The sequence below is a fragment of the Solanum stenotomum genome, chromosome 10, assembly GCF_019186545.1.
Source record: "Solanum stenotomum isolate F172 chromosome 10, ASM1918654v1, whole genome shotgun sequence".
Taxonomy (NCBI): Eukaryota; Viridiplantae; Streptophyta; class Magnoliopsida; order Solanales; family Solanaceae; genus Solanum; species Solanum stenotomum.
The window spans coordinates 39737784-39865298 of NC_064291.1; the positions used below are offsets into that span (position 1 = coordinate 39737784).

At 34.3% G+C, this 127515-nt stretch overlaps 5 protein-coding genes across 5 annotated transcripts; 3 read left to right on the plus strand and 2 right to left on the minus strand.

Annotated features, from left to right (window-relative positions):
* The first annotated feature begins 47399 nt into the window (after positions 1 to 47399).
* LOC125842000 (uncharacterized) lies at positions 47400 to 48747 on the plus strand. Its single transcript, XM_049521193.1, has 2 exons — positions 47400 to 47805; positions 48420 to 48747. The coding sequence occupies exons 1-2, from the start codon at positions 47414 to 47416 to the stop codon at positions 48745 to 48747; spliced, it is 720 nt and encodes a 239-aa protein (XP_049377150.1). The 5' UTR covers positions 47400 to 47413.
* A 6273-nt stretch (positions 48748 to 55020) lies between these two features.
* LOC125841996 (ultraviolet-B receptor UVR8) lies at positions 55021 to 58807 on the plus strand. Its single transcript, XM_049521185.1, has 5 exons — positions 55021 to 55171; positions 55253 to 55420; positions 57039 to 57074; positions 57190 to 57305; positions 57375 to 58807. Exons 1-5 carry the CDS (start codon positions 55072 to 55074, stop codon positions 58680 to 58682), a joined length of 1728 nt encoding a protein of 575 aa, XP_049377142.1. The 5' UTR covers positions 55021 to 55071; the 3' UTR covers positions 58683 to 58807.
* A 1212-nt stretch (positions 58808 to 60019) lies between these two features.
* On the minus strand, positions 60020 to 85917 carry LOC125841993 (nuclear pore complex protein NUP85). Its single transcript, XM_049521181.1, has 18 exons — positions 85388 to 85917; positions 83897 to 83999; positions 83696 to 83806; positions 83510 to 83593; positions 74283 to 74354; positions 74095 to 74151; positions 73199 to 73318; positions 72929 to 73129; positions 72655 to 72765; positions 72495 to 72532; positions 72231 to 72387; positions 71643 to 71744; positions 71449 to 71505; positions 62780 to 62926; positions 61896 to 61966; positions 61704 to 61791; positions 61353 to 61409; positions 60020 to 60807 (listed from the first exon to the last, which is right to left on the minus strand). Exons 1-18 carry the CDS (start codon positions 85774 to 85776, stop codon positions 60613 to 60615), a joined length of 2160 nt encoding a protein of 719 aa, XP_049377138.1. The 5' UTR covers positions 85777 to 85917; the 3' UTR covers positions 60020 to 60612.
* Positions 85918 to 92496: 6579 nt separating this feature from the next.
* On the plus strand, positions 92497 to 94330 carry LOC125841997 (uncharacterized). Its single transcript, XM_049521186.1, has 2 exons — positions 92497 to 93224; positions 93564 to 94330. The coding sequence occupies exons 1-2, from the start codon at positions 92522 to 92524 to the stop codon at positions 94307 to 94309; spliced, it is 1449 nt and encodes a 482-aa protein (XP_049377143.1). The 5' UTR covers positions 92497 to 92521; the 3' UTR covers positions 94310 to 94330.
* Positions 94331 to 95118: 788 nt separating this feature from the next.
* On the minus strand, positions 95119 to 102035 carry LOC125842004 (protein unc-13 homolog). The gene is made up of 5 exons (XM_049521197.1): positions 101382 to 102035; positions 99122 to 99991; positions 97689 to 98144; positions 96573 to 96762; positions 95119 to 96492 (listed from the first exon to the last, which is right to left on the minus strand). The coding sequence occupies exons 1-5, from the start codon at positions 101943 to 101945 to the stop codon at positions 95570 to 95572; spliced, it is 3003 nt and encodes a 1000-aa protein (XP_049377154.1). The 5' UTR covers positions 101946 to 102035; the 3' UTR covers positions 95119 to 95569.
* Between the last annotated feature and the right edge of the window lie 25480 nt (positions 102036 to 127515).

Sequence of the window (127515 nt, forward strand, 5' to 3'; positions counted from 1 at the left end):
AACTCAGTAAATGTTTGAAATACTTAATTAAACATAAAAGATCGTCTCAAGATTTTAAAAACATTAACAAGGAAACAGTGACACTCCTCAACTACTACTATCTATGAAGCTTCTAAATACTATGATAGATATCAGGACAAGACCCACGACATCTTAAAAAAGCTAAAAATGTAAATGTGGAATCCTCTGGAAAGCGACGAGGCTCAGCTAAGCTAACTGGGATGCAAATGGTATCAACGGGGCGCTTGTTGATGACCCTGAACACCTATATTTGCATTATAAAAAGATGCACGTCGAATGACGTCAGTACATTGAATGTACGAGCATGTAAGGGGAAAGTTAAAACTAATAGATAACTGAACGGACAAGGCTGGAGGAATACTCACCTTACCTCAAGTCAACTTAATATGAAAGCAACAATAAGAGATGACATACTTAAAGCTTTTAAAATAGTAAATATCAACTCAAAATGTATAAAAATACAATAACAAACTCTTTACTCTTATTTGGGAGATTTTCTAACAGGCAACCCTCACTATGAGCTACTTGATGATACAACGTCTCGCCCACGCTGTCAAAGTTGTCCTTTACCTTGTCGGGCTATAGAACACCTCAACCAAGTGGATCCACTAAGATATGCTTAAAAACAATAAGGAATCATATAAAATGTATGATTCTTTTACCCATGTTGGCATACATGGTTTATGAGGATTTTTAGTTGTCTGAACTCATTCTCATATTTGTGATCAATACTACTACCAATAATATATAATTCATGCTCAAATGTTTAAAACACAACTCTTTATCAATTTGAGGTAATTACTCAAAAGATCCTCTTAAAAGAGGTAATACTCTTAAACTCCTCTGAACTTGTAAACTAATTTAGAAATCGGTGTTACTCTCTTTTCAATGTAAAAGTATTACATATTTGGGAATACTTAGTTACCTTATGTTCATTTTTAAACATGAAACTCAACTCTCCCTCATTCTCATACTCATATACTCAAGACTTAGTTCAAATCTTTATTTAATTTTAGTTCAAATCTTTAGTTAATTGTAAAATGATTCTCAAACTTCATTCAAAAGGACCTCTTGAATATTCCTCTTAACTTTATTTTAATTTGAAATGTAAATTAAGAGAAGTGATTAGGATATGCATGATCTCTCAAGGATTAATGAATATTTTAATAGTGAATATCAAGAAGAGAACATAGGTATGATTCGAGTGAACACACACGAAAAGAAGGAAAAAATGTTAAGGGACCTGGCGACCCTGGCACACTGAGTGGCGTAGGGCACCAACCCCCAACTACTGTCAATATTTGGGGTAGACTGAGTGGCACGGAGCACCAAACCCAAACTACTGACCAGTAGTTTGGGTGCTATGGCTGGCGCGACGCCCCATGCCCTGTCTAGAAACTTGACGAATTTTACTACTCAAATTCAAGTTCTAAGTCATATAAAATCGAATGATTTCCTCCCAACTCTATTTGATTCAAAAACCCAACACAATTTTGATGATATCCACACAAAATCAACCAAGAAATAACACTCATTCGTAAAACCCTCACCTCAAGAACTCAAAAGCCTCCATTGTTAATGAACGGGGTTAAAACTCAAGAACTTCTCAAGAATCTCTATATAAACAATCTCATGGATGAATTAGTGAATGAAACTACATGATTGGAGTGAGGATGAACAAACCCAACACTATGAGAAGCTTACATACCTCGAAAGAACACTTATTCTCGGTGAAATCATTTGTTCATGCAAGAACGCTTGAAACCCTTCTCTTTTCTTCTCTTGAACTTTCTCTAAAATCCCTAAACGTTTTCGGAAAGAATGTCTAAATATCTTAGAGTCAGATTAGACCCTTAAATTGGGGGTGAAAAACGTTTTAGGCTTAGTGGGGTAAAGAAAAGACCAAAATACTCCTTCCCTTAAACGGATGAAAAGTCTTAGCTAGAGAAGCTTCACTCAAACAGTCATAACTTTTTAGTTGGAGCTCGCAATTTATCAAACTTGGTGGTGTTGGAAAGAGGACTCAAAGACCTTCGATTTGATATACCTCATAGGCCACCTAACTCTTTTCGTGCTAAAAGATATGGTTATTTAAAGTTGACCCAAAACTAAAAACTAATCGGAGTCTATGGTGTTACATTATGTCTCACGAGGCACAAATGTGATTGTTAAAGAGAAAAAAAAGCATTGACTAGTCAATTTTAATGACAAAACATGCAATTTTATATAATTGGTTCATTAGTATCATAAAGAAGAAAAATAGGGTCAATATCCAAATATTTATAAGTGAAAATATTTTTAGGTATTTTTAACCAGTCAATTCCCAAAAAGGTTGGAACATCATATAAAATAGAAGGCACCTCATTTGTGTTCACAATAAATAAAAGACTATGAGCTACCACAAGTTCTCTGTTGTCACGGGGATTATTCATAAATTTCCTCGTGTTTTCAAGAAAATCTTTTGGCATGATTGCATAAAGCGCTACTACTTCGATTTTGGCAAGGCAAAATCGATAAAAAAAAATTGTATCCATTAGTATCATTTAAATAATCATTTCCCATTTTATTTAAATAATTGGTTCCTATATCATTAAAATAAATGTTGCATATTTCATTGTACTTTTGGAGGGTAACAATTTTCGTTTATCTAATCAAATTGAAAAAAACACATCTGTTAATATTAGAGGAGTAATTTGTGTTTGACCAAGGTTCTAAAAGTGTTGATGGAAGAGGTCATCTCTTTGAGCTATTGAAAAACAAAATTATCAAAAGAAAAAAGAAACAAAACATGACCGATAATAGAATTTTTAGAATTTGAGAAGATAGGAAGTTGACATGTCGTAATGTTGGCGCATCCCAAAAAATGGCTAAGGAAGTGATATGAACTCCTTATATACAAGATCATACCACAAAAGAAAAAAAAATATTGATATTTGGAGAAGATTTGTGAGTGACTACTAATAGCATCAGGGGTATGTGCTTGATATTAGGGTAATGAAGTTGTCTTAAATCTCAGATAATGAGGTTGTCTTAAATCATGTGTATTGAAGAAGATAAGCAAAATATGAGTTAAAAATATGATGAAAGAAGTGGGTTAGATTTCTAAATCTCACACAATGACATAAAGAAACTAATTTATTGTTATCTTTATATCACTATGTGAGATTTAAAAAATCTCACCCACTTCTTTCACCATCTTTTTAACTCTTATTTTGGTTATCTTCTTCAATACACAAGATTTAAGACAATCTCATTACCCAAGATTTAAGACAACCACATTACCTCAATATCATACTCACATTTGATACTAATATTAGTATCACTCACAGTTCTGCTAGAATATCAATACTAGTTGTTCTTTCGACGAACGAGTTTGGTTATAAGAAATTCAAATCACTTTCTTAATCATTTTCTCTGAGCCACCACATTGCGGTTGTTCAACTTCCCTATCTTCTCAAGTTAGAAAATCCTACTATCTATGTTGTTTCATTCCGTTTAGATTATTACACGATTTTTGTTTTGATAGTTTTGTTTTTCAAAAGTTGAAAAGTTAGTCTCTCCTCGGTAATACTTTTGGAAACTTGGTCAATCACAACTTACTCCTCTAATATTGGTAAATATGTTTTTTTCAAGTTAGAAAAATAAAAATTGTTACTCTCCAAAAGTACAATAACATAGGATATGATTAATTAAATGAATTAAGCAACAATGATTTAAATGATATTTTGACAAATCCATAAGATTTTGCTGATTTTACCCACCCAAGTTAAAGCAGTAGCACTTTATATAACCATGCTGAATAATTTCCATGAAATCACAAGGAAGTTCAAGAATAAGCCGGAGACAACGATGATTTTTTCACAGTCCGTAGTCTTTTAATTATTGTGAACACAAATGAGATGTTTGCACTTTTGTATGATGATGCAACTTTTTCAGAGATTTAATAGCAACAAATACCTACAAAAAATTTCACATAATAATATTTAAATATTGAAACTATTTATCTTCTTTTGGATATTAATGAGGCAATTACATAAAATAGTATGTTTTGCCATTTGAATGAGTTGTTCTTGAATTCTTTTTATTCTTTTTAACAATAAATTTTATGCATCATGAGACATAAATTCTTCAAAACAACAATCCAAATGAAACAAATTAGGACGGAAAAAGTAGTTGGTTTTGAAATATATGGGTTGAGTGACGATATTCTGTTAGACATTTATTACTAATATTATTCTATAAAATAGTATATTAACATACTAGGCATACATGTGCAACGACTGAAGAACTACTTATACTAAAACCATCCATAACAAACCACTTAAAAAAAGACATTTTCATATAATAAATAGAGAACAATCACGACTATAGATATTTATCAACTTAAAAAACCATTTTACTGTTAGCTTTATATCATCGTATGAGATTTAAAATATCTCACTTGCTTATTTTGTCACTACCCAATTTAGGATGATGAGCGGCGCTAAGTGAGAGAATTCCAAAGCAAGTCTTACCAAAATTCAACAGAAAATCAGGCAGAGTTTTCTTTATTTTTGGGCTTATCCTAATTTTTCTTGTTTCAGAAATCAACAACACAACTAATAACAACTCTCAAACCAGACATAATACCTATCGATAATTTAATCGCCAACACAAAAATACCAAATCATCTCCAATAATAAAAAGAAGTTCAAGGAAATCCCATGACTACAAAACGAAGGGATTATCATGACTCTAATAAAGGACAGGACAAATGGAGCTATTCTAAGATTTTTGAAATAAAAGAAATCAAAGCAATTCTATAAATATCTTGCTACGCGATGTTACCCGACTCACTAGATTATACTAATTAACACTCTCTAGTTAATGAAATTCTCGTTAATATCAGTTGAGTTCTACGTAAAAACCTTTAGGAAGGAGTGAGATGCTAGCTCAGTGAGTAATAACACTTAACCACAACCCTTTTAATGAGGTACAAGTCAAAAAACATGCCAGTTAGATAATCAGAATCATGTAATAAATGTCTTTTTAAAGGAAACAATAACCATATTCAATCTTATATGTCTCATATAAGCAAAATCAATGTAAACATTTAATAGTAAACTCTTAAAAATACTTTCATTTCAATCTTATAATTGAGAGGTTTTTAAGAACGAATCATTTAATCATTGTGACCTTCTTCTTTAAGAAGTAACCAATAACAGTGAAATCCTCAAAAGGAGTCAAATATTCATATCAGTACATCCGTACTTGAGGGATATCGGTTACAATATGCAAGTTCTACCTTCCCACTAGCAAGGGCTATATCAGTAAATTTAAGAAAAAAGAATTCTCTGATGGTGTAATTATGTTTCGTAAAGTAGACACATTTGTTCACAGAGTTGTATCTAAGGAAGGTCACCGAGTTCATATAAACTCATGATCCCCTTCCGAGGTCATATATAGTAGTGTTATATTTTTAAAAAATATTGAAATATAGATGTGTGAATCCACACTTAAAGTATCACATAATACGATTATGACTGGGTGCACCTCTCTCAGCGAGGTTAGAAATTTGAATTTTATATTTATCTTGTTGTATTTTTCTTTCTTAAATTAGATAACACTTCTCTAAGTGGTAATTGGTGTGTGTGTGTGTGTGTATTAATATATATATATATATAAATACATATTTATAAGAATTAATTTTAGACCTATAATTTTAAAATTTTAACAGTTTTGAATAGTAAAAACCTAAATGTCGAACCGATCAAATTTATATCATAGATCAACCTTTTTATAATAGTGCACCCATCATCTCAAAATCCTAGATACGCCTATGTTTTTTCAATCAATATTTTACTTTATATACAATAATCATATATTTTTATCATATAAAATCAATGCATCGAAAAAAGAAAAAAACTCGATTGTTTGTAGATATTGACAAATGTTGGAATCGTTCAAGGTAGAATTCCTAGGTTAAACAAATAACATTTAATTCACTTATCAAAAAATAAAATCTTGAACAACCTTGATAAAATTTCTGACTCCGCCACTAAATAGTCACTCGAATTTTAAGAATTTAATAAATTAATCCATCTCTTTAACCCTTATTTTCTTAAACCTACAATACCAATTCTATAGTGATGAAATTTACAAATATAAATATTTAAGTTAAGTTCAGAAAGTTACCTTCCACTTTTATTTCTCCTATTAAAAATCTTCCAAAACCTTTAGCTTCACTCGAATTTAAAGATAAAACCACGATTTTCGTTCTCCTTCTCGCTTTTCACAAATAGCTGCAGCAGCTTCCTTCAACAAAGACTCCAAATAGAGTTAGGACTTTTTCCCTTTTTTTTTGTTTGCTGCTAGGTTGCAGCCTTTTCTTTTCATTTTATTTGTTTTTATTTTCAAAAATACTTTTTGGTCAGTAAAACAATTTGTCTCCTATTTCTTTTTAATACAAAAATGGCATATATGTCCTTGCTTCAAAATATGATATTACATTCTTTGTCCTTCCTTTCACTCCTTTCATACTTATCTTCTTCAATACACAATCTTTAATATAACCTTATTATCCGATCTCATTAATTCTTTTTTCATTTTTACATTGATGCAACATCTGGATTATTAGAAGAGTAATTAAAATAAAAATAAAGAAGGTGAGCGTAATAATATCATAAACTACATGAAATATAAGCTTTATGAATCCAAAAAGAAGTGTTTGGAATAATTCATATTTTCTGTTACTCTTTAAAATATTTTACATATTTTGTGCAACCAATTAAGAAAAAGTAAAATAGATGTCTTCTACTAGTGACAACATATATGTATAACTTAAACTCTATCAATCACATATCCCTCACGCAATTATTAGTATCACTCACAGTATTGATTCAACTCAAATATCATCACTCATCAATATTTTTTTTTCAATGGGACGAGCTTGGTTGTAAGGAATTCACATTACTCACAAATTATACAAATGAGGCAACATAAACTGTTGCTACAACCCGTAAATATGCAAACTATAGCTATGAAGCATAATTAAGTTTATTATAGTGGTTATTTACGAAAGTTCCTCTAAACCTATTTTTTTTTAATTTTGAAAAGTAAGAGTTGAAAACAAATAGGTGCCTTCTTTACGGGCCGAGACCGATGGACTGTATCACGAGTTTTGTGTGTTAGGTAAATTATGTTATTTTGTGTTCTGATATTTCTAGAAATATGCTAGCTTCATGCAACAACATCAACACTTGTGTTAGAAGAACAATACAAAGGAAACAGATAATGAAAGAAAGTTGTTAATTTTGTAAAATACGTATGGAGGGATAATATTTGAAGTTGACATATTAATCATCTTTAAAAGTTTAAGTAGTAGCACTATATACAACCATGCCAAAAAATGTCCTTAAAATTAGTAGAAAGTAAATGACTAAGTCGGTGACAACAATGAACTTTTGTTAGTCTATTGTCTTTTAATTATTGTGAACACAAATGAGGTGTCTACACTTCCGAATGATGATGCAACTTTTTTTGGGATTTCAATGATGGCAAATACCAATAAAAATTATCACATAAGAATATTTTGATATTGACATTATTTTTCTTCTTTTGGATACTAATGAAGGAATTACATAAAATTGAACTTTTTCCCTTTGAATTGACTGATCTTTGAGTTTTTGCCCTTTAACAATTGATTTATACCTCGTGGGACATAAGTTCTTCTGAAGAACAAAACAAATAAAAGAGATTAAGGAAAACAAGAGGCAGTTGGTTTTTGAATGATAACATTTGCAGTTGACATATCTATTCTCTTTCAAATAAATGATTTTTTAGATCACTTAGCTTTTACTGAGTTACTGTTAGATATTTACCACTAATATTATTCAGTAAAATCGTACAATACACATGCAAAACACGTACCAAAAAACTAGTATACTAAGACTATCCACAAAAACCTTTTTTTATCAATAATAAATAGAAAACAATCTCGACTATAAATATCCATGAATTTAAGAAACTATTTTATCATTATTCTTATATCATTGTTTTAGATTTCAAAAATCTCACCTGCTTATTTGATCATCTTTTCACCCCTTTTATGTGTATATTCTTCAATACACAAGATTCAAGATACCCCNNCCCCCCCCCCCCCCCCCCCCCCCCGATGCGATGCTACAATTGGTATCACACTCAGTCATGCTCGTATATCAGTACTATTTTTCCATTTGAAGAGATGAGCTATATAACTTAAATCACTCCCTTAACCATTTTTTGGGAGGCACCAACGTTGTGGCTGTTGAACTTCCCTATCTTCTCAAGGACCGAAAATCCTATTTTATTTATCTTGTTTCATTCCTCTTTGAATTTTTTTCCTTTTTGATTTTGACAGTTTTATTTTTCGAAGGCTTAAAAAGATAGTCTCTCCCTAGTAACAGGATTAGAATCTTGACCAAATACAAATTACTCCTCTAATATTGACAACTATATTTTCTAATTGATTAGGCAAAAAAACTATAAACCTCAAAAAGTACAATGAAATTTACAATGATTATTTTGATAATATATAGGCAACGATTATTTAAATGATATTGACAGATACATAAGATTTTTCACTTTTACCCGCCAAGTTCAAGTAGTATTGGTTTATGCAACCATGCCAAAATATTCCTTTGAAATCACGGGAAAGATCATCAATGCTCGGCAACAACAATGAAGTTATGGCAATCCATAATCATTTGATTATAGTGAACACAAATGAGGTTTTTATGATGATGTAACTTCTTCGGGAATTCGACCGGTGGCAAATACCTATAAAAATTTTCACATAAGAATAGTTTGAGATTTATACTATTTTTCTTCTTCCAAATACTAATGAAGCAATTACAAAAAATGGAACTGTTTGCAACAAATTTTAAAGTGACGGAAAATAAATTACATTCACAAAAAAATATGAAGAAATATAATTTTATTAATCAAGATTGTGGGTACAATTCTGTTTCACCCTTGATTCTGCTCTCCTGAGGTTTATCTAGGATTTGAGGGCCATTAGTGGCGTATTTTTCGAACTAGGATGATGTAGATTTGACCTCTATATGAATATTCCATGACTTTTGAGGAATATTCGAGATGTCTTTTAAGGGAATTTAGTACCCTTTATATAGGCATGAACTAGGGTTTAGGGTTGAGTAGCCTCCCAAAAATTTGATTGAAACTGAACACACCTTCTAGAGTCCCAATTCGAATTGAACACGTCTTGTAGAGTACACAAATTTTCAATGTCTACAAATTCCCCCTGCTTCAAGGCTTGTCGAAGTGTACAATCAATGAAACTCAAAGACGAGGCTTGAAATACTCATTCTTCCACCTTTGTAGTTTCATATTTTCATATTTGATTTATGAGAGAAGTGATAAAGGGCAGATTTGGTCCCACTGGGCATGCAAGAATTTGTAGACAATAAAATTTTCCGTCGAGAAAAAATAATCAAGAATGGAAAAATATCGCAACAATCATATTTATTATTACAAAGTGCGATTGTTACACTCTCTATGATTCCTCTGAATTTGCCTTTTCAAATATAAATTCAAGGGCGATTGAGCTTGTCCTTGAATCTTAAATGAACTTGGACTATAGCTTTATATTGATCTTGAACTTGATCTTAACTTGATCTTTATATTGAACTTGACTTGAACTTTAGCTTGATCTTTACTGCTAGTTGTATTCAAGGGCTTCGAGCTTGATCTTGAATCCGGTGGTCTTGATCTTGATCGTTTTTTATCTTGATTGTTTTTTATCTTAACTTGAACTTTATCTTGATCTTGACTTCTAATTAAATTCAAGGGCTTCGAGCTTGATCTTGAATCCGGTGGTCTTGATCTTGATCGTTTTTTATCTTGATTGTTTTTTATCTTAACTTGAATTTTATCTTGATCTTGACTTCTAATTAAATTCAAGGGCTTCAAGCTTGATCTTGAATCCAGTGGTCTTGATCTTGATCGTTCTTGAACTTGAACGTTTGAATTCTTGAATTTGAACACTAGAATTCTTAAATTTGTAGCTTGTAGAGAAATTTGTGGCTTTTGATCCACGAGCTTTGTCACGCCCTGAGCCTACACCCTGGACGTGGCTGGCACCCGAGAACCATTGCTGGCCCCAAGCGAACCGTTGGTCTGGCTTACTTACTCAACGAAAGACTTTAAGCATTAAGAAAAGAACACAAAAGCAAGATAACTCAACTGTCTCAAAATTAACTCATAATGTTTTAGAAATAAACATTTAACTTAGCCAAAATGACAATTTAAATCTAAACATAAGTCAATAAAAAAAAGATGACAAATGAACTAACAACTGACTGACTATCTATGAAGCCTCTAAAACAACTGAGATGGATGTCGGGAAAGGCCCACAACATCCTAATGAACTATCTAATACTGAAAGTAAACAAAAGGGATCCTCCGAAATGCAAAGAGGCTCACCAACAGACCCTGAACTGCTCATTGGATCAACAATGCGCTGGATACCGATCCTAGTTACCTGCGTCTGCATCATAATATAATGCAGGCCAACTGGCATCAGTACATTGAATGTTCAAGTATGCAAGTTGGAATGCTAAACACAACATAGGCTTGAAAAAAATCTGAAAGGAACTGAAGAACTTACCTGGCTCAACTCAACTCAACATAATTGAACTCATTTCAATATAAAGCAGTTTAAAACAAGTGCAATACAAAGAAAAGTTGTTTAAAACATGGTGTGAACTCTGTGTGTATACAAAGATACAAATAACTCTGAGATGTATGTAAAAATACAAATAAACTGATGTATATAAAAATACAAAGTACAGTTGTGGGAGTTTCTCTAACCGACAACCATCACATAAGAGCTATTGTGATGATACAACGATCTCCCTCACACTGCCAGCGCATCTTATGCCCTTATGGGGTATAGGACCTAACTTACTAAGTGGATCCACTAGTCTATGCGAAAAGGATTCATCTAAAAATTATGACCCTTTTCTACCCATGATAGCTACATGGTTTATGGGGGCTGTGAGTTCTTTTAACGCTCCCCCATATCGGTGCTCAATACTACTCCCAAAATATGATACTAGCTTTTTATGTTTAAAACATACTTCTTCTGTGATTTGAGATTAGTGCTCAAAAACATAACTCAAAGGCTATCTTGGAAATCAGAGTTTCCCCTCTTCCTTCATTTAGAAAGCGATTACTCTTTTCTGAAAACTTGCCCGAAGGCCCTTTGGAAATCGAGGTTTCCTTTCTTGTTTAAATGTGAAAACATTTTAAACTCTTTGGGAATACATAGTCCCCATAGACTTTTGAAGAAATGGACTTCAAACTTTACTCTTTACTCAACTTGAACTTTAAGTCTTAAAACAAAGTTAAAACATTTATAAAAGACTTTTGAAAACTTTGAAGGACTTCCCTTGACTTTGACCTTAACTGCTCTTGACTTGACTCTTAAGTGGTCCTTGAATTGAATTATGGATTCAAGGATTTTGATTTGTGATTGGAAAGATCTCATGATGTTAAGGAATAATTTTAGATAGCTAAACATGAAAAAAGACCAAAAATCGATATCTTAGGGTGGGTCCGCGACGCGGAGAAGCTTTTAAAATTTAGTTTCAAAAATGAATTTTAAGGCAGAACGCTCCGTGAAAGCTCCATGACGCGAAACGAAAATTCCCAAATCCGGGAAATGGCTCTGCAACGCGGAGGCAGTGCCAAATTTTGACCGACGAAAGTACTCACATATCTTTCTGGATGCAAGTGCACCAGAAGATGATGGAGCAGGTCATTTCTGCTTATGTTGGAAAGAAGACCTGTTCGAATTACTCTTTTGCTGCCCTAATTTATTCCCTGATGCCTTAGACCTCTTATTCTTAAACTCTTCTTTATCCTTCAACTTATCCTCCTCAACTTGTTATACATGGACCATTAGCCTTGTTATGCCCATGTAACCTATTAGCATGGCTGCTTTACGTTTCTTACTTGACACACGAGTCAACCCAACTACGAATAAACTCATCTTGCTCCTCATGTCAGCAACCATCTCTTTGCTTCTCTTAGATCACATGGAAAGAAACGCCCCATGAAAGCACTCTCAAAACAGTCCAACTCACAAACGGTTACGCGTAAGCACGAGTTTGAAAGAAACTTTTTAGAGATAAACTCTAATGCACTGTAACACCCCGACTTTTAAAAACGTCTAAATTAAATCATATCTTCATGGAAAGACAAGGAGGGTGAGTAACAAATAAAAAATGAGATGTTATGTGGTATTTTAAGTGTTCAAGTGTGGTATCTCAAGTTTTGAAGTTAGGTAAGTGACAAAATAAAAGTTGGCGAAAGTTACCGTAAATTCCTTTTTAAAGATTTGTCTGAAATTTGAGTCAAATGTCTCGGTCGTTTTCTCCTAATCTATTATGAGTTATAGTTCCCGCGAGGTATGCAATCGAAGATCTACGAGTCTAGTTTCCAAAGCATCAAACCGTTCGTTCATACGACTTCATAATAGAGAGATATTCGCATTTTCGTGGGACTGCGCAAGCAAGCATGTGAGGTGGGGCCCTAAGTCAGTGGAATGTTACATATATCTTCTCCTTCGACTTTTTTCACCATTTTTAAGCTAAAAATCAGAGAGATTAGAGAAACCCATTTCTAGGATCAAGTGAAATATAGATTTTCTCTACTTAAGTCCTTGACGAAAGTTGTTCTACGTGTTGGGCTCATCATCGTGGTATAATTTATTTTATCGACTGCGTAGCATATCACATTTTAGTGTTGGGACAGCAAGGGTTTGGATATATTTGAAGGTTTTGAAGCGTATTACGACCTTAAGATCGAGGTAAGACCCTTCTTTCATTGACTCTAGCTTTTATAAGAAGCAAATAGCAATTTGCGATGGAAATATATATATTTTATCGTATTGTCATGATATATTTTTTTTTTGTGTGTTGATTATGGTCCTACCTTGTTGAAGTATCGAGGGAGTATTGAGTAAAACTCATTAGGCCACGTGAATTTAGCGAAAAAGGTATGTAAGGCTATTTCCTACTTACGACATGTTTCCTTAAAGCTTAGAAGTAATGCATTTGGATTGTTATCCTTGATATACTTGTAGCCGTGATTGTTGATTGTTGGCTACTCGAGTTGATATAATCCTCCCTTGTCGGGATTCTTATTCAGTTAGTAGCGTCCGTATGTTGGACACGATTTAGAGGCTATTTGTATAGGTTGCTTATAACTAAATTGCTCGCTTTTAGCGGTTGGATTGTTATTATTGCCGTTGGGACTATTGTGGTTAGCTGCAGGAATGTGATTTATGCCTAGAAGAGCTATGTTCTGCCTACAGGGCTATATGGATGCCTAACAGGGCTATGAGTTGCCTACATGGCTATATTGACGCCTAAGAAGGCTATGTGCTTCCTACAGGGCCATGTTGTTGCCTAAGAGGGCTATGAGTTGTCTATAAGCTACGTTGATGCGTAAGAGGGCTATGTGACTGCCTACGGGGCTAGGGGACTACTGATAGGGGTATATAGGCTGATTGGCACCTTCCGGGCTTATGGGAGCCTGAGTAGGTGGTCTTGTGTGCTGTTTGTACCTGTCAAGCTTATGAGGGCTTGGTTAGGTTGCTGTTTTATTATTTTTTATAAGTTTAGATTTAGGAGCAGATCAGTACACTTATCTTAGCTTTGATTTATTTATTGGATTATTCTAGTATATCAGGATACCTCATCATAGTCTATTGCCTTTCATACTATGTACATTATTTTGTACTGACGCCCCATGGCCTTGGGGGCGCTGCATTCATGCATGCAGGTCCTGACAGATGACCGAGTAGACCTCCTCAGCAGCCGGATTGACTTTTATCCGATTGGCTAGTCCCTTTCCTCCGGAGCTACAGAGTTGGGAAGTTTGTTACCTTTTGTGTATATATCTTTATGGGTAGGCAGGGGCCCTGTCCCACCAATCTTTACTACTCTTAGAGGCTTGCAGACTAGTGTGTGGGGTTTATATCTATGTTATAGCCATGCTCGCCTATTTTGTTGGTTTGTGGAAGCTTATGAGCTGTTTGATGTATTGTATTGATATATACCTGCTTTTAGTTTTGGTATAGATATCATGGTGGCCTCGACGGCCCAATTAGGACTTCTGTGCTAGTTGACTATTTATTTATATGATCTCCTGGGAGTAGCTGTTTCTTTTATAGATCAGTTGACAGGGGCCTTGCCGATCGATGGCTTAGTTTTAAGCCGAGATATACTTGTTTGATATCTTGATTGCATGTGGCTGCCATGCGCTAGTAGCAAATGGTTCAACAAGGTCGGCTTGGGCCTGAGTTTTGACATTAGGAGCCAGTTTCGCCCCTCGAGTTTAGGGCGTGACAAAACTTGGTATCAGAGCAACGTCATATCCTACGAAGTCTGCAATCCATGTCTAGTAGAGTCTTGTTTATACATCTCTACCCACTTGGGATAGCTTTACAGAAGCTTTCATAGATCACTATTTGCCTCGAGAGAATAGGGATGGCCGGGTGGACCAATTTCTGAACCTCCGAAAAGGTGGCATGAGTGTCCGAGAGTACGGGCTGAGATTTGATTCATTGGCTAGATATGCACCAGCATTTGTTGATACGATACATGACAGGGTACGTAGATTTGTGGGAGTGCTTAATTCAGACTATATCGAGGTTGTTCTACCGCTGCACTAAATGATAATATGGATATCTCGCGGATTCAGGCCTTCNGGATGGCCGGGTGGACCAATTTCTGAACCTCCGAAAAGGTGGCATGAGTGTCCGAGAGTACGGGCTGAGATTTGATTCATTGGCTAGATATGCACCAGCATTTGTTGATACGATACATGACAGGGTACGTAGATTTGTGAGAGTGCTTAATTCAGACTATATCGAGGTTTGTTCTACCGCTGCACTAAATGATAATATGGATATCTCGCGGATTCAGGCCTTCGCATAGGGCATAGAGGATCGACGACATCTACAGTATATGAGTGAGAGGGTCGAGAGAGAGAGACAGAAGAGGGCTAGGCCCGCTAGTTCGCAGGGAGATTTTCAGGGTGGTCCCAGACCCCGATATTTTATTAGGACACCTAGACCTCCACCACAGCAGTTCCAGGGTAGTAGATTTGATCATCAGGAAAAGTCAGGCTCAGGTGAAGGTTCACGAGCATCAGGCTTACAGCAGCAGAGGGGATCAGGCCAGGCTAGGACATTCCCGCAGCGTTGCATTACTTGTGGTAGGATGCATTTCGAGAGGTGCAGTCAGGGTTCTACAAGTTGTTATTCTTGTGGACAGGAAGGGCATGGGTGGAGAAACTGCCCTACCATAGGTCAGGATGGTATAGGTCAGTCGACCAGGTCAGCAGTAGGTTCCTCCTTATCAATACAGTCTACAGGGCGTGGACCCCATACTTCAGCACGTAGGGGTAGAGGTAGAGGCAGAGAGGGAGCATCTATTTCTGGTAGTGGACAGAACTGTACATATTCATTAAATGGCCGACAAGACTCAGAGTCATCACCAGATGTTGTGACAGGTACAGTGATTATTTGCTCCCATTGTGTTTATGCTTTGATAGATCCTGGATCTACTTTGTCTTATGTTACTCCATTCATTGTGGGGAGGTTATGTATAGTAGCAGAGTCATTAGATTGGCCCTTTATTGTATCTACACCTGTTGGTGAGTCTATTATTGCCATGAGAGTCTATCGAGGTTGCACGGTAGAAATTATCGACCGTCAAAACCCTGTAGACCTGGTAGAACTAGAGATGGTTGATTTTGACGTCATTATGGGTATGGACTGGTTAGCATCTTGTTATGCTAATGTTGAGTGCCGGACAAATATTGTTAGATTCCACTTTCCAGGAGAGGCAGTTTGGGAATGGAAAGGCGATACAGCAACGCCGAAAGGTAGGTTTATTTCCTACCTTAATGCAAGGAGGATGATTACCAAGGGTTGTATTTATCATTTTGCTCACGTTCATGATATAGATGCAGAACCACCGACTCTTCAGTCTACTTCGATAGTTAATGAGTTTCTAGATGTATTTCCAGACGAACTCTCTGGTATCCCTCCAAAACGGGATATTGATTTTGCTATCGATATACTACCAAGTACACAACCCATATTTATCCCTCATTATAGAATGGCTCCTGCTGAGCTGAATGAGTTGAAGGATCAGCTGAAAGACTTGCTGGATAAAGGCTTTATTAGGCCTAGTGCTTCACCATGGGGTGCACCAGTGTTGTTCATAAGGAAGAAAGATGGCTCACTAAGGATGTGTATTGATTACCAATAACTGAATAAGGCAACTATAAAGAATAAGTATCCCCTTCCGAGGATAGATGACTTGTTTGATCAGTTACAAGGTGCTAAGTATTTCTCAAAGATTGATTTAAGATCAGGGTACCACCAGATACGAGTTCGGGCGAAGGACGTTCCAAAGACAGCTTTTAAAACTAGATATGGACACTTTGAGTTCTTGGTAATGTCTTTTGGATTAACTAATTCCCCAACAGTGTTCATGGACCTGATAAATAGTATATTCAGGCCGTATCTAAACTTGTTTGTGATTGTATTTATTGATGATATTTTGGTGTATTCACGTTCAAAAGATGAGCATGCAAATCATCTGTGAGCAGTCTTTCAGGTTCTTCGAGATCAAGAACTTTATGCAAAGTTTTCTCAATGTGAGTTCTGGTTAGACTCTGTAGCTTTCTTAGGCCATATTGTATCAGATGCAGGCATTGCGGTTGATACACAAAAGATTGAGGCCGTAAAGACTTGGCCTAGACCCATGACTCCGACTAAGGTTCGTAGTTTCTTAGGGTTAGTTGGGTACTACAGAAGGTTTGTAGAGGGATTTTCTTCAATTTCAGGCCCATTAACGAAGCTGACTCAAAAAGCAGCTAAGTTCCAGTGGACTGAGGCTTGCGAGCACAGTTTCCAAGAGTTGAAGGACAGGTTGACATCAGCACCAGTTCTTGCATTACCAGACGGTTCAGAAGGCTATGTGGTGTATTGTGATGCATCTGGTGTTGGGTTGGGATGTGTTCTAATGCAATATGGTAAGGTTATCGCATATGCTTCAAGGAAGTTGAGGAAGCATGAGAAGAACTATCCGACCCACGATTTAGAGTTGGCTGCAGTTGTGCATGCGTTAAAGATCTGGAGACACTATTTGTATGGCGTTCATGTTGACATCTTCACAGATCATAAGAACCTTCAATATATATTAAGACAGAAGGAGTTAAATTTGCAACAGCGTCGATGGCTTGAGTTACTGAAAGACTACGACGTGGATATTTTATATCATCCAGGAAAGGCTAATGTGATAGCCGATGCCCTCAGTCGAAAATATATGGGTAGTTTATCCTACTTAAGTGTTGAGAAGTGGGAGCTAGCGCGAGAGCTTCATCAGTTAGCTAGCTTAAGAGTTAGATTGTTAGAGGCAGACGATAGTGGGGTCACAATTAAGGATACAGTCATATCATCTTTAGTTGTAGAAGTAAAATCACGGCAACAAGAGGATCCTAGCTTATAGAAGCTTAGAGCCAAGGCTCAGGATCCACAGTCTTTAGCATTTGATATAGCAGAAGATGGAGTCCTCAGATATAGCGGTCGATTGTGTGTTCCAAATGTTGCAGGGCTTCGACATCGAATTATGGAAGAGGCACATCATTCCCGTTATTTTATTCACCCTGGTTCGACGAAGATGTACCATGATATTAAGGAGATCTATTGGTGGCACGGGATGAAGAAAGACGTTGTTGAATTTGTGGCACAGTGTCCTAACTGCCAACAGGTGAAGGTTGAGCACCAAAAGCCCGCTGGGCTAGTTTAGGAGATAGTCAATCCTTTGTGGAAGTGGGAAGCAACTAATATGGATTTTATTACAGGGTTACCTCAATCGCGTTGCAAGTTTGACTCTACTTGGGTAATTGTTGATAGACTAACAAAATCAGCCCACTTTTTACCAGTCGGGGCAACTTTTTCGGCCGAAGACTATGCAGGGCTCTATATTAGAGAGATTGTTAGGCTACATGGTGTCCCAGTATCTATTATCTCTAATAGAGGCACACAATTTACCGCCAACTTCTAGAAGTCCTTCCAGAAAGGACTAGGGACACAGGTTAATCTTAGTACTGCCTTTCACCCTCAGACAGATGGCCAGGCTGAGCGCACAATTTTGACACTCGAAGATATGTTACGGGTGTACGCGCTAGACTTTAAGGGGAGTTGGGATGACTACTTACCTCTTATAGAGTTCGCATACAATAATAGTTATCATTCCAGCATCGGGATGGCACCTTATGAGGCTTTGTATGGGAGAAAATGTAGATCCCCTATTAGATGGTTCGAGGTAGGTGAGTCAGGGTTGATTGGACCCGACTTAGTACGGCAGACAGTGGATAAAGTTAAGCTCATTCGGGAGAGGCTGCTAACAGCTCAAAGCCAACAGAAGTCATACTCAGATGTGTGACGAAAGGACTTAGAGTTTTGCGTCAATGACTGGGTATTCTTTAAAGTCTCGCCATGAAAGGTGTTATGCGATTTGGCAAAAAAGGAAAGCTTAGTCCAATATTCATTGGGCCATACCGGATCCTTCGAAGGGTAGGACGAGTGGCTTATAAGTTAGAATTGCCTTCGGGGCTAAAATATGTTCATCCAGTTTTCCATGTACCGATGCTACGGAAGTGTGTAGAAAACTCTTCTCGGGTTGTCCCAGTTGAAAATGTTCAAATCACAGAGGAGTTGTCCTACGAGGAAACTCCAGTTGCTATATTAGATCGGCAGGTCCGTAAATTGAGGACCAAAGAGGTGGCTTCGGTTAAAGTATTGTGGAGGAACAAAAATAGAGAAAAGGTGACCTGGGAAGCTGAGGATGGCATGAGGTCCAAATATCCTCACTTGTTTCATACCCCAGGTTGATGTCATTTTAGTTTATATTAGGGCAGTAAGGTAAGATACCTATATATATATATATATATACTATTGCTTATTATTATAATTGAGGTTGTCATTGTATATCTGCTCGCATTGTTGTGGTGGAGCCATAACGCTTAGCTATTTATGTTGTCATGTGAGATGTCTAGGTTAGAAATTTTACATTTCAGGTTTCTGGATAGTCACATTTACAAAGGATACACTGCCTAAATCTTGGCAACTCTTGAGGACTGAACAGCGGGACACAAATTTTTCATTCGAAGACGAATGTTTCTAAGGGGGGAAGGATGTAACACCCCGACTTTTAAAAACGTCTAAATTAACTCGTATCTTACTGGAAAGACAAGGAGGGTGAGTAATAAATTAAAAATGATGTGTTATGTGGTATTTTAAGTGTTCAAGTGTGGTATCTCAAGTTTTGAAGTTAGGTAAGTGACAAAATAAAAGTTGGCGAAAGTTACCGTAAATTCCTTTTTAAAGATTTGTCTGAAATTTGAGTCAAATTTCTTGGAAGTTTTCTCCCAATCTATTAAGAGTTATGGTTTCCGGAAGGTATGAAATCGAAGATCTACGAGTCTATTTTCCAACGCATCAAATCGTTCGTTCATATGACTTCATAATAGAGAGATATTCGCATTTTCGTGGGACTGCGCAAGCAGGCACGTGAGGTGGGGCCCTAAGTCGGTGGAATGTTACATATATCTTCTCCTTCGACTTTTTTCACCATTTTTAAGCTAAAAATCAGAGAAATTAGAGAAACTCATTTCTAGGATCAAGTGAAATATAGATTTTCTCTACTTAAGTCCTTGACGAAAGTTGTTCTACGTGTTGGGCTCATCATCGTGGTATAATTTATTTTATCGATTGCGTGGCATATCACATTTTAGTGTTGGGACAGCAAGGGTTTGGATATATTTGAAGGTTTTGAAGTGTATTACGACCTTAAGATCGAGGTAAGACCCTTCTTTCATCGACTCTAGCTTTTATAAGCAGCAAATAGCAATTTGTTATGGAAATACATATATTTTATCGTATTGTCATGGCATCTTTTATTTTTGTGTGTTGATTATGGTCCTACCTTGTTGAAGTATCGAGGGAGTATTGAGTAAAACTCATTAGGCCACGTGAATTTAGCGAAAAAGGTATGTAAGGCTATTCCCTACTTACGACATGTTTCCTTAAAGCTTAGAAGCAATGCATTTGGGTTGTTATCCTTGATATACTTGTAGCCGTGATTGTTGATTGTTGGCTGCTCGAGTTGATATAATCCTCCCTTGTCGGGATTCTTATTCAGTTAGTAGCGTCCGTATGTTGGACACGACTTAGAGGCTATTTGTATAGGTTGCTTATAACTAAATTGCTTGCTTTTAGCGGTTGGATTGTTATTATTGCCGTTGGGACTATTGTGGTTAGCTTCAGGAATGTAATCTATGCCTAGAAGGGCTATGTTCTACCTACAGGGCTATATGGATGCCTAACAGGGCTATGAGTTGCCTACAGGGCTATATTGATGCCTAAGAAGGCTATGTGCTTCCTACAGGGCAATGTTGTTGCCTAAGAAGGCTATGAGTTGTCTATAAGCTACGTTGATGCCTAAAAGGGCTATGTGACTGCCTACAAGGCTAGGGGACTACTAATAGGGATATATAGGCCGATTGGCACCTTCCGGGCTTATGGGGGCCTGAGTAGGTGGTTTTGTGTGCTGTTTGTACCTTCCGAGCTTATGGGGGCTTGGTTAGGTTGTTGTTTTATTATTTTTTATAAGTTTAGATTTAGGAGCAAATCAGTACACTTATCTTAGCCTTGATTTATTTATTGAATTATTCTAGTATATCATGATACTTCATCATAGTCTATTGCCTTTCATACTCTGTACATTATTTTGTACTAACGCCCCATGGCCTTGGGGGCGCTGTATTCATGCATGCAGGTCCTGATAGACGACCGAGTAGACCTCCTCAGAAACAGGATTGACTTTTATCCAATTGGCTAGCCCCTTTCCTCCGGAGCTGCCAAAGTTGGGAGGTTTGTTACCTTTTGTTGTATATATCTTTATGGGTAGGATGGGGCCCTGTCCCACCAATCTTTACTACTCTTAGAGGCTTGCGGACTAGTGTGTGGTGTTTATAGCTACGTTATGGCCATGATGGCCTATGTTGTTGGTTTGCGGAAGCTTATGAGGCCAGCCCAATCAGGACTTCTGTGCTAGTTGACCATTTATTTATATGATCTCCTGGGAGTAGCTATTTCTTTTATAGATCAGTTGACAGGGGCCTTGCCGGCCGATGGCTTAGTTTTAAGCCGAGATATACTTGTTTGATTTCTTGATTGCATGTGGCTGCCATGCGCTAGGAGCAAATGGTTCAGCAGGGTCGGCTTGGGCTTGAGTTTTGGCATTAGGAGCCAGTTGCGTCCCTCGAGTTTGGGGCGTGACACGCCCGAAATAAATATGAAAGAAGTGAAGGAACTCTTAAATGTTGCCGCCTTTTAATTATAAATGTGGCGCGCTTCACACCGATAACTAGGACTCTACAGACACAGCTTCATAGACTCCCTAGGACTCTTGAACTTTGGGCTCTGATACCAAGTTTGTCACGCCTCGAGCCTACACCCTGGACGTGGCTAGCACTCGAGAACCATTGTTGGCCCCAAGCAAACCCTTGGCCTCTCTTACTTACTCAGCGGAAGACTTTAAGCATTAAGAAAAGAACTCAAATGCAAGATAACTCAATTGTCTCAAACTTAACTCATAATGTTTTAGAAATAAACATTTAACTTAGCCAAAGTGGCAACTTATATCTGAACAGAAGTCAATAATAAAATGATGACGAATGAACTAACATTTGACTAACTATCTATGAAGCCTCTAAAACAACTGAGATGGATGTCAGGAAAGGCCCACGACATCCTAATGAACTATCTAATACTGAAAGTAAACAAAAAGGATCCTCCGAAATGCAAAGAGGCTCACCAATAGACTCTGAACTACTCACTGGATCAACGATGCGCTGGATGTCGATCCTAGTTACTTGCTCTGTAGTATAATAGGATGCAGGCCAACTGGCATCAGTACATTGAATGTACGAGTATGCGAGTTGGAATGCTAAACACAACATAGGCTTGAAAAAAATCTGAAAGGAACTGAAGAACTTACCTGCTCAACTCAACTCAACATAACTGAACTCATTTCAATATAAAATAGTTTAAAACAAGTGCAATATAAAGAAAAGTTGTTTAAAACATGACGTGAACTCTGTGTGTATACAAAGATACAAATAACTCTGAGATGTATGTAAAAATACAAATAAACTGATGTACATAAAAATACAAAGTATTGTTGTGGGAGTTTCTCTAACCGACAACCATCACATAAGAGGTATTGTCATAATACAGCGATCTCCCTCATGCTGCCAACGCATCCTATACCCTGTCAGGGGTATAGGACCTAACTTACTAAGTGGATCCACTAGTCTATGCGAAAAGGATTCATCTAAAAAGTATGACCCTTTTCTACCCAAGATGGCTACATGGTTTATTGGGGCTGTGGGTTCTCTGAACGCTCTTCCATGTCGGTGCTCAATACTACTCCCAAAATATGATATTAGCTCTTTATGTTTAAAACATATTTCTTCTGTGATTTGAGATTAGTGCCAAAAAACTTAGCTCAAAGGCTATTTTTGAAATCAAAGTTTCCCCTCTTGCTTCATTTAGAAAGTGACTAGTCTTTTCTGAAAACTAGCCCGAAGGCCCTTTGGAAATTGAGGTTTCCTTTCTTGTTTAAATGTGAAAACATTTTAAACCCTTTGGGAATACAGAGTCCCCATATACTTTTGAAGAAATGGACTTCAAACTTTACTCTTTACTCAACTTTAACTTTAAGTCTTAAAACAAATTTAAAACATTTATAAAAGACTTTTGAAAATGTTGAAGGACTTCCCTTGACTTTGACCTTAACTGCTCTTGACTTGACTCTTAAGTGGTCCTTGAATTGAATTATGGANGTGATTGGAAATATCTCATGATGTTTAGNTAACTTTAAGTCTTAAAACAAATTTAAAACATTTATAAAAGACTTTTGAAAATGTTGAAGGACTTCCCTTGACTTTGACCTTAACTGCTCTTGACTTGACTCTTAAGTGGTCCTTGAATTGAATTATGGATTCAAGGATTTTAATTTGTGATTGGAAAGATCTCATGATGTTTAGGAATGATTTTAGATAGCTAAACATGAAAAAAGACCAAAAATCGATATCTTAGGGTGGGTCCGTGACGCGGAGAAGCTTTTAAAATTTAGTTTTGCAAATGACTTTTGAGGCAGAACGCTCCGTGAAAGCTCTGTGATGCGAAATGAAAATTCCCAGATCTGGGGAATGGCTCCGCGACGCGGAGGCAATGCCAAATTTCGATCGACGAAATTTCTTCTTCGTTTTCCAGCTCTAAACCCTCTAAACTCCATGGGTTCTTTCACCAATTACTTAGAATCGATTAAATGTTTAAAGTATATCAGATTCTACTCAAAATCGAACCTAAAACTATAGATTTCGATCAATCAACTCCTCAACGAATTCAACGAAACAAGAATTTAATGGAATTTCAACAAACCCATCAAGAACTCAATTTCTAAGCTTTCAAGAACTTAAATTCGCTGAAATAAATCATGATTGGCGCATGGGTGAATTAACCCAACGCTATTTGATCTCACATACCTTGTAGGGATCACCCCCGACGAAATCCACAAGCCAAACTCGACGATCTTGACGAATCTTGAACGTTCTTCTCCTTTTTCCTCTTCTTTTCTCTTCTCTCAAAACCCTAACTCTTTTTCCAAAAGCGTAAACTTAGACCCCTAAGTAATTACCAAAAACGAATTAAAATAAAGGGTAAGTAAAAGACCAAACTACCATTCAAAAATCTGGATTGGGAATTTCATTAATCAAACAACCCAACTTCCAAAGGGCATAACTTACTCATACGAACTCGGCATTGCGCAAACGTGGTGGCGTTGGAAAGATCATTCAAGTGCTTTCCAACCATATCTGGATCTACACTTAACTCATCCTGATCTAAGTGTTATGGTCATTTGAAGTTGACCAAAAACTCACTTTTCCTAACCTAAATAAATTTCCAGATTTTCAATTCTTTCCAAAAATGACTATTTCCAATTCTTATCTTCTTCCCAGCTATTTCAAATTGCGAGATGTTACAAGCTTTCTCTAGCTTCTTGTTAGAATTCTTGGTCCCTTTTATGAATTATGAGGACCCTTATTTATAGTTTTAAAATAGAGGAGTTGTGATAGGAATATGATTCCCTTCGACTAATCAGATTTAAGTGACATAGCATATGGGCTTTATGGAGCGGGCTTTAATTAAATCTATATTTATTAAATTTAAATAATTAACTCAATTATATTAAACCATAATATTTATTTGCACTAATATATTCATAAATTTAATATAAGCCGAATCATTTTATAAATTTATATTTAATAAATTTTAAATGACTACAAGAACGTTTATCCATTTGGATTGACAAGTCTATGATTTTTAGCCATTTAACAATCAAATTTATACCTCGTGGGAAATTAGGTTCTTTATAAGGTCATACAAATGAAAGATATTAGGGAAAATAAAAGGCAGTTGGTTTTGGAATAGATAGATAGAGGGACAATATTTGAAGTTGACGTATCTATCCTCTTCCAATTAAATGAATTTTTTAATCACTTAGTTTTTACTGGTGTTCCATTAGACATTTTTTTTAATAACCGAGAAATTCGTCTGTGACCCACCCTTTGGACCAATCACAACCTTCAAAACTCGGTATATAATGGACCCGACCCTCTACCCTTCTCCACTTAAATACCGGGCTTTACTTTGCATGGCGTGGGGCTTGAATCGTACATTATTTGACTCGGCATACGCGTGCAATGCACATGTCGAGAAACTAGTTATACTAATTCTATTCATATAAAACCATTTTAAAAAAAGACATTTTCAATAATAAATTGTCACTCTCGAGTGTATACCCTGGACGTGGTCGACACTCGAAAATCATTATTGGTCCCCAAGTGAACCTTTGGCCTGACTGATTATTTAGCGGAAGACTGACTCAAATAGATATAGACTTTAAAACTGAATTAAGTCATTAAGTAAAGTACTCAATTAAACTAATTAAAATACAGAATGAAAGCAGTAATAGTTTTAACAAAACATCTTAATAGCAATACAGAAAGACTCTCAATAATATCTATCTATAAAGCCTAGACTGTTATGAGATAGGCGTCGGGACAAGACCCACGACAACCTTAAACAACTACTAAAAGTAAACTAAAGACTGGAGTCCTCCAAAATCTAGGAATCCTCACCAAAAGCTGACGAGTAACCGAGTGATCTCAGCGCTTATTGATGACCCTGAACACCTTTATATGCATCACAAAATGATGCAGGTTGAATGAAATTAGTATACTCAATGTACGAGTATGTAATATGGATAAGTGAAACAATAACTGAACTGAGAGACAAAAATATAACACATCTCAATAAATCATAAGCGTGAGACTTTCTTAGTACATATTTTCGCATTTACCAGCAACTTTTAGAAATTATATGACTTTCTTGATTTTTCGTGTGTATAAGACTATGGATCGAGCAACTCAGAGCATTGAAAAGTTTGGTAACATCTCAAATTTTTTTAAGCTAAGGAACAATCTATTCTTTATTTGCATGTAAGGGTACTGCTTGAGTTAGTCTTACCCTTATAGTCAGATACAATTAGGGTTCGCTTGGTCTCCAGCAGTGGCTCTCGAGTGTCGGACACGTCCAGGGTGTAGGCTCGGGGCGTGACAATTTTTTTCTGAAAAAAACTTTATGAAGACCTCTGTAATGAGTTAGGGAAGCATTAGGTACAATCCCACCATTTTTTCAGGTGCATTTTCACATTTACAAGCCAACTTTTAGGAATTACGCGACTTTCCTTGTTCTCTGTCTATTAGCCCATGGATCTGGCGCCTCAGAGAACGCAAAATTTTTTTGTGAAAAAACTTTATAAGGAATTCCATAGTGAGTTGGGGAAGCGTGACGTACAATCTCACCATTTTTTGCAAGCATATTTTTTACATTTACAAACAACTTTAAGGAATTACGCGACTTTTAGGATATGCATGATCTCTCAAGGATTAATGAAGATTTTAAGAGCGGATATTAGGAAGAGAACATAAGGAAAGAAGGACAAAAGGGTAAGGGACCTAACGACCCTGGCACACTAAGTGGCGTAAGGCGCCAGCCCCCAAACTACTAGCAGTGTTTGAGGCGTACTGAGTGGCGCGGCACCCATGCCCCTGCCCGGAAACCCAACAAATTTTATTGCTCAAATTCAAGTTCTAACTCATCTAAAATCAAATGATTTCTTCCCAACTCTCTTTGATTCAAAAACCCAACACAATTTCGATGAAATACCAAACAAAATACACAAAGAAACAACACTCATTCGCAACACCTTTACCTCAAGAACTCAAAAATCTCCATTGTTAATGAATATGGTTAAAACTCAATAACTTCTCAAGAATCTCTATATAAATAATCTCATGGACGAATTCGTGAATGAAATTACATGATTGGAGTGAAGGCGAACAAACCCAACACTATGAGAAGCTTACATTTCTCAAAAGAATACATGTTCTTGGCGATATCATATATTCTTCAAAGAACGCTTGAAACCATTCTCTTTCTTCTCTTGAACTTTCTCTCAAATCCCTACACTCTTATGGAATGTATAAAATATCTTAGAGTCTGATTAGACCCTTAAATTGGGTGTGAAAAAAGTTTTAGGCTTAGTGGGGTAAGGAAAAGATCAAAATACCCCTTCCCTTAAACGGATGAAAAGCCTTAGCTAGAGAGGCTTCACTCAAACAACCAAAACTTTTCACTCAAAGCTCAGAATTTAGCAAACTTGGAGGCGTTGAAAAGAGGGCTCAAAGACCTTCAATTTGATACCTCATAGGCCACCTAACTCTTTCTGTGCTAAAAGATGTGGCTGTTTGAAGTTGATCCAAAACTAAAAACTAATCGAAGTCGGAGGTGTTACATTATGTCTCACGAGGCATATATTTAATTGTTAAAGAGCAAAAAATCAACGACTAGTAAATTCTAATGACAAAACATGCAATTTTATATAATTGGTTCATTAGTATAAGAAAGAAGACAAATAGTGTCAATATCCAAATATTTATATGTGAAAATATTTATCAGTATTTTTAACTGGTCTATTCCCCAAAAAGTTGTGTCATCATATAAAAGAGCAGACCCCTCATTTGTGTTCACAATAAATTAAAGACTATGAGCGGCCACAAGTTCTTTGTTGTCACCGGGCTTATTCATAAACTTCCTCGTGTTTTCAAGAAAAGCTTTTGGCATGATTGCATAAAGAGCTACTACTTCAAATTTGGCGGGAAAAATCGGTAAATTGTTTTGTATCTGTTAGTATCATTTAAATAATTGGTTCCTATATCATTAAAATAATTGTTGCCTATTTCATTGTACTTTTGGAGGGTACAATTTTTGTTTATCTAATCAAATTGAAAAAACACATATGTTAATATTAGAGGAGTAATTTGTGTTTGACCAAGGTTCTAAAAGTGTTGATGGGAAGAGGTAATCGCTTTTAGCTATTGAAAAACAAAATTATGATAATAAAAAAGGAATAAAACATAACCGATAAAAGAATTTTTGGATTTTGAGAAAATAGGAAAGTTGACACGTCATAATGCTGGTGCCACCCGAAAAATGGCTAAGGAAGTGATATGAACTCCTTATAACCAAGCTCATACCACAATATAAAAAAAAAAATACTGATATCGGAGAAGATTTGTGAGCGATTACTAGTAGCATCAAGGGTGTGTGTTTGATATTCGGATAATTAAGGTCTCTTAAATCTCAGTTAATGAGGTTGTCGTAAATCATGTGTATTAAAGAAAATAAGCAAAATATGAGTTAAAATATGGTGAAAGAAGCGGGTGAGATTTTTAAATCTCACACAATGATATAAAGAAACTATTTTGTTGTTATCTTTATATCATTGTGTAAGATTTAAAAAATCTCACTCACTTCTTTCACCATCCTTTTAACTCCTATTTTCGTTATCTTCTTCAATACACAAGATTTAAGACAATCTCATTACCCAAGATTTAAGACAACCACATTACCTCAATATCAAACTCAAATTTGATACTAATATTAGTATCACTCCCAGTTCTGCAAGAATATCAATACTAGTTGTTCATTCGACGGAACGAGCTTGATAATAAAGAATTCAAATCACTCTCTTGATCATTCTCTGAGAGGCACCACATTGGCGGATTTTCAACTTCCCTGTTTTCTCAAGGTAAGAAAATCCTATTATCTATGGTGTTTCATTCCGTTTAGATTATTTTCCCTTTTCTATTTTGATAGTTTAGTTTTTCAAAATTTAAAAAGTCAGTCTCTCCCCGATAATACTTTTGGAACCTTGGCCAATCACAAATTACTCCTCTAATATTTGTAAATATTTTTTTTCAAGTTAGACAAATAAAAATTGTTACTCTCCAAAAGTACAATGACATAGGCAATGATTCATTAAATGAAATAAGCAAGAATGATTTAAATGATACTAACATATCCATAAGATTGTGCTAATTTTACTCACCAAAGTTAAAGCAATAGCGCTTTATGCAACCATGTTGTCAAATTTCCTTGAAATCACGAGGAAGTTCATGAATAAGCTAGTGACAACGATGAATTTGTGACGGTCCATAATCTTTTAATTATTGTGGACACAAACGAAGTATCTACACTTTTGTATGATGATGCAACTTTTTCAGAAATTCAATGACAGCAAGTACCTATAAAAAAAATTCACATAAGAATATTTGAATAGTGAAACTATTTATCTTCTTTTGGATACTAATGAGGCAATTGCATAAAATTGCACGTTTTTCCATTTGAATGAGTTTTTCTTGAATTCTTTTATCCTTTTTAACAATAATTTTTATGCCTCATGAGACATAAGTTCTTCATAACAACAATTCAAATGAAAGAGATTAGGGCGGAAAAAAGTAGCTGATTTTGAAATATATGGGTTGAGGGACGATATTTTAAGTTGATATATTTATCCTCTTCCAATTAAATAAAATTTTAGATCATCTATCTTTTGCTAGGAGACTATTAGACATTTATTACTAACATTATTCTATAAAATAGTATATTAACTTACTAGGCATACACGTGCAACGACCGAGTAACTACTTATACTAAAACCATCCATAGCAAACCAATTAAAAAAGGACATTTTCCTATAGTAAATAGAGAACAATCTAGACTGTAGATATCTATCAATTTAAGAAACTATTTTACTTTTAGCTTTATATCGTTGTGTTATTTAAAATATCTCACATGCTTTTTTGTCACGACTCAATTTAGGACGATGAGGAGCACTAAGGGAGAGCACTCAAAGCAAGTCTTACCAGAATTCTACAGAAAATCGGGCAAAGTTTCCTTTATTTTTAGGCTTACTCTAATTTTTCTTGTCTCAGAAATCAACAACACAACAAATAACAACTCTAAAACTAGACATTATATCCATGAATAATTTAATCGCCACACAAAAATACCAATTCATCTCCAATAATATAAAGAAGTTCAAGAAAGTCCCATGACTAAAACAAAGAAATAGTCATGACTCCAATAAAGGAAAGGAAAATGAAGTGATTCTAAGAGTTTTGAAATAAAAGAAATCATAATAATTCTATAAATCTCTTGCTACGCGAAGTTATGCGGGGCTCACTATAGTTAATGAAATGCTTGTCAATATCACCTAAGTTCTCTGTAAAAACATTTAGGGAGGAGTGAAACGCTAGCTCAGTGAGTAATAACACTCAATCACAACTTTTTTCATGGGGGACAAGTCAGAAAACATGTTAGTTAGATAATCAGAATCATGTAATAAATGTTTTTATAAGGAAACAATAACCATGTTCAATCTTATGTGTCTCATATAAGCAAAATCAATGTAAAGAATTAATAGTAAACTCTTAAAAATACTTTCATATCAATCTTATATTTGAGAGGTTTTCACGAATGAATCATTTAATCAGTGTGACCTTCTTTAAGAAGTAACCAATAATAGTAAAATCCTCTAAAGGAGTCAAATATTCATATCAGTACATCTCTACTCGAGTGATATCAGTTATGGTATGCAAGTTCTACCTTTCCACTAGCAAGGGCTATATCAGTAATTTGTGAATACAAGGTGCACCAGGTCTAACGAACCTTTCGTTAGTTACGGGATCCATCAAGGTTTACTCCCATTTATACTTTTCTTTATCACCAGTAAAAGCCTTAGCCTTCCAAAATTGTATAAGACATATAAGTTCTTACCAAATCATAGTATATTAAATTTTAACCAAAAATATATAACAAAATACTTATTCTTAAGTAAGTAACAAAACTTTTTCATTATGGTAATCATATCTCAAGTATCAAGAAACATGTCTTATAAAAGCGAGTTCATCTCAAATAACTAGTTTGGTATCATATCAAGTAAACGACTTGTCCCAATAGTTTACATTAAAACTTTGTGTTTATTTATGTTAACAACTTTAAATTCAAAGCTAAAGTCGATACATGCGTTTTATCATCTTCATCTTTTTAAGAAAAAAAGAATTCTTCAATCAATATTTTACTTTATATACAATAATCATATATTTTTATCATATAAAATCAATGCATCAAAGAAAAAAAGCTCGATTGTTTGCATTTGATATTGATAAATGTTGGGATCGTTCATGGTAGAATCGCTAGGTTAAACAAATAACATTCAATTCACTTATAAAAAAAATAATCTTGAACAACCTCGATAAAATTTCTGGCTCCGCCACTGAATCTACCCACTCGAATTTCAAGAATTTAATAGATTTATCTATCTCTTTAACCCTTATTTTCTTAAACTTACAATTCCAATTCTATAGTCCTCAAATTTACAAATATAAATCTTTTAAGTTAAATTCAGAAAAGTTACCTTCCACTTCTATTTCTCCTATTAAAATATCTTCCAACACGTTTAGCTTCACTCGAATGAATGGCAGATCCACGATTTTCGTTCTCCTTCTCGCTTTTCACAAATAGCTGCAGCAGCTTCCTTCAACAAAGATTCTAAATAGGGTTAGGACTTTTCCCTCTTTTTTTTTGTTTGTTGCTAGGTTGCAGCCTTTTCTTTTCATTTTATTTATTTTTATTTTCAAAAAATCTTCTCGGTCAAATAAAACAATTTATCTCCTATTTTTTTTTAATACTAAAATGGCATATATGTCCTTGCTTCATAATATGATATTATATTCTTTGACCTTTCTTTCACTCATTTCATTCTTATCTTCTTCAATACACAATATTTAAGATAACCTTATTATCCGATCTCATTACTTCTTTTTTCTCATTTTTAGATTGATGCAATATCTAAATTATTATAAAAGTAATTAAAATAAAATAACGAAGGTGAGTGTAATAATATCATAAACTACATGAAATATAAGCTTTATGAATCCAAAAAGAAGTGTTTGAAATAATTCATATTTTCTATTATTCTCTTTAAAATATTTTACATATTTAGTGCAACCAATTAAGAAAAAGTAAAAATAAATGCCTTCTACTATTGACAGCATATATATAACTTAAGCTCTATCAATCACATACCCCTGATGCAATTATTAGTATCAGTCATAGTATTGATTCAACTCAAATATCATCATTAATTCATCAATATATTTTTTTCAATGGCACGAGCTTGGTTGTAAGGAATTCACATTACTTGCAGATTATACAAATCCACGAATTATACAAATGAGACAACTCAAACTGTAACTACAACCCGCAGATATGCAAACTATAGCTATGGAGCATAATTAAGTTTACTATAGTGGTTATTTGCGAAAGTTCCTCTAAAAAGTATTATTTTTTATTTTGAAAAGTAAGAGTTGAATACAAATAGGTGCCTTCTTTACGGGACGAGACCGATGGACTCGCTGCATCACGAGTTTTGTGTGTTAGGTCAATTATGTTATTTTGTGTTCTGATATTTCTAGAAATATGCTAGCTTCATGCAACAACATCAACACATGCGTTAAAAGAACAATACAAAGGAAAGAGATAATCAGGGCCGACTCTATGCTTTGGAAAATAAGGCCTTTACCTTAGGCCCCCAAATTTCGAGGTCCCCCAAATTTTGTCAAGAATAAATTGTGTTAAATTTTTTATTAAAAAAATGATTATTTATGATAAAAAGTATAATTTTAAAAAAAAAATTATTTTATCCACTTTAACATCTTTTATACTTTGTTAAAAATAAGAATTAATAGTTAAAAGTGTTGAACAAAGTGAATTACAAATTCTTTTCTGTTTCTTTTTAAATTTTAGTTTCAAGCATTACTACAAGCATATTAAAATGAGGTATATCAAGTCATCAATGAGTCAAGTTCTACAGTTCTAACTCTTATCTTTATTTAATATTTATCTTATTACTTATAGCATTATGTTACCAATACATATAACAATTGCCTCACTTAAAGGATGTTTTTCAATATTGAGTTGATAAAATCTTACCTAAAACTAGTAACTGAAAAAACAATATTAAATAATAATAATTTTCATCTAAATGGTGTAAGTAAAAAAAAAATTGAATAAATACGTATACGAAGTTTATTTATATTTTAGGCCGCGAATTGAAATTTCGCTTTAGTCCTACAATTACGTTGAGCCGGCCCTAGAGATAATAAATGTAACACCCCGTATCCGAAACAGACCAAAAATGCAGATTTTGAGAAGTTACAGGTGCAACCCACGGTTGCAATCCACGGACCGTAGGTCAGACCATGGCCCGTGTTGGTGGTCCGTGGTTCACTACTACAACCCCTCCCCATCCAAGCTCAGAAAAATCAGCTAAGTCTCGACTCACAGACAGACCCACGGTCCGTATATCAGACCACAGTCCGTGGTTTGTGTCCATGGATCAAGACCTCATTTACCCATCCTCTGACACGAACTACGGTCGACTAGCACGAACCGTCGTTCGATCCACAGTCCGTAGGTCTGACCATAGATGAGGGTTAGCAGCCAGTTAGCTGATAATTATTGATGGGTCAACTTCAGATGGTCATAACTCTTAGCACAAAATGAATTAGGTGTCCCATGACCAATGATATGATAGATAATTGAATTATCTTTCCAATGCCACTGAGTTTGCTAAATTACGACCTCCAAGTAAAACGTTATGCTCATTTTAGTGAAGCCCTGTTGGGCAGACTCGACCTACGGACCCAATCGATGGACCGTCGATTGATTGACGGACCGTAGGTCCAATCCGTCAGTCACTCCGACAGCAATTAAGTCAAGAGTCCTTTGGTCTTTTCCTATTTCGTTTAACCCCTAAGATACGTCATTTTGACCCTAAATCATGAGGTTTTAGTCAGTTCAAACCTAGAAACATAATTAGAACTTACCTTAGTCAAAATCATTAATCAAAACTTAGAAAATTAGAATCAAGAGAGGAGAAAAAGGTCAAGAACCCTAGTTCAATAACGCAACAAGTTTTCTTCAGTTCCAGCCCCGAAATAAAAAGATTTCTCCGTGGAATTCGTCACCAGGTATGTGGGATTTCACTAGTGGATTCCTTTCGCCCATTAGGTCCCTAGAATTCAGTCAGATTCTTGATTCCATGATTATGAACAGACCTAGGGTTTCTAGAATTTGAACAGATCATCATGAATTAGTTATTTAAATGTTCCAAATCAGATTATCATGTTATTGCTCAGTTTATCGCATGAATTTCAGAACCCTAGCTATGTATTTCTTTAGTTCTTGAATTACACATGCTAGGTCAGATATTTCAGTATTCAGTTTTACATGCCTCAGTTTATGAATGCATCATTATCAGATTAATTGTTGCATTCTCAGTTTGCATGTTCAGTTTCGAGCTATCCAGTATTTACAGAAATTCAGTCATAACCAGTTAACCACTTAATTCATTGGGAGTAGCATAATACCGAGTTGGACTAGGGTTTCAGCGTACCCATATAGTCCCAGAACTACGAGCCACGTAGGTGTAAGTCCCCTCTGTGGGCAACATCAGTTTAGTGATCACGCCAGCATGCCTCTATACCTCTGGCAGGGTATATTGGGTCCTCTCGATGGGGCGTATACATCGGACTCCACATTTAGCTCATGTGGTTTTATGTCGGTTATTAGTAGCTCCCACAGTTCAGTCAGACTCTATTGCATTGACCATATTTCAGTACAGTCAGTATTCAGTCTCAGCATGTTATAAATTTGGTCATTGCATCAGTTAGCTCAGTATTCAGTATTTTCAGTATCTATATCATGTTCAGATTATTTCATTGCTTTATTGCTTTGTTCAGTTATATGTTATTTCAGCTTTACTCTATCCTGCATGCTCAGTACCTTTCAAGTACTGACGCATACGTGCGCTACATCTTCTCGTGATGTAGGTTCAGGTTCTCAGCATCCAGATCACGCTTAGATCGGTTCCCGATCTTCAGTTCAGCAGCATCAGTGGTGAGTCCTCATTCTTCGAGGACTAGTGACATGTTTATCTTTATCGCTTTTAGTCTTTAGTTTCAGTTTTGCTAGATCTAGTTGGGGCATGTCCCAACATTTCTAGTCAGTTTAGAGGCTTATTTCAGACATAGTTAGATTCAGCTTAGTATTTTGAGTTTGATATTTCTTTTGTATTAAACTCTCAGATTTGATATATTCAGTTATAGTATATGGGTATTCCCCATCTTTTCAGATTTATTTATGAATTAGCTTCCGCATCAGTTTATTATCTTTAGTATGCTCATGATCATGCCAGCAGGGTTAGCTTGGGATCACTTGTGGTCCTAGGTCCCGTGTCCGCGTCTCAGGGGTAGCTCGGAGTGTGACAATAAAAGAAAGTTGTTAATTTTGGAAAATACGTGTCGAGGGACAATGTTTGAAGTTGACATACTCCTATTAATCTTCTTTAGAAGTTTAAGTAGTAGCGCTATATACAACCATGGCAAAAGATGTCCTCAAAATTAGTAGAATGAAAATGACTAAGTCGGTGACAATAATGAACTTTTCTTAGTCCATTGTCTTTAATTTATTGCGAACACAAATGAGGTGTCTACACTTAGGAATGATGATGTAACTTTTTTGGGAATTCAATGATGGCAAATACCAATAAACTTACTCCCTCCGTCCATTTTTATTTTTCATGTTGCGCTTTTTGAAAGTCAATTTGACTAGTTTTTAAAGTTAAATTACATTACATTAATTCGATATTTTTAAAAAAATAGATATTTCAAAAACTATATGAAAAATACAATAAATTGTAATTTTTTGCATATCAATATGATGAAAAATACTTGATAAAATATTGGTCAAAGTTCTTATAGTTTGACTCTAAAAAAAGAAATTGTGACAATTAAAAGTGGACGGATGGAGTATCACATAAGAATATTTTGATATTGACATTAACTTTCTTCTTTTGGATACTGATGAAGGAATTGCATAAAATTGAACTTCTTCCCTTTGAATTGACTGATCTTTGAGTTTTTTCCCTTCAACAATTGAATTTATGCCTCGTGGGACATAAGTTTTCGGAAGAACAAAACAAATAAAAGAGATTTAAGACTGTTGGTTTTTGAATGACAACATTTGAAGTTGACATATTTATTCTCTTTCAAATAAATGAATTTTTAGATCACTTTGCTTTTACTGAGTTACTATTAGATATTTACCACTAATATTATTCAATAAAATCGTAAAATACACATGCAACACACGTATCGAGAAACTAGTTATACTAAGACTATCCACAAAAACTTTTTTTTTTCAATAATAAATAGAGAATATCATTGTTTTAGAAATAAAGACTATCCACAAAAACTTTTTTTTCATTACATTATATTAATACATAATATGCTTCATTACATAATAGTGACAGTGAGGCATAAAGTTGGGGGGGGGGGGGGGGGNCGGCAGACTAAAAGTGACACTATTACAATATTTTCTAGTAGGCATTGAATTCATAAGCCGAACAAAAGGAGTTCTCACTTTGTCTGCTTTCACTAACTTTGAAAAAAAACAATGGCTGAACTTTCAAATATCAACAAAAGTTGTCTTCCTTCATTTTAGCCCCTCCTTGGTTAGTGCATCTTCTACTAGGTTCTCCTCCCAAAAGTTATGCAGGATTGGGGTTGGGGGATCCAGATACCATATGTCACGCCCCGAGCCTATATCCTGGGCGTGGCCGGTACTCGAGAACCATTGATGGCCCCAAGCGAACCCTTGGTCTGGCTTACTTACTCAGCGAACGACTCTATGCATATTTAAAATGATCAATTTCACTATACTCAACTTGAATAATAAAATAACTTAGAATGTTTAAAAGTCAACATTCAACTTGGCCAATATGGCAACTCAAGTCTTAACATATGAAATGATAATGTAAAGACAATTGAACTACTAACTGTCTGACTGTCTATAAAGCCTCTAAAACAAAAAGGGATGTCGGGTCAAGGCCCCCAATCATCCTAACAATGAAATACTGAAAGAGAAAATAAACGGAGTCCTCCGGAATGCAAGGAGGCTCACCAACAGACTCTGAGTGCTCAACTGGATCAACAAGGCGCTGCGTGATGATCCTGGTTACCTGCATCTGCATCATAAGACGATGCAGGCCAACAGGCATCAGTACATTGAATGTATGAGTAAGTGAGTTGGAATGCTAAACACAACTTAAGCTTGAAAATAATCTGAAAGGAACATTTACCTTGGCTCTTCTCAACTCATGAATAACTTAACTTAATATAAAGCAATAAAACACCTGCAATATATGTAAAACTTGTAAAACAGTGGAAAACAACTTAGTTCATTAAAGAAAATACAATAACAAACTCAACTTTACTTATATAATAAAGTAATATAGTTTCTATGGGAGATTCTCTAACCGACTACCACCACTATGAGCCTAAGTGGTGATACAGCGTCTTGCCCACGCTGCCAGAACTGTCATATACTTTGTCGTCATATAGAACGCCTTAACTAAGTGGATCCACTAGTATATGCTAAAAGCATCTTAAGGAGTCATCTAAAAATTATGATCTTTTACTACCCATGATGGCTACATGGTTTATGGAGACTTGAGTTAATATGAACTCGCATCCCCATATTTGTGCTCAATACTACTCCCAAATATATACTTAGCTCATATGTTTTTAAAACAACCTTCTTTCTTCGGTTTGAGATAATTACTCAAAACTTAGTTTAAAAGATATCTTGGAATTTCCCTTTCTTGCTCAAATGTGAAAACATTTTAAACTCTTGAGAATACTTAGCTCCCTTATAGCTTCTTGAGAAATTAACTCAACTCTTTGCCCTTTGCTTAACTCGAAACTTAAGTCTTAAAACAAAGTTAAAACATTTGTGAAAGACTTTTGAAAACTTGTAAACTTCTCTTAGCTTGACTCTTAAATTCACATGACTTGACTCTTAACTTTACTTGACTTGACTCTTAACTTTCTTTGAATTGAGTTATGGATTCAAGGATTGTGATTTGTGATAGGAAAGATCTCATGATGATTAGCAATGTTTGTAGATAGCTAAACATGAGAAAAGATCAAGAAATCACCGTCTTGAACAAGTCCGCGACACGAAGTTGCATTTAAATATTTGATCGCGAAATTTAATTTTGAGACAGAGGAGTCCGCGTCCTAACCGCGACGCAGAGCTGATTTTTGTTCATTGGGGGAGCAAGTCCGCGACGCGGACTTGCGTGCCAAAACTTGCTCGACTTTTTCCTTCTTCGTTTGCCAGCCCCAATTCGCCTAATCTCGACTATTTTCTCAAATTATTTTTTTGATTCAAATACCCAACATATGTACCCAAGAACCTAACTTAAAACAACTCTAAAACTCAACATAAAGATCTTAGAAACTGCTCAATTCAGCCCAATTCAAGAACGGAAATAAATTCAAGATATACATATCAAGAACATCAACTTTCAACCTTTTTCGAATGAATTTCACTGAACTAAACATGTTTGGCGCGTGGGTGAACGAAAACAACGCTATGAAAGTCTCACATACCTTGTAGGATTGAATCCTTGGCGAATTCCACAACCAAAAGTGCAAGAACTTGACGAATCTTGAGTTTCTCTTCTCCTTTCTCCTCTATTTTTCTTCTCTTGAAGCCCTAGCGTATTTCTTAAGTGTGTAAACTGAACTAACTCAGTTTATACTCCAAATAATTTACTAAAAACGGATTTAATTCATTGGATAAGTAAAAGACTAAACTATCCTTCAAAAATCCGGATTAGACTTTCCTTATTCGCCCAACTTCAAATGGGCATATCTCACTCATACGAACTCGGAATCATGCAAACTCGACGGCGTTGGAAAGATTATTTCAAGATCTTTCCTACGATCCCATGCACTTCTTTTACATGGAGATGTGAAATACCGGATGAACTGCGACTAAATTTTGTGGTAGCTCCAACTCATAAGCTACATTACCTACCCTTTTTGATATTCTGTAAGGGCAAATGTAACGAGGACTAAGCTTCCCCTTCTTTCCATATCTCATAACACCTTTCATGGGTGAAACTTTTAAATACAATCAATCATCTACTTCAAACTCTAACTCCCTTCTCCTAACATCAGTGTAGGATTTCTGAGGACTCTGCGTCGTTTTCAACCTCTCTTGAACTTTCACCTTCTCAATAGCTTGACGAACTAAGTCTGGTCCTATCAATCCAGCTTCACCAACTTCAAACCATCCAATAGGAGATCTGAATCTTCTCCCATAAAGAGCTTCATAAGGAGCCATTTGGATGCTAGAGTGGTAACTATTGTTGTAAGCAAATTCAATAAGAGGTAGGTGATCATCCCAATTACCTTTGAAATCAATCACACAAGCCCTCAACATATCCTCTAAAGTCTGAATAGTGTGCTCTGCTTTCCCATTTGTCTGAGGATGAAAGGCAGTACGTAAGTTCAATTTTGAACCCAAACCTTTTTGGAATAACTTCCAAAACTGTGCAGTGAATTGTGCACCTCTATCTGATATAATCGAAACAGGGACTCCATGAAGTCTTACCACCTCCTGAATATATAACCTGGCATAATCTTTTGTTGAATGGGTAGTCTTTATCGGCAACAAATGGGCTGATTTTGTCATTCTGTCGACAATCACCCAAATAAAGCATGCTGCATGCGAGACCTTGGTAAACCTATGATGAAGTCCATATTAATCATCTCCGACTTCCATTTTGGAAGTTCAATATTCTGAGCCAAACCACCGAGCCTTTGGTGCTCTACTTTAACTTGTTGGCAATTTGGCCACTTTGCAACAAATTCTGCAATGCCCTTCTTCATACTATTCCACCAATACACCTCTCTCAAGTCATGATACATATTTATGGAACCTGGATGAATGGAATATCTGGAGCTATGAGCTTCCTCCATGATCCTTTCTTGGAATCTATCCACCATTGGTACACACAATCTACCTTGATATCTCAATACATCATCTCCCCTTTGTTCAAATGCTAATACTTTTTGCTTCTGAACATTTGCCTTCAATTCAATCAAAATAGGATCTTGGTTTTGCTTATCTTTTACTTCTAACACTAATAACGATTCAGCCTCATTCATCACCACTACTCCTTATGTGGAATCCATTAGTCGGACTCCTAAGCGTTCAAGTATATGCACATCTTTCGCTAACTCTCTGTTTTCTTCCTCAACATGGGCGGTACTACCCATAGACAACATGCTTAAAGCATCAGCAACAACATTAGTTTTATATGGGTGATAAATAACACTCATGTCATAATCATTGAGTAATTCTAATCACATCATTTGTCTGATATTAAGCTCTTTCTGAGTGAACACATATTGTAGACTCTTATGATCAGTGAATACATCAACATGAACACCATACAAATAATGACGTCATATCTTCAAAGCAAATACTTCGGCAGGCAACTCTAAGTCATGGGTTGGGTAATTCTTCTCATGAATTTTCAACTGTCTTGAGGCATAAGCTATAACTTTATCATTCTGCATTAAAATGCAACCTAAACCAACTCTAGATGCATCACAATACACCACAAAACCTTGAGTACCTTCTGGTAAGGTCAAAACTGGGGAAGTAGTCAACCTCTTTTTCAATTCCTGAAAGATTTTCTCACAAGCCTCAGACCATTGAAACTTCACTATTTTCTTACTCAACTTGGTCAAAGGGGACGAAATAGATGAGAACCCCTCTACGAATCTTCTATAATATCCAGCCAAACCCAAGAAACTCCTAATATCAGTTGGAGATGTGGGTCTAGGCCAACTCTGCACCGCCTCTATCTTTTGGGTATCAACTCTAATTCCATCACCGGAAACTATGTTGCCTAAGAACACCACAGACTCAAGCCAAAACTCACATTTAGAGAACTTAGCATACAACTCCTTATCTTTCAAAATCTGAAGAACTATTATGAGATGGTTAGCATGATCATCTTCATTCCTTGAATAGATTAGTATGTCATCAATGAAGACGATAACAAACATATCTAAATAAAGTTTGAAAACTCTATTCATAAGGTCCATGAATGCTACAAGTGCATTAGTCAAACCGAACGACATGACCAGAAACTCATAATGACCATAACGGGTCATGAATGATGTCTTTGGAATATCACATTCCCTTATTTTGAATTGATGGTAGCCAGATCTGAGGTCTATTTTGGAAAAACAAGAAGCACCCTAAAGCTGATCGAAAAGATCATCAATTATTGGAAGAGGATACTTATTCTTGATGGTAACCTTGTTCAATTGGCAGTAATCTATACACATCCTAAGGGAACCATTTTTCTTTCTCACAAATAAGACCGGAGCACCCTAAGGTGAGACACTTGGTCGAATAAAGCCCTTCTCTAGGAGATCTTTTAACTGCTCTTTAAGCTTTTTCAACTCTGTTGGTGCAATTCTATATGGTGGAATAGATATAGGACAAGTATCTGGAAGAACATCTATACCGAAGTCTATCTCTCTCTTAGGAGGGACTCTGGGTGGATTATCTAGAAAAACTTCTCAAAACACTTTTACTATAGGAACTGACTGAATAAGAGGTATCTCAACACTAGAGTCATTAATTTGGACTAAGTGAAAAAAAATAATATTGATATTTGAGAAGATTTGTGAGTGACAACTAATAGCATCTGGGGTGTGTGTTTGATATTTGGGTAATGAAGTTGTCTTAAATCTCATATAATGAGGTTGTCTTAAATCCTGTGTATTAAAGAAGATAAGCAAAATATGAGTTAAAAATATGGTGAAAGAAGCGGGTTAGATTTCTAAATCTCACACAATGATATAAAGAAACTAATTTATTGTTATCTTTAAATCATTATGTTAGATTTAAAAAATCTCACCCACTTCTTTCACCATCTTTTTAACTCCTATTTTGGTTTTCTTCTTCAATACACATGATTTAAGACAATCTCATTACCCAAGATTAAGACAACCACATTACCTTAATATCAAACTCACATTTAATACTAATATTGGTATCACTCACAGTTCTACTAGAATATCAATACTAGTTGTTCTTTCGACGAATGAGCTTGGTTATAAGAAATTCAATCACTCTCTTAATCATTCTCTCTGAGGCACCACATTGCGGCTGTTCAACTTCCGTATCTTCTCAAGGTTAGAAAATCCTATTATCTATGTTGTTTCATTCCGTTTAGATTATTTCCCAATTTTTATTTTGACAGTTTTGTTTTTCAAAAGTTGAAAAGTTAGTCTCTCCCCAATAATACTTTTGGAAACTTGGACAATCACAACTTACTCCTCTAATATTGGTAAATATGTTTTTTTCAAGTTAGACAAATAAAAATTGTTATTCTCCAAAAGTACGGTAACATAGACAATGATTAATTAAATGAAATAAGCAACAATGATTTAAATGATATTTTGACAAATCCATAAGATTTTGCTGATTTTACCCACCCAAGTTAAATTAGTAGCGCTTTATGCAACCATGCTAAAAAATTTCATGAATAAGCCGGAGACAACGATGAATTTTTGACAGTCCATAGTCTTTTAATTATTGTGAACACAAATGAGATGTTTGCACTTTTATGATGATGCAACTTTTCCAGAGATTCAATTGCAACAAATACCTATAAAAAATTTCACATAATATGAATATTGAAACTATTTATCTTCTTTTGGATACTAATGAGGCAAATACATAAAATAGCATGTTTTGCCATTTGAATGAGTTGTTCTTGAATTCTTTATATTCTTTTTAACAATAAATTTTATGCCTCATGAGACATAAGTTCTTCAAAATAACAATCCAAATGAAAGAGATTAGGACGGAAAAAGTAGTTGGTTTTGAAATATATGGGTTGAGGGACGATATTATGTTAGACATTTATTACTACTATTATTCTATAAAATAGTATATTAACTTACTAGGCATACATGTGCAACGACCGAAGAACTACTTATACTAAAATCATCCATAGCAAACCAATTAAAAAAAGACATTTTCTTATAATAAATAGAGAACAATCACGACTATAGATATCTATCAATTTAAGAAACTATTTTACTATTAGCTTTATATCATAGTGTGAGATTTAAAATATCTCACATGCTTTTTTGGCACTACCCAATTTAGGATGATGAGCGGCGCTAAGGGAGAGAATCTCAAAACAAGTCTTACCAAAATTCTACAGAAAATCGGGCAGAGTTTTCTTTATTTTTGAGCTTATCCTAATTTTTCTTGTCTCAGAAATCAACAACACAACTAATAACAACTCTAAAACCATACATAATACCCACCGATAATTTAATCTCCAACACAAAAATACCAAATCATCTCCAATAATAAAAAGAAGCTCAAGAAAGTCCCATGACTACAAAACGAAGGGATAATCATGACTCTAATAAAGGAAAGGACAAATGGAGCTATTCTAAGATTTTTGAAATAAAAGAAATCATAGCAATTCTATAAATATCTTGCTACGCGAAGTTACCCGACTCACTAGATTATACTAATTAACACTCTCTAGTTAATGAAATCCTCGTCAATATCAATTGAGTTCTCTGTAAAAACATTTAGGAATGAGTGAGACGCTAGCTCACTGAGTAATAACACTTAACCACAGCCCTTTTAATGAGGGACAAGTCAGAAAACATGCTAGTTAGATAATTAGAATCATGTAATAAATGTCTTTTTAAAGGAAACAATAACCATATTCAATCGTTATGTGTCTCATATAAGCAAAATCAATGTAAACATTTAATAGTAAACTCTTAAAAATACTTTCATATCAATCTTATAATTGAGTGATTTTTAAGAATGAATCATTTAATCATTGTGACCTTCTTCTTTAAGAAGTAACCAATAATAGTGAAATCCTTAAAAGGAGTCAAATATTCATATTAGTACATCCCTACTTGAGGGATATCGGTTACAGTATGCAAGTACTACATTCCCACTAGCAAGGGCTATATCAGTAATTTTAAGAAAAAGGAATTCTATGATGGTATGATTTATGTTTCGTAAAGGTAGACACATTTGTTCACAGAGGCGTATCTAAGGGGGGTCACCGGGTTCACATGAACCCATGGTCCCCTTTCGAGATCATATATAGTAGTGTTATATTTTTTTAAAAATATTGAATTATAGATGTGTGAACCCACATTTAAAGTATCACATAATGCGATTATGACTGGGTGCACCTCTCTCGACGAGGTAAGAAATTTGAATTTTATATTTATCTTGTTGTATTTTTCTTTCTAAATTAGATAACACTTCTCTAAGTGGTAATTGGTGTGTGTGTGTGTATATATATATATAAGAATTAATTTTAGACCTATAATTTTAAAATTTTAACAATTTTCAATAGTAAAAACCTAAATGTCGAACTGATCAAATTTATATCATAGATCAACCTTTTTATAACAGTGCACCCATTATCTCAAAATCTTAGATACGCCTATGTTTGTTCAATCAATATTTTACTTTACATACAATAATCATATATTTTATCATATAAAATCAATGCATCAAAAAGAAAAAAAAACCCGATTGTTTGTATTTGATATTGACAAATGTTGGGATCGTTCATGGTAGAATCCCTAGGTTAAACAAATAACATTCAGTTCACTTATCAGAAAAAAATCTTAAACAGTTTTGATAAAATTCTAGCTCCGCCACTGAATGTACCCACTCGAATTTCAAGAATTTAATAGATTCATCTATCTCTTTAGCCCTTATTTTCTTAAACTTACAATTCCAATTCTATAGTCATGAAATTTAAATATAAATCTTTAAGTTAAGTTCAGAAAGTTACCTTCCACTTCTATTTCTCCTATTAAAATATTTTCCAACACCTTTAGCTTCACTCGAATGGAAAGACAAACCCACGAGTTTCGTTCTCCTTCTCGATCTTCACAAATAGTTGTTGCAGCTTCCTTCAACAAAGACTCCAAATAGGGTTAGGACTTCTCTTTTCTTTTCTTTTTTTTGCTACTAGGTTGCAGCCCTTTCTTTTCATTTTATTTTTTTTTATTTTCCAAAATTCTTTTTGGTCAAATAAAACAATTTATCTCCTATTTCTTTTTAATTCTAAAATGGCATATATGCCCTTGCTTCAGAATATATTATCTTCTTCAATACACAATATTTAAGAAAACCTTCTCATTACTTTTTTTTTTCATTTTTACATTGATGCAGTATCTGAATCATTAGAAAAATAATTAAACCAAAAACAAATATGGTGAGTGTAATAATATCATAAACTACATGAAATATAAGATTTATGAATCCAAAAAAAAGTATTTGAAATAGTTCATATTTTCTATTATTCTCTTTAAAATATTTTACATATTTAGTGCAATCAAATAAGAAAAAATAAAATAAATTTCTTCTACTATTGGCAATGTATATATAACTTAAACTATATCAATCATATACTCATTGTGCAATTATTAGTATCACTCACGGTACTGGTTCAACTCGAACTCGAATATTATCAATATTATTTTTTTCAATGAGACGAGCTTGGTTGTAAGAAATTCAAATTACTCTCTTAAGTATGTATTCTCTATGTAATGAGCCGAAAGATCATTTTTGGAAATTTTCATTAAAAAACTATCGTTTTATTCCTCCTGATAGTTTTTCCAGTCAAATTTGAATCAGTCGGTGAAGTCGATTTGGTAATTGTAAACTATTCGATAACTACGGTCATTTAATTGATGAATATTTATTAAATAATTAATTTATTTAGTTGGTGGTTAATGGGTCAAGTCTTTAATTTACTTTATTTAATACCCTATACCACTTGACCCATATATATTAAAATAAGTTAGTAAAATTTGTAACTTTTAATATAAAACTATAGTATATGTGCCCGCGCGATGTGCGGATAATAGTAAAGTATTATTTCTAATTGTTTTAGATTGCAACGCTAGCTTGATCAAGTATGTTAAATCAATTATCTTCTTTTTTTTTTTAAATGCAACTATTTTACGGTTCCACATATGTTTGTGCTAAAAAAAAGCATACCAGAATCATACTTCTTACATGAATAATAGACAACACATATGTTTGTGCTAGAACACTTACAATCATGCTAGAGCACATAAAACTTCCTGAAATTTAATTCAAGGATTACCTATTGAAGCGTGAGCAGGTACCTTCAAGCGAATCCACAAGCTAGTCCACAAATTGGACGGCAGTTCTGCGGTCTTTTACATTGATCCCAAGTTCACTTCCGAACTCTCTCAATACTTGAGCGAGCAATCATCGTATATAAAACTTCACTTTCAAGAGTTAGAAGAATCCTTATTTATAGAGATTTTTTCCTAGTCAAAGGAAGAGAAGGAACACCATGTCTTTCTTTAGAATAGAAAAAGACATGTACTTTCCTTAGAATAGAAAAAGACACATACTTCTCTCTTTCCTTAGAATAGAAAAAGTCATGTACTTCTCTATTTCCTTAGAATAGAAAAAGATATGTACTTCTCTCTTTCCTTAAAATAGAGAAAGACACATACTTCTCTCTTTTCCCCTTAGAATAGATTCTGAGTTCTAGTTAAATATGAACACGGTAGGAACCACATAATTAATTCTTATCATGACACATTATAAATCATTCCACTAGAAATTCGTAATTGCACTTATATTTCGAAATCCCCCATTAAACACATATGTAATTCCCCATGTTAAGATTACAGATATTAATCAATAAATTAAATTACTGACGAATTGAATTCAAATACTAGTTTCCTTTAGAGCGTTGCTTAACTTATTTCATGTGTCAGATTCATAAATCCACTTGCAAGGTTTGACACGATGAAAACTTATAAGCTTCTCAAAAAGGTATATCATCAATCTCTATATTGAGACATGGATTCAGTCAACTAACTTATTATTTCACCAATATATATTATTATCACCCAAACTATCAGGTATATTGACCCATCTCAGAATCTCACCTTTTAATAGATCAAAACGATAATTAACATATACAGATCATAATAGTTATATCAGGATTAAGAATATAAGCACATTTAATAGTTTAGAGAATATGCTTTTGTGAGTCAGTCTAAAGCAATTATTTCTACTCGGTCCCGTTAAATACATTATACAAAATGTACTAGCCCAAGAAGTTGGAACTGTATCATTCCCATAATCAAGATAAACTACATATAATCTTGTGCTACAATTGTACTGATGACATCTCCGATTTCCATCTTAGATTGTGAAAAAAAAAATTATACTTATAAGAACCGATGATTTAATCCTATGTGTATAACCTAAAACTCTATACACTAAATCATCTACTATATAAGTAAACAGACACCATAAACGAATATGGTCTATTAAAACTGAATAAATAATTATTCTATAATAAATACTATATCTAAACATATAGTTAAGAGTATATATCCCAACAGAATGCATTGAGGGCTTATTAATTTCAGATCATTCGTGTAGATAACCACCCTCCAAACCAACTGAGTCATCCCAATTATCTTATTTTTGTAACTTTTTAATTCTAAGTTTCCACATAACAATTTTAAGTTTCTACTTTATTGATCCACTATTATTTTCACTACAAGAAAAGTTACAAGTCATGTTTTCCTTTTGGATTTGGTACATACATGACGTGCCTTTAACAGAAATAGAAAGAACCAAGTCAAACGTATCTGATACGTATAACCCTAACTTTTCCTCACAACTCTACAAAGAATATATCTTTATCACACTTTTCACTTTTCCTTTTCCTACAAAATATACCAAATCCAAATTCCATAATTACTTTTCTATAACTTTCCAAAAATGGAATCCATTGGATCTAGTTCCACCCCTTCCAACAACCACCACCACCACCACCATCGCCGCCATTTGATGCCAACACAACCACTCGCTGACAGAATTATCCGTGCAGTCAGCCACCATCTCCGCCTCCTCCACCACTACGACACCACTTTCTTTATCTTAGGTGCAACCGGAAATGTATACACTGTTAACCTCTCCACCACCCCATCATGCAGTTGCCCTGATCGAACCGCCCCATGTAAACACATACTATTCGTGTTCATCCGTGTATTGGGTGTCTCAGTTGATGACATGTGTCTTCTCCGGCGAACTCTCAGGCCATGCGAGCTCCAACGCCTTCTTAGCTTACCTATCTCAATTGAATCACTAGCAAACCCTAATGTTCGAGAAAGGTTAGACATGAAGGAGCACAATTTTTAATTATTTAATTATATTATGTCTCAACAGGTCTATCATGATGTCTAGGCATGTTTCTTTTTCATGGATCAAATACGTGAATGTTTTTTTTCTTTTGAAGTGAGATTTATCAACTTTAGGACCTATATTGTCTGTTTTAATAAAAGGGAAGTCGAGTACACAAAGCATGCATTTCATGTTCATGCAGGATTTCGGGGAATGATCACACATTAAGGGGGTGCAATGCAAGCAATTTTTCCTGACGCAAAAATCAGTGGCTAATTTCTGGACTCGAACCAAAAACATATGAATATTCATATGAAATTTCCTCATCAACAACATTTTCAACAGACTTTCCATCGAAAATCCCATATTTTCAACTCTATTTTGATAGGAACGTCCATTGGAAAATTGCACTTTTTAGTAATTAATGACGTAACTAATTATAGGTCACACGGATAATTTACCGTTACTCCAAGACTTTCCTACTTTTATTTGCTCTAATACCATATTAAATTATAGTATGTGATCATATCATCTAAAAATTTAAGCAATTAGTAATTAATAGCGCGCATAGTTCTAATTATTTAATTATATTATGTCTCAACAGGTTCCACCAGTTATTTTTTCAAGAACGGTCAAAAAGTTCACCATTGAAAATAGAGATAGAGAAGGGTGTAACATGTCCAATATGTTTGGAAGAAATGAACAAGGAAGAAAGAGTAGCAGCTTGTGGTACTTGTAGGAATCCATTACATGAAGAATGTTTGATGGCATGGAAGAGAAGTAACAGAAGAAGATCAATTAAGTGTGTGATATGCAGAGCAAGATGGAGGGATGTGAGGGCTAATTCTGAGCAACAAGACAAGTATTTAAATTTATCTGCTTATGATGATAACATGCAAGTAGAAGATAGGCAAAGCCATTGTGGGAGTTAGGGTTTGATGATCAGCTGTAACGTTGTGTTAATTATATACTAGTATACATACCCGCGTGTTGCGCGGATATTTTAAAATATAATAATTTTTAAACTTAAAAATAATTAATATGAATTATTATTATTGCGTAACAAAAGTGCATGTATATAATAGTAGGATATAGTTTTTAAAATTTTAAATTAATTTTATATAAATAATTAATATATTTTTTATAATATTAATTAGAAAAAGTTTAGACATTATAAATGCCACCAACATGATATTATGAATATAACGTGAAAACATACATGGTAATTCATTTCAAATCAATTTTAATTTGAAATTTGAAAGCAATGATATCAATTATTATCTTTAAATTGAAATACATGTGGAGAGATTTTATATGATAGAATGAAAATTTTGAAATGATAAATTAAAGTTGATCAAGATGAAAATCTAAAAATAACACTTTGCAAGTTATCATTCATTATATTGAAATCTTCTGAGCTTGTTAAATTGCTAAAGAAATAAGAATTACAACACAAATTAAGCTTGACTATATAAATTCTCACTAATCTAAATCCTAACTTTTATCAACGTGAATCTCATCCATTTTATTCCATTTTCAAATGTAATTTCTAGTATAGTTAGATAAGCCATATATTTATAAAATTGTCCATATGTCTTTTATTTTGTATGTACAATTCAACGTTAGCTTTAATTATTATATTTTATTTATAAAGGATAAAAAGCTATGATAATTTTACATTATGACAATTTAGTTTACACGATACTAAAAGATATAATAGGGAATACTTCTTATTCTAAGTTAGCCTATATATTAAAATAAATTATTATTTTAAAATTATTTAATTTATTTTTTTGGCTAAAGAGGAATTATTATTTTTTAAATTCAATTTATTATTATAATTTATAATAAATAATAAATTTGAGTTATTAAATTTTAAAAAAAGAAGAAGAAATTTCTTGTCACGGGCTATGCAACCCTTCAATCCTCAACATGCTATGCAATCCTTCAATCTGGAAAAAAAAAATCACACTATTTTAAGTCATTTCGTCATAGTGCATAATAAAGATAATCATTAATAAATATGAAATAATTAAGAAATAGAACTCACTGAACGTTTTCGGTAAAATTATGTGAATCATCTTCTTCAGTTATAAAATCCGAGATGATTGCATATATGTTAGTACATATATACTATGTCTTCATTGCAATATATTTTAATAGTTCGTCAATTTTTTGTATCCAACATATATTTTTTCAAATAATAGCATAAAACATCATTCTCTATAATGCAAATAACATCTCCAAACTAAAATGTAAAAGATAAGGCAAAAACTAATAGAAATTGATAGAAAATTAGGAAAGCAAAATAAGTTTCCTACATGAAAAATACGATAGCACAATCTCTTAAAATATAAATTTGAAAGTAATATGAAGTGAACATCAGATCTGCCTACTCTTAGCAAGAATGTTAATGACTTCTTCCTTTAGTTTTACCATTGAAAATACAACACATTGTACCTCGTGATAATTTTATTGATATATTTATATTAATATTTTAAATGGTAATGTGTTGCTTAAAATTGTTTTGTTTCTTTTTAATTTTATTTTATGTAGAGTGAATTCAATTGTACAATCTTATCATTAGAATGACTTTTTCCCCATAAATTGTAAAACTTTTTCTTCTTTAATTAAAATAAGTCTGAAAAATTAGTACTTGTAAATTTAACAAATGACATAGTAGATTTCCTCACAAAAGCAATATACACACACAAACACACACACACACGCCACCACTTTCAACTTGACATTTTCATGTTGCGGGGATCACATCAACTCAAATCTGCAAGATATAAAACAATTTTAGTGCATGATAATTTTTTATATTAGAAACTCGCATGATAAATAAAAAATTATATTTATTATAATATAAATAATCAACGACCACCCATACTCCTTTATACAACTATTGTTTTATTAGAAGAAGAACAATAGACTGTAAATAATTAATCAACTGTAACAACTATCAATCATATTGATAGTTGATAGAAGTCCACATTTTTGGTATGTAATTTTAAAAAATCTTGGATAGTTTTTAATACCTGATTTTAAATTAATGCATATGATAATTCACTGCTTGAAGCAATACATTTGTGCATTGAAGATGAATTTCTCACTCCGAAAAATGATTGTTCTAAAGGATAATACTAACAAAATAAATAATTTTTTTCTGAAAAAAGAAGACATTTATTTATAGAATGAATGAAGCAAATTGATAAAGTAGGTGGTTGCCTTTATTATAGGAATTCAAAAATAAAAGGTGGTTACATATTTGAAAAAAACCATTTTCAGATATGTTTTTTTTCAGATTTAAATTAAACCGTATATGATTATCCTTTAAGCAAATTTTCAGATTTAAATGGGAAGTTAGATAAACATGGAATTTATTAGATTTTATCTTCTTCTTTTTTTTGGGTCTTTTTTTTATATACATTATCTTTTTATAAAAAGTAAATAAATTCGTTAGTTGGTTATTTTTTTGAAAAATTCACATTTAATTAGTGGCCATTTTACTTTTCATTATTATTATTATTATTATTAATAATAATAATAATAATAATAATAATAAGAGTTAAGTTATTTAATTTTTATTTATTGAAAATGGTTGATTCACAACCCTTTTGATTTTCTTTTTCATTTATACTTTTTCAATTTATAAATTTATTATTTAAATGATTTTTCCATATTAATTAGTGGTCATTTTTTCTTTTTATCTATTATTAATAAGAGTTAAAAACTTTAATTTTTAATTTTTGAAAATGGTTGATTCACAGCCGTTTTTTATTTTATTTTATTATTTTTCTAAAATTTTGTTATTTAAATATTTTACACATATTTTTGAAATTCAATTATTATTATTATTGTAATTAAAAATCAAAATTTTATGGTGGTTTCTATAAGTTTACACATATTTTTGAAATTCAATTATTATTATTATTATTATTAGTAGTAGTAGTAGTAGTAATAATAATGTCTGATTAAAAGGATTTTAAAATTTAGTGAATTATTACCTACTTTTCCATCGGCAAAACAATAACAAATATGATAATAAGTACTTTAAAAAAATCTGATTTTTAAAAAACTGTTTTAAATTGTTATTTTGTTTTTAAATGGAATTTATTATTTAAATTAACTAAAGACAATTAAGTTATTGAATTTGAATTTATTATTTAAAATAACTAAAAATAATAAAATTCAAGAATAATTGTGGTGCTAACACGTGTCATTTTTTCCTCTCCTTTTATATATAGATAGATATTTTTGAAATTCAATTATTATTATTATTGTAATTAAAAAATCAAAATTTTATGGTGGTTTCTATAAGTTTACACATATTTTTTAAATTCAATTATTATTATTATTATTAGTAGTAGTAGTAGTAGTAGTAATAATAATGTCTGATTAAAAGGATTTTAAAATTTAGTGAATTATTACCTACTTTTCCATCGGCAATAAAATAACAAATATGATAATAAGTTCTTTAAAAAAATCTGATTTTTAAAAAACTGTTTTAAATTGTTATTTTGTTTTTAAATGGAATTTATTATTTAAATTAACTAAAGACAATTAAGTTATTGAATTTGAATTTATTATTTAAAATAACTAAAAATAATAAAATTCAAGAATAATTGTGGTGCTAACACGTGTCATTTTTTCCTCTCCTTTTATATATAGATAGATATTTTTGAAATTCAATTATTATTATTATTGTAATTAAAAAATCAAAATTTTATGGTGGTTTCTATAAGTTTACACATATTTTTTAAATTCAATTATTATTATTATTATTAGTAGTAGTAGTAGTAGTAGTAATAATAATGTCTGATTAAAAGGATTTTAAAATTTAGTGAATTATTACCTACTTTTCCATCGGCAATAAAATAACAAATATGATAATAAGTTCTTTAAAAAAATCTGATTTTTAAAAAACTGTTTTAAATTGTTATTTTGTTTTTAAATGGAATTTATTATTTAAATTAACTAAAGACAATTAAGTTATTGAATTTGAATTTATTATTTAAAATAACTAAAAATAATAAAATTCAAGAATAATTGTGGTGCTGACACGTGTCATTTTTTCCTCTTCTTTTATATATAGATAGATATTTTTGAAATTCAATTATTATTATTATTGTAATTAAAAAATCAAAATTTTATGGTGGTTTCTATAAGTTTACACATATTTTTGAAATTCAATTATTATTATTATTATTATTATTATTAGTAGTAGTAGTAGTAGTAGTAGTAATAATAATGTCTGATTAAAAGGATTTTAAAATTTAGTGAATTATTACTTACTTTTCCATCGGCAATACAATAACAAATATGATAATAAGTTCTTTAAAAGAAATCTGATTTTTAAAAAACTGTTTTAAATTGTTATTTTGTTTTTAAATGGAATTTATTATTTAAATTAACTAAAGACAATTAAGTTATTGAATTTGAATTTATTATTTAAAATTAATAAAATTCAAGAATAATTGTGGTGCTGACACGTGTCATTTTTTCCTCTCCTTTTATATATAGATAGATAATTACAAAAGTATATATTCAAGGCAGCGTATCTAAAGACATTTTAAATTTGGTGTGTTCTAATGTCGTTAGTATGATTTTAGTAAGTTGTTAATTCCATGCAGATTACATCTATCGTACTGTGATTTAAGTTTCGATATGCACAATACGATACATTATTTCGTACTGACCATTGTTTGATGGCGCTGCATTCACTTATCAAAGTAGACATGGAGGTCCTTGTGTGTGGTTGAGTTCATCAGATGATTGGTACATTCTGTTTCTTCTAGAGGTGATGAGTTTGGAATCTCTTTTTTGCTTTGTATAGTTAATGGGTACGTGGGGGTTATGTCTTGACTAGATGTTAGTAGTTTTTCATCTTATAGACTTGCAGAAATCTATTGTGGGTCTTGTTTAGTTGTGGTCTTATATATTGGGTGTGTTGTTACTTGTGAATTTATAGTACTTCCGTTATATTTTGAGTTTTTCTGTGCATTTCTTTTTGTTTGATTTGGCCCACTTGTGCTATTTGGTTCAATTTTAGCGTGGGACACCCATATATTGATCGCATCTCCAATTTATAAAACAAAAATATAAGGATTTTTATTCTCCTTGATGATGAAACATTTTCATTAAAAGAAAAGATAAAGAACTCAGAGTGGAGGAAATTTGTTAAATAAGTGGATTTATAAAGTAATAGGATATTTAATATTTGGAAATTTAAAGTTGCCATATATTTTTTTGCCAAAATTAAAAATATTACGTCAAAATATAATGAGAGTAATATATATCTATTTAAATCCTAAATTAACATTAGATAGAAGATGAATCCCGTACGTATATATCAAGTTTGACTCTATCTTACCTGAAATCCTAAATTCAATCTTAATTACTGTAAAAATGATTATAAATTATTGTATCTAATCAACTATACTTCTTCGTGTCCTTATGCCATATTCACACATTAATTAAATAATATTCTAAATTCCTCAATTCCCATGTCAGTATCATGTACTTCCAAAAAACTACATCATCCTTATCACTTATAAGTAATATTCTTTTATCTCCTCCTCTTTATTTATTTTGAAAGAAACTAAAATTGTCCAAAACATTGTGACTTAGATATTGCAATTAAAATCTTTAGAAATGGAAAGGGAAGATTTAATTGAATAAATTCTCGTGACTCCTAAGACCAATGGCCTCTATTGACAAGTGCTTAACATAACCATAATATTAAAGGAGTGAGACATAAAAAGCTTGAATGAGAAATATTTTGGGCATAATACGAATTATTTAACTTGATCTGAGCTGATATTCATGTCTTTCAATACTGGGTATACACAAGTAGATATTTAAATTTATATAAAATTATCCATACTTTTTTTTAAATCAAGTTTTTTTATCTCATCGCACTTCCTAATGAGTATTTACCACACCCAGAAGGACTCGAATCTAGATTTCTGAATGAGTATTCATCACTCCACCACAATTCTTATAGATAGAAAATCAAGTTTAGAAATATCAAATTTTACACATATATTAAATAATCTTTTTGATTCAATACGTTTATCTTGCGTCCTTTTTAGTGTTTCAAAAATTTTAATTTTTCAAGTGAAATATTCAAAATTAGTAAAATGAGTATTTGAATAAAGTAATTTGAGTCCCATATTTGGAAGTATGGGAGTAACAAATCATTGCCCAAAAATCAGAGATAAAACAGAGTGATATCCTGTTGAGGAGAAGAAATGGCGGAGGAAGTGGAATCATCAGAATCAGGATCCGGCAACTTGTTTAATAAAATCATAGCACTTGCCGCCGGCGAAGCTCATACACTTGCTCTAACTGGTAAACAAACATCTTTTCAACTTACCCTTTTATTCTTAAACCAATATTATCTCAAAATTTAATTTTTTTTGCAAATGGTAGCAAATGGGGATGTCTATTCTTGGGGAAGAGGAACATTCGGTCGACTTGGTACTGCTTCTGAAACTGACCACTTATTCCCTGCCCGAATCAACTTTGATTCTGATGGAGATAAAAGGGTAAAGATTGTTGCTATTGCAGCTGGTGCTTATCACAGTCTTGCCGTTTCAGGTTAACCATTTGAAATGATTTCAATTTGTTCCAACTTTTGCTTTTTCTAAAAACTATTTGATTGGGAAATGAAATCTTGAAGTTCATCTCTGTGGATATGTGATTTAGGTTGGCTATCCCCATTTCATTTGTCACTAGATTGAAATTGAACTTTCTTGTTGCTTCTAGATATAAAAGCCATGGGATTGTTAAGGCCCATCTTCTACAATTTGCTATTTGTGTATTCTTTCAGAATAAGTTCATTTGATCTATGAAATGTGCATATATGTAGTGGTGGATCTACATTTTAGACTAGATGTCGGTTCTGAATTACGTGTGTGGTTTTGAAATTTACCTAGTTTTATCTGTACTTGCTTTTAACATACACATATAGGTATATATAGAGGATCGAGCAGATAGTTATGAGTTCTACCGAACACGGGGCATAGTTAATATGGCCCTGTGTTACCATTTACCACAACTCAATAATCTATTAGTGGATCAGAGTTGGCGCTCTTCCATTAATACTATATCAGTTTGGAATACAGATGAAAGAATTGTGTTTTATCTTTCACAGTATCATTTAGTAGCAAAGTTTGTCTTAAAGTCCTTAATATTACTCCCAGTGTCTCATTTAATGGGACACATCCCTTTTTAATCTGTCCCAAAAAGAATGACTGTTTCTTTTTTTTATACTACTTTCTTAGCATTCCCATTTAATTCTTTATGAGATGACACATTAAACCCTTACCACCATAAAATGAAAAGACAGAGAATTCTCACCGCTACTCATTTAAAATGATATTATTGGCATGTAATTATCATGTCAAAAGTCTTCTTTAGTTTTTTAAACTCTCTGTCCAGTGAAACATTATGACATAAATTTAGACGAAGGGATTAGTATTATAGTATTCAAGGTTTCTACCATGAATTAGGTAGATAGCTGCTAACTCACTCGTGTTCCTTAAACTGAAAAGATTTACATATTAGGTAAGTTGACATGGCCTATGGATTTAATCTAACTATCTAATCCCTATTGGAGGTTTCAATCGAGTTCACTCTTCTTTAAAGACTCAAATTGGCTAAGTGTTTCCTAGTCAAACGAAGAGAGGGTGATTCAATATGATGTCATGTCATTCCGAAGATAAGGTGATCTTAATTGGAGTAACACCAAAGAGTGCTTCCTGTCATGTTTAGAATGACGGGAGCAGCAAGGGAAAAGAAATCAGGTAACAGAATTTTTGGCTTTCAACGGTATTGCTGTTGCAATGATTCGCTTTCATTCTTTTCTACAGCTACAGGCAGGTAAGATCTTTGTGAATGTTCATCAGTAATACAGTGGGGAATTGAGAGCATTTATATTTTAAGACAATTTTCTCAGAACACTATGCCCTCATCTTCTGATTATTTGCTTGCTTTATCCAAGATGCTAAAATTATGAAACCATGAGATTTGTTCTTATATGTGAAGGTGTAACAATAACATTTTCAGGTAGTTACAATTTTTGGCTTATTAAGAATGCTGATACTAAGAAGAGCAAGAATGTTGTTTACAAGGAACAACGTTAATTATCTTGAACTCCCAGACACTGTTTCCCTTCCTCTTTTTTTTTTTTTTTGACTTTTCTTTGTTTTCGCAGATGATGGATCAGTATGGGGCTGGGGATACAATGTCTGTATCCTTGAGAGATCCCTTGATTTATACATTTAGTATTATTTGCTTGAACTTATAAAATTGCAATTGTCTTGTGCATGTGCTATTAATCATTCTTTTCCTTGACTACCTTGTGGATGGACAACTTGGTTTTGATGGAGAAAATTCCTTGGTTCCTCATTTATTGGAGGGATTCCTTGAGTTAGGTTCCCCTAATTCATCAGCTAGTGGCTCAGAGAGAAAGAAACTGATGGTACGAACAAGTTGAAATTAATGAGGAAATACGTTGAAATTCAAGGTCTAATTCTGTTTTCTCCTGTAGATTTCCTCGGTTAAAAGTGGCGGAATGATGTCAGCAGCAATTGATGATCTTGGATCTCTATGGATGTGGGGTAACTTTCCTGAACCACAGAAAGACAAGTCTATTGAGAGTGAATTCTCTCTTACTTGCAGTTGCAGCCCAATACCTATCTGGAATTTCCATGGACACACAGTTGTTAAGGTGGCATGTGGAAATGAGCATGTTGTGGCATTAGTCACTGCTGGGGAAGGTTACAAAGGGAGTGATCTTGTTTGTTATTCTTGGGGTGGCAACAGCCATGGTCAGTTAGGCTTGGGAGACAGGCAGAGCAGACAGTATCCTGAAGTTATTGAGCCCTTCAATTCAGATGCCCCTTGGACAGTGTATGAGGTAGCCTGTGGAGCTTTTCACACTGCTTTACTAGCTCAGAAAAGTCCAAGTGAAACATTAAAAAGTGTGTGCTGGACATTTGGCCAGGGAGATAATGGGCAATTAGGTCAAGGGACAACCCAAAGTATGTTATCTCCTGAACCAGTGAAAGGATTACCGCGGAATGCATTTCTCATTTCTGTTGACTGTGGTTTATTTCACACAAGTGTTGTCTCTTCTGCTGGAGATGTGTGGTCATGGGGAATGGAGAAAGGCCTTGGCCTATGTCCTGAAGCAAGTTATAGTGGACCTGATGCAGGTGATGCAAGTCTTCCTCTGTTGATTCCCTGTGCTGGGCTATATGGGCCTAAATTTCCAGAACCTGTTCAAGTTGTCTGTGGTGCTGCCCATACTATTCTTCTGGCAGATGCTGGATATAAGATGTGGTCTTGGGGTAGAGGATGGAGTGGTGTCCTTGGAAATGGTAAGATGATTGATTGCTACTCTCCAACTATGGCACTCTGGCCACCTCTAGATGCAGATTTTAGAGATCAGAGTGTGAAAGATGGTGGCGATAAAAGTGGTGCAGAAAAGAAACCTGAAGATGTGGTAGAATTGGAGAGGAAACTGTCTATGGCAGCAGAGGATGTAAGGCTTCTTCAGTCAAAACTCTCTCTAATGGAAAGGTATGCTAGCATTCTTCATGGTGCTACCTTTGGGAAACCTTTTGAAGAGCGAGATATACCAGCCTCGTTACGTGGTGGAGGTTCATTTGACATTGCAAAGGAGTGGGAAAACATGTTGGAGTCCTTGGATCGTGGAAAGCTTGTCCGACTGGAGATGTTTTATCGTAGTATGCTAGCAGGTGTCAAAGATAAACTGTTGAAGAAACGGATTCAGGAGATTTTACTGGAGTCTCAAAGTTCTTTGCCTTCAGAATCAACTCAACGAAACAAGTAATGTAGAATGCTTTGGTGTCAAATTTAAGTTTGCCTTACCTTGAATCAGGTATTTATTTGGTTGTGCATGTGATTGAAAATGCCTTCATATGTGTAAAACAGAGATGGAAGTTGTGGTTTTATTGGTATAGTTATAATGTCTTGGTGCTTTTCACCTTTCAGTATAGAAAGAACTCCTGAGTATATTAAAAGTAGTGTTAGCTTTTGGACAACAAATTGATTTTTTAAAAAGAGTATTACATAGTGCATGGAATTTCTACACTACTATGCACTTTTAGATCAAATCAAGTACTACTTATTTATACAAATTGACAGAAATCATTTCAGAAAAATGCAGGCGAATCATTTCAAATGGCTGACGACCGTTAGGGTTAGACCATTTGTTCATATAGCGCATGAATTTTCTGCGTAATGTTAGTTGTTGCGACTTCTTTTTACATCATTTAGGTTCTGGACACGCAATTGGGAAAGCGACAAAAGCAACAACAAAAAAAAAATTATCAAAATTTTATGACACGATACGCTGGCATTCCTTTTCGGTTTTAAATGTTTTTGATAAATAATATTAATCGCTAATAAGTGTATTAGACATTTTTGGGCTAATGAGAGAAGAAAACATAAATTTGAGATAAAGAATAAATGTCACTTACCCGAACCGAGTGTATACACCAAACTAATGCAATTTTCATTATTATGTGACTTAATGACGTATGTTAGTTAATGAAGTAAAACACATATTAATTAATTAAGGTTAAGTAAAATGAATTAAACACGTGACATGCATGTATTGGATTGGTGTAGAGACCGACGGGTAAGTTTTACCCGTCTTTTTGATCTAAGAAGTGCTATCTCGCATCTCCTAAGACTATAAAATGCACAATAGAGAAAATTCCATAGATAAATGTGTATTCTCTAAATAATGTTCCACCAAATTTCGAGGTCCTATACTTGGGGATCATTTGGTTCGCTGGGGTTATAATGCAATAATCAACAATAAATGAAATGTTATGCATGAAAGAATTTAGTGGATATGATCAATGAGAATATTTGATATTAAAGCGTTGTACATAGTTTTAATATCTATGTTAATGCACATTCTTATTTCATACTTTACCTGCATTTTTAATAATACAATCCATAAGCTCCCACATAATATAATGTATGTATTATTTGGTACGGCCAACCAAATGTTGTGTAGGTTATATGTCGACTATTTTTTACCTTGCGTCTAACCAAACCTGTATGAACTTGTGCAGGAATGCGTTGGAACTTGGAATTCTTGTTTCAATACCACGACCAAATGACCCTTTAGAATATTGATAGTGCATATGATATAAATGACCAAAACAATTATAGGACATGATTATTACAATTAGCCAACAAACTCAACACTTTAACCAGGCAACAGGCAGGGGGGACGACTTTCGTGGTGGTTTACAAAAGCATATACATAGTAGGCACCCCAACCCCCACCCCACCCCAAATCCAGAAAGAAAAAATAAATAAAAGGATCTCTTGGTAGGAGCAGCACAAGAAACCTTATACTTATAGTCATCTTCACTCTGTCAAGCTACGGTTAGTGTCCCATAGCCCAATGTTCTCATCCGAATGCTTTCGACGGATTAGCTCTCTGTCTAGGTCTGCAGCATGTAGGTGACAGAAGTGGCTCAGAGGAGGCAAGAGCATTCATTATGCAGTGGCTTCACATATGTAGGCTTTTCAAGTTTACCACTTCAAGAAAAGAAACAAATAACAAAACGGACATTCTGGATTCCGTTTTCTGCTGCAAGAAAGGGTGTACCATTTTCGTATGTTACTCACACTCCCGAAACACACTACTAGAGAGGAAAGAAGGTACTAATATAACACTTAAGGCATGTCGGAAAGATGCAACCAGTGACCTCTCAAGCAAGAAAACAGGGGTAACAAAGTCACTCTTCAAGGATTGCACGACCCAGGTTAGTGGCAAGTGCGAGCCTGACAGAGCTTAAGGCATCAGATGGCAAGTCAGCTTCAACAAAGTCTGGCCTCAATCTTGCCATGGACAATTCTTGCAGTTTATTCAAGAGAAGCTGAGTTTGAGAAACATTAACCAACGGTCGCTCCTGCCACATTAACAATTTCAACTGCACAGGAAGAAAAGGAGGAAAAGGGAATGAGGTCAAAGATGAAACATGCACCAGCTATTAAATAACATATAAATCTGAAAGCATGATGAACTTTTCAGCCTGAATTAAATAAATAGATGTCAACCCATCCACCATTACAGGTACCCATTTTCCAACCCACTAGGTATATTGTCATTTGAAAGACTTGAGCACAAATGCCCCGCATAATATATCAGTTCCAATTTGATATGAACTAAGATTCATGTGTTAAGCCACAAGTAATAGGAGTATTATCTACCCAATCAAATGGTAGAGCAGATACCCACTGGCCAGCTTCTCTTTTCTTTTCTTACTTAAGCAAGAATTTAGCACCTGAGCAGGAGCAAACTAATATAAACCCCCAATGAATCATTATTCAAAACTAGAAAGAAAAAAAAACAAGCTACATCAAACCTATAGCTGCAAACAAAAACAAAAGAAAAGAGTGATTACACCTTTGAATATTTACAAGTGATCTGGCACGTTGAGCAAAGAACTAAATCAATAGTCAGAGAGGTACTCACTGAATCATATAGAAGAGGTAACCAAAAGCGTTGCGGCGTGGAAGGATTTTTCATGAGCTGCAGAGTAAACAAAATAAATTGACTCAGAGGAGGCCAAACAGAAAGCTTTTTTTCTTAGGTAATAGATATAAGCACCCTAACAACTATTTCAATCGGAACCTACACAACATTCTGGCTGCCAGGTTTCATTTATGTTAATTTATTTCAGTTTCTTAAGGTAGCCGCTTAAGTTAACATCTTACATTCAACAGGCCTGGATATCAAATGCAAAATCTTAATACACCCAAAAAATGAAAATTTTATATCAATAAAATGTTATTCTTCATTATTATAAAAAGGTGTCAGACATACAGAGACGAGAGCTTCAGCTGCATTACGAGCAGCATCAGTGGGTGTATCACCATGAACCTGCAGTAGGGATCTCCTAAAGTCCCTGTACCTGTGCAGTAGTAAACATAAAAACTTCAAAGATTTGAAATGCTTTGACACCATGTTTACAGGTGACATCCACTAATTCAAAGTGAGCAAGTATTAAGCAATTACTTGTTCAGAAACTCAAGTCCACCAGCAGTTCTAGACTCGGAACCCAGCAACTCTATGAGACCTTCCCATTGCTGCAGAGAAAGAACAATAGAATGATCAAAGAGAATGAGCCAGCTAATACTATGAGATAAGAGATGCTGCTTCAGAGCTAAACTACTAGACTTTGACTTGGAACAAATATCTCAGAAAGCAATCAGATTCATGATAATCAAAATAGATAACTCTAATGGTGAACCAATTCTACCAAATTAACTACGACAAACCATTTTTTGGTTATCTTCCTTCTACTTTACTATTTCTCTTTTTTTCTCTTTGCTGGGGATGGATTCACTTTAACCCAGATCCTAAGAAATACAAGCTTAGCAAGATTGGAATTCTATAGCATTTTGAGGTTTCTAACATTATATGAATCACATCTGGACAATATTTAAGGACTTCATCATGATATTCCACTACCCACATTGCTTAAGCTCCTAATCAAGTACCTGGTCAAGCTTGCCCACCACCATCTATACATCCGCACGTAGTGTACCCATATTTGACATATCAAAGGTTCTACATTTCTTCTAGACTTCAATTTCACCCATCAGATAGCATGTTTTTCACAATACACATACTTGGATAACTCGGACTACATGGATACATAAAATGCCTGTGAAGTACTTAAAACAGTTGAACTGTCTACCAAACCAACAGTCTAAAGAATGCATTCCTTTTGGATAAAAGAACTAAGAAACGCGCTCAGCACACATAACATACAAAAAACTGCAATTTAGAGAAATGGGTATAAACATGAACTGTTACAGACAGAAAAATTAACACAGTTATACAAGAATTAAGAAAATATACAAGGCACTCAACCACTATAACCGAGTAATACAAACCTTGAATCCTTCATCAGATACCGACTTCCCCACGAAATCAAATAATTGCTTGGCAATTCTGTTTAAACGAAATTCATCTCGAGCTTGCTGTAGCCAGAAGACACCAGAGCCTTTTCTCCCATGTTTCCAGTGATGCACACCAGCAATCTAATGAAAAATATGAAATGCAAAATGATGAAAATTGCTTAGAGTTACTGCAGCAATTTCTTTAAGCATAATATACTACTTAGGTTTAGGATTAAATTACTTTTTTGAATTTTAAATTTCTATAGGATAGTGGAATTGCTCCCAGGCACATTTACCAATGACACTCTCTCTCTCCTACTTTCTAGGATTGCAGAACCTCCCTTTTCCAGTAGACTACCCGGAAATTGACCCCTTTCATTCAAACTCAGTTCTTACATCCCGTGATTACTGTTTTACAAAAAATCATCTCCCATCTTTAGAAATTATGGGGGATAATAGAATATATTTCAACCAAGGTTTTAAATCTTATGACATCACCAGATGGACTTCAAACAATGTTGCATGGTATGACTGGGTGGAAAGAAGCAGAAAAATGATGAGGAGGGTTACGCTTAGTGAGAAGGTGCTAGAATGGATTTGTTTCATTCTCAGAGAAGCATCATCAGACCAAAAAAACCAGGTGAGAAGGTGGAGATTCAAAGATCGGGTGGCAGAATTCTTTGGTACGAGGAAACATAACTCTCATGGGAGATATATGAGTATTCTCTCACTGAAGGGAGAGGACAGAACAGTTATTATTGTACCCGAGTCAGACATAAATGCTGGATGGAAAAGTGTGGCATTTAAGATTCAAAGTTTCATTAAATGCTCACCACAAAAGGAGAAGACACAAAGCAGGACACGTGACTCTAAGATGCCATATGTAAAAGCAGTTACAAACAGAAAATGGCAAAGTAACAGCCCTGATATGGTCACAACCAAAGGCAAAGAGATTGGAGTCAACTGTGAAGCCAAAATCAACAATCAAGGAGTACTGGGAAGATGTATCTTTGGATTTTTTGACAAGGAGAGAGCTGAAAATCCTACCCTGTCTGAGGTGAGACGGTGGTCTTCGATGGTATGGAAAAAGGCTTTTGGGATCAATATCTATGAGATGATGAACAATTGTTACCTCTTCGAGTTCCCAAACAGATACATGGCAGAACAAGTTCTCCAGGGAGAATGGATGTGGAAGAGAAGCATACTCAAGTTAGAGTGGTGGAACCCTACTGCAGGATGTGTACCTATCTCTTACAAGCCCAAATCCACTTGGATTAGGGCTATGGGTATTTTTTTTTTTGAACTTGGTAACTTTGCTATGGGTATTCCAATGCATCTTTGGACGGAAGAGACCTTCCACGAAATCGGAGAACTCTGTGGAGGATGGCTGGCGACAGAGGAGGAAACAAAGCTAAGAAACCACCTCAAATGGGCTAGGATCGAGACACAAGGGGATGATCGGAGCATGCCGACGGAAGTCACCATCACCAGAGAAGGAGTTAACTTCATCATCCCGAAATGGGTGGAAAGGAAAACTCGCTTTGAGTTGTCGCCGGAGAGAGATGGACCAGTTGCCGGAGAAGATGAGGGAGCTCAAAGAAAGATCCAGCGGATAATAGAGCCTTCAACCTCTATATCCGAGAATCCTGAACATGATGGTGACGGAACAGGGGAGAAACACGTGGGGACAGCTGAAGAATTTTTTAAATTGACTGACAGAGCACGTGATGGGCATGTGCACAATTTAAAAAAAAAAAATTAGGCCTGAAACCTAATGGGCTGTACCATGCAAATATTATTGCTAACAATTTTAACCAGCAGCCCAAGGAAAATCTATTCCAGGAGGTCATAGTGGATGAAACCACGGTGACTTATTTTTCAAATTACCACATGCAGAGAAGACGGGAAATACAGGAAGCTACACTTTTCACCTTTGAAGAACAACTAGAAATTGAAGGAGAGGAAGGGGAAAACGAAACTGCGCAACTGTGCATAGCAAGCGAGGAAGTAACTGAAGATAAAGAACATGGGAAAATTGTCACAGGTGATTTTGAAACAAGTCAGGAAATAATGGGGATGGAAAATTCTGGGGAATTATGGGATGTACAGGAGATCGAACCCCTTTGTACACAACAACAAGGAGCTCTTACTGAAACGGAGAGGAAGGCCACAGCCTGGATTCATCAAAACTTACTGAAACTCCATAAGATGTTAGGAGTGGATTTCCAGGGGATGGAAGAGGAAGCACTTGAACTCCTTGAGCAGGTGGATGCAAGCAGGCAAGTAAGAAAAATGGAGAGGTCAATAGAAGTTAAGAGAACAAAACATAAAGGAGCACAAGAGTTAAAGAATCTGATATCCTTTGATGTTAAATTCAAAAGCAATGGAGACGGAGGGAAGGGGAAGGGGAGCTCACAGAATACTCCATGAAGATCAAATTAATCTCATGGAATGTTAGGGGGTTGAAAGATCAGGGAAAGAGAATGGTGGTACAAAATATGATTCAGGATTGGAACAGTGTTATTATAAGCAAAAAGCGCAAAAAAGCTCTAAGGTCCATGGGGGCTTTAAGCGCAAAGCGCAAATAAAGCATGGGCTTTAATGGAAAAAAGCGCAAAGGGAGAAAAACATAAAATGTGTTTGTTTAGTCCAAGACTAATAATTATAACCATGAATGACAAATATATGGCAAAAGAAATTGAAAAAAAAATATGATAAAGTTAAATATCAATTGTTTAGTAATACATCTTCATAAGAGACTCATTGACAAGGAAAAGTTTGTCTTAGAACTTTGATGACGACACTGAAGCGCACATAAAGCGAGGCGAAGCGCTCAACACGTTTTGAGCCTCGCTTTAGGGCTTAAGCGCGCCTTTGGTAACACTGGATTGGAAAGCAGAGATAGTCTGCCTCCAGGAGACAAAACTAGAAGGCAATGTACAAGAATTAATCAAACAAATTTGGGCAGGGAAATGGATTAAATATGCATATCCGGAGGCCAGTGGAACCAGAGGTGGAATCCTAATACTATGGGACTCTAGAATTTGGGAAGGGGAAACTTTACAAGTTGGAGCCTATACTCTGTCTTGCAAGTTCAGGGCTCAGTTAAGTAATTTCGAATGTCATATTACTAGTGTGTATGCTCCCAACAGTCAAGTGGAGAGGAGGCTAGTATGGGAGGAATTGGCTGATGTAAGAGGATTGATGGATGGACCATGGGCCATTTGTGGTGACTTCAATGTTTGTAGAGTTCCCTCTGAAAAAAGGGATTGTAGCAAGAGAAATTCAGCAATGAGAGAGTTCTCAGACTGCATTGAGGACATGGACCTCGTTGATCCACAGCTAGGTGGTGGAAGATATACTTGGTACAAAGGTGATAACCATACCACTGCATCTAGAATTGACAGGATTCTGGTCTCCATAGAATGGAATAATCTTTTCAATAGCCTAAAGCAGACTACTCTGCAAAGAGTGATTTCAGATCATGTTCCTATAGCTCTATTCTGTGGACACTGGGAACAATCCAAATCCTATTTCAAGTTTGAAAATTGGTGGCTAAACCAAGAAGGTTTTGTTGAAAGAATCAAAGACTGGAGGAATGCTTTTGAATTCTATGGGAAGCCTGATTACATCTTAGCATGTAAACTCATAGCTCTCAAAGGGAAATTGAAAGAATGGAGCAGAAATGCACAAGGAAATCTGAATTTGCAAAAGAACAACCTTCTCATATAGATGGCTGAGCTGGATTCACATCTAAACAGTAGAGCTTTAACAGAGGAGGAAATAGCCAAAAAAGCAACACTTTTCATGGAGTATGAGGGGTGCTTAAAGAATGAGGAAGTGGCCTGGAGGCAGAGATCAAGAGCTTTATGGCTCAAGGAAGGGAATAGGAATACAAAGTTTTTTCATCAAACTGCTAATGCCCACAAGAGATATAACCACATTGATCAGCTGGAAGTGCAGGGAGAGACCATATCTGAGCCAAATAGAATCAAGGAAGAAATCATTTCCTTCTACAAGAAGTTATATACAGAACCTAAAGAGTGGAGGCCTTCTGAAAATATTAGCAATCATCCTACCATTACAGCGGATGAGAATGAAGTATTGCAGGCTGCGTTCGAGGAGCAAGAAGTTTTTGAGTGTCTAAAGATGTGTGCTATAGACAAAGCCCCTAGCCCTGATGGTTACACAATGGGGTTTTATTTAAAATGTTGGGACATCATTAAACAAGACATTATGGGGGCATTCCATAATTTTCACTCAACTGGGATGTTTGAAAAAAGCTATAATGCAACTTACATAGCACTGATTTCTAAGAAAACAGGAGCAAAGGAACTCAAAGACTTTAGACCCATCAGCTTAATTGGAAGCTTTTACAAGCTGATTTCCAAGGTACTGATAGAAAGACTCAAGAGAGTTGTGGATAAATTGGTAGACAAGCAACAAATGGCTTTTATCAAAGGCAGGCAAATAATAGATGCAGTGCTCATAGCTAATGAAGCAATTGATTCCAGAGTGACCCAGAAAAATCCCGGTATATTATGCAAACTTGATATTGAGAAAGCATATGACCATGTGAACTGGGAATTCATTTTACGTATGCTGAGTCAAATGGGTTTTGGTGGGAGGTGGACCAGCTGGATCAAGTTCTGTATCTCAATTGTGAAGTTTTCAATACTCATTAATGGGTCACCTGAAGCATTTTTCAATGCACATAGAGGGATCAGGCAAGGGGATCCCCTATCCCCTTTCCTGTTCATCATAGCCATGGAGGGACTCACAACATGCTGAATATAGCTAAGATAGCAGGGAGAATTCAGGGATTTGAAGTCAGCAAGGTTGCTGGAAACAGTGTAGAGATCACACATCTGCAGTATGCTGATGATACACTAATTTTTTGTGGGGCTGAGGAGGAGCAACTCTTGATAATAAGACTTATATTGGTGTACTTTGAAGCCATTTCTGGGCTCCATATAAATTGGAACAAAAGCCACTTGTATCCAATTAATGTGGTTCCCGAAATGGATCACCTTTCTCAGTTCCTGGGAGGTGCGATAGGCACTTTGCCATCAATATACTTGGGCATGCCTCTGGGGGTTGAGTATAGGTCCATAGATATTTGGAATCCAATTCTGGAGAAATGTGAAAAGAAATTAACCAGATGGAGATCACAATATCTATCCTTGGGAGGTAGACTAACTTTGATTAACTCAGTTTTAGATGCCCTCCCTACATATATGTTATCTATCTTCCATATACCCCAGTCAGTAGTTCAAAGGTTGGATAAAATCAGAAGAAACTTTTTGTGGCAAGGCAATAAGGAAAGGAAAGGTTTTCATTTGGTCAAATGGAAGAACATTATCAGAAGCAAAGAACAAGGTGGACTAGGCATCCAGAACCTTAAATACCAAAGCAAAGCACTCAAGGTCAAGTGGCTATGGAGGTACCATCAGGAGGACCAAGCACTCTGTGTACCAGGGTAATCAAGAGCAAGTATGAGCAACTGAACACACGGGTAACTAAAGAGGTCAACACCCCTTATGGTATTAGCCTCTGGAAATCCATTAGAATATTCTGGCAGTTTCTCAATAATCAATTAACTGTCAATGTTCGAAATGGCAGAACAACAAGTTTTTGGATTGATAAATGGATGGGTACTGTGAGCCTTAAAGATCTCTTTCCTGACATCTTTGTTTTGGCTCAACACCAAGAGAAAACTGTTGTTGAAATGTGGTCACCACAAGGATGGAATATGATCTTTAGAAGAAACTTGAATGACTGGGAAATTCCCAGAATGATTGAACTCTTCACACTTCTGGAGAGTTTCCAAGGAATCCAAACAGGTGAAGACTATTTATGGTGGCATGGGCACAACAAAGGAAGATACAGGGTGAAGGAAGGATATAAACAAACAAGTCTTAGGGAGAATCAAGACTTCAAATGGCCTTGGAAGCAAATCTGGAGAGTCAAAGTGCCACAAAAAGTGGCATGCTTCACCTGGCTGCTAGCCAATGAAGCAGTTCTGACATTGAACAATGTGGCCAAGATAGGTATATCTCTATGCAACAGATGCTCCTTATGTGGTAAGGATACAGAGACAGTAAAACACCTCTTTCTACACTGTAATTTCACTGATCAACTGTGGCAGATTTTCCTTAATCTCAGAGGCATTTCCTGGAGCATGCCTAGCAAGATTGATGAGACTCTTTTCAGTTGGGAGGAGGCTGAGTTGGGGCTACAAACAGAGAAAGATGGAGGATGATTCCTGCTTGTATATGGTGGACTATATGGAGAGAGAGAAATGATAGATGTTTTGAAAATAGGGACAACAACCTGCAGGAAGTCAAGCTTAAATGTATTTGTTGTTCTGTTTTTGGTGTATAAATGTCTACTCCAATGAGACTGAGTCAATCATAGATGTTTTAGGGTCCATCTAGTTCCTGGTTTAGCATTGGAAAGACTAATCTTTTTCTTCTTTTTTGTAAATATGGTTTTTCAGTACTACCTAAGTACTGACTGAAATACAAATGTTACTAGTGTCAAAAAAAAAGATACCATCAGAGGAATATGGTCAATCCATCCTTCTTTCCAAAATTTAATTTTGTCCCCATTACCCACACCACCTTGAATTTCAGATATGCTTCCATCAGTGGCCACAAATCCCTAATAGTTCTCCATACTCCAACCCCAAAAGGTTCAATATGACTATTTCTGTGCACCAAGGGTTTAGTTCACCAAACTTTGCCGTGATCACCTCCTTCTAGATGGCAATTTACTCCTCATTATATCTCCATAGCCACTTCATCAGAAGACTATTGTCTTTTAAGTCTCAGATTTCTGATTCCCAATCCACATCCCCACCTCTTCCACCAATTTGAAATCCCTTGATCCATCTATTACATAGTACAATTCTTATCATGTTATCATAACCTTCCATTGCCAAAATAAACAGGAAAGAAGATAGACGGCAACCCTGTCTCACCCCCCCCCCCCCTCAAATGGAAAAAAACCCACAGGTTGTCCAATATCCATTTACAAGAACAGAGAACCTTACAATTTTAATACAATACTCATTCCAACTCAGCCATTTACTGCCAAATCCCATTTGCCTAAGAATATTTAATAAGAATTCCAGTTTACATGGTCATAGACTTCCTGAATATCAAGTTTGCACATTACACAAGGTGCCACTCCTCTCGTTCTAGAATATTAATCAGTTTCCCTTTAACAGAAGTCATCTGATGCGTGTTGACCAGTTTGCTCACCACCTTCTACAACCTTTCTGCTAGTAGCTTTGCAATAATCTTGTATACTCGGCCTACAAAACTTATTGGTTTGTAGCCTTTCAAATCAGCTGCACTAGTTTTAGATAACAACACTATGAAGGTGGCATTACAGCTTTTTTCAAAAACCTGATTGGAATGGAAGACTTGTACAGTTCTTATGATATCTTCCTTCGACATTTCCTAGAAAGAAAGAAAATCATTGGAAAATAATCTGGTCCAGGAGCCTTCTCCGTAGCACACAATTTGATACAACTCAGAATCTCAATCTCCTCCTCAAATTCTCTGTGTAGCCATACTTGTTCAACTAGAGATTATTGATGTTTCATGTAACTGCAGCTCAGGTCTCCAAGATTCAATCTCCGTGTACAGGTCTTGGTAAAAATTCTAAGCAGCCTCCTCAATTTCCTCAGGATCAATGACAGTGACCCCATCGACTTCTAAAGTATTAATGGAATAAATCTCTTGTGAGCAGTAGCAATTCTGTGACCATTGTATCCTGGATCTCTGCTTCCATGCTATCTCTTCATTTTTGCCACCTCCCCAAACACCATGGCCAAATTTGTCTTTTGAAATAATTCATCATCAGCTAGGGCTCTTTGATCTTGAATAGCTTCCAAACTAGAAACCTGATTAAGGATGTCCTCCTTCCTCTGCTTCCAATTTCCTCCATTGTTCTTGCTCCATTCTTTCAGCTTTGTATTTAACAGTTTCAGCTCTAAGCTAAGCCATATCCAGGTCAGCCATTAACAATGAAGGAACCCCACCACTCATTCACTTTGTCTTTGAAACCCTCCACTTCCAGCCACCAAGCTTCAAATTTGAAGTAAGAATTCTTCAGCTCCCAATCTCCATTCTCCACAAGTCAACAGAATAGGATTGTGATCTGATCCTAAGGCTCAGTTTGATATGAGTAAATTCCTCCTCCCATTGTGCACAATGAAGGATCTGTCAATCCTTGAAACACTCCTATGAGTATCCTTTCAGTTACTGCCGTAATTTCTTTAAGCATAATAAATTGCTTAGGTTTAGGATTAAACTACTTTTTTTAATTTTAAATATCTATTGGATAGATTAGTTTGTTGAGATATTTTAGTTTTAAATTATGCTGATTTTTTGTTTTAAGTTGGCTATTTAAAGCCCTCTTATGCTTTATAAAATTATTGCAAGACATTTTCAATCAATATTTTCAACTTTTTTGCTGCATCATCTTTATAAAAAAAGACACAAGTTGAAAGTGAAGCACTTGTATGTTCAAAGTAATCACAAAAATTCAAATTAATTACAGGGAAATCACATCAGAGTCCTTTTTATTGCGCTTAAGAAAGTAATAACACCTTAGAGATTAAAGACAGCCAATGTGAATAAATCATGGCATACCCTCATAATGTTTGAATTTATAGTGTCAAGTTCATACAGGCGGCAGATCTCTATACTCTGCACAGAAAAGCAAAATTAACCAAGCAAGAATGATTTAGGAACCACTAGATTGAAATGAGACTGTAAAGCAAGATAATTGAGAGCAAAACCACAAGGGTGAGGAATCAAAAGAAAAGTTACCCTGGAAGCTGTACCTTTAACAGAATTTGGCTATGCTGTACTGGCTGCTTGTACAGCAAATTCTCCAATAATCCAATTCCTTGTTTTATGCATGAAGTCAAGTATATTGGCGCAATCTGAAGGGAAGTGAAAAACAAAGATCCAAAATATATTAGTACAAGAACCAAAATCTGAACTGAGTTTTCAGACACCGGTATTAAACTTTTCCACAGATTGAGCTTCCAGTATACAGGTTCAGCAAAAGCAGCTTATAAAATTCCATGATGTATCCAAACAGTGTAAGGGAATTAATAGGTAAAAGCTCTCTAGCACCTAGATATTGTTTAAAGGTTCAATTGTAGTTGTAAGTTATAGGTTGTCTCCAATCCAGAAACATCAAAATGTTGATTTTTCCCATGCATTTTGGGGGGACCATATTGAATCTCACTCATGTCGTTTGGTTTTCTTTACTTAGGGAGAAAAGCTGAACCTTACACACTTAAAAGGAGATAAATGAAGAGTTTTAAGTATTTTTTATTTTTTTTTGAGAAACAAGTTCTATACAATAGTGCAAGTACAAGTAAACCAGGCATTCATTTGCCCAAGTTTGCATGCACACATACTTGCCATGTTAATGCATGAGAAGACAGAACTTGCGCATATACAAGTCTATGCAGCTCTTCTATGCTAACTCCCCCAAGTTTGGAATGTTCTTCATGCAAAAGAATTTCTGCATGAGTGCTCCCAGCTGTCAACAACTCTACAGCATGCGCCATCATCCTTGAAAGATGAAAAAAAAGACTTGCATCAGACGAATAAACGAACAAAATGCTGAAGTAGTCAAGCCATCCAAACGAAAAGTACAAAGAAAAAGAAGATTAACAAACCAGGGGCCAAATGATCTTGAGCACTCTGCTAGAACAACCTGAACATATAGGATATGCTCATGAGTTTTCCACTATATTAAACATTTTTTTTTTGATTTGCTTCCACTATATTAAACATTAATAACTAAAAGTTACAAATTAAATCTTTAGAGTGGTTCACCTCAGTATTTTCTCCAAGAATTCCAAGTATAAGACCAAACAGCTTATGGGAGATGGAAACTGGCTTTACTTGCATGCACTTCTGAGCTGAATTGTGCATGCTCTCTAGACCCTACACCACAAAATAGAATGTGTATTTTAAGCACAAACATAACAGCAAAAGAATCTTCTTGCTCTCCACTTTTGGATGATTGTGCGACAAAGTGGCTCAACTTTTGGATGATTGTGCGACAAGTAACCTTAGATGTATAGATTAATTAGAAAGAGGAACTAACCGCAGTAAATGGCCTAATGTATAAGAAATGGGATATAAAAAGCTCCATCCAGTTGAAAGTTGCATTTGATAGAACAGTCGGATTTCCCAACATGATCTGGATCAAATTTTTCAGCCCTTCTCTGGTCTGCCGGTGATCACATTGAAGCCAGTAGGAACTGCAGTCCAGTTTACTTATTTGTGTTCTCCACTTCTCCCAAGCCTAACAGCGAAAAAGGCATCAAATGCTGTCCAGTAAAGGACACTGATCATTAGCAAAGGCCTAAATTACCTTCATGAAGTCGGGCTTGGTTTTGTAACACTCGCCCAAATTGTCTTCTCTCAGACTAGGACGCATTCTAGGCATCTTGGATATAAGAACAGCAACTGCTTCGACCAGTCCGTTCTCTGTCTTTTAAGAGCAAGAATAGAACGAGTTAAAAGAGGAAACAGGAAAGCTGTAATCGTAGTTCAGAGACCCTTTTAAGGGAGACATGAATACTTCAGAAACTATCTGAGAGCAATCAAGTAAAATTCTCATTGCTCTCGCTCCCCAGGGATTCAGTCACCAGCTCCCCAATCAGCAAGTGAGCAGTTGCCTAGACTTAATCTGATGATATTACTGTCACTTGCACAATCATAGAGAGAGTCCTCTACCCACAGAGTCTCATTATTTGTAATCTCCTTTAACTTGACTAGTTACGAAAAGAAATTATAATGTTGTCAATGCTAAAGATTAGTGATGAAAAGGAGGATATACAGTGATCTCTCAAGCTGTTAATAGGTAACTTATGCCAACTAGAAGCTAAAGAAAGAACAACGCGATACAAAAAGAACAAGGAAATCCACTTTATCATCAGACATGGCAGCGCATCCTGTAGGCAAAACACGCAAAGAGTGATAGACTTTGGAACTCGATAGAAAAGGTACAAGGCCTAATAATGTGTCAAAGCTCTGAAAAGACAACTCATTGCCCCATGATTAGGTATATCAATATAAGGAAGAGGCAATAACTGCTCCCAAGTTAACTGATGTACAGGTTGTTTACAAGGGAAAAGTAAGCACAGAATATAATGTTACGTGAATATCTAGGTTGAGTTAAGCTATTCTAGACTGCCACTGATCACAAGTTCAAAATTCTTGCCTCTCCTTAGTTTTCTTTTGTCAAGTTAAGTTCAAAATTCTTACCTCTCGACTAGATAATTGATCAAACCGGTAAGAGCCATGCAAGCGCAACAATTTTACCTGCAAAATTGGCAATCATAGACTTATGCATGGTCTGTAAACAAAATCCTGATATACATCACAGTATCACACAAGCAAAAAAACTTGAATGAACAGTTATAATGGTCGATATCCACAAATAATATGCTTACCACAGTTTCCAGCCAGCCAACAGCCAATGCTGATGACATTGCATCCCAGTAGTTCGGATCTTCTTCAACAACCTGTAATGATCAAATAAATTGGAAATGAACACAGAAAGATGGAACGGCTACTCCTTCCATCATAGTTTAGTTATGGCTGAAAACATACATAGACAACCAAAGTTGACACAATTTTTCACTTAGACACCTCAACTACGACATGTTTCAATTGAACACTCAACCTTTTCAAAAATTGTCCAATTAGAAACTATTTGACAATCAAAAATAAAATAGAGTGTAATACACTAATTGCTGATGTGGCAAAACAGCGAATTAGCTGATTACATGCGACATTCTGAGTTTTTTTTTAAAAAAAAGGAAAAACTATTTTAGAATCTATTTAATAAACAAAATAAAAATAATATCCTCAAAAAAAAAAATTACACCCAATCTGGGGAAAATCACAGCTTATGAAAAAATTAAAAACAAAAAATCTAGAAAAAAAAAAAAGAGGAAAAATATGTTAAAATCTATTTAATGAACAAAACAAATATAACATTCTCAAAAAGAAAAAGAAAGACTTTATAAAACTGCGACTTCTGATAAAAACAAAAACAAAAGATCTGGAAAAAAATTTGGGGGCCAAGTCCATGTCAATGGAAATCTGGAATGGGGTGATTGTGAAATGTGAGAAGTTAGCAAGGTGGAAGTCCCAATATCTCTCCATGGGTAAAGATTGACTTTGATAAACTTTGTGCTTGATGCACTTCCAACGTATATGATGTCATTATTTCCTATCCCACCAGGAATCATCAATAGGTTGGATAGCATTAGGAGGAAATTTCTTACCACCTAGTGATCAATGAGAAAAAATTTGGGGGATTGGGGATCAAAAATCTGAAGAATCAGAGTAAAGCTTTAAGAATGAGATGGCTATTGAAAATTCAAATGAAAATCAAAGTCTATGGGACAGAGTCATTAAAGCTAACTATGAGGAGAATGATAATTGGATGACAAAGGAAGTCACTACTCCTTATGGTGCTAGATTATGGAAATCTTTCAAAATTTTGTGGAATGAATTCAAAGTTAATACCATAGTCAAAGTGGCAGATGGAGTTAAAACTGTCTCCTGGAAGGTTGATTGGCATGAAGCAGGCAACATGGAGACATTATTCCTAGATATTTATAACTTAGTTTTACATCAACAGAGCACAATAGCAGAATTATGGACACCTCAAGGATGGAATTTTGTGTTCAAGAGACACCTCAATGATTGGAAAATACCAAGAGTAGCAGAAATCTTCAGCACCATCGACCAATTCAGTGGTTTGAAGGCCGGACAAGGCATCCTACAGTGGCAGAGAAATAGTAACGGGACTTTTAAAGTAATGCAGCCTATAGGAAGATGAACCAACCAAACCAGCACATACTTCGATGGCCTTGGAAACACATTTGGAAGCCAAAAATGCCACACAAAGTAGCTTGCTTTGTCTGGTTATTGGCTAAGGAAGTAGTGCTGACACAAGATAACTTGATGAAAAAGGGGATCCCTTTATGTTCCCCAGATATTTTCTCCGTGGGTAACTGAAGAAACAGTGGTCCATCTATTTATACATTGCAAGGTCACAAGTCAACTATGGAGATTATTCCTAAGTCTCAAAAAACATATCTTGGTCCATGCCAAGGAAAATCACAGAAGCATTACGCAGTTGGGAAGAAGCAAGAGTACACGCTAAGAACAGAAACAACTGGAGAATTGTACCTGCAGCTATATGGTGGACAATATGGAAGGAGAGGAACCTTAAGAGTTTTTGAGAATATGGAGAATAATATACAAGTCAAAATGAATTGTATTTTGACTTTATGTTTTTGGTGTAACCAGATATACTCTAATGATATTGTCTCTATCATTGATGTCTTAGACTCATTATAAGGACATGACAGTAGATTTTGAGTTCTTTTGTAAATAGGGTTTCAGTACAAGGGTTGTACTGTGTTATAGAAATAGAAACAGTTACCTATGTCAAAAAAAAAATGATCTGGAAAATTTTGAAGAAAAAGATTTGAGGAAAAAAAATTCTGGAATTGTTTCTGCAACTTTAGGCTTAAATGGAAAAACAATGTGTTCCTTTGGCCTTTTCACGCACCTGTTTGGTGTGAAATTCATGCAACTTGCCAAGTCAGCGAAAAGTGTTAAAATGGCAAAGTTGGACCCTAGTACATGTGTTTAAAAGGTACAAATCTTAGTTGAGGTGTCTAAGTGAAATTTTGTGCCAACTTTAGAGGTCCACATACGCGTTCAGTCTTTAGTTATCCTTCTTGTACTTTGTCTTTTTTTAAAAGGTTAACAATATATTCATCAAGGATACTTGCACAAGTTGTGTGGGTACCCAGATCAAAAGGGACTATAATAGGAGGAAAAAAAAAACTTTATATATGTAATCTAGGACATCAAAGTAGATTCTATATTTTCTAGACATTCTAGTTTACACCAAAATTAGTAAAGCACTAAACCCTTCATCTTTAAATTCTCCATAGAGTTTCCTTTGTCTTCAAAGCATCTTTGGTTCCTTTCTTTCCAAAGGGTCCACCAAATACAGGTTGGGACAACTCTCCATCTCTCTTTCTGACTGGATAGCCTTCCTTCTCTATTCCAGATAATTAGAACATAAGTTAATTCTAGTGGCATAACCCATCTAATGCTTCTCAAGTTGATGAATTTTTTCCAGAGTTGATCTGTCCATTTGCAGTGTATAAAGAGATGATTGATTGTCTTGCTTGCTCTCCACATAAGAAGCATCTGGAATATAAGTGGAAACCCCTCCGTGCTAAGTTGTTATGATTAAGGATCTCATTATTTGCCAGCAACCAAACATAACAAGCTACTCTATAGGGTATCTTGACATTCCATATCAAATTCCATGGCCAAAATTTCAGCAAAACATTTGGCTTGTTGAGCTCTCTAAGGACTGACTTGACTGGGAATATACCTTTACTACTCCCTTTGTCCCAATTTATGCAGCACGTTTTCCTTTTTAATCTGTCCCCAAAAGAATGTCACCTTTCCACCATTGGAAACAATTTAACTTAAAAGTTCCTCCTTTACCCTTATTAAAATGACTTGTAGCCACACAAATAGTCGAGGAGTGTTTTAGACCGCATATTTTATAAGTCTTCCTTTGTTTCTTAAATTTTGTGCAAACTCAAATGGTGTCACATAGATTGGAACGGTAGTATCTTTTAACCATACCACGTTGTCTTCATTGGTAGAAAACCCATTGAACTGCTCTAGGATGTTCATATAAATTGTCATTCTTCTAATCTCCCAGTCATTTAGGTGTCTTCTAAAGCTAAAATTCCACCATTGGACTGACCACACTCCACAGTTCTTCCAAAGTAGCTTGTTGTTGTTGACAAGAGGCTATAGATATCAGGAAAAGATTGTTTTAAAGGTAAGTGACCTAACCAGCATTCTTCTCAAAAGGAAATTTTCTTTTCCAACTTTGAAGTTGGATCTACTATGAATAATTGGCAAAAGATATCTAATGATTCTCCATACTGAAACCATAAGGGATGTTCACTTGTTTGGTAGTCCAACTGTTCTCCTCCGATGTTTTTCTCTGATCACATCCTTCCAAAGAGATTTCTCTTCTGAAGCCAGTCTCCAGTTCTACTTGCTAAGCAAACTCTGGTTTTGAGCATAAAGATCGCATATGCTTAGGCTACCGCTTTTTGTTGTTTAAGACAGTGTTATGAATGGCGAGCGCCATTCGCCAAAGGCGATATGGCGAGGCGAGGCGAGCCTATCTCGCCATTCTACACTGAGGCATGGCGACATCAAAAAGGCGACATAAGGCGACCTAAAGGCGACGTAAATGGCGGCGCCATTTTGGATTTTTAATTTTTAAAAAGATTTGACTTTATAATATTAGTCAAAATTAGGGTTTTTTTTTTATTTTCAAACTTTCAGTCGCGATCTCTTCTCCACCTTCAGTCGATCGAGTTGCTGCTCCTCTTCCCCTCGCGTCTCTTCTCCTCCTTCATCGCACAGTTGCTGCTCCTCTTCCCCTCGGCCTCGCGTCTCTTCTCCAGCTTCATCGCAGTCGCAGGAGTTGCTGCCAGGTGACCTCTTTTTCTTCTTCTTCTTTTCAGTTCTTCTTCTTCTTGAGTTCTCTTCTTCAGTTCTTGTTCAGATTTCTTTTTCTCTGCTTTTTTCGTATCGTTTCTGTTGCTTCTTTCTTTTTGAGATACAGCTGCCTTCACTGCTCTGTTTTTTTTTTATTCCTCTGTTTTTTTACTCTGTTTTATTGTTCACATTTCACTGTTACTGGTTACTGCCTATAATTTTTAAAAAAAATTAATTCTTCTATAATTATTTATTCATTTGTCCATAAACAGTGAATTGACTGAATTCAATGGCGGATGCCAGCAAAAAGAGAGACATTGGATGGAATTATGGTACTCAAGGAGCAACGAAAGATTCGGTTAATTGTAACTTTTGTGGGAGTACTTTTACTGGTGGAATAACTCGACACAAACAACATTTAGTGGGTGGTTTCAAGAATGTTAAACAATGTACAGCTTGTCCGTCGGCGATTAGAGAAGAAGTAAGGGCTTATATGCAAAATAAAATCGCTAATAATCCCAAATTTCAAGTGAGGCAGCCGGAAGAGTATATTGATATTGATGATGTTGATGATATGGATGAATATGCGGAAATGATGCCTCCCTCCAAAACTCCAAAGATATCTTCTAGTGGAGGTGCATCATCCACCGCGCGGAAGGTGACGAAAGGCCCTATGAATCTCTATTTTCCGCAGAAATCAACACAAAAAGGAGGCTTTGAAAAAGGAGGAGGAATTGATGAAACAAAAAAAATTCCAAGGGAGCGTGCGGTAAGTGCTTTCGCAATATGGATGTATGATGCGGGGCTCCCTTTTAATTGTGTCAATCACAAATCATTTGATAAATTTATTGAGACAGTAGGACAACATGGCCCCGGAATGAAGCCTCCTACATTCCATGAAGTTAGAGTTACTCACCTAAAAAAAGAGGTGGAGAAAGTGGGAAAAATTATTGATGAGCATAAAGTGCAATGGACAAAGTTTGGATGTTCCATTATGATGGACAAATGGACGGCACGAAATGGTAAAATGATAATCAATATTTTGGTGAATTCTCCAATCGGTAGTGTATTTCTTGGTTCTATTGATGCTAGCAATGAATCTACCGATTCCACCAAAATGTACAAGTTGTTTGAAAGCACTATTGAAAGAATTGGACCGGAAAATGTTGTACAAATTGTCACTGATAATGCTAGTGAGAATGTTAAAGCGGGAAGCATGATGATGGGTGCTACCCACACATTTATTGGACTCCATGTGCCGCTCATTGCATCAACTTGATGTTTGGTGACATATTCAAGGTTAAGCCATATGCTTCCGGTAATATCACTCTCATATCCTCTAACTTTCTTTATAGTCAATATTTAATACTTATTAGCTACTAATTACTATAATCTTACCTTAACAGTTTTTAAGAAGGCCATCAGAATCCATTCTTACATTAGTCAAAGGCCATTGTTGTTAAACTTGATGAGAAAATTCACCAAGGAAAGAAATTTGGTCAAACCGGCCAAGACAAGATTTGCAACGGCCTTCTTAACTTTGAGAGCTATGTACATACAAAGAAAAAACTTGAGAACTTTAGTCCTCTCAACCGAATGGACTTCAAGTAAATTTGCAAAGGAAACTTTGGGGAAAGAAGTTGCCAATCTTATTATTTCTGCCCACTTTTGGGATGATGTTGTTCGAGCACTTACAGTTTGTGGCCCTTTGACAAAAGTGCTTCGTTTGGTGGATGGGGAGAAAAAACCACCAATGGGCTATATTTATGAAGCAATGGATAGAGCCAAAGAAACTATTGAACGGGGTTTTCGTGGAATTAAGAAGCAATATGAGAAAGTGTTTGAAATTATTGATGCAAGGTGGTCAGACCAACTCCATCGGCCTTTGCATGCTGCAGGCCATGTTTTGAACCCAGGATTGTATTATAAAGCTCAAGAAGAGGGAACTTTACTACAGAGTCTGTGGACCGAGTATTATGCATGTGTTGAGAAGATGATCCCCGATACAACAATACAAGATTTACTAGTCGCTGAGCTTCCTAGGTACAAAATGGCGAATGGACTATTTGGTTGTGGTCCGGCTAAAAGAGCTAGAGACACAAGGTCACCGGGTAAGTGAGTTGATTTAGCTCTTACTTAAATTATTCGACTTATTTACACTCATTAACCTTTAAATTTATTTTATTATAGTGGAATGGTGGTCACTATTTGGTAGTGAAACACCAAACTTGCAAAAGTTTGCCATGAAAGTATTAAGCCTAACTTGTAGCTCATCCGGATGTGAGCGAAATTGGAGTGTGTTTGAACACGTAAGTAAAAAAATTATATCCTAATTTCCATATTATATTATTATCAATATCTATTAGTTAATATCTATAACTTATGTGTAGATTCATTCCAAAAAGAGGAATAGGCTTGCACTATCGCGTCTCAATGATCTAGTGTACATTAAGTACAATAGAACATTGAAACGTCGTTATGATGCTCGTGATCTCATTGATCCAATTCGCTTGGATAACATTGATGATTCAAATGAATGGTTAGTTGGATGCCCCGAAGATCAAGAAGATGAACTAGTATATGAGGATGATGATCTTACTTGGGGTAGTGTTGCTACGGCAATTGGAGCTGATGAGAGTATCTATCATCTTAGGGGACTTTCTTCAAGATCAAGAGCACTTGGCAAGGGCAAAGGAGTAGAAACTACATCTACAAGTTCAACTTCAAGTAGGACTCGGACACTAATTGATGAAGACTACGAGGAGGAAGAAGATGAGGAGCAATATAATGATGTAGAGGATGTTGATCTTCAAGAGTTGGATAGTTTTGAAGAAGAATAGACTTTTAGAGTTCTACTATTGTCTTTTGAATTATTGGGTCTTTAAAGTTCTAGACTTTTAGTATCTACTTTTAGTTTTTGAATTGAAATATTTGCTAATATATGTTATTGCTATTGAGATTTTGGATATTTATATATGCAATTAAATATTTTTAATTTTTGGTATTAATTGGCGCCTCAATTCAAAAAGGCGAGCGCCTCGGCGCTCACCTTCCCGCGTGGCGAGGCAGGCCCTTGTCGCCTTTTGTCGCCTCTCGCCGTCCAAAACACTGGTTTAAGAGACTATCCCATTTCACCAAGTGGATTTTTTTCTTGTCAGAGTTCCCTTAGCATACGAAATTTCTTCTAAAAGCATCAATTCTAACAGCAACATTGGCAGGCATAGAAAATAGGGACATCATATATGTACGCAAAGCATCAAGAACACTTTCGATAAGAATCAGTCTCCCACAAAGAGATAGATGTTGACTTTTCCAATTTGATAGTTTCTTCTCACATTTCTCCAGGACCCCATTCCAAGTACCCATTAACATGCACTTTGCTCCAAGAGGCATCCCTAAATAAATGGTATGAAGCTCACCTACTTTACCACCAAAGATCTCTACTAGAGAGTGAATCTGTGGAACTTCATTGATTGGATATAGAAAGTTTTTTGACCAGTTTATATGCATCCCAGAGACAGCTTCAAACAGAATAAGAATCACCCTTACCCTTCGGGGTGGCCAGTGGTTTGGGCTTGGGACTTCCATGTTGGAGGTCTCAAGTTCAAAACCCCTTGCCAGCAAAAGCAAGGGGTTTGCCTTATGGGTCGAGCTCGTCGCACCGGACTTGCCTAGTGCGGGTTACCTCTCCTATGTGGTTTGCGAGTTATTGCATAGTAGCAGGGGTTTTACCTTGTGCGCATCCAAAGGGTAGCGGCTGCGGGTTTTTCGTGTCATCAAAAAAAAATAAGAATCACTCTTAGCCTTCTGAGTTGAGAATTGTTTGCATCATATAGGAGCAAAAAATCATCAGCATATTGTAAGTGAGAGATTTCAAGTCCATTGTCAATGTTGAGATTGGCTTTGAAGCCCATAATCTAGTCATTGCTCTTTGCAGTCTTCAACATATCATTCAATCCTTCCATTGCTATGATGAATAGAAATGGAGAGAGGGGGTCACCTTGTCTCAGACCTTCTTGGGAAAATAACCATTGGGGAAGCCATTGATTAGGATTGAAAATCTAATTGTACTGATGGAATGTCTGATCCATTTAATCCACCTAGCTTCAAAGCCCATTCTCTGTAAGCTTTTCAATAAATAGTTCCAGTTGAGATGATCAAAAGCCTTTCGAATGTCCAGTTTGCAAAGACGATTAAGGCATGTGATGAGGAGATGCACAGATACCTCTGTGCGGAGGTGTGAGAGGTTGACTATGGATGGTTTCAGGAGAGGTAGAGGTAAGCTGAAGAAGTATTGGGAGAGGTGACTAGACAAGACATCGAACAGCTTCGTCTTATCGAGGACATGACCTTAGATATGCGGTTATGGAGGGCACAAAATTAGGGTAGAAGGCTAGTCGGTAGTTGAGTGTTGTCTCACTTATCCTTTATGTACTAGTAGTTCCAGCAGTACTCATATAGTTTCTTTTTCTTAAATTTCTATCACTATTTGTTATTTCTTGTACTTCGATTATAGTATCATTTTGTTGTATATATTGTTCCTTTTTTCGAGTGCTTTGTCATTTTTTCATGGCTTCTTCACTTCTGTTATCTCTTTTCCCTTTCCCTGCCTGCTTTGTTATGTTTTATCTTGAGCCGAGGGTCTATCGGAAACACTCCCTACCTCCCAAGGTAGGGGTAATGTTTGCATACATACTACCCTTCTCAGATCCCCACTTGTGGATTACACTAGGTATGTTGTTGTTGTACTATGAAAGAAGTATCATTGACCCACTGTTTCATTCAAGAAAGTTAAAAAAAAATTGAAACTGTTGATATTCACTCTACTTTTGAACTCACACTTGCTTCTTTTTTTTTTTGAGAAAGGTAAAGTTAGATTCATCCGCAATGAGGGTATGCTGGCAACTAACCAAAAAATTACAAGGGAAAGTAATCATAATTACAAAGAGCCTAGGATTAAACTCACACCTGCTTAAATACAACTAAATTTTAATTTTTACGTTTATATCTATCTCTAGTCAAATTAGAACACTTAACTATGACTAATAATTTATCAATTAATAAGCCCAACAAATGTAAAGTTCACAGGGATATCAATTGACAGTTAAACCTGTACTCCAACAAGTTCCTGCTGAAAATCCACAAGCTTTGAGTGAATAGTTGGTAGAGTTCCCGAGAATAAGGAATTGTGGTCCTGTTGAATGAACCATGTATTAAGTTAGAAAAATAGTATTAGATCTGTGACATCTGTTGGAGAAAATCGAGGAAACTTATACAAAATAGAAAAGGAACATACAGCAAACCAATCTAGCAATCGTTCAGGAATCCAAAATTGAGATTGCTTGTCTACGTAAAATATCTCCAATAGCTCCCACGCAGCTTTCAGACACATTGGCGCTGCAATTTCCTAACAGGCATACACAGCAACCAGATAAATACTAAATAATGAAGGGCAGAGTCTGGACAGCCAAACAAAAGTGTGATGACAATTACTCACATTTACTACCGACTTGGGATCTTCAATAATTGATTTAGGAGGCGGTTTTCGATCACTGAGAAGAGAGCTTATCTCTTTGCTGTACTCTATGACATGCTCCCACCTAATTACATGTAAAATGTAGTAACTGTCAAATAGTGACCCAATGAAAGGACATAACCACCCAGGCTGCTATAGTATGGATTAAAATTTAAAACTCTCTCAGGTCCCTAATAGAGAAAGAAATCTCAAACTTCTGGACTTAGAACTTTTTTCTGACAAGTTTATGCGACTTAGAACTCATGTTGTAGAAAGGGAAAAAATGTCCTCTGGATTTCCACCATATTTTTTCCAGTATCACGAGCAATTGGATTGGAAAAAAGGTACTATCGATGAAGCTACCGCGAAGGCTATGAACTTAGAAATGGAGAACAATTTGAACCTGGAAGTTTGCAAGTATATACATATGAACAAGAGGCACTAAGCTTGCAGCAGCACCTTGCCTTAGGTTTGCAAGGTAAAACAGTCAGATATCTTCAAATTTATTAAAAGAATAATTGATAGATCAAATATCATATTGAGTCTAAAGTTAGATAAGGTTGATAGCTAGATAGAGCTAGTAGGTGTTTGGTCATTGATTCCAAATATTTTTCACTTTATTTGAAATATATGAAGTTGGAGTTTGTGTTTGATTATACTTTTTGCAAAGGAGAGAAGAGAGCACTTTTTCCAACTCCAACAACAGCATACTCAGTGTAATCCTACAAGTAGGGTTTGGGGAGGGTAGGAATTAGGATGTACACAGCCTTACCTCTACCTTTGAGGCAAACAGGTTCGGAACACTTCCTTAAATTTGGAATCCAACTCCAAGTTAGATTTGAAAATTTTACAACCAAACACTGATTTTGAAATAATGTGAAAAATTATTCCAGAAAAAAGTAAATAAATTGCATGGCCAAACATCTCTTAGTATTTCACTACAAAGCAAACTCTTTCCATTGAAACTGTATATACATGATGTTGTATGGTTGAATAAATCAGAGTGGTTGAAAGTAAATATTACAGACATTTTCTCTCTTGGGACGAACACTACAAAGATGATCACATTGAGGAATTTTCCTTTTTTAGGAAAACCATTCTTGCTTACCTTATTGAGGAAGTATCTCAATATTCACAAATCAAATTAAACAATCTCGAAAGTAATAGAAGGGTCGAGAAGAGGGGAAACACTCCTGTTGTACCAACTAAGAAGGACATCGAGAAAATATCTACAAAGCAACGAAGAATCCTTCAATCTCAAACACAAAACAATGGATGAATTTGTCCATTCACATTCCCTGAACTTAGAATTGCTTTGATGTGGTTTAAGCTCGTGAATGTTTTCCTCATACTAAACACGCATATAGATTAAAAGAAACTTCTTGAGGTTGTTTCAGGTCTATTTCAACTAAATCAAGTTACAGGTTTACCACTCCGCCATTTTACTTATCCGGAAAGAACAGAAAAACTTACCACTCTGCCTTGTAAGGAGGGATATCCAACGACATTCTGGATGCTGCAGACAGAGAATGTTTCCGGCTCTGAAGAAGAGCGAAAGGAGTCACTGAACTGTAGGCCATTCTCCTCCATCTTGCAGCATCAACTTCCTCATCTCCGCTGTTACTAAGCTTCACTTCCACCACTCTTCCGCCAGCCTCGCCGTCTCCGTCCGCCTTCTCCGACGGAGGCTTCCGGAAAACTGAGACTCGGAGAGTATTGCCACACGCCCATGAAAAGGAGAGTCGATGAATTGGGGATTTGAGGCCATGACGGAGAGGGTAGATGACCACGGGTTGTTTTTCCGACTCCGGCGAGACTGGAACCATTGCAAGGTCATCGGATTCTGACGTCAGCCCTGGCATTTTGCCGGATTGTCGCGAATGCTTCAGAAAATGCTTTTCTTCTGTATCTACTATCTAGGGTTTTAAGAAGGGGTTTATGGCAAAGCGAGGGAATGAGTTCATAATTTCAATTTGGAATCGTTACGGAGAACACATGGAGATTTCACATTTAAACAAGGGTCAAAAATGTCAGTTAATTTTTAGGCCAAACACATTTCCTTAAACTTCTTCTTAAATTTCATTTTGACAATTCAATTTAATTTTATTTCATTTTAATTCTTCAATTCCGATTTTCATATTTCATTTAAACACTTTTGTTCAAGGAAATAACAAAGTGGATGGATTGTTGAATGGCAGTCTCAAAAGCGGATATTTGTACACTTCCCTCAATATAATACATCATGCACATTCGGCTTAACCAGATTAGAAACCTAAAGCCAAACTTCAAAGTGAGCCCCTATTTATTTATTTTTTTAAAAAAACAAAGATCTCCATATGTATTTTTATTTAAACTTTATTTTTCTAGATTTTTTAGATGTGAAGCCACTAATTATTATTTTATAATTTGTTCTAACAATTATTTTTTAAAAGAAAAATCATCATATTTTATAGCATATGAAGTAAGGATATCAACAATGCAAATTTTCAATGAAAAATATACAACAAAAATTAGAACAATAAAAAATGACTCAACAATTTGATAAATTGATATAATGATTTGTGTTGCTTCAATATAATAATTGCTTGTTGCAATACTTAAAATTTTAAAGAAGATACCAAAAAATATTTTTTGATCTTTTTGTAAGCAGACAACAATAGATTTGCAGAATGCAAAAATTTTAACCGTTCGAAAGATTTCAGAATTTTCAATAATAATAATAATAATAATAATAATAAATAAGAAACAGTGAAAAGGAAAATAAAAAAGAAAAATATAGAAATAATAAATTGATACCCACACAAAAAAAAAATGATACTACAATTATCTAAAAATTATTTCAATCCTCAATTATTACAACGATTTCTACATTAAAATTTCGCACTGAAAAATGTTCGATGACTACTCCCACAAATATTTTGATGAATACAGTAGTGTTTTTTTCGCATGAAAATTTTAAAAAAAATTCAGTATTTCAAAAAAAAAAAATCGAACCCATCGATGGCCCCCTAAAGTTGGCACTAAGTTTCACTTAGACACCTCAACTGGGTGATGTTCATTTTAGACACTTCATGTAGGGTCCCGTTGTGTCATTTTGTCACTTTTTGTTGACATGTCAAAGTGAGTGTGATGCACTCAACAATAGAGCATAAAAGACTCAATTTAGCTATTTTTTACTCCCTCCGTCCCATTTTATGTGGCAACATTTGACCGGGCACGGAGTTTAAGAAATAAATGAAAACTTTGAAATGTTTACCAAATTGCCCTTTAAAAAGTAGAATTTTTTTTCTCTCCTCATAAATGTATTGGAGTATTATTTTAAGATTAAGTGGGACCAACAAGGATAAAAGAGGAATTGTACTTTTATAAACTTGCCATATAAGGAAATGTGACATTCTTTTTGGGACTGACCAAAAAGGAAATGTTGCCACATAAAATGGGACGGAGGGAGTATTTTATTTTCTCTTCTTCATCTCCATTTTTCAAGCTACCACCTCTCATCATTTTTTGAAGCTTAAACTCCTTCAATGGAGGTCGAATTTTTTATTCAAATTCGTTTTCAAGTCATTTTTCTTCTTCATTGTATTACTTTTCTAAATCTACAATCACCTCCCTCCACCTTTTTTACCCAAAAAATGGATACCCAACACTCATATTTCACATTTATTCTCTCTTTCTTTCTTCCTCTCCCTCTTTTCTTCCCACAAAACAATACTAAAAAGAAAGAAAAAAAAAAGATCCGAAACAATTTAAAAATTTGATATAAAAAAAATAAAAATTGTTGGGTGTAGTAGAGAAGACAACTACCTTCGGGGAGGGGGGGGAGGGGTTAAATTGTTTTTTTTAGAATAATATTTTTATTTTATTTACTAAATATATTTTAAAATAATTTTTAACTTAAAATTACACATGTAATCATTTAATTGGTTGTTTGTCACGTCATCAACGAGTGTATTACACTCTCTTTCAGCTTTTTGCTTATTGTCAAAAAAGTGTCAAAATGACATAGCGAGACCCTACATAAGGTGTCTAAAATAAACATCGTTCAGTTGAGGTGTCTAAGTGAAACTTGGTGCCAACTTTAGGGGGACCGATGAGTTTGGCAAAAAAAAATTAAAAAAATATTGTTCATCGTTCAAAAAGAAGGAAGGTATACACGCACACTTTGTTATTGCATATTATTAATTTTACATACAAATTATATTATATTGTGTTCATACCTAAGCATAGAAAGAAATACTTAGTACCTATAGGGAATAAAAATAATTTGAAAATTCCAATTATGAATTGTTACAACGTCATATATATACTTATGCTATTAGCATAAATATAAGAAAAATGAAAAATATACAACAACATTTGCATATAATAACACGAAGAGCTTGGAAACACCGCATAGCAATGCATCATATTGATAGAGCAATTCCTAAAATGGAAAAAACATACTTAAGTATATGCTTAAGATCTACAAAACTTATAAAAGTTATTCATGAAATGAAAATGCTTAAAATAAATGAATATTTTGCATATAAAGATGCTAAAAGAATATTAAATAATTATGTGTTTTTTACAGCGTAAATTCCGCATTTATATATTACCTTAAAAGCATGAACGCCTAACTTGAATGTTAAATTACTATAATATCCCTAACTTAGGTTGTGAATTTTTTGATGAGTTATGACTTTTCCAATAAGTTGTGACTTTTTTCAAAGGGTTGTGATTTTTCGAGAAGTTGTGACTTTTCCAAAGAGTTGTGACTGTTTCAATAAGTTGTAATTTTTCCAAAGGGTTGTGACTTCTCCGAAAGGTCATGATTTTTCATATAAGACACAAAAAACACTTGTAATTCATACTACCCTTTGTTGACTGTAAATAGAGGGGCTTCCTCTCATTTTTCAACCACATTTTTTTTTATCTTCTACTCTTCTTCTTCTTGCATTTAAAAAAACTTCGTGTGATTTATTGTTGTTGAGTGAGTTCGAAATTTAGCGGGATATGAGGTACCACTATTCTAATGAAGTAAATCGTTCTATCCTAAGATGGTATATTTCATAACCTCGAGTACTTGAGAAAAATAATTTTGATGATATAATAATTATTTTTTTGTTTAATATATACATTAGTATGTAATGTTCTAATATATGAAGTTAACATGATGTAGTCTAAATTCATTTGTTTTTCTTAACAATTTTTCTTGTGATGTAGATATATGTTTTTGAATAACTTTTTCCAAAATTATTAAACTTCATAAGAGTTAGAGAATTGTCACGATTTGTTTTTTTGATGCTCAAGACAAAGTAATTACTTTATTTATCAATGCTTTATGTGAATTAGATTGTCACGAAGTTTGCTTCAAAATAGTTATTACTATACAAACATTGCCCTTTTGTTTCACTTATTTACTATTTCTTAATATTTCAGTATTTTAGACAAAGAAAAGCATTATATATGTCACGATGTATTATCAAGTAAACCAGATCTTCTAACTTCAAAATATATTATTTTAAATTATTCTGAGTTCTTTTTAAAAAAAAAAAACTCACAACAAATGTGAAAACATATGAATATATATGAATCATTTAAATATCATTTACAAAATAAATTTTATATTCAGTATTATGGAATAAACATTTTCATTTACTCCCTACACTAAATTAGAATCTAATAACTATAAAAAAAAAATAGTAACATTAATTAAAAGTCCTATTTATTTATGTAAGTATTAAATTTATTAGAAATTCGGCTATTGCACGTTAATTCTTTAGTTATAACATTATATATTCTCTTAGTTATTACTCATTATTGCAAACGTTATTCGCACTCTTTTACATTCTTTAGTTATAATATTATGAATTCTCATAGTTATTACATTAATTATTACTATCTTTCATCTTTTCTTATATTAACTTTTGACCAATAATTTTTCATATTATTATAACGCTCCTATATATGTGATAACACGGTATCGTTATTTTTCCTTGGAAGAATCATGCTTTGTTGAATAAATTGAAAATCGTTTACAAGTATATGAACTATATATTTGCTGGGTGTAAGATAAACAAGTGATTATATATATGATCTCACAGATAGAATATATTCTTTAATTTTAATTTTTAGTTTTTTTCGAAAAAAAAGGAAACCTCTCAGTTAACTATGAACAGTCAGATAATTATCTTTGATTTATATACACAGTCAATCGAGAAGTCAAATATGAGAGCCAACAACAAGAACATCATCTATTATGTTATAACTTATAAAATAAAAATTAATATACAAAAAATAGTTCTAAAAAATAAAATGTAGTTGTTTTCTTCACATGTTCATATGACATCTAAACGGCTTAACGTGAAATACACATTTGGTTAGATGACAAGAAAAATACACAACAAATATTATCTATAAGGTAATATTACTGAAATACGACTAATTACATGATTGAACCTCATCAAATTAAAATAAATATATGCATTATTGCATTTAACTAATAAATTTTTTGATTGACCATCTTCATATGTTCGCGTGAATAAGAGATATATATGACGATCCAGATTGAACATTCACAAAAGAATCTGCAATATTATTTTGTGCAAAGTTTATTATTCAAATCTTCGCTTAAATAAGCAATACTATTTACTATAACATATATTTTCTAAATTGGTACTCACGTGCAACACACGTGTCGAACCATTGCTTTGAAGTAAAAGGTCTACAACTTGTACTGCTATTTGAGTGTAATTTTGGAGCATAAAGGATCCTACATTTACACACTTATTTGACTCTATTTGCTTTGTACTTTATTTTAGATAAGTAAACCTTTGTTAGAGGGCTACTTCTCAATCTAATATGACATAAAAATATATTTTTCCATATATGGATAATGGATGTTAGAAATTAAAAGAGTATAGGTTTGCCGACACTTTAATTTATTTCCCAAATAAATACTTCCCTAGAAAAAGAAGAGAATGAGGAGAAACAGTCAAACACACCTTTGCTTTCTTTAGTAAAACAGACAGCTTAGTTTCGTACAAATTAAATTTATTTAGATGTTGAAAAGTTCAAATGCAATATTAAAACCAAAAGTAAGCAAACCACTTGTTCTTAATTTAATAACATATCACATATTTTGAATGGCTTAACAAACCTTCTATACAAAGCAATGATCGACTTCATATTCATACTTGGATTTGTTATTCAAAAGCATAATATAGGAGCAATGAGTTGTCATTACTACCAAAAATGACGAAATGACCGGGAGACCTTTGTAATTGGCTCCATTTGTAAGTTGAACCCTTATACTTGCAATTTCGCCAAGTATATATAAGGACCTCCTAGTAGAAGTAAGTTTAATAAACAAGATCATACTTCTCGATCAATCGATAAATTTTCTTATGAAACTTTTGGGATTTCTAACATGTTTTTTTTGTGTCATGTCAACTAATAAGTCTGGTAATTAGTATGATAAACTATTAAGATGGTGATCCAATCAGGTTCTCCACGATTCTAGCTGTGCTAGTTTAGTTTAGAGAAAACATTGTCATTAATTTATTCAAAACAAAATTTATAGCCTGTTTGGTCAGTCGAAATCAACTTATTTTGAGAATTGTACTATTTGTTATTGAAGGTGTTTTGAGAAAGCAGCAATTGTGTTTTCATAAGTGGCTTTGTTCAATTAATATGTTTTTGGATGATATTCTCAAAAAGTATTTTTATAAGTCAAATTACAAAAAAAGAAGTTGCTATTAATAATTTGGTAAATATGAATATTTCATATGGGTAATCTTTTGTTTTAAAAAGCCAAAAACACTAAAACGTTAAAATTAACTCTGCTATTATTCAAAAGGACTTATGTCAAACATCTTCACTCTATGAAACAAGTGTTTTAAAACAAATTATAAGCACTTTTAACCTTTTAGAAGCTTGGCCAAATCAAAATTATTTCCGTAAACCAACTCAATCAACAAGTTTTCATTCTCCAAATTAAATATCGTTTTAAAAATTCAATCCAAAAACACAACTTATCTCCAAATTTAATTTTCAAAATCATCAGGCCAAAACCAAATGCAGAAGTTGAGGCCAAACACGACCTTAAACTGATAACATCATACTGAACATATTTTTGCTTGACTTTTAATTTGGATTGCTGAAACCCAAAGAGAAGCCATGCATTAAGGAACAAGGCATGTTATAACAACCAAGTAGCCATGCATGCATGCTAGATTCAAGGGGCCAAAAAACATATAGAACTCCATTTTAATTTTACATAGAGTTTCAAAAAGTAAATAAGACTTTTTATCGACTTGCAGTCTTAAATTAAAGAGATGTAGAACGTACCAAAATGTTCTTTAATTTTGTGCTCTTAATAAATACTCTATATGTCACGTGTAAAGTTATAATTAGAGACCCAAAAAAAGAGAGACATTTTCTTAAAAAAGAAAAGTAAGGCAAACAAAATAAAATGGAGGGAATTAATAGTATGGAATTGTCTTATAATTAGGTACTTTCACTCTTAAGTTTCTAAACCTAACACCTATAAAAGGAGACCATATACATACATTCCAAGTATTACACCCTTGAGAACAACTACCTATTATTGATTTTCTTAGTTCAATGGCTCAACAAAGTTTTGGGCTTCTCGCCACCGTCCTCCTCCTCCTCCTCCTCCTTGTGGTTTTGGCTGAGGGCGGACCTCCTAAACCTATGAAAGTGAAATGCCAAGACAAGAAATTCCCGAGTTGTTATCACAAAGATCTTTTCTGTCCTGTCAATTGCCCTCACACATGTATAGCTGATTGTGACTCATGTCAACCTATTTGTGTTCCTCAACTTCCACCACCAAAACCTCGTTCACCTAAGAAAGTGAAATGCCAAGACAAGAACTTCCCAAAATGTTATCACAAAGACCTTTTCTGTCCTGTCAATTGTCCGCGTACATGTATAGTTGATTGTGACTCATGTCAATCTATTTGTGTTCCTCCACCACTTCCACCACCAAAACCTCGTTCACCTATGAAAGTGAAATGCCAAGACAAGAAATTCCCAAAATGTTATCACAAGACCTTTGCATGCCCTGCTAATTGTCTGCGTTCATGTATAGCTGACTGTGACTCATGTCAACCTGTTTGTTTACCATTGTCCCCTCCATTACCTTCTACTCCTAACTCACCACCGCCTCCAGATCAAGCTGCAGGAGGAAAAAGTGTCTCCTGTAAGAATAAGTTGTACCCTCAATGCTACCGTCAGGAGTATAAATGCCCAAGTGCATGTCCTGATACTTGTGAAGTTGATTGTGTCACTTGCAGCCCTGTTTGTGGTATGATTCCTAAATCTATAAGCTATACTATATATGATATATAATCAGGTTTAATATATTATCCCTGAAGATGGTGCATTTATCATTATGAACAATTTTAAGCCATTAACTAGGGTGTATTTTTATGTTATAGATGACGTACTATGAGAGTTGATTTCCCATATGGTCACTTAATAAAGTATAAACTAATAGATAAAGTCACTTTCTTTGTTGAAGAAAATTTGAATCATGAAGAAAGATGACTTTCTGAGATACAGTATTAATTGAGTGACCATCTGAGAAATCAAACATTTTGTGTTAAATTAAACTTTGACATTTTGACGTTGTCGTGATGCGCAGACTGCAATAGGCCAGGGGCAGTTTGTCAAGATCCAAGATTCGTAGGAGCTGATGGACTCACATTCTACTTCCATGGCAAAAAAGACGATGATTTTTGCCTAGTTACCGATTCAAATCTCCACATCAACGGTCATTTCATTGGTAGGAGGAACGAAAACATGAAGAGAGATTTCACTTGGGTAAAATCTCTTGGAATTCTCTATAACAATCATAAATTGTTCATCAGTGCCAAAAAAACATCAACTTGGAACGATGCATTGGATCGTCTGGACTTAGCCTTCGATGGACAATCAATCACCCTTCCTAATCGCGAAGGGGTCAAGTACTTGGAACCAAATTCAAACACTACAATTACAAGAAATCGCGATACTAACTCTGTTGTGATTGAAGTTGAAGGGAATTTTCAGATAAAAGCTAGAGTGGTACCCATAACTGAAAAGGAATCGAGGATTCATAAGTATGGTATTACTGAGGACGATTGTTTTGCTCATTTGGATTTGGGGTTCAAGTTTTACTCATTGAGTGAGAAGGTAAATGGAGTATTGGGACAGACTTATGGGAGTAATTATGTGAGCAGAGTGAAAATGGGAATTGAAATGCCTGTTTTAGGTGGGAATAAAGAATTTGAATCCTCAAGTATTTTCTCCACTGATTGTGCTGTTTCAAGATTTTCCAGTACTAATAAACAAGAGTTTGATGACTTCAAGTGTTCAAGTGGTATGGATGGAAAAGGAGTTGTGTGCTAATAACAAGTAGTCAAATAACTACTCTACAACATTATTCAAATAAGATTATGATAATTGTAATGGGAGTTTGCAATATTCATCATTTGTACTGAATTAATAAAAGTGCAATCTAATAAAAGTATCAAGCACTTAAATACATACCCTATTGTTTTTTGCATTTTACAATTGTTGTTTTAGTGTTGTTGCTTTCTTTTTAAAGTCGTTGGCTTGGTGGGATCAGTGCAAACTATGAACTGTGTTTTTCGAGATTGTTATAGTTGCTACTGCATTCAAGTTTGCTATTTAACCAGAAAGAAAACTAGTTTGTTTTAGTAATAACATATTTGAATTTGCTTCTGCTTGTAATTTGTGCCGACTTTTATGCATTAAGAGGATGTATATAGGAACAGATAAAAATAAGAGGAAGCAAAACAAAATTAGAGGAACATTTTTTTATCGATTAAATTGAACCATTAAGAATTAAAAATCAATAACAAATATCATATTGGTTTAGTTATTAATTTATCCCGATATACACAATCTAACCGAACCAACCAATACGCCAATACGCACGCAACTGTTGAGGTACAATTTTTTGTCAAGATAGAGAAGGGAAAATTTTCATATTGCTTTACAGTTCTCAGTTTATCCTTTCTTCTTTTTGTAACTTTATAAATAGTTTCTGCTGCCACTTATCTACTGCTTAATTGATTTAGTTTAATGTGTTTCATATCACTACAATCCTAAGTCATACTGAACAAACACCACACTCATGGTCAATCCTGATGTGTTCAAATTTGGACTTCATCAGAAAATAAACTAAGATAGCATACCAATAAACACCAGTGTATATAAATACTATTAACAAAAGCCATCCAAATTTCTGTTGTCTACATAGTGAAATCAGAAGGAATAAATGAATATATATAGATATGTAGAAGACAATGAATCTTGAATCAATTACTCTGTTGATGGGACCTGAAATTCTATAAACAAGCAATATAATAGGATCAAATCTCCACGAACTGTTACCTCCAATAATCACTTACTGCTGCTGCCTTGGATTCCTACCTTCTGAAAGCAATATGCTGAAGAAATCAAAGACCCAAACTTATACTATACAAGAAAATAGTCATTCTTTAAATATGCCCAAAGGCATCCATACCCTTGGCTTGAGGATCTTCTTGGTCAATCTGAAGCATATTACGGAACATCGCTAGCATCAGTCACGATTGATCTTTAACAAAGAAGCTGCGTCCCTTGATCAAGCCTTCCAATTAATCACAGTTTCTTAGGCAAGTTGTAAGTCTTTTTAAGGAACTTGGAAGCAGCGTCATCATTTCGGTAGCACAAGACGCGTAACAAGGTGTTTGGTTCAGTTGGATTCCATTGCCCTGAGGTAGGGGGTAAGGGAAGCCTAGATTTTGCAGATGAACCATACGTTTCCAAAGTTGATAGCCTGAATCTCTCAATGAGGCTCTCTGCATCAGTCCGGAAAAGAGGGAGTACATCCCTTACTGTTGTTGAATATTTGTTTATTATATCCACAGGCAATCCATCCCCATTTGCCCAGAAAACATCTTTCAGCGACTTGAAATCGTCCTCTATAATTTGTGAATCCTGCTGCGTGAAAATTCTAGAAGGTCCTCCAGCAAGCAACACCACCAGGAAACCATCAAAGGATGCTTTCATTACGTCTGCAATAATTCGAGTCCGAACTCTTTCATTAACAGTGTTTGATATGATGGTCAGATTCTTCTCAAGTTCTTGAAGGAAAGGCTCAATGCGAGAAGAAGATGGCTCCCCAATATACAGTCCATCCCATAAAACTGGACTTAGATCATGAAAGACAATCCTATAGCCGACTGCCTCGGAGAGCTGTTGGATCCCCTCAATACAAGCAGCAGGTGAGATTTCAAACTTCTTTCCTAACCCATTTGAGAAGTCTTCTACATGAGCTGATTCAGAATTCCTCAAAAGGGTAATAATTCTCTTCTCAAGAACTTCTAGCTCTGTCCGAATTCTGTGGAAAGTATTTATACGTACACACAACTGCAGCACCCCAGATGAGTTATCACCATTCATCGTAGCAACCTGTGGGTTCCTCTTTGTATTAAGTGTCTTATCCTTCTTCTTCCACAACTTTGTAGCAGTCGTACACCTGGTTAGTGCAGGCATGGTTGGAACATATGTGTTCCTTGATCCTACAAATGACACCACACATTAATGGGCATGCTAGGCTATAAAACTGTTTGTCCTATTCACAATAAGATTTAGAAATTACCACAGCCAGATTTTGCCTTTGATACGTAATACTGAAGACATCTATCGAGGCCACTCATTAAGTCGGGGAGCAATGCTGGATGCATTGGTATTGGCAGCAAGAAGAATGCGTCTAAAGTTTCATCAATAATCCTAAGGACTTCAACAGCAGAGGGGGCAAATCCTCCTTCATTAGCTTGAGGATTCCAGACCTTTTTAATCACGAAAACAAGATAAGAATGCAACACCAAATATATAAAATAAGCACAGTTGAAAGCAAGAATCTAAGTCATGTTTGGAATATAGGCGATGCCAATTAGTTGGAAATTTATCTTAGTCATGTTAATATGTCTACTTGAGATCCTATACTTTCTAGGAGTCTTTTAGCCCTATAAGAGATTCTTGTGTTAAATGGAAATATAGAAAACTTCTACTGCTGCTCATTTTTATTTTTATATTATAAAATGTTGGCTGAGATGAATTTTTGACGAGGATTCATATAGCCAACCCCAACTTGTTTGGGATTGAGGCATAGTTATTGTTTGTAGTTAAAAACAAAAAATATCAGCTATTTCTACAATCTAAAGGCAGGTTATAATAAATCATCTTTTCTGTTGATCAGGAGCAGAAAGGAATTACAGGAGTGTGGAGTTGCGCCGAACAAGTTCATACAGGGCCAATGAGATGAAGACCTCAGTTTTCTACAGGTCTGCAGCTATCTATAATATAATTTGTTGAAGTCTAAGAAATCTGTTGAAGCTTGTATGGGGTTACTTAACCTCTCAAGCAAGAAAAGGTCTGATCAGAATAATTATCTCAATTTTTAAGACTCACAATCATGTAACAGGGAGGGTTCTGCAAGTGATTTTTTCTTGTGTTTTTCCTAGGTAATGGTGACATTCCAAGCGTTTAACTTGTATACATTCTTGGTTCTTGCAACAAAATCATAAAATATAGTGCTGAGGGTTTTGAGTAAGGTAAATGCACTATAAGCCTATGCAGAGACAAAGTTGCCTTCTGATTGCAGCAGATATTTGCCAAACCATATGATGCAGATATAAATTACTCCTATAAGGTAGTTGCTTCCACCTTGTGTATGGGAAGTTGAAAGCAAATATCACAACTGATGAGTCCATACCTCTTGTTGGAGATTTCTGTCAATCCATTCCTTGAGTCTGTCTATTCTCATCTTAATCCAATCTTTCACCATGTTGGCAATTGCACCTTCAGCTTCAAATGGCGGCATCTCACGGATAATCGCCTTTCCACCATCATCACTGTCCACTGAATCTTCAACAGCAATCTGCACAAGATCTTTCTCCAATTTATCTGCTGCTCTCAGTACTTGTACAGCATCTGGAGTCAATTCTGTTATACTCGAAACAAATTGTTTAAGCTCATTCCCATAGCACACGTGTAGGGTGGCAACGGCTACTCCTGCAGCAAAAGGATGCCATCTCTTTAAGATGGGACTAAAAATCTCCTTCTCTTTAGAAGCCTGCTCACCAACATCCTTTGCAAGGATGGCAAGGACAGGAAGAGGATTTGGTTGGTGTCTTGATGCTCTCCTGCTTGAATCTGCCTTTTCCATTAACTGCAATCAAGATAACCAAATTTCTAGTTTTAAATTGCACTCAGATGGTCATTCTGATGAAATGTTAAGCTGACTTTTTAAGCTACACAATAAGGGACTGCACCAAACACAATCACTGCCCTTTCTATAAGCAACTGGTGACAGTAGAAGCAAATCATTACAAATATACCCCAAAGATGAGAATAGTGGCAAAACTTAGAGAGAACTAAAACTTCATACGAGTTTGAGATGGGTTAGTGAGGATTGAAGAAAATTAGCAGCCTATGTCCTGAAATATGAGAATTTAGGAGAAACTTACAGGGGAAAAAAACTGCATACAACTTAGAGACATGCTGTCAACAAAGGCAGTGGACGGAACATGACCAAGATAGAAAGTATATCATGTAAATTGGACCTGAAAGTAGAATCAGATTGGAACAACCCAAACAAAAGTGGAGTAATTTGAAATAGATGATGTATTTTCAGATAAAGGAGATAGATGCAGTATTTTACCCACATTCACATGCCTTCAGACATACTACACTTATACTTCTGTTTAGTGTCGGAACTCGAAATTTGTGCAAGGGGATTCAGAAAAGTACTAGAATGTCACTTGGGGTTTGAACCTGAAACCTGAACCAATTTTTGAATCCCTTTGTCATTACACTAGAATCCTCCCTTATGCAAAGAGGATTAACAATTTATATATAAAAAAGAAATTAGTTTTTGCCCTACTTGCACAGTATAATTTTCCAATGGAGGGGAGATCCAATTTTAAATGTTAAAAGTATGCCAGACAACAGAAATTACAAAATTTATGAATCCACACCTGAAAATGCTAATTTGGAAATTCACACACTATTGACTTAACGTTATGAAAACAGTTAGTGAAATGGTATTGCTTGCTGATTAAATCAGCAAGTATAAATTTGTTTAAAAGAAATCAAGCCTAATTACTGGTATGTTCCAAATAAAAGTTAAAAGAAGATGGAACTTGCCTGAGCAAATGCAGTGCGAAGTGATGACCTGATGTAAGTGTCAATTCTACTACGAGCCACATCAACTTCGCCCTTACGCCGCCGCCGATATTCATTAGAAATATCTTCAACAAGAATTTTTGCTGCAGACACCCCTATAGATACAATGGTTGGCATTGATTCAATATTCCCTGCATCAAAAGTGTCATGGTATGCAAGAAGCCTTTTCTCAGCCCATCCCAACATTGCTGTTAATGTAGAATTCAGGATCTTAGCATATGAAGGATCTTTTGTCGTCTTTGCATCTTTTGCAACTTCAGCTAGCTGACTATCAGCAGCCTCTAACAGATCGGTCTCAACTTGACCAGTCGCGACATAACGATTAAATAATACCCATGAAAAGCAAATATTGTGAAGCATTTGATTAAGTCCGAGAATTCCCCAAGTTTTCTTTATGAGGTCCATAAGTTCATCAACTTCCTCTATGATAGACGCTTCGTCATTTACATCAAAGCATGCCTCCAGAAGTATCTCATAGAGTCTGAGATTCAAAGGCAAACCATCAGCCCAGTGGCATGAATCAAAAAGTGATCCATCAGATGACCTATTAGCAAGAGCCATTACAGCTGTACGGAGAACTTGCATGGACTCATTGTTTCTCCCTGTTTCAATCGGATAATCTAAGGCAGCTTGAATAATTTGCCGCAGCCTCTGCGCAGCAGAATTCGACTTATCCAGTGGCATGTGTGGATGTAAAAGAAGTCCAGCTTCGAGAACTTTTAGATTTCTTTTCTGCCAGGCATCATATTCTCTCTGATCAGTAAAATCTGCAGCTTTGAACTGTTGTAAGAGCTCCAGCGGGAGAACTGTTGACTCGATTCGTCTCCCAACCTGTATCATGCACATTAAAACATGACTTGTTACAGCAAATTGTATCAAAATTAACCATTCATTAAGCAGTAACAGATCAGCGATGCTCATGAGAAAGTGCGTAAAATTTACATGAAAACTTGGTTGAAAAGAACAGAGTAGAAAGAAAGTCAATACTTTTAAGTCGAACTGATCAGCGTAGCAACAGAAAGATTGATTTTTGTTTCACTCATGGAAAAAATGTCTGAGAATACAAGATTCAAAGAGCAAACAGGACAAAGAGGTAAAAACAAAAACACTACAGCAAAAGACAAACATGATGGATATTCAACAAAAATGACATAAGAGAGCAGAAAAATCCATTAAAGAATAATGATCAAGGTTAGTCACTACATTTATGCCTTAGCTGCATTTAGCAGGTCCATCATCAGACAAATGATACAGCTGAAACTCCACACATCCAGCTAAATTCAGTCACAGAAGCACAGATTGGCGGATAATATCACACCACCAAATCAATATAATATTGTTAATGAGGATACTGCAAATGCAATAAATAGGGCTCAAAAAAAATGCACTACTAGTCAATCTCTAAGGAAGGATTTTTTTTTTTGATAGCTACCTTTAAGGAATAACTAAGGACTATTTAATGGACACATTATTCACCTAATGTACCCATGTCAAATGGGTATAACATAACTGTGGGTGATTTGATCCCGTAATTTTAAATACCTCGAAACATACAAATCAAAACATACCCATATCTATGCTGGATAGTACCCATACACAAGTCCAAAAAGGAAAGGAGGCTCTGAAGTTGTGTATAAAAGGAACGTTCGACTCTCAGAAAGAACTGCTTGGATTCATTTAATCCAATATCCTCCAGGAAAAACTCCCCGGAAAATTACCTCAGTTCAAACTGAACATTGCATTTTTTGGTCAAAAGCTCTAACCCCAGCAAATTGGTACCACAAGGACAGAAATGGTGCTCGGAATTCGCCCCAACTTGAATAATATTGCTGTTCTTAAAGGCAGAAACAAAATTGCCGTTAATGACATTAATTGAGCAGTTTTCCTAACAGATCGAACTTGTAAATTGCAACTCACCACAAGATGAAGACTTTATCAAGAATTAAACGTTAATATGCCCAAAAAGCATATAAAAATGGCAAAAACTAATGTTAATTCCCTAACAGATCAAACATGTAAAATCCAACCCACCAAAAAAAATGCAAACTTTACCGAGAATTACCATTCATTTACCAGAAAAACACACAAAAATGCATAAACCAGTGATAATTCACTCAGACAGCAAATTTGTAAGATGCAACCCCACAAGAAAATTCAAGGTTTATAAAGAATTTACACTAAATAGAGCAAAGGGACTACACATTAGCTCTAATTAAGCTACCTGGCCAGCAGTAATTCTCAAAAGAGCTCTACGAATTCTCGAATCAAAATTCTCAGAAACCTTCATTTGGATCCTCATAAGCTCCCCTATGGTTACAGGCTTCTTGGGTTTTCCACCAGAGCCCGGGCTACCCTCAGTCCGCTTAATTCCCGAACTGGAGCTAGATCGAAGGCCCAAAGCTTTCTTCATTTTAGAAGCAGCAGTAGACGTAAGAGATCTTTGCATAGAAGGTGAAGACGAATTGGAATTAGACGCTGATGGTGACGGTGACGGAGATCGATCGGAGGAATTAGAGGGAATGTAGGTTAAGGCTTTTCCAGTGGAAGTCCGGCAAGAAGCTACAAAGATCTCGTAGGCAGTTTCTCGGAGGTCAGTAGTGGAGAGTGACGGAGTAAGGTCAGGGAATGGTGATGGAAGTGGAGATAAAGCGGAGCTGGAAGTTGAGAAGCGAGAGCTACTGGTGGCTCCGCTGCCCAAAGACATGGTGGACACGGCGGCGGAGGCGGCGGTGGTGGAGTCTCGCCGGGAATAGCCTAAAGTACGGTCTCTGAAGAGAGACGCCATTGTTAGAGAGAGAAAAGGTCTGTAATTTCTACTTACGATTTTGGGAGAGACGAGTAAAGAGAGAAGAGAATATAGGAGTACTTCTCATTCCTTTTTTATTTTTTTCCTTTTTGCTTTTCAAATTTCTGACTTTTTCTTTTGGAAATAAAATAATACTGACCTAATTTATATTTTAACAGGAAAAATAATTATGGTAACTAATGACAGTATATTGAGAAAACTTGCATTAATTATTTTTAACAGGAAAACTAATTATTGGAGTTTATTTATGTAAGGTTTGTAAATGATATTAGTAAAAAAAAATTGGTTCCTTTCCTTTGTTCATTTTTACTTATTTATTTTGGGCTTTGCATAATTTAAAAATAAAATAAATTTACATGAATATTTTGTCATTAATACATATTAATTAATGCATAGTTTTATATTTTGAAATATAATTAGAAGAATAATTAATTCATGTTAAAGGTAAAAGGGAAAAAGAATAAATATACCTTTGAACTATCGTAAATGGTATGCAAATACCTCCGTCATACTTTTGGGACATTGGTGCCCCTGTCGTCCAAAAACTAGAGCATATATGTCTTCCAGTCTAATGGAAGACTAAATAGGGACACGTGGAGCATCTTATCCGTTGATAAATGTCGGATCGGTGGATAAGATTATGACACGTATATGTTCGTTAGTATAAAGGGTATATATGCTCTAGTTTTTGGACGACAGGGGCACCAATGTCCCAAAAGTATGACGGAGGTATTTGTATACCATTTACTATAGTTCGGGATATATTTATCCTTTTTCCCAAGGTAAAATATATAAATATTTTAATATATTATAAATAGAAATATATTTTTAATATAGTAAATAAGTAAATTGATAAGGTAAAGATCTAGTCTCTCGCTTGTACTATTTTTATTGAGGATTTACTAGGTTTATTATTAATAAAAAATACTAGACCAGTAGACCATGTCTAGTGGTATAAATTTAACTTTAAAAGAAGGAAGTAAAAATATACTGAGGTAATAATAGTTAAATGATTTTTGCAATTTAACATTGATGATTAAACAGTCATAAATGAGTATTGTAGGAAAATCTAGGAAGAATTCATTAGATATATATCCTCTTAATTTCCAAATTAAATGTATTTCTATAGGAATTTAAGTGATTAATTTACTTATAATTTATTTGGTGGAGGTCAAAAAAATTTATTTTAAAAAAGTAAGATGTTTGATCAAGGTTTTTGATGAAAATATTTTTTCTGGAAAATATAGCTATCAGAGTAAAATGTATAGTTTTTCCCTAAAAGTATTTTTGAGAAAAATATACTTAGAAATACATTTTAAAAAGATTTGGTCAAACACTAATTGTCTAGAAGTGCTTATAAGATTTATTAATCAAACATAAATTGTGTTTTGTCAAACATGCTATTTATTAATATTGTTTCAAAAAGAATACACAACTCAAATATTGGATACTTCCTCCGTCTCAAAATAAGTGTCGCTTTAAAAAAAATGATTGTCTCAAAATAAATATCGCTATACCTTATTTTAAAGAATTATTTCTTCTTAATAATATTTAGTTCTCAACAAATCCAATAAATAGAAATAACTTGGTAAATTATATTTTACATTTATTACCTTTTTTAATTAACGTAAAACGAATTAAAACGAAGCTTATTTTAGAATAATGTATTAATTACTGACATTTGTTCTTTCGTATATATAGCTTCATACAGATATAAACACCAATCATTTAGAAATTGCATTATTTAACATTAATAATAATTTAATTTTAATATATTTATTTTATCTTTAATAAAATAATTTATAGCTATATAAAAATATGTGATTTACTTCGAATCTCCGATTACAAATGTAAAAAAAATTTCTTCCTTTATTAAACTCTAATCATATGAAATTACATCATATAAATCGAAACGAATAGAATAATTTGGGTGAGACTAAACTTGAATATAGTGTATTAGTGTATCATGTATGTAGGACAATTTGCTGGAATGTGAAGGATATTGGTTGGACTTTAAACTAGTTCTTGATATTTGGGACACTAGCCCACATATTTTACAAGAATGTGTGTATTTCCTTTTCTTTTTTTTCTTTTCCTTATTTTGTTTTGTCTAAAAAAAGAATAATAATTTAAGAGTGTGGAATGACATAGATGATAATTAATTAATATAGTGATAGCGGTGGCAAAAAATATGGGCATGTTCTCATTGTGTTGTAGGACCATTTTTTATTGTTTACTACTATACATGCACATGGCATTATATAAAATCGTTAGTTAAATAATACTAATGGGTTAACAGACAGTTTTACAAATGTTTTTTAGTACTAAAATCTCAATTAATTTGGTGTTAACTTTTTTTGGTTGTGAAAGCGGTAAATTTGGCTAAATTTTAAACTTAAAAGAGATAATTTTGGTATGTTTTATGGTGGGAAAGGATCAAAATCATCCTTTAGATTTGAGCTTATAATTAAGCATTGACAAACACAATGACTTGATTAATCAGAGTGGTCTACATTATTTTCTTTAGGCAAAATGGCAGTCCATTAAAATATTATTTATTGGTAATTAAAATATCCATTCCGACAAAAAAAGAAAGACATGTAATAGTTCATATCGTATGACATGAAGCATTAACAGTCCTTAATATTTATAAAAATGCTGCATATTTAGTCAGAATTAACAAAAAAGAAAACAATAACTAACGAAATAGTGGTTGGTTAAGGTTAATCTTTAAACCATACACCTATTCTTATTAATTTTGTTTTCATCCGTGTAAAACTAAAATTAACTTTAGTTGAAAGGGGTTAAAACAATGGAATAGAACGATACTATTTAATTGTTACATCATAATATAAGCTTAAAAGGTATTTGAATGATCTAAACTATTTAACCCTGAAGTTTAACATCCAATTGTTTCTAATGTTTCTCTCTGAATGAATACTATTTCAAGTAGATCATTCTTTAAAAAGTATTAATATTTGTGAACTTAAAACGAGGTGAAATTTTATTAGGTAGTAAAAATTATATTGTTAATAGGAAGAAGCAATGGTTGTGGTGGAGTGGTAAGTACTCCTTCATCCTTAACCAAGAGGTCTCGAGTTCGAGCCCTCTTGGGTACGGAGTCACCTTTATTTATTACTCCCTACGTTTCAAAAAGAATGACCCCTTTCCCTTTTTAGTTTGTTTCAAAAAGAATGAACTCTTTCCTTTTTTGGTAACATTTTACTTTCAACTTTCCACGTGGCATGTTTAAGACCACAAGATTAAAGAGCAATTTTGTACATTTGACATAACTTTAATTTAGGGCCACAAGATTCAAAAGTCTTCTTTATTTTCTTAAACTTCGTGTCAAGTCAAACTAGGTCACTCTTTGTGTAACGGAGGGAGTACTATTTATAGCAATATTATAGTAAATCCGCAATATGTATTAAAAGTGAATTATGTATGCAATATATGTATTAATTATAACTGTTTTAAAATATATTATGCTAGTTTGGTAAGAAATTGACTATTATAAGTGTATTAAAATGTGTGATAAATATATTATTCATCAATAAAACTTGTATTATATGTGTTTTATAAATTGGACTATGTAATATGTATTAAAACTGTATAATAAATATATTAAGGGCCCGTTTGGCCATAGATTTCCCAAGTAAAACTTGGGAAAAAATTTGGCAAATATTGTTTGTCCATACACTTTCTCATTATTTGGCAAATTTTTTTGGCAAGTAACCCAAATTCCCAAATACTAGTTTTTTCTAGTATTTGGGCCAAATCTCATTATTTGGAAAATTTTAAAAATTCAAATTTAACACCAAACTTTTATCTTTTACAAAAACACTTTATTTATTATCACCAACCAACTCAATCAAATCTCCATCTGCTAACTAACTCAATTAATAAATTTTTCTATTATAAAGAGCATACATTTTCAAATTTTCAAAATTTTCTATTATAAAGAGCATACATTTTCAAATTCATATTAGTTGTATTTTCATTATCATGATTTGTAATAGTCTTTTTTAACGATGCGACTATTTACTGTAATGATGCTTTTTGATTTGTTGCGGAAGTCATGAATCTTGTTACGCGACATTTCTATTTTGCTATGTAATACAAATTTATGGTTAGTTTTGATAGTTTTAAAAACTTATGGGCATAAGTCATATTTCTTAAAAAATTGAAATATATTTCCCAAATACTATGGCCAAATACATGGTGAAATTTCACCCAAATCTTCACCCAAATAATATTTGCCAAATATATTTGGAAATCTATGGCCAAACGCTAGCTAAAAGTTATCAAGTGGAAGAAAAATATTATTTCTATAAATAGTAAACATTTTCTTAATATAGTATATTTATGTAAGTTTCCCAATAAATTATTAGTAAAGCCCAACAAGAAGCTTTACACAACTTGTATCAAAAGATACACACGAAGGGAGAGGAAGGGATAAATGTTTAAACTGTCGTTGGTCCATAAAGAAATTAAAAACTTAAATAAAGTGAAATCTATTAAAGATGATTCTCAATAAGTATGTTGACATGAGATAACGAAATCAAATAGATATGAAGAATAGGCTATTTTGATGAATCGGTTAACTCGAATGACAATAATAACATCTGAATCTCCTCATGCATATGTGCATGGCACAAATTTCAATTATGCACACTTCATAAAACTGGGGTTATAGAGATAAAATGTCATGAAAAATATTAGGATCAATAGAAAAGCATGTAGTGGCATTTTTTTTAAAAAAAGAGTTGAAGTAGCATTGTTATTAAGCTATTAAATGGTATACAAAAAAGTAATAGAATATCTAGTGAGGTTGGGAAAAAAATTTGGATCTCAATTTATAGGACAAAGGAGGTATTTAAAGTTATGCAAATTATCGTGATATTAGACTATGGTCATACAATGACTTTGAGACACAATGACTTTGAGAGAGAATGATAGGTTGTACATCAATGACTTTGGGAGAGAGTAAATAACTATACCTCGATAACGAGCTATTTGATTAAAAGTTTTGAATTGCAATCAAATATAAAGAATCGAATTGAGGAACCTATTTCATGCTTAAAAGTCTTTATAGTTGTTAATTTGAGATTTCTTGTATTAGGTCGATTATCGAGTTGTACTATTTTCAGCTTTCCTAGAAGCAATTGTTTAGAGATAAACGAAAATAGGAACTTGATTTCAAATTATAGGTAACTTGATAGGGGAAACCACAATCTGTGAAGATTTTTGCTCTAGGGATTAAAGTTATATAATTTCTGGTTGCAATTATTGTAATATGAATTCAATTGAGGTTCATTGGTTTAGTGAATTTGGGACAAATTATGCAGATGTGCAAGTCGTAGTTTTTACATTTATGAGCCAAATATTTTTCACGCAAAATATTATATTTTTACTTTATTGCAATTCTAACATGTTTCATCATGACTTAGACAAAAATAGACAGAAATCATGTGAGTTTTTAGGACATGCAAAATATCAGGTTATTTTCTTGCCAATAAAAGTACTGATGAAAATTTATTGCGAAGAAAATGAAAAGAGTTGTTTGAAAAAAAACTTACAATTTCTTCAAACTTAGGTAGACTTGGCCAAAAATAAATAGGACACAAAATGAAAGAATTTTTTTTACGGGAAAGAGTACAAAAGTACATTATCTATCTGAAAGCGAGCACATATACCCTCCATTTATTTTTGGTATAAAAATACCCCTCTCGCCTAATTAAAGGACCACAAATGTCCTTCCTTTTGACGGATCGCCACAAGATCCTAATTGGCATCCAACATGTCAAAAAATTGTCTATATAATTGTCCACTCAAGCTGTCCAACGTGGCTAAAACGTTATTCCCTCTAAATTGATGTTTTCCTCTTTCATTTGGAATCCTAATTTCATATTTCTAAATTTGAAATTAGGGTTCTAATGAGAGAGAAAGGCATTAATTTAGAGGATGAGGGTGTTTTAGCCACGATGGACTGCTTAAGTGGATAATCATGTAGACAATTTTTTGACACGTCGGATGCCAAGTAAGATCTAATGACACCCCGTTAAAAGGAAGAGCATTTGTGGTCTTTTAGCTAGACAAGAGGAACATTTTTTATACCAAAAACAAATGGACGGTATAAGTGATCCATTTCAACTAGTTGTAATTTTGACTTTTTTTTTATACAATTGAGACACCAACCAATTAATAATACGTTTTAGTCATATATAATATGTATATCTAGGAGTTTTTTAACCTTATCATAAATTTATACGCAAGTAAAAAAAAAAAATTATATACATTATTGATATAATATCAGATAAATTTAAATAGAGAAACATGATCAATAAAAATATAACTGACTTAATTTATTTGATACTGATACATAATTACTACTTATGACTTTCGTGAGCACTTGCAATTTTATACAACTGACTTTAGCTTGTCCTCACTTCTCACCCTAACTTTATAATTGATGAGAACTGAGAAGGCGACTTATTTTTATTCTTTGGAGCAAGTTATTGAAAAATTGGAAAAAATGAATAAAGGCCAATCATATACAGCAAGAATGAAAGTGACTTATGGAATTTTCAAATCACTATTATATTATATTGTTGGCACTTGGTCCTAGCTATTTCAGTTTCAGTATGTACGAGAAAGCATATCATATGGTTTTCTATATTCAACAATTTGCTTCTACCAAAATTTTTGTAACCTTTACTTTGATATTATTGGATGACCTATGATGCCAACATGAGTTATGGTTTGGTGATGGGATTGATTCACCTTTAATCAGAAATCTCGGATTCAAATTTCAAATATGAAGAAAATTTTCTTGGGAGCGCCACCACCGAATATGTTTTGTAGTGCGCGATTCAAATTTAGTCAGGACTCCAATATGATCTACGGATACGGAATAGAAAATAAAAAAAAATAAAAATTTGATGACCCATGATAGTATATCATAATATTTAGCATGATAAATAAATAAATTAGTTAAAAGTGACAGTTGGGCCAATGATTAGGACAGCTCCCCACTCTAATGTAAGTGTGATAGAGAAATACCAACAAGACAAAGCACACATGCTTACTCCAACTATTTGTATATAGACTATAGAGCAAGTATAAATGAATAAAAATACCTTAAAAAAATTGAAATACACAAATGATTTTCAAATATCAAAAATAAAATTTTCAAATAAAAATATCACAATTTTTATTTTTTTGAAAAATATCTGAAAAATATATTAAGTTTTTTTATCTCATAAAACAAAAGATTATTTATTAAAACATGTCTTTCTAAACAGATAAGGATTTAAGCCTCGTTGTAGAGAAAATTCAACAACTGAGAAATGAGAAAATGTAGTCGTTGCATCATATTGATACTACTAATATTCTCCAAAAAAAAAAAGACATTGATGATGCATGGAAGAAAATGGTTTTGAAACCTTGCAAAAACATATTCTTTTGAAATTCTTCCACATTTTTTAAGTAGGATTCGAAATAAATTCCTTACATGCATTATCAAAATCTTCTTTTTCACTTTTTGGAATATAGCACCAATATGATGCAATGACCACATTTTCTCATTTCTCAATAGTTGAATATTCGGCTCGCACAAATGACTTTATTTTCATTTTTTTTTTGGAGAAATATCCGAAAAATATATTAAGTTTTTTTATCTCATAAAACAAAAGATTATTTATTAAAACATGCATTTTCAAACAAATAAAGGATTTAAGCCTTGTTGTAGAGAAAATTCAACAACTGAGAGAAATGAGAAAATATAGTCGTTGCATCATATTGATAATGTTCTCCAAAAATTGGAAAAAGAAAATATCGATGATGCATGAAAGAAAATTGTTGTGAAACCTTGCATAAAAAAAATGTGGAAGAATTTCTTCGACTAATGATTGAAGAAACATATTCTTTGAAATTCTACCACATTTTTTAAGTAGGATTCAAAACAAATTCCTCACATGCATTATCAAAATCTTCTTTTCCAATTTTTGGAATACATTGATAGCACCAATATGATGCAATAACAACATTTCCTCATTTCTTAATCATTGAATATTCGGCTCGCAAAAATTACTTTAAAATATCAAAAATAATAATTTTCGTTTTTTTAGAAATATCCGAAAATAATATTAAGTTTTTAATCTCATAAAACAAAAGATTATTTATTAAAACATGCATTTTCAAACAAATAAAGGATTTAAGCCTCATAGAGAAAATTCAACAACTGAGAAATGAAAAAATGTAGTCGTTGCATCATATTGATAATGCTAATGTTCTCCAATTATTTTTTTTTAAAAAAAAGATATCAATGATGCATGGGCGATTTTTTTTTTTGAAACCTTGCAGAAAAATTAATGTGGAATATTTTCTTCAACTAATGATCGAAGAAACATATTCTTTTGAAACTCTTCCACATTTTTTAAGTAGGATTCAAAACAAATTCCCTACATGCATTATCAAAATCTTCTTTTCCAATTTTTTAAATACATTGATAGCACCAATATGAAGCAATGACCACAATTCCTCATTTCCCAATCGTTGAATATTTGGCTCGCACAATGACTTTAAATATCGAAAATAATAATTTTCAATTTGTTTTTTTTGAGAAATATCCAAAAAATATATTAAGTTTTTTAATTTCATAAAACAAAAGATGGTTTATTAAAACATACATTTTCAAACAAATAAATTATTTCAGTTTCGAGGTAGAGAAAATTCAACAACTGAGAAATGAGAAAATATAGTCTTTGTGTCATATTGATACTACTAATATTTTCCAATTTTTTTTTTTATAAAAAGAAGAAGTCATCGATGAAGCATGGAAGAAAATTATTTTGAAACCTTACATAAAAATTAATGTGGAGGAATTTCTTCGACTAATGATTGAAGAAACATATTCTTCTGAAATTCTTTCACATTTTTAAAGTAGGATCCAAAACAAATTCCTTACATGCATTATCAAAATCTTCTTTTCCAATTTTTGGAATACATTGATAGCACCAATATGATGCGATGACCACATTTCCTTATTTTTCAACAGTTGAATATTCGGCTCGGACAAATGACTTTAAAATATTGAAAATAATAATTTTCAAAAAACGAATAACTTTTTTTTTGAGAAATATCCAAAAAATATATTAAGTTTTTTAATTTCATAAAACAAAAGATTATTTATTAAAACATTCATTTTCAAACAAATAAAAGATTTAAGCCTCGCCGTAGAGAAAATTCAACAACTAAGAAATGAAAAAATGTAGTCGTTGCATCTTATTGATAGAACTAATGTTCTCCCAAAATTAAAAAAAAAAGAAATCGATGATGCATGGAAGAAAATTGATTTGAAACCTTGCATAAAAATTAACGTGGAAGAATTTCTTTGACTAATGATTGAAGAAACATATTTTTCTGAAATTCTTCCACATTTTTTTAAGTAGGATTCAAAACAAATTCCTTAAATACATTATCAAAATCTTTTTTTTTTCTTCCAAATTTTGGAATACATTGAGAAGCAATATGATGCAATGACCACATTTACTCATTTCTCAATAGTTGAATATTCGGCTCGCACAAATGACTTTAAAATATAAAAAAATAATAATTTTTTTTTAAAATTATTTATATCCAAAAAATATATTAAGTTTTTTATCTCATAAAACAAAAGATTATTTATTAAAACATGTATTTCCAAACAAATAAAGGATTTAAGCCTAGCTGTAGGAAAAATTCAACAATTGAGAAATGAGAAAATATAGTCGTTGTATCATATAGATACTACTAATGTTCTCCAAAAATTTTAAAAAATAAATATTGATGATGCATGGAAGAATATTGTTTTGAAACCTTGCATAAAAATTAATGTAGAAGAATATTTCGACTAATGATTGAAGAAACATATTATTCTGAAATTCTCCCACATTTTTTAAGTAGGATTCAAAACAAAATCCTAACATGCATTATCAAAATCTTCTTTTTCAATTTTTGGATACATTGATAGCACCAATATGATGTAATGACCATATTTCCTCATTTCTCAATCGTTGAATATTAAGCTCGCAAAAATGACTTTAAAATATCAAAAATAATAATTTTCAAAAAAATATTTAATTTTTTTGAGAAATATCCAAAAAATATATTAAGTTTTTTAATCTCATAAAACAAAAGATTATTTATTAAAACATACATTTTCAAACAAATCAAGAATTTAAGCCTCACTGTAGAGAAAATTTAACAACTGAAAAATGAGAAAATGTAATTGCATCATATAGATACTACTAATGTTCTCTAAGAATTGAAAAAAAAAGAAGATATCGATGATGCCATGGAAGAAAATTGTTTTGAAACCTTACATAAAAATTAATGTGGAAGATTTTCTTCAATTAATGATTGAAGAAACATATTCTTCGTATATTCTTCCACATTTTTTGGGGATTCAAAACAACTTCCTTACATGCATTATTAAAATCTTTTTTTTTTGGAATACACTAATAGCATCAATATGATTCAATGATCAAATTTCTTCATTTCTCAATCGTTGAATATATTATGCTTCAAAGTTTGGTTAAGGAAGAAAGCATATTGGCTTTTTATAGTAATATGTGATTTTGAACTTATTAATTGATATACTAAATTTAGAATAAGTAAATATCTTTTAGGATAAGAATAATTCTTGAAGACGTGTCATAAATTTATCTATCTAAAAAATTGTGGATCAGTAAGTAAATATCTTTTAGGATAAGAACAATTTTTTAACACTTGATAGATGTGTCAGAAATTAATAAAAGATCGTGAATAATAAATAGATATCTTTTAGGATAAGAATGATTCTTGAAAGCATGATAACCATGTCATAAAATTATCTATCTAGAAGATCGTGAATTAATAAATAGATATCTTCTCGAATAAGAATAATTTTTTATTCACAATAGACGGGTGTCATGAACTTGTATGTCATCGTGGATCAACTATTGTTCCATTAGTTAGTATAATGGTAGATTAGTCGTAATAATATTATATTTCTTACATATAAATCATTTTGACATACATTCTAAATTAATGACCAGACGTTTGATTTTACATAAATAATTTCTCACTTAAGATTGTGAATTTACATCATATTAATCTATATGTAAAATTAAATCTAGTGAAAAGATATGCTTTTAACAATCATTTTTATTTTCAGATAATAATTTTCTCATGGCTTTACTATAAGTCTTATTTTAATATTTTATATTAAATAGTGTATAATTATATTATACAATAGTTGTTAAGTTACTTATTTTTCGTACTTTCACTAGAAAAATCATTTTTTCTAATTTTTAACGAACTTATTTTCATGAAGAAAATAAAAAATAACAACGAAAGAGATTTAGAGCCTATTTGGATGGGCTAGCGTATGACATTTAAGCCAAAAATCATAACTTAGAGTTCCTAACTCATAGTTTTTTTTGCTTTGTATATTTTGACTCAAGTATTTAAAAGCACTTTTTAACCTTATCCAAACACTATAAAAGTGTTTAAAGAGACATTTTAGCTTTAAAACACCTAAAATAAGCCAAATAGGCTCTTACCTTGCTGAAATGCAATGTAAATATATGTTGGCTAATTCAAGTATAAATAAATTAGTGTTACTCATGAGGTAAGTTGTTTATTTGAATAATATATTAGTGTTAAATTTAACTTGACGAACTTATAAGCAAGATATAATGTAAACTAACGACGAGTTATCTAAAGTATAAAACTAATTACTATTTTCTTTGTTTTGTAAGATTTGCTATAAAAATCGACATTAGATGAGAGAGTGGGGAAATAACGGCATGGGGCTTATGATTGTACGTGTGTTTTTTGTTGAGTTAATTATTCTAATTTATTAACTAAATGTAATGCAAAGAGACAAATGCAAAATACGTTTCAAAGGAGAAAATACATTCGTTCTAAAAATAAAAGTCATGTAATGGCCTTAAATGTCATTAACCTTGACAATACGTTTCAAAATTAAACTCTCCTATTTTCAACTCCCTCTCTTGCAATCCAATATAAGAAGTGACTTTGGTGAACAAAAAAAATACCACTACCAACACAAACAAAAAGAAGAGAAAAACATTTCCCTCTTTTTTTCTTATCTTATTCTTAGAATATTTTTTGGGCAATTGGTTTTGGCAACCTCCAAACTTTCAACCACGAGTGCACATGTTTGAGAGTAACTGTGGAACCTTGGGGAGCGACCGGCTACAATGATTTGCACCGAAGTCGAGTCGAAATCGCTTTCAAGGCAGTGACTTGCCACGTCACAGTGTTCGTCATAAGTTATTTATTACTTTATAATTCCAATCTAATATCAATATTGTAGTATTTTTTCCAACAATTTGAAAGCGATAAAATAATTATTTCTCGTGGAGGAGACTTTGTTGGGAAGGGATATCTTAGTGGAGGATTGTTTGTATTGAACATTGTTCAAGAGATTGTCAATAATGCAAGTATTTCAAATTATGGTTATATTGTTGAGTCTATTAATTTGTGGCATGGTAGACTAGGTCATGTTAATATTGCTTCTATTAAAAGACTTAGAAAAATGGAATTAATTCCTATGATAAAAACTGGTGATTTTTCTAAATGTCCTGTGTGTAGAAGCAAAGCATGCCAAGAAACCTTTCAAATCTGTTACTAGTAGAAAGACTGAATTACTTGAACTAATACATTCAAATTTAGCAGATTTCAAGAACACTGTTAGCAGAGGTGAAAAAAGTATTATATTACTTTTGTTGATGGCTTTTCTAGATACACTAAGACATATCTTCTTAAGTCTAAAGATGAAGCTCAAAACTTGTTTTTGAAATTCAAAGCAGAAGTGGAAAATCAATTAGACAGAAAAATCAAGAGATTTAGATCTGATAGGGATGGTGAATATAATATTAAAACTCTGGAAGATTTTTGTGAGAAAAATGATATTATACATGAGGTTAGTGCTCCCTATACTCCCTAACAAAATGGTGTAGCCGAACGGAACCCTTAAAGAAACAATGAATTCTATGCTTTTAAGCTCTAGTCTATCTGACAATATGTGGGGAGAAGCAGTCTTATCTGCATGTTATATTCTTAATAGAGTCCCTCATAAAAAGTTAGATAAGACCTCATATGAGTTGTGGAAAGGATTTGCTCCTAACTTGAAATTTCTGAAAGTGTGGGGGTGTTTGGCTAAGGTTGGTCTACCTAATTTTAAAGGAGTAAATATTGGTTTTAAGACTTCTGATACTGTCTTTATTGGTTATGCTCAAAATAGTGTTGCATATAGATTTATGTCTCTAAGTGATCATTCTATTTGTGAACCTAGAGATGACTAATTTTTTGAGCATATTTTTCCTTTGAAAAATAATATGTCGAGTGATGTGCAAAATAGTCAAACAATTCTCATGTTGTACCTTCTTCTAATGTTATTTCTAATGAGCATGAAAATGAACTCAGAAGGAGTAAAAGACGTAGAACTGAGACAAGTTTTGATCCTGATTTTATCACTACTTTCTTAATTGAAAATTTTGATATTAATGTTTTAAATGATGAATTAGTGTCTATCTATTTAATAGAAGAAGACCCAAAGACTTATGATGAAGCATGAGATCAGTAGATGTTATATTTTGGAAAGAGGCAATTAAAGGTGAATTTGACTCTATAGTTTCTAATCACACTTGGGACTTGTATGATTTGCCTAAAGGTTGTAAACCATAAGTAACAAATGATTATTTAAGAAGAAATTGAAACCTGATGGTACAATTGAAAATAAGGCTAGACTTGTGATTAGGGGTTTTAACCAAAAGAAATGTGTTGATTACTTTGATACATATTCTCCTGGGACTAAAATAGCGACCATTAGGACTCTTATTGCTTTAGCCGCTATTCATGATTAGTGGTACATCAAATGGATGTCAAAACAACATTTCTAAATTGTGATTTAGAGGAAGAGATCTATATGACTCAACTAGAGGGTTTTGTGATTCCAGGACAAGAGGACAAAGTATGCAAATTGAGAAAGTCCCTATATGGACTAAAACAAGCACCTAAGCAATGGTATGAAAAAATTAATATCACATTAGTGGATAATGACTTTGTTGTGAATTCATCTGATACTTGTGTTTATTCTAAGATGATAGGTTCAGATTGTGTCATTATATGTTTATATGTAGATGACATGTTAATATTTGGTCCTAATGTGAATGTTATTAATGAGACCAAGAACTTTTTGTCTTCTAAATTTGAAATGAAAGACCTTGGTTAAACATATGTGATTTTGGAAGTTAAAAATCAAAAAAACTGCTAATGGTTTCTCTTTGTGTCAGTCTCATTACATTGAAAAGATGTTGAAAAAATTTGATTGTTTTGATGTAGTTCCAGTGAGAACTCCTTATGATCCTAGCATACACTTGAGGAAGAATAAAGAATCTAGAGTTTCTTATACTGAATATGCTAAAGTAATTGGGAGTGTAATGTTTCTCATGAATTATACTCAGCCTGATATAGCTTATGTTGTTAGTAGATTGAGTAGATATACTCATAATCCCAATAGTAAACACTATAATGCTCTTCATCGCTTGCTAAAGTATTTGAGAGGTACTATGAATTGGTGTTTGCATTTTAATAAATTTCCTATTGTTTTAGAAGATTTTTGTGATGCAAACTGGGTAACTGACAATGATGAAGTTAGCTCCACCAGTGGCAATGTGTTTACTTTGGGTGCAAGTGCTATTTCGTGGAAGTCTTTCAAACAGACTTGTATAGCACGTTCTACCATGGAATCAGAATTCATTGCTCTCGAGTTGGCAGGGCAAGAAGCTAAGTGGCTGAGAAATCTTTTGGCGGATGTGCCATTGTGGGGAAGACAAGCTTCACCAGTCTCTCTTCATTGTGTCTCACAAGCAGCAATTGAAATTGCCAAAAATAATGTGTACAATGAAAAAAGGAGACATATTCGCATCAGACATAGTGCGGTTAAACAATTGTTGAAACTAGGTGTTATATCCTTGGAATATGTAAAGTCTGAAAGAAATTTGACGAATCCTATGACTAAGGGCTTGACAAGGAAAATGATCCTTGAAACGTCAAGGAGAATGGGGCTAAAGTCCATTGATTGAGGTAAGGTGGTGGACCTGTTAGGCCTCAATATACGCCACATTTTCTATCCCTATGACGTGATGCAGTGTTTTATAAGGTTGAGCTTATTTTGCTCTTAATGATTCTATAGCCTTAAGGTGGTCTATTTGAGATAGACTTGATGGAATCACCTACGTGAATGTAAAGGTGTGGTCGCCTTTAATGAAAGACTTAGGTCGTCTTTCTAGAGCACTCATGAGACCCAATGTGTGTGTGCATGACCATAAAAGCACTTTGTTTGTATCTCGGAGGTTGCTTAAAATTTAAGATATGGTATGTGTTATAAGGGTCTCAATTCATATCTGCTCAGTTCAAGAGTACTTCACTTTGTGGATAATAAGTTGTTGCCTCATATCACTACGTGCCAATTCAAATTGAAAGATATTTACACTTAAGTACATGTTCCTCCCTTTTGTCCAAAATTTTTTCTTTCCCTTTGTCTTTGCATTAGTGGGGGATTGTTGAGTTAATTCTATTGTTGAGTTAATTATTCTAATTTATTAACTAAATGTAATGCAAAGAGACAAATGCAAAATACATTTTAACGGAGAAGATACATTCGTTCCAAAAACAAAAGTGATGTAATGGCCTTTAATGTCATTAACCTTGACAATACATTTCTAAAAATTAAACTCTCCTATTTTCAACTCCCTCTCTTGCAATCCTATATAAGAAGTGGCTTTGGTGAACAAAAAAAATACCAATACCAACACAAACAAAAAGAAGAGAAGAACATTTCCCTCTTTTCTTCTTATCTTATTCTTAGAATATTTTTTGGGCAATTGGTTTTGGCAACCTCCAAACTTTCAGCCACGAGTGCACGTGTTTGAGAGTAACTGTGGAACCTTGGGGAGCGACCGACTATAACGATTTGCATTGAAATCGAGCCGAAATCGCTTTCAAGGCAATGGCTTGCCATGACAAAGTGTTTGTGATAAGTTATTTATTACTTTATAATTCCAATCTAATATCAATATTGTAGTATTTTTCCCAACATTTTTAAGGTTTAAATGGTCATTCGTTGAAAAGTATATTTGACACTATTGTAATGATATGAACCTTTGTGACTGACACCAACACCAACCTCCAAGTAGTGAACCAAACCTTAGCAAATAACTCATGTAATCTTTAAGTATCTAAACAAACATATAGAAGTATAACAGAATAATCAAGTTATCAAAGATAAATAAATAAAATATTAGTAGAAGTCAAGACTATTACAATCCTAAAATCTGAAAGTGATCACACTAAAATTCCTACTAAAACTATCTAAGAGAAGCAATAAATAAACAAATAATAAGTGTCTTAATTTTAAACTGGTCTCTTTTTTCGTGTTGGGCCGTGCTTGACGGGCTTTCCACCATCTATTTTAAAGGGAAAATTGTATATAATAGCAAACTGTTAATTCAAATTAAATGCTATATATATACTTTGATTTAATTGTACCCTATAGCAAACTATTGCTATTTTCGCCACTCTCCCTGGTGGAATCTCGCTCGCCACTCTCGTTTGGTGGCAGTCTCGCTCGCCTCTCTCGCTTTTATACAAACACAAATGTATAAAATGTGTTTGTGTTTGTATAAAGCGAGAGGACATTGTATATATACATATATTTTCGTTCCCCTCTCCCAGATCTCGCTCGCCACTCTCCCAAATCTCGCTCGCCACCCTCACCTCTCTCTCTTATACAAACATAAACGAAATGTATAAATTGCGCTTTTGTTTGTATAAAGCGAGAGAAAATTGTATATACACATGCAAATACATATATCTTCGTCCTATACACTTATAATTATACAATACAAATATTTCCCTGCCCAGTTTTCTTTTGCCTTTCTCTCTTTCTCGTTTTATACATACACATATTATACAATTGATCTTTTGTATACAACTGCTTTCTTTTGTACATGTATAGCGAATTATACAACTGCCTTCTTTGTATATGTATAGCGAATTATTTATATATATATATATATATATATGTTTGCTATGGAGCGCAATTATGCAAATTTTACTATAGTATACAAATATGAATTTTGTGTTTGTTATATGTGAAGGTTGCTCTATTTTAAATGAATAAAGTATAATTTTAGACATTGAGGGTAAGTATGTTCCGAATAAAGTGTATGTGTAAATACTTGGGATATAGAATATGTTGATTAATTATTGAAACTTCATATAATTATAAAGTTATCATTTTTTCATCGTTGAGATCGACAATAGAAAACTTGAGTCCACTAATAAAGGGTCTTTTAAGGCCCATTAGGGTTTTAAATGATAACACAAATATTTTCTGTATAAGTACACTTACAGTGTACAATCAAAATATACTTTCTATTGTATTTCTTACGCTCTCTATATTAATTAATTAGGATTCAAATTGTGGTTTAGAGATTGTGATTGGCTAGTAATAGTTACCACAGTTCGTCTAATCTTCTGCTTCTGATACACAAAAACATGTAAGTTATACTTTATGATTTAAATACAAAACATTCCCAAGATCTGGTATCATTAGTCGGTAGTCGAGCTACTAATTTCAACGGAGTATAAGATAATTAGACGTATACACAAAATTATCTTTGAATGCAAAATAAAGACTAGTCATAGTCAAAATAGAGGGAGATATATCACTCGAATGTTAGGAGCTCACTGTCACGACCCAGACCGTCGTGATTGGCACCCACACTAACTCTTTGGTGGGAGAACCATTAATACTAATTAGCTAACCAAGAACTACACAACTAAATCAAAACTAAGGCTTTTAAAGATACAGAAACAGGTTTAAATGTAGAAATTATATAGAGTTCCCATAAACTCCCAAAGATTTAAGCAAATAATTTAACCAAACTAAACTTGAAAGTCATTGTATCAAAACTCTGCTAATGACAAGTCTAAGAACAAGGGGTACAACCCCGAGACTAAACAAACACCTTAAACAAATAGTCTGAGTCCGAAAAGAGTGGACTTAAATAAGAAAGATCCATGGCAGCCTGAAAGAACTGGCTCACCTTTGAATCCGGTCACGCTTAATAGTCACCTAGCTGAGGTCTATCAATAGCCGCCTGAAGATGCCTTGTACTCAACAAAGAACAAGCAAGTGCAGTATCAGTACACAACCACAATGTACTGATAGGATCACACGGCTATCCCAATAAGTGAAACTCATGCAAGTAACCACAACATTATAAAACATGCATATACTAAACATATACAATATTAATCATCTTTTCAGGATCAATGTAGCATTCCATGTTCTCAATAATACACATTGATTATCATTTTAGAGCAACAACAGTCTTTCAACCTCAATCACCATTAGATATGAATGTAATCATCATAAATAGATACACAACACAATTCAATGGTCCTCTCACAGAACCCAATTCAATGGTCCTTTCATGGAACCCATACTAAAACTGTTAGTGTACCGGTACATGGTACCCGATCCAAGTTAGTGTGTCGGATCGTGACACCCATTCCAATGGTTATGCCGGTACATGGCAATCGATCTTAGTTAGTGTGTCGGATCATAACACCCGTTCCAATTTTTATGCCGGTACGTGGCAACCAATCTTAATTAGTATGTCGGATTGTGACACCTGTTCCACTCAACAAGCCACAATCACAATCACAAGTACATTCTCATAATCATACAATCAAGTCATGATTCATGGCATTCAATTATTCAATTATCCTCATTCACGATTAGTGTGATCAATAATGCAACATTTGCATACATTCATGCATTATAATGAAGCAAGTACAAACATATATCACACAATATGAAATCATAACCATCACCTACTTCAAATCCAAGCTTGAATCCCGTAAGGCACTTCAATCTTCCCTTTCCGGATTCTTTTCACTTGTTTGTGGTGTAAAAACAATTAATATATGCAAGGATCACAAGCAAAAGTCTAGTTATCCGAATTATAACAAACCCAATAACCCTAGACCAAACCCAAGATCCTAATACCTAATTTAGGGCTTTTTCCCACCATCCAAACAGTTTCAAAACCCTTTCCTAACAGTAATCACCTAAGAAACTAAGTTCTACGGATTGAAAAATGGATTCGAAAATTGAAAACTTTACCTTTAGCCTCAATAATGGTGGAAAACTATCAAGAAAACACCTGGGGTCGTTCCTTAGCTCTCAAAGTCAAAACTTGCAGAATAAACGTTTTTGTGGTTTTTTTCGACTTAAGTTGCGTCTGTCCCACCACAGCGGTCCTCGCCCCGCTACAACGGCCCCGCCCTAGCGGGAAAATCCCGTTTTAGCGGCTTGTATGGAAACAGTGAGCAAATTTAAGAATTTCAAACCCCCATTTAACAACACACCTTTATCCCATGATATTCATAAAATACATGTTCACGCTAAGATCAGTTTCAGGAGTTCTACTCGCTCGAATTTGATTTCGTAAAGTCATATGGTTTTCTTAAAGTTTTAGTTATCTATACATATGATCAAATTCATAATTAGATCTCTCATTCATTACCAGATCTCCCTAGACCTCACTGACTCCGATTTCGTCCAAATCTGGACTAGGCTAGGAATTCTCAAGTTACTACCAAAAAGTTTTCCGGCCTAAAATTTTTCCCCGTTGGCTTTTTCATAACGACGGAATCAGGTCATTACAATAGATACCAATTTACCCATCGCTCATCCCCAAGTGACAAACTAGGAGAAAAGAGCTAAAACAAGAGTAGAGTAGTATCTGAATCGTCGAATAACTAGGGATATTTGTCTCGCATGCCTTTCTTACCGAATCTCATTACCCCCTAAGTGTTTCACATCTCCAACATCAAACCAACCAATTGAATACCTACACATCCTCCCATACAATGCCTCAATGAAGTCATCTCAATACTCGCGTGATAAATATTGTTGTATGTAAACTTAACTAACAACAAAAGTGATTCCCAACAACCACCGAAGTTGATCGTACACATGTCTGCAACATGTTATCAAGGACCTTGACACAATCATCCGGACGAATCCTTTAGCACTTAAGCATGATAAAATTCAAAATCAACTCTCTACGATTAGAAGTGAACCTGAACCAACCAACACACACTCATAATACCCAACAATCATAGTTCTTAACAACATCTCCATCCCACAACATAAATTTTCATGAGCTTAAGTTATAAAAATTTGATCTTTAGAAATCAGATACTCATCGACGGATATGTCTAAGCATACAACCCCTAACCACACTATCAAAATTCTAGATTTAGTAATTGTAGATTACCTCTTAAGAACAGTAGAATTGGACCCAATGATCCCCACATTCAACCACACATAATCGATACATGACCTCGACGACAAGATAAAATATTAGATTGTCGGAAAACCATAAATACGCATGGTAGCTCTTGTATAAATTATCATAAGTAAGGTGGTACTTATAGAACCACTAAAATACTTTAACAACTCCAAGACAACATCAATTACGTCATTCGAAATAACAAAATCTTCCCCACCACCCCACTCAACCAAGAGAACATCGCTGGATTGGTACCCCTGATCCACCACTAGGGATCCACCCACAAAAGTGAAAACACACGTGATCATAACTAGTGAATCATACTCACAATACTAACAACCATCATAAACACTCAGACCATTTACCTTATTATAAAACAACACTTTTTAAATGAAACCTTTCTTAGGTACTTAACAATCAATAATAATAAACTTTATGACTCAACCCAGTGTAAGTCCTTTCAAAGGTTCAATACCTGATACAATTGATCATTTCTCCCGTTACAAATTCATATCTTGACAAAATATATCACTACGAATGTAGATATACAATGAAAAATTTGAATTGTAAATTAAATTGTATAACACGATTCCCATATCTATCAATATTAGCTTGTACCTTGAAGATTTTTATGAATTCTTGGATCTTCGCTTATCATTGATCGCATCTCCATCGATCTTACAATATCTTCGCTTAACAATTCAATCGTACTGATTACTAAACTCAAAACAAAAATAAAGCACTTATCATCACACTCGAGCTAATATATGTACACTTCTTTCTCAAGTTCTTTCCAATAGTTTTTAACCAATTGACTTGTGACACTATTACCATAGCCACAACAAAGCGAATGAAATCACGCGTCTCTAAACCCAATTATGTGCCCCTCTGAAGATACCTCTTTAACCTTTGCAATCAAATAAAATATTCTTGCTCTCTCCTCTCTCTAAAGGTTGTACTACGTCCCACTATTTTTTCTTCATTATGACTCTAGCTCTTTAAAATTCTATTCGAGTGGTGTCCCACCATCTCTAAAACTTTCCATACAATCACGTTACTCACCAAATAATAGAAAGCCAAACTTAGATACTCGCAAGTCGTAATTACTGTACGAATTTTGCTCAATCAACAAGCTTATTATATATTTGCATCGCGTCACAATCCACCACGAAGTCTTATTACCATTATGCTTCGTTAGCCCTGACTGTTACTATGAAGTCAAAATTTTCATCAACATGACACTTCAAACTCAGGTATACTCATCAATTCAGAGGACTAACCCAATTTATACGCACTTTCTTACTAAAATACTTCAATTGCCTTCCCCCAAGTATACTCATTGAGACTTTCTTTATCCATAAGCTTGTCATTCCGGTATCAATCCACTCTTTTATGGCTTAAGATAAAATCACTGGTCCTCGTACTACCATCCTTCTTCTTAACAAACAAGACATGTTCACCCCATGGGGAAGCACTAGGACGGTTGAAATCTTTATCAAGAAGCCCTTGGATTTGAGCTTTAATCTCTCTCAATTCTGCCAGAGCCATACGATAAAGAGGATTAGAGAAGGGGTGTGTGCCAATTTCCAAGTCAATGCAGAAATCTATATCTCTATCCAGAGGCATACAAGGAAAATCAGTAGGAAATACTTCTCTAAATTCTGACACCACAAGAATAGACTCAATAGAGGGAGACTCAACCCCAACATCCCAAATATGAGCTAAAAAGTCAAACAACCCTGCCCCACCAGTTTCCTAGCCCGCACGAAAGATATGATCTTAGCTGGCTTAAGTTTGTACACCCTTTCCCACTCTAACCTTTTCCTACTCGGGATCTCTAGAGTTACCGACTTAGTATTATAATTAAGCCTAGTATAATAGGGGTACAACCAAGTCATAGCTAAGATTATATCAAGTCAGTCATATCCTGCATAACAAAATCAACCCAAGTCTGAAAACCCATAAACAAAATAGGACAAACACGATAGACATAGATGACTATGACATACTCTCCAAGGGTAGAAACATAGATGGAGGCATCAAGTATATTACAAATCATAGCAAGTCCCAAGGCAAACTGAACTGACACATATGAACAAGTAGAACCCGGATTCAAACAAACAGTAGCCATCCAATCACAGATACGAATAGTATATGTGATCAATGCATCTGACGCCTCAACCTCGGTCTTGCTCGGAAAGACATAAAACTGGGCCATGTCATCTCGATGGGCAACCTCCTTGCTTGACTACACTACTTCTCTACCTGCATAACAATTCCCCCGGCCTCCACGGCCTTGCTGATTTTCTCATCATATGCCCAAGTTCTCCATAATTGTAACACACTGTATAACTTAACCAAGTAAACATTATTGCTATTATAGTAGTCGTATCATGACTCTCTTTGATACATAATCATTCCAGGAAATCATAATATAGCTTCTAACCTCAATTGGCATAACTTAATTTCATCATTCGCTAAACAACCCATACATGTTATGACAACAATACTAAATGCATTTTCCAAAGTAATGGTGTTCATTATCTAGCCGTCCCTTACCAAAACTTCTTGAATGTTGTCACCTATAAACTTGAAACTGTAAATCTGACCTTAATCACTTCACAAGAGACGATAGTAGCTAGCGAGCCCCACAAAACTCTTAATTTCAGTCACAGAACTATGTCATACCCAATTCCTGACTGCTTCAATCTTTTGGGGATCTACTATTACCCCTTCCCTTGAAACTACATGCCCCAAAAAGGCAATCGAAGTCAACCGAAATTAACACTTAAAAAATTTCGCATACAACTTTTGAGGATGGTCGACATGCTTTTCGTATAAACCAAGATGTCATCAATAAATACTATAACAAATGAATCAAGACATGGTTTGAACACACAATTCATCAAACTCACGAAAGCTACAAGCACATTTTCCAACCCAAACGACATAATTAGAAACTCATAGTGCCTATAACGGGTCCTAAATGTCATTTTTGGTTTATCCTCAGGCCCAATTTTAACTGATTATAGCCAGACCTTAGATCAATCTTAGAGAAAACTGATGCACCCTACAACTGGTCAAAAGATCATATATCCGAGGAAGCACATACTTGTTCCGAATGGCGACCCTATTCAACTGTCGGTAGTCTATACACATCCTTTCTTGCTAGTGATGGTGTTACCACTTTTGTTGCTCTAGATCAGACCATAGAGTGAAGGAGGAAATATACCAATTTTTATCACCCAGATACCAATTGAATTCAAGTCATATCACGAAGGAGTAAAAAAATGAGTTTTTATAAAAGTCCTACAACCTCTCGAAGAAAAGTACGGATGTCTTCGTACCGTTCCACAAGACTCTACTAGACTTTTTTGGTACAATGAGATCAACGAACCTAGAGCTGTGATACCAGCTTTGTCACGACCCAGACCGTGGTGATTGACACCCACACTAACCCTTCGATGGGAGAACCATTAATACTAATTAGTTAACCAAGAACTACACAACTAAATCAAAACTAAGACATTTAAAGATACAAAAGCAGGTTTAAATGCAGAAATTATATAGAGTTCCCATAAACTCCCAAAGGTTTAAACAAATAATTTAACCAAACTAAACCTGAAAGTCATTGTATCAAAACTCTGCTAATGACAAGTCTAAGAACAATGGGTACAACCCCGAGACTAAACAAACACCTTAAACAAATAGTCTGAGTCCGAAAAGAGTGTACTTAAACAAGAAAGATCTATGATAGCCTGAAAGAATTACTCACCCATGAATCCGGTCACGCTCAATAGTCACCTAGGTCTATCAATAGCCGCCTAAAGATGCCTTGTACTCAACAAAGAACAATCAAGTGCAGTATCAGTACACAACCACAATGTACTGGTAGGATCACACGACTATCCTAATAAGTGAAACATATGCAAGTAACCACAATATTATAAAACATGCATATACCCAACATATCGATATTAGTCATATTTTCAGGATCAATGTAGCATTCCATGTTCTCAATAATACACATTGGTTATCATTTTAGAGCAACAACAATCTTTCAACCTCAGTCACCATTAGATATGAACGTAATCATCACAAGTAGATACACGACACAATTCAATGGTCCTCTCACGGAACATAATTCAATGGTCCTCTCATGGAACCCATACCCAAACTGTTAGTGTACCGGTACGTGGTACCCAATCCAAGTTAATGTGTCAGTTCGTGACACCCGTTCCAATGTTTATGCCGGTATGTGGCAACGAATCCCAGTTAGTGTGTGGGATCATAACACCCATTCCAATATTTATGTCGGTACGTGGCAACCGATCCTATTCAGTATGTTAGATCGTGACACCCGTTCCATTCAACAAACCACAACCACAATCACAAGTTAAGTACATTCTCATAATCATACAATTAAGTCATGATTCATGGCATTCAATTATTCAATTATCCTTATTCACGATTAGTGTGATCAATAATGCAATATTCACATATATACATGCATTATAATGAAGCAAGTACAAACATATATGACACAACATGAAATCACAACCATCACCTACTTCGAATCCTAGCTTGAATCCCCTAAGGCACTTGAATCTTCCCTTTTCGGATTCTTTTCGCTTGTTCGTGGTCTAAAAACAATTAGTTTACGCAAGGATCAACAATCAAAGGTCTAATTATCCAGATTATAACAAACCCAATAACCCTAGACCAAACCCAAGATCCTAATACCCAATTTAGGGCTTTTTCCCACCATCCAAATAGTTCCAAAACCCTTCCCCAACAATAATCACCCAAGAAACTATGTTTTACAAATCGAAAAAGGAATTTGGGAAATGAAAACCTTATATTTAGCCTCAAGAATGGTGGAAAACTGTCCAGAAAACACCCGGGGTCGATCCTTAGCTTTCAAAGTTGAAACTTACAGAATAAAATGTTTTTGGTATTTTTTTTCTAACTTAAGTCGCGTCTGTCCTGCTACAACAGTCCTCACCCCGCTACAGCGGCCCCGCCCTGGCTGGAAAATCTCGCCTTAACGACTTGCACCGAAACAGTGAGCAAATTTAAGAATTTCAAACCCCTATTTCACAACACACCTTTATCCCGTGACACTT

Coding starts and splice junctions, on each gene's coding strand:
- LOC125842000 (XM_049521193.1), top strand. CDS start 47,414: ATGGAATCCATTGGATCTAGTTCCACCCCTTCCAACAACCACCACCAC. Junction 47,806..48,419: donor AACCCTAATGTTCGAGAAAG/GTTAGACATGAA, acceptor ATGTCTCAACAG/GTTCCACCAGTTATTTTTTC.
- LOC125841996 (XM_049521185.1), top strand. CDS start 55,072: ATGGCGGAGGAAGTGGAATCATCAGAATCAGGATCCGGCAACTTGTTT. Junction 55,172..55,252: donor TCATACACTTGCTCTAACTG/GTAAACAAACAT, acceptor TGCAAATGGTAG/CAAATGGGGATGTCTATTCT. Junction 57,075..57,189: donor GGGCTGGGGATACAATGTCT/GTATCCTTGAGA, acceptor ACTACCTTGTGG/ATGGACAACTTGGTTTTGAT.
- LOC125841993 (XM_049521181.1), bottom strand. CDS start 85,776: ATGCCAGGGCTGACGTCAGAATCCGATGACCTTGCAATGGTTCCAGTC. Junction 72,533..72,654: donor TTCTTGGAGAAAATACTGAG/GTGAACCACTCT, acceptor CTATATGTTCAG/GTTGTTCTAGCAGAGTGCTC. Junction 71,506..71,642: donor ATAGCCAAATTCTGTTAAAG/GTACAGCTTCCA, acceptor TTTTCTGTGCAG/AGTATAGAGATCTGCCGCCT.
- LOC125842004 (XM_049521197.1), bottom strand. CDS start 101,945: ATGGCGTCTCTCTTCAGAGACCGTACTTTAGGCTATTCCCGGCGAGAC. Junction 99,992..101,381: donor TGAGAATTACTGCTGGCCAG/GTAGCTTAATTA, acceptor TGCATGATACAG/GTTGGGAGACGAATCGAGTC. Junction 96,763..97,688: donor ACAGAAATCTCCAACAAGAG/GTATGGACTCAT, acceptor GTGATTAAAAAG/GTCTGGAATCCTCAAGCTAA.
- LOC125841997 (XM_049521186.1), top strand. CDS start 92,522: ATGGCTCAACAAAGTTTTGGGCTTCTCGCCACCGTCCTCCTCCTCCTC. Junction 93,225..93,563: donor CACTTGCAGCCCTGTTTGTG/GTATGATTCCTA, acceptor CGTGATGCGCAG/ACTGCAATAGGCCAGGGGCA.